The sequence below is a fragment of the Anser brachyrhynchus genome, assembly GCF_964034855.1.
Source record: "Anser brachyrhynchus genome assembly, chromosome: 18".
Lineage (NCBI taxonomy): Eukaryota > Metazoa > Chordata > Aves > Anseriformes > Anatidae > Anser > Anser brachyrhynchus.
In genome coordinates, this window is record NC_137711.1 from 12636908 (window position 1) to 12780771 (window position 143864).

At 44.6% G+C, this 143864-nt stretch overlaps 3 protein-coding genes and 1 long non-coding RNA gene across 4 annotated transcripts; 3 read left to right on the plus strand and 1 right to left on the minus strand.

The window, feature by feature from the left end:
* Window positions 1-9309: 9309 nt before the first annotated feature.
* LOC308180155 (myosin heavy chain, skeletal muscle, adult-like) lies at window positions 9310-27817 on the plus strand (the record flags this gene model as incomplete). Its single annotated transcript, XM_080561349.1, has 38 exons — window positions 9310-9516; window positions 9607-9750; window positions 9843-9999; window positions 11614-11641; window positions 11740-11848; window positions 11938-12030; window positions 12158-12221; window positions 12313-12411; window positions 12518-12621; window positions 12698-12836; window positions 13527-13645; window positions 13752-13901; window positions 14696-14866; window positions 15224-15533; window positions 15682-15749; window positions 16521-16608; window positions 16703-16820; window positions 18310-18433; window positions 18522-18658; window positions 18763-19018; window positions 19949-20191; window positions 20421-20597; window positions 20681-20826; window positions 20926-21016; window positions 21104-21493; window positions 21640-21766; window positions 22905-23023; window positions 23422-23618; window positions 24033-24216; window positions 24305-24470; window positions 24643-24767; window positions 24926-25234; window positions 25401-25604; window positions 25881-26006; window positions 26101-26271; window positions 26355-26459; window positions 26600-26695; window positions 27316-27817. The coding sequence occupies 38 exons, from the start codon at window positions 9310-9312 to the stop codon at window positions 27469-27471; spliced, it is 5817 nt and encodes a 1938-aa protein (XP_080417475.1). The 3' UTR covers window positions 27472-27817.
* Window positions 15967-64982, minus strand: LOC308180161. The gene is made up of 6 exons (XR_013940783.1): window positions 63393-64982; window positions 61926-62010; window positions 31827-33985; window positions 30440-30524; window positions 30217-30336; window positions 15967-16144 (listed from the first exon to the last, which is right to left on the minus strand). It is a non-coding gene; the product is annotated as an uncharacterized lncRNA (long non-coding RNA).
* LOC308180151 (myosin heavy chain, skeletal muscle, adult-like) lies at window positions 36525-55341 on the plus strand (the record flags this gene model as incomplete). The annotated part of the gene is made up of 38 exons (XM_080561346.1): window positions 36525-36731; window positions 36822-36965; window positions 37058-37214; window positions 39550-39577; window positions 39676-39784; window positions 39874-39966; window positions 40507-40570; window positions 40662-40760; window positions 40867-40970; window positions 41060-41198; window positions 41730-41848; window positions 41934-42083; window positions 42663-42833; window positions 43479-43785; window positions 43898-43971; window positions 44229-44316; window positions 44398-44515; window positions 44853-44976; window positions 45065-45201; window positions 46399-46654; window positions 47566-47808; window positions 48159-48335; window positions 48415-48560; window positions 48660-48750; window positions 48838-49227; window positions 49374-49500; window positions 50639-50757; window positions 51156-51352; window positions 51767-51950; window positions 52039-52204; window positions 52377-52501; window positions 52660-52968; window positions 53135-53338; window positions 53615-53740; window positions 53835-54005; window positions 54092-54196; window positions 54337-54432; window positions 55053-55341. 38 exons carry the CDS (start codon window positions 36525-36527, stop codon window positions 55206-55208), a joined length of 5820 nt encoding a protein of 1939 aa, XP_080417472.1. The 3' UTR covers window positions 55209-55341.
* A 3710-nt stretch (window positions 64983-68692) lies between the features above and the next one.
* On the plus strand, window positions 68693-88843 carry LOC308180153 (myosin heavy chain, skeletal muscle, adult). The gene is made up of 38 exons (XM_080561347.1): window positions 68693-68939; window positions 69028-69171; window positions 69264-69420; window positions 71395-71422; window positions 71521-71632; window positions 71722-71814; window positions 71942-72005; window positions 72097-72195; window positions 72302-72405; window positions 72495-72633; window positions 73165-73283; window positions 73369-73518; window positions 74098-74268; window positions 74914-75220; window positions 75334-75407; window positions 78113-78200; window positions 78284-78401; window positions 78917-79040; window positions 79681-79817; window positions 80179-80434; window positions 81073-81315; window positions 81666-81842; window positions 81922-82067; window positions 82167-82257; window positions 82345-82734; window positions 82881-83007; window positions 84146-84264; window positions 84663-84859; window positions 85274-85457; window positions 85546-85711; window positions 85884-86008; window positions 86167-86475; window positions 86642-86845; window positions 87122-87247; window positions 87342-87512; window positions 87599-87703; window positions 87844-87939; window positions 88560-88843. Exons 1-38 carry the CDS (start codon window positions 68733-68735, stop codon window positions 88713-88715), a joined length of 5823 nt encoding a protein of 1940 aa, XP_080417473.1. The 5' UTR covers window positions 68693-68732; the 3' UTR covers window positions 88716-88843.
* Window positions 88844-143864: the final 55021 nt, after the last annotated feature.

The following is a 143864-nucleotide window of genomic DNA, read 5'->3' on the forward strand; positions in this document are numbered from 1 at the left end:
CATTAGGGGCAGTCAACATGGCTTCAGCAAGGGGAAGTCGTGCTTGACCAACCTGATAGCCTTTTATGAGGATGTATCTGGGTGGATAGATGATGGAAAGGCAGTGGACGTGGTGTATCTTGATTTCAGTAAAGCCTTTGACACCATCTTCCACAGCATCCTCACAGCTAAACTGTGAAAGTGTGGTCTGAGTGATTGGGTAGTGAGGTGGACTGTAAACTGGCTGTAGGGAAGAAGCCAGAGGGTTGTGGTTAATGGGACGGAGTCAAGTTGGAGTCTTGTATCTGGTGGAGTCCCTCAGGGGCTGATACTGGGACCAGTGTTGTTTAATATATTCATCGATGACTTGAATGAGGGAATGGAGTGTGCCATCAGCAAGTTTGCTGATGACACTAAACTGGGAGGAGTGGCTGACACGCCAGAAGGCTGTGCTGCCATCCAGCAGGACCTTGACAGGTAGGAGAATTGGGCGGAAAGAAATTTAATGAAATATAATGAGGGCAAGTGTAGAGTCCTGCATCTGGGCAAGAACAACCCCAGACACCAGTGTAAGTTGGGGACTGCCCTGCTGGAAAGCAGTGAAGGGGAGAGGGACCTGGGGGTCCTGGTGGACAGCCGGATGACCGTGAGCCAGCACTGTGCCCTTCTGGCCAAAAAGGCCAGTGGCATCCTGGGGTGTATTAGAAGGGCTGTGGTTAGTAGGTCGAGAGAGGTTCTCCTCCCCTTCTACTCTGCCCTGGTGATATCTGGAATATAGTGTCCAGTTTTCTGGGCCCCTCAGTACAAGAAAAGCAGGGAACTGTTTGAGAGAGTCCAGAGCCTCAAGGATGATTAAGGGAGTGGAGCATCTCCCTTACGAGGAAAGGCTGAGGGAGCTGGGTCTCTAGCTTGGAGAAGAGGAGACTGAGGAGTGACCTTATTAATGTTTATAAATATGTAAAGGGCAAGTGTCAGGAGGATGGAGCCAGGCTGTTCTCGGTGACATCCAATGATAGGACAAGGGGCAGTGGGTGCAAGCTGGAACATATGAAGTTCCGCTTAAATATGAGACAAAATTTTTTTTACGGTGAGGGTGACAGAACACTGGAACAGGCTGCCCAGGGGGGTTGTGGAGTCTCCTTCGCTGGAGATATGCAAAACCCGCCTGGACGCATTCCTGTGTTACATGATTTAGGTGTTCCTGCTCCGGCAGGGGGATTGGACTAGATGATCTTTCAAGGTCCCTTCCAATCCCTAACATTCTGTGATTCTCTGTAATTCTGTGATTCTGTGAAGTGTGTGACTGCAGTACTCTTACAAATCAGCATGAAAAGGGACAGGATTTCATCGCAATTGTCTTCTCCAAAGGACACAGCTCTTCTCAATATTTTTGCTTGTTGGTTCTGAATGAGAAATGTTAAAGAGAAAAATGTTACTGAGCAATCAAAGAACACTCCACTACATTCTGAAATTAATGGTGCTGTAACCAATTTCCCTCTTGGATTTCTACAGGTGCTACAGCTGGGATTAGCTCAAGCCCTTTCCATTCCCAAAATTTTTGCTGCCTCACCTTCTAGGATATAACACACTCATATTGCATCCTCTCTCTCCAGTGCCTGTCCTTCCCTATAGGTTTCTCACTCATTTCTTCTTTGTCTCTCCACATCCTTTGTCCTGCCTTCCCCCATCTCAGTTTCTTCAATTATTATTCCTCTCCCCCTCACTCCCCTGACCACAACCTTTCATTGATGGGATTTCCTTCACACAGCACTCACAGCGTTGTGTGCCAGCCCTTCCCTTGCCCATGCTCAGGGTGGGACAGGCACATAGGCACTGTGCCTCTCCCAGCTGCACCAGTTCTCAGTTCATGCAGGGCCATGGTCTGTCACAGGAGCAGCACATCAACACAGGCATTCTTGTTCCCTCCTGTGGCCCTGAGACCCTCACAATTCATGGTCAGGACATCAAGCTCCCTGATTACTGGGTGAGGAGTAGCTGAAGTGACCTGTCCCCAAGCACAGGAGGGGCACTGCTCCCTGAGTAAGCACCTGAGCCTGTTCTTCAGGCCCAGGACAATTGACCCACAAGAGAAGGTTTCCTACCTAGCAGAAGCTGAGCAGCTCTGAGCTTTCTACAACCTCTCAGGGCTCAAAAGCAGGGGTTGTTAGCTGTGTCCTGTGAGAATTATAGGCTACATGCTGACAGGGAAATGAGCAGGTTACTTGGAGTAATGAAGGCTAACATGCTTTTTATCTTCGTCAGATGGTAGTAGGAATGTAGTTGTCTATACCTAATTTAACTCTGCAATGCATCTTGTTACCCCCCCTGAATCTCATTCTACCTGCCTCTTTCCAATGCCATGCTGCTGTATAAAGAGTAAAATCTTGGAAGGCTAGATCCATGTTCATCATCGAAGTACAACCAGTTTATATTGGAATCTGCTATGCTTTATTGTCATGAATGAAAACTGCAGTCAGCAAGGAATAAGTGCCGTAGCATCCAGTCTTCAGGAAAAGTTGCATGACAGAACTCAGGAGTCACAATTTTTTAGTACAAGGAACAATGATACTTAAATTTAGAAGTTTCTAACTTCTGGACATCCCTTTATGACTGAGATGAATCTGTAAACTAGGACTTCCTAATCTACTGCCCATTGAACAGTGCATAAAACAAATCTCCACAAGGCATCTCAGAAATTCTTGGGCCTGTACTGGGAAACCTAGTGAAAAAGAGGAAGCTAATGAGACCACCAAAGGAATTAGATGATGATATAGAAGGTATTATTTGCACAGAATTTCACTGCTGCACTGTTATGAAATAAGAAATGCAACCTGACAATTTATTCTCTGCTGTACAGGAATTCACTGGCTGCCACAGAACAACCTGTTTATAATAAGTTTTAACCTGGAGAAGATGCAAAGATCTTCCCAGCTGAATGTAAGATATCAGCAGTGTTCCTATTCAATCACTTCTTTCAAGTTGTAAAGTAGAATAGAAGGGTCCTATATAACGATGTGGGGCTTATGATCACTCTTTTCCTGGGTTTATTTTGTGCAGGAGACTGACACATGAACAGGGACCATGGGATTTCTTCTACTGATGATCTTATTGAAGCTAGTTGATAGCATTGAAAACAGCATCACACTACCGGACAGTGAAATTTCGTTCCACTGGAATATAATAAAGTCAAGTTTCCTTTTCACAAGGCAAATATAAAAGCAAAATTCATTGTGAGATTCTGCCTGGCTGTAGGCTGAAAATCTGTGTCTGTGCATATTTTCGCTTTAACTGATATGTTGCTAAGTATTCTCTCTCTCTGCTAACCTTAGAGCTTGATTGAGTAGAAGTCATATCTTAAGGGCTGGCAGAGAGTGAGGCAGCTGCCTGATCTCTTCCTTAAGACAGTTCTATTTTCAGCACCCCTGAGTCTCTTTTCCTCCATGGGAAATGTCAGCACCACACTACCTTGCCCACGCCACATTACTGTACAGGACATTCTGTATCCAGGGGCTGCTCCAATTCCACCTCTTCTCTTTTTGAACTGTTCTGTGCTTTGCATCCAGCTGCGGTAAAGTCCACTCCTGCAGAGGCAGGAATGAGACTGGGAGAAAGTTAGTGTCTGGCAGGATCTATTTCTTTCTTTTTTTTTTTTTTTCTTTTTTCTTTTGTGTTAAGGCATTGGTGCTTCTTTCAGCAGTTGCTTTTACCAAGAACTGTCACTCAAATACCTTCCCTTCATGAGGCTACCGTAAATATTTCTGAAAGACTGAGAGGCAAATGCTGTGCAGCTCAGAAGGATTTTGCAAATGCTGATATAAGTGGCTAGATGATTAAACACTACTATTCTTTTTGCAGGAGTTTCTTGTCCTACGGAACAGGGTCTTGAAAAGATAGGCTGCCTGCAAACTTTCATTAATATTATCATTACTCTCTAGAAGGAAACATTAAAGTATATTGTTACAAATATTAATCATACAGACATTCTCACTGGCATAGAAGCAATGACCTTATAGATTTTTCCTCTTAGTCTCTTTTAGCCATATTTTCTTCTGATTTCTTTTCCTTTTCCAACACCTTCAAATCTAATCCAAGTGGAAAGGTCTTTCCTTTCTAAACCTGCACTGGGAATTCATGTCCATCTTGTGATCAATGTCACACACTCTGTCACATCTGCCATTGCAATCAATCATTTTTTTCTTGCTTAAAATATACGTCTTTTAATACTATTTGTGGGAAAGCATGGAATTCTTGGTAGATGAGAATTGGAAAATGTATTATTTTTCTGTACATGGCAGAAATTTTTAATTACCGTTTACTAAAGCAGGACTTATGGAATTAACACTGTCATTCATTTTATTTGCACTGGGTGGTTTAATGTCAAGCACTGAAAAGTTGATTGTTCAATCCTTTTAACACCTGTATTCTAGATGGGCCCAATAAATTATCTATCTATCTCCTTAATAGCACAACCCAACAAACCAAAAACTGGGTATGTGCAATAAGTGTGGTTGTTAAGGACAGCTTAAAGGTAGGTATATTTTTGAAGAATTGTTGTTATTAATTTTTTTTTGGAAAAACAAACAAACAAACACAGAAGTATACAAGCATATGATTAATTTTGCTAACTTTCAGGAATTTCACTAAATGTGATTCTGTACCAACTTTTTGTCATGATATTTTAAACTCTCAGTTATAAAGCAAAGCTTCCATTCCACTGTATTACTGTAACTGCACTGTATTAATCAACTTACTTTAGATGCACTTAGTAATTCCAGTAGTACTAGAGAACAGTAAAAAGAGCTCATTTGAAAGTAAAGCTCCCATTTTACAATACCTTTTTCCTATTTCAGCAATAATACATAATTTTATGCATTCTAAAAAAAATAAAATTGCATTTTATGCAATTGATTCCAAAGACTTTTGCTTTTGTAGGGTCTATGGAAGGTCATAAACACTTCACTCTACAAATCTGCTGATAAAAGTAACCCATTAACTGGATGCACACATCTAAACCAGCCCAGCTCTCATGCATATTTTCCAGTGCTCTCATGTATGCAAGGTTCCTTTGTCTTTTAATGAGATGATTATAGACCTGGCTTGCCTGGGACAGTGTAGTTCACAACCTGTAGTCCTAGAGCAAGAAGAATGAACATGAAATATTCACTTTTTTTTTTTTTTGATGGGGTTGTCAGGAAAACAATATTTCTATTAAAAAAATGTGAAAACAGATGAAAGGGCTAAACAATTTGCTTATATGTGTTCATACTAAATAATTCAAGCAGATGTTATGCTTTTATGCCACCCTGTAGCTGGTTAGTTCTTAGTTTTGTGGTGAAGTTATAGCCATCCAACTCAGTGTATGTACAACTTCTAGATCTCACCATAAGCTTAAACTGCTAATCAAATGGATTTTTTTGGTTGCAAATTACTAGTTGGAAATTTAGGTGCACATGATGTGAAATTCATACACTGTGCAAAATAGCAACTGTAATCCATGAGATCTCTGCTCACAAACAACTACCATCCCTGGAAATTCACATTTGTACAATGGTTATTCTAACACTGCTCAAGACCTTCCTGCTGACACTTTCCTGACTGAGAAGGATCCTTCTACATGCCTCCTTTATTCCCCAGTAATACTTACTAGATATTTTAGTGCAAGAAATTACATAAGAAAACTCATTTCAGCTGAGATGTCCTCCTCTGGCATGCAGATATCCATTTTTAATTATACTTCTTTTGCTTCTTCTATCTCCCATTTAGGTAAAACATGGACAATCCTGATCTCTTCATTCTATTTTAGTAAAAAATTCTTAGTGAAGTCCTCTTAGCCATACTTCACACAGAAGAAGATTAACCTTTCTGATGAAGAAGAAGCCCTAGTTCTTCTTTTCAAGAAATTTAGGAACCAAGCTGCATGCCTGCAAATTCTTATCTGTTTGGGAATGCTGATACACTACCTTAATTTAAGGCAAGCCTTTCTGAAATTCTTCTGCAAACTGAGGCAGGATGTGTTAATAATGGCATTAAATGGTCCAGGTTGTAGCACTTACAGTAACAATCTATCTCTCCAGGAGCATACTGAAGGTTTTAGGTCTGCTTACACTGAGCTCCAGGAGAAAGAGCCAAACAGCCTTAGCACTTCCAGTCTGAAAGCCTGGATTTTTAAACATGTCTGTACATTCTCTGTGTGGGCTATCTTGTTTACCCAAGTAGACCGTGTTCCTTGCATGGTCCTTCCTTTTAGCCCTGTAGAGGTTCTAGTGCTAGTTATCTTACACTGTCTTTTGTACTTCAAAGCCCTATTGACAGCTGTTCCAAAAACTCCTTTTGCTGACCGACTGTGTTGTCCATACAATGGGAGCGGTATTGTGGAGATGGACAAATAAGGAACAATTCATCTCTTTCCATTTTAGGGTATGTCTCACATAAGAGATATTACCATTGCTTGCAACTAGGAGCACTTTCATAAAATGCTTTGGGTTTCTAAATCTGCCTTATAGGGATGTAGGGACACTAAATTCAATGTGCAAATCACTGCTGAGTGTCTATCAACAACTGAAGACGCGTACATTTGCTAGCTGCTTCCTCTTCAAACCAGGCCCTCCCTTGGCTGACTTCACACCTACAGCTGCCTGACTATGTGCCTCACTCCTGCCAGCTGGGTCCACAACTTGGGCAATCCAACAGGAAAAACACAGAAGAGCCCTACTGAAGAGACTGGATTTGTCATTGGCAACTGGAAATTCAACATTTTCTGTCCTCAGAATCAGGCATCTAGCCTAAGACACTCAGCTGCTCTCAAATAGATCCTGGAGACACAGGCACATCCTGAGGATGGGCACTTTGTCCCAGTCTGACAACGCTGCAAAAAACAGGCTTGCTACCTACTGCTGAGAGCAGGGCCTCACAGGAAAGCAACAGCAGCTACCAGTACTTCACGTGCTGCTGCTGAGGGATGCTGCCTTGACAGTGCAGATGCTACAGCTTCCCTGGAAATGGAAGAGTGGAGCTCCCACCTCAACCTAAGGGAAGGAAATCCCTAGGTCTCCCATCCTGGGGGAGCCCTCAGCCATCTCTGCTCCTCCCAAGCCTTGCTCTTTGTGCATGGTGTTCTGAACACTGTGCTCTGAGCTGCCAAGGCCCTCCTGTCCCCTCCACGGCTAGGACCTATAACCAATGTGTTGTTGGGCACTGTGTGGCAAACCCGTGCCCCAGTGTCTCCACTGTAGAAGTCCCTCAGAGCAATCCCTGCTGGTCCCAATCTGGGGAGAAAATTTGCACTTGGTCCTGCCAGAGGCAGGTGCCTCTGCCAGTCACCCTCAATGTCCAGTCCCTAAAGAGACAAGACTTCAGATGTACCCCTGTGCACACCATTTCACACCAGCTTGCTCTGAGATCATCCTGGACAGGGTGTTACAATCGTCCTCCCTGTGCTGGATGAGTTCTGGGTTTGGGCTCCAGGCATCAAAAAAACAGGTGCTGCAGTGCAAGAGTCTCCTTGGAATAAGCTCATCATGCACAGGGCAGTGCCTGGTTCTAGATATTACATCAGATTCTATGCATCACTTTTCTAACTTTGTCCCTGTGTTTTCCACTGACCTCTTTTAATAACCAAAATGCCAGTGACCAGGAGAAGAACATGTTTAGGCCTGAGACAATTCAAAACAGCTCAAGTAACAGCTGTTACATATTTCTTGTGGCTGAACCCTATAAATCACGAATTTCGCCTTTCTTTGTTCAGTAGAATACACTTTTTACTTTTACGTTCATTTAGGGATGTTGTGATTTTTAGCTGTTAAAATTAGAAGACACCTTCTGATCTTCTGTTCTCGTGTTATATAATAGATGCTACAATTCTCAACTCCTTTTTCATTATTAGGGACATATAGAACGTCTTTAGATATCTCACTTTTCAGAGAGATACAGCATCTTTATATATCCATCTGCATCTGTTTCCATGTTCAGACCTTGGAAATCATCTCAAAAGCTCTACACAAGCTGTATTTCAAGAGTTGATATAGTGTCCACATAGTAATCTGAGCTCTGGTAAGTTTTTGGTTTCCTGTTTTCAGGAAAAATACCTCATTTCAGTAGTGATGAGTTTTATGAGTTTTAGTTTTTGGCATAGTTACCTGTTGTTTTTCAAGTACTTCTTTATAAACCTCATAGCATCATAGGGAGAAGATAAATGCTATTACCTGCATTGTATAGTTTGAATTGTTGCAGCACTATATACCAAACAATGTCTTGGATGGATCAGATTGTCACCAGGAAATATGTCATCAGAATCCATAAGTCCTGTATCCAAGTTCCCCAAGTGCCTTAACTGGTCAAGATTCCCTCCTTAATTCTCTTGTCAAATTATTTATAGTAGATATAGCCACATAGTTGGTAAGATATAAAAAATTTCTAATTATATCTGGTCAAATCAAATGACAATTATGTCTTTAGGTAAGTTTGCCAAACAATGCTTTGCCAAAGAAGGTTGGCCAAAAATGCTTTGACCGAAGAAAGAGGAAGAATCTAGAGCATCTGCATACCAGACCCTATAAAATCTCCCTGGGACTACTTTGCCCTGCCCTCACTGAAAGTTTCAAGGTAAGTGTTAGGGTTCTGTAGGACTGCAGAGACTGAGCAGTATCTCTTTATCTTGCATGTCTCATTGCATTCGGATTGCTTCTGATAACCATTTCCAGAAGGGGTTGCTTCTGTCAGCTGGAGTTTTCAATCTTTTTTCCATGGTATATTTCCAATTTAAAATTTCTCTCTGGAGTACAGTGGAACATAAGAAGAAAGTTACCATCCTGTTAATATGCTAGTAACCTATGACTAAGAACCTGTGAAGTCATGACATGCAACACCCTTACAGTGCCTAAATGTTAGGCTAATTAGCTTGAAGTAATTTTGCTATATTCACTCCCCATCTTCTATTTTCAAACCCAACACCAACAAGAAAAGAGACAGATTTGCTTTAGGTTTAGTTTTTCAGTACACCAGTTTCAAAATGGCAACCAAACCACCTGCTCTAATTGAAAAATTATAATCAATATTAAAAATTCTGTTCATGCTTAGAGGACTCAAGTTATTTAGAAGTTGTCTCAGCCTTAAGTGGGATGTTGGTACTTAGATGTTCACATCAAAACTAGCTTTCATAAGCTGTTATTAAAATAACAATATGTTATTGAAATGTTACTAGTTTAAATACCAGAAAGGTAGAAACTGTATGAGATTTCATCACTAGCACAGAAAACTATAGTCTAACTGATGGAAACTGTCTTCTTCTTCCCTCAGAGTCCTCTATTGACGTGCCTTCAATAAAGCGCAGCCATGACCTCTCCGGATTCTGAGATGGCTGTCTTTGGGGAGGCAGCTCCCTACCTCCGAAAGTCAGAAAAGGAAAGAATTGAGGCCCAGAACAAGCCTTTTGATGCCAAGTCATCCGTCTTTGTGGCTCATCCTAAGGAATCCTTTGTAAAAGGGACAATCCAGAGCAGGGAATCAGGGAAGGTCACTGTCCAGACTGAAGCAGGAGAAGTGAGTGAAAAGCAACACTTGAGAACATCAAGTGATTAATTCCCATTCTAAGCACTTAGCTAACATATATCAGTCTTTCTTCCTTGGCAGACTCTGACCGTGAAGGAAGATCAGGTCTTCTCCATGAACCCTCCCAAGTATGATAAAGTCGAGGACATGGCCATGATGACCCACCTCCACGAACCCGCTGTGCTGTACAACCTCAAAGAGCGTTATGCAGCCTGGATGATCTACGTAAGTACCAGCAGCTGCCTTCCTTTGGGTAGCTGGAAGGCCTGCTGTGCCAGGCTGAGCAGAAGCCAATGTGCTGTCTCCCTTCCTTGCAGACTTACTCGGGTCTCTTCTGTGTCACTGTCAACCCCTACAAGTGGCTGCCGGTGTACAACCCGGAGGTGGTGTTGGCCTACCGAGGCAAAAAGCGCCAGGAGGCCCCTCCACACATCTTCTCCATCTCTGACAATGCCTATCAATTCATGTTAAATGGTGAGTACTTGATCTCCCTCCAAATTATATTGTAGTAAGAACTTCAGAAAAAAAAAATATATTTTTTTCATGCAGATATATGTAAAATATTTCAACATATGGAGTCGTGTATGTATCATGTATGTAAGTTTAGTGAACTTGAATACCCATCTTTAAATGAGATCAATGGCACAGAGAGCATACTGGGAGTGTTGTGGAGGGAAGTCTAGATACTTAGTTTTGTAATTGCAGAGTAAAAAGTTTGATGGAAAGCAGAACAAGCAATGCTACAGGAGTGTTAGGGGTGTATCTGAACATAAAGTATAGAATCAAACATTACTAACATACTATCTATGTCAGGAAGTAAGAAAGTATCAGTATAAATTGAAGTTCCAAATCCAAATAAGTATACTATCAGTGCTTTTTACTGCCTTATAACCCCAAGTGATAATGGTGATTGCCAGAGATGAAGGCAGTATTAGGGCCTGTAGTAGTAAGAGGCAGAAGATACAACGGAAAATGGAAGATTGGTAGAATGATTGGCTAAGAAATGGCTTTTACTTCTTAAGTATAAGATCTTAGGCTTACAATGGGTAATTCTTTGGCTCAGTGCACAGTAGGGCAGAAGGAAACAAAATGAACAGTAGGAATTATTTGAAAAAGAGCCAAAATAGCAGTAGTACCATGAGGCTCTATGAAAAAGTGGAACATTCAGATCTTGAATAAAGTAGAGAGTTCTAGTTTTTCCATGTTAGAAAACGATATAGTGGAACTGGAGAAGGTTAAATGAAGGACAAAAGAATGTTCAAAGACATTAAATAAATTAAATAAATTCTTTAAGAATAACAAGTAAGTAGATAAGGACACTGAAGATGGCAAAGAGAAAATGGAGGGTACATATGACAGAAATTTGTAAAATCAAGAGTTGTATAGAAAGTAGGATAAGGATTTACTCTTCTATTCTGCCTTGTAGTAAAGCAACTACAATGCATCAAAACAAACTATCAATAGAGATGTTTAAAAAAAGGCGAAGGGAATAAAAAATCACATAAAATATACTTAAGTTCTGGAAATTCTTTTTCAAAGAAAACATATGTCCTAAAGTTCTATGTTAATTAATAAAGTAAGGAGATGGATTCATGCAATGTCCATTTTAAACCATTACATAAAATTATACCAAACATGGCTCAAGAAATCCTTGAACTCAGGAGGTCCTTTGGTCTGATCTGGGAAGGATTTTGACTCCCCAGAAAGCTTCTATTCATTTTAATTTACATTTTTCAATCACTTTAATCATATTAACATTATATATATATATATATGGTTTGGGTTTTTCTCATATACAGAAACATCATTCATGATTTGAACAGAATCGTCTTAAAAAGAAGCCAGCATTTTTTATCCCAAACCCATATCTCTATCAGTCCAAATCAGATATCATATTTTATTGGGGAGAACTTCAAAAAATCCTGAAAGTGCTAAATTGAAGTGCTAAGTGCTAAATTCCTGACCTTTTATCTGGGAATTGATTATCTAGTGTTCCTGCAACATAAGGAAGCTCCAGTTACGTTCTTTCATAGATTTTGATTTCATTTCAATTCAGGAGCACTGAGAAAATTCTCTGTCTTTTTGCAGACCGTGAGAATCAGTCCATCCTGATCACGTAAGTACACTTCTTGCTCAGTTCCCCACAGGGCCGCTCTATACCGGGGGACCTGCTGCCTGACCACACACTCTCTGCTTCACTGTTTCATTTGGCAGTGGAGAATCTGGTGCAGGGAAGACTGTGAACACAAAGCGTGTCATCCAGTACTTTGCAACAATTGCAGCTAGTGGGGAGAAGAAGAAAGAGGAGCCTGGCAAAATGCAGGTAAATTAACAGATACTGGCTTGAAACAATGCTTTTCTCTGTTCCTCATTTTTGAAAAGAAATAACTAGGAATTATTATTGTCCTTTAGGGAACGCTTGAGGATCAAATCATCAGCGCCAACCCACTGCTGGAGGCATTTGGAAATGCCAAGACTGTGAGGAATGACAACTCCTCACGCTTTGTGAGTTGTAGCTTTGGACAAAATCCCTCCCTCCCATTACAAGACAAGTGATGCATCTAGTGGTATTACACATTAAGATGTCAAAAGAATCCATCCAGGCTGAAGTGGTTCTTTTTCCCCTCAACAGGGCAAATTCATCAGAATCCACTTTGGGGCCACAGGCAAACTGGCTTCTGCTGACATTGAAACTTGTAAGTGACATCCTGGCATGATCACATCCCTTCCTAAATTCCTACCTCCATGTCCTGTCTCATTCCTAACTCTTTCTTCCTGCCTTGCCAGATCTGCTGGAGAAGTCCAGAGTCACTTTCCAGCTCAAGGCAGAAAGAAGCTACCACATTTTTTATCAGGTTACCTCCAACAAGAAGCCAGAGCTAATTGGTAGGAAGGATCATTATATCTTCTTGAGGAAGATTGCTGAGCAGCTGTTCCCTCTACTGTCTAGCCGAAAGAACTAAGCCTGTGTCCTTCCTCTTCCTGCTTTCAGACATGCTTCTCATTACCACCAACCCATATGACTACCACTTTGTGAGTCAAGGTGAGGTCACTGTACCCAGTATCGATGACCAGGAGGAGCTCATGGCTACAGATGTAAGTACTATAATGAAAATATTTTCAATTGTTAACTCTGCTAGGCAATAACTTTACTTCACTGGTTCTACTGCAGAGTGCCATTGACATCCTGGGCTTCACTCCTGATGAAAAGACTGCCATCTACAAGCTGACAGGGGCTGTCATGCACTATGGGAACTTGAAGTTCAAGCAGAAACAACGAGAGGAGCAGGCAGAGCCAGATGGCACAGAAGGTCCCTAGCAACTCTTCTCCTAATAAAAAAAATAAATAAATTTGGAAAGATACCTTTTTAGTCAGGAGAAAAGCCATAAATCAATGAAGTGAAAAGTAAGGAATGCTTATTTTAGTGTCCATGAAACTGTGAAGCTGATTCGCTGATCTCTGACCTATTTTATTGAATGACACTCCTTCCTTTTCCATGGGCTAGTTTCATGCATTTTTCCATTTTTCCATTTAGCATGCAGAGCTTTTTGGCAAGCCTTTTCAAAATTCATCTTTCCTGTGTTCGTAAAGAGGCTCTAGAATCAGCTCTGGAACACACATGCTTCTATTGGCACACAGACTGTGGCCTGTTCAAATATAAGTGCTTTCTTAGAGTTTGACTAAACTGCCAAGCTGTAATCTTCATGTACTTTTAAAGTTACAGTTATTTGAAGTGTATAAGTTTATTAGTTTATAGTTATTTTAGTTTATAAGCTTTGTGAAAATATTCAAGGATACATTTCTTACTGATAGCTACTTTCAAAAGATACCATCAGCTTTCACAGCTTTCCTTCATGGGGTATATACTCCCTGTGATATTAGATGAAAAGATTTGCAGTTCAAGAATTTTAAACATTGGAGTCATTTCTGAGAGACTTCCCCATTTATAAAATTCCAGTCATCCTTAAATGATTTTTTTCACGCATCTCTTGTCTTTCAGTTGCTGACAAGGCTGCCTACCTGATGGGCCTGAACTCAGCTGACCTGCTCAAAGCCCTGTGCTTCCCCCGAGTCAAAGTTGGAAATGAATTTGTGACAAAAGGTCAAACTGTGGAGCAGGTAAAACAATTGGTTACTAGACACGTGGTTATAGCTCAGAACATCTCTTTATAGGTTAATCTTTTTAAAAAATTCTCTGTGCAGTAATATTTCCCCTTTGCTTTAGGTGCACAATGCTGTAGGTGCTCTAGCAAAGGCTGTCTATGAGAGGATGTTCTTGTGGATGGTTGTTCGCATCAACCAACAGCTGGATACAAAGCAACCCAGACAGTACTTCATTGGTGTCCTGGACATCGCTGGCTTTGAGATCTTTGATGTAAGGACCAAGAATTTCACAGCAGCTTCATAGTAGGGAAAATGTGTGTTAACAAAATTCTGAAAGATTTTTTTTAAAACAGTCAGAGACATAATACAGTTGTGTTCTTTCCTTTTGTAAAAATACTATGATCAAGAGGTCTCACAGTTAAAGAAATTTTCAACCTTTTTGAAGAATTAGATCTTAATTGGAAAGCAACTACTAACTCAGCATGCAAGAATATTAAGCTTAAAAAAAAAAAAAGGAAAGAAATCTGTGACAAAGTTACATGGGTCAAAGGTGAGGAAATTATTGAAAGAGATTAGGAAGTGCTTATGTAGTTATTGAAAGAACCACAAAACCTTCTGTACCAGAGGACGGAAACATCTACAGACACCAAGTCAAGAGCAGAAAAATATTTCAATAGCAAACTGAGACTGTCTTCATGATTGGTTGGAGTAGAGTCTACTAATAAATTTGTCTAATAGGAGAAATTGTTCTGAAAATGATTTACCGAAATATGCCTTAGAGTTAAGAAATTCCAAAGAGTTAAGGGATAATTATCATTGTTAAAGAATACATATTGTATTCATAAAAGAATGATAACAGAGAAAAAATATGTTAATTATATATTAGAAGTCTCTTTTTATCTTCAGAATTCAAGTACAGTCTCATCGAAGGATTGTTGGGAGAACAGACAGGGAGGGGAACTTGTATTTGTCTGAAGAGACATAAGGTGAATTATAACTGCACAGGAAAAAGTCTTGTGATTGCTGCACCTTGAAAATGTTATATCTTTTTTTTGCATTTGGCAGTTCAACAGCTTTGAGCAGCTGTGCATCAACTTCACCAATGAGAAACTGCAGCAGTTTTTCAACCACCACATGTTTGTGCTGGAGCAGGAGGAGTACAAGAAGGAAGGGATTGAATGGACATTCATTGACTTTGGGATGGACCTGGCTGCCTGCATTGAGTTGATTGAGAAGGTATCCTTCCTGTACAGGTGTATTAATGCTAGAATTCTGTTGTTATTTAGGGATACATAAAGAAAAGACGTATGATAAATTAAAATATTACATTTCAGTTATAAAGCTGCTCCGTATTTTTGTAATCTGTAATGTTGCTTGCAAGGGTTAAAAGCACTTCCACAAGCAACAAAGAAACACCAGCTGTGAAAAACAATGAATTTAGCTAATTTTCTCTGACTTACTGTCATGAAATGTACAGAAACAGCCTTCTCTTTTGATTTGTTTGGCAGTTTTCTGTCCTAATTCCAGACTCTTTCTAACCAAGTGTTGTCTCCTTTCTAATCTTTTTCTCCCTCCTGCCTGTTGTAATGGCAGCCCATGGGCATCTTTTCCATTCTGGAAGAGGAGTGCATGTTCCCCAAGGCAACTGACACCTCTTTCAAGAACAAGCTCTATGACCAGCATCTGGGCAAGTCCAGCAATTTCCAGAAGCCCAAGCCTACCAAAGGCAAGACTGAGGCCCACTTCTCCCTGATACACTATGCTGGCACAGTGGACTACAACATCACTGGCTGGCTTGAGAAGAACAAGGACCCCCTGAACGAAACTGTCATTGGGTTATACCAGAAGTCTTCACTGAAAACATTGGCCTTACTGTTTGCCAACTATGGTGGACCAGATTCAGGTCAGCTCTGTGGAATTCTTTTCAACATGGGACAATTCTGAAGGGAAATAAAAACGGAAAAAATTGTTTAAAGCCTGTTTTCTATTATATAATTTATAATACTCAATGTCAATATTTTCATATAGTTTTCCTTTTCTTTCATTTTCAGAGTCTGGTGGCAAAAAAGGTGGCAAGAAGAAGGGTTCCTCTTTCCAGACTGTCTCAGCTCTTTTTCGTGTAAGTACACGTGTCCTCACTTTGTCTTTTCTTACTTGAAGAAAGAGAACTTAAAATGTGAAAAGTGAAGTTGTACCCTCTTGAAGTCCTACAGCTGAAGATCCACTTACTACTATAGATCCATTTATTTCCATTTAAATGATGGAGCGATTTTTTTTTTTCCATGTGGAATAATTTTCTGTCATTAAGATAACAAAATGAAAACTCTTTCAAAATATTTGTCATGCAGATCTTCTTTCATACAGCTTTATTTGTAGGTTAATTATGAAGCTGTAACATAGCATCTTCTTCCAGCAATTGCACAAAATTCAGAGTGTTTTCCCAAATGGGGGTTTTAGACTTCTGAATATTTTCAGCGCTGCTACCATGCAACATTTGTGAATAATGGAACAGTTCTGAAAAACAGAGAGGGTAACTTTAAGTTTGGCAGAGGGTAACTTTAAGTTTATTGCATGTAAAAGCCTAACCAATATATTGATGCAGGAGAGCAGGCACAGGAGATTGTTCATTGTGTTCAGAGCAATGAGTCTTAGGGTATCAAATGAGGTATATCCCAGGTTTTGTAATAAATAAATTACGATGACAAAATAACAAAATTATATTTCCTTTTAGTAGCAATGCCCAATAGTCAAAGACTAGTGAAAGCTTTTGTGCATGAATATGGAAATTTTACAATCTATGATTAACTCCTTTCCATAGTTGAAATACAGGGAACTTCAGGGATGCAGATTTCTCATTTGTTGATTTAAACTTTACCTTGAAATCTCACAGGAGAATTTAAACAAGTTGATGACAAATCTACGTAGCACTCACCCCCATTTTGTACGCTGCATCATCCCAAATGAAACAAAAACACCTGGTAAGTGGATCCAACAGGGTGAAAACTTGAGCCACAGAAGCTCTTCTCCTGAGTAGCAAACAATGGGGTAATAACTAATGGTGGTGTTTGTTAGGTGCTATGGAACATGAGCTGGTGCTGCACCAGCTGCGGTGTAATGGTGTGCTGGAAGGGATCAGGATTTGCAGGAAAGGATTCCCCAGCAGAGTCCTGTATGCTGACTTCAAACAGAGGTAAGAGTAAAGGAGGAGCTGTTGACTCACTCAGTTGTAGAGAAGCCTTGCAGAGAGATCTTGACAGATTAGAATGCTGGACAATCAAGAACCATATGAAATTTAACAAATTCAAGTGCCAGATTCTGCACCTGGGAAGGGGAAACCCTGGATATACGTACATACTGGGGGACAAGAGGCTGTAGAGCAGTCCCACTGAAAGGCATCTGGTGGTTTTGGCCAATGGCAAGTTGAATATGGTTCAATAGTGTGCCCTGGCAGCCAAAAGGGCCAAATATATCCTGGGGTGCCTCAGGCACAGTGTTGCTAACCAGTCAAGGGAACTGATTGTCCCACTCTACTCTGTGCCAAGGCAGCCTCACCTCGACTACTGTGTGCAGTTTTATGCATCACTATATAAGAAGGATATAAAACTGTCCAAAGGAGAGCTACAAATGTGGTGAAGGGTTTAGAGGGGAAGACATATGAGGAGCGGCTGAGGTCCCTTGGTTTATTCAGCCTGGAGAAGAGGAGACTAAAGGGGGGACACCACTGCAGCCTGCAGCTTCCGTGCGAGGGGAGTGGAGGGGCAGGTGCTGATGTCTTCTCTCTGGTGACAGTAACTGCATGGAGCTGTGACAGGGGAAGGTCAGGCTGTGTGTTAGGAACAGGTTCTTCACATAGAGTGTCATCAGGCACTGGAACAGGCTCCCTAGGGAACTGGTCAGAGCACCAAGCCTGACAGAATTCAATAAATATATGGACAATGATGTCAGACATAGAGTTTGATTTTTAGGTAGTTCTGTGTGGAGCCAGGAGCTGGACTCAATGATCCTTATGGGTCCCTTCCAGCTTGGAGTATTCTTGTTTGATCTGGTCTGGTCTGCCTTGCTGCCCAATCTTTTCCTGTTCCACGCCTTCTATATCCTAAACTACTTTAAGTGCCATATTTAATACACCATTTAGTGCATACACTCTGTAATCAAATCTAACTATCACATTACAGTAGTGTACTACTGGAAAATGATGAGGTAACTAACAATAAGGTTTCCTTCACAAATCCACTTCAAAAATTGAACAAAAATACATGTTTCTACCCAGTGTGCACAGAATGCCTCTAAAATGTTTTTCAGAGGTCTGTTGCTGGAAATGAGATTACTTCAGTTATGTAGTCAGCTGTTGCTGGAAACTATCTGATGAGAGTAGTTACTGAGAATAGCCAGAGTATCCTAACATGCCTAAATATTACAATAAAGTACTGAGTGGAAATTTAAAAATGTTTCAGTATCAGTTCATGATGAGAAGTACCAGTATCAGTTCATGGGTAAGAATCAGGATTCCCTTAGACTCTGAGTTAACAGTATGGAAATGTCACTTACGCTGTCCTGAAAGGGGGGATTGTCCCTAATACTCAACTGGAGAGTCAGCTATTGCTGAGAAGTCTGTGGGATTTATTTGCAGTAGTGGTATTGGCAATAGTTTTTTCTTCATGTTCTGTTTTCTCCTACAGATACAGAGTGCTTAACATAAGTGCTATCCCAGAGGGACAGTTCATGGACAGCAAGAAGGCTTCAGAGAAGCTCCTTGGGTCCATCGATGTGGACCACACTCAGTACAGATTTGGTCACACCAAGGTAGAAACAAGTCCTGCACTCAAAGACTATGTACCTCCGCTACCCATGACCTGAGACTGATGTGCTACAATGCTTCATTTTTTTTAAGGTGTTCTTCAAAGCTGGGCTAATAGGTCTTCTGGAGGAGATGAGAGATGAGAAGCTAGCAGAGATTATGACCAGGACGCAGGCCAGATCCAGGGGCTTCCTGATGAGAGTGGAGTATCGGAAAATGGTGGAGAGGAGGTAGACATTTATCATAAATGTGCCTTATTCACATGGTACTTCACCAAATGGGTGTTAAATTACAAATCTTGGGTATGTTATTAACATGGGGGATTTGATTACAGGGATGCCATCTTCTGCATCCAGTACAACGTTCGTGCATTCATGAATGTCAAGCACTGGCCCTGGATGAAGCTGTTCTTCAAAATCAAGCCCTTGCTGAAGAGTGCAGAATCTGAGAAGGAGATGGCCAACATGAAACAAGAGTTTGAGAAAACCAAGGAAGAACTTGCAAAGTCTGAGGCAAAGAGGAAAGAACTGGAGGAGAAAATGGTGACCCTGTTGCAGGAAAAAAATGACCTTCAGCTCCAAGTGCAGGCAGTGAGTGTCACCATTTATTTGTCCCTGTTTTTTTTTCTTTTTTAATCTTCTTTTTGTTTGTTTGTTTGTCTGTTTGTTTGCTTTTCCAAGCAGAGACTTACAGGAAGCTGACTAAATTGCAATAGAAAAAAAGTCACACACTCAAAGTTACTCTAAAGTTGAGTAACTGTGAACACTGCCAGGGGCACAGCAAGTTCCCTGTCAGTCAGTGAGGATAAATGTAAGTGCCAAATGAGACTCAGCAGCCCTGATGTCCTGAGGAAAGAGCCAAGTAGCGCTAGCCAACAGGTTATATGCAGCAGACACCTTTGTGTGACCTGGAAGGGAAGCATCTCCATCTGTGTACTGTCAAAGCTCTGTGCCTACTTAACATTGTAAAGGCAACCTTGAGAAGGACCCAGTTGTCCTGAACACAGATACACTATAAGGCTAGATTACCTTCACACACACAGATCCTTGGTGTTCAACTTCAATCAGGAACAGGCAGTTTCTTAAATCCAAGCAAAACACTACTTTCTTCACTGTATTATTCCCACAAATCGAAAAACCTTGGCTACCCAAATATGATAATGATCATGGTGAGTCAATTATAAAATAGAGGCTATTGAATACGGAGTCTGTGAGGGAAAAAGGCTCCAAATCTACGGCCTTGCTGAGAGTTGTCACTGTTCTGTCATGCTGAAGCATGTATGACGTATTCTCATAACTACCACCTCTGTGAGCCATTTTAAAGAAAGAAAGAAAGAAAGAAAGAAAGAAAGAAAGAAAGAAAGAAACAAACAAACAAACAAACAAAGAAACAAACAAAAAAAGGAATTACCATTGATGTCAGATGGCAAGGCTTCCACATTTTAACATGTGCCTACTTACAGATACACAACAGAAATTTCAAAATGTTATAACCCACAAAAACCTCTGTCTCCCCATCAGGAAGCAGACAGCTTGGCTGATGCCGAGGAAAGGTGTGACCAGCTCATCAAAACCAAAATCCAACTGGAAGCCAAAATTAAGGAGGTGACAGAACGGGCCGAGGATGAGGAAGAAATCAATGCTGAGCTGACAGCCAAGAAGAGGAAACTGGAGGATGAATGTTCAGAGCTGAAGAAAGATATTGATGACCTGGAGTTAACCTTGGCTAAAGTTGAGAAGGAAAAACATGCCACTGAAAACAAGGTACACACATGGAGAGTCACAGAAAGGAAGAAGGGATAGATACCTTCCATATTAGGCTGGTATCCCTAGAAAGGGGCTAGGTTTGGAAGATGACAAGAGCATCGCAGCTGGACAGCTGTGAAGCTCAAATAAAAAGCAAGCTCCTGGCTAAGCACTGCAAATGAAAATGCCACTACACAAGAAGTCAAGTCTTATACATGGTATTCTGGTGCTTGCTTACAACATGCAGGTGAAAAACCTCACAGAGGAGATGGCAGCCCTGGATGAGACCATAGCCAAGCTGACAAAAGAGAAGAAAGCCCTCCAAGAGGCCCACCAGCAGACACTGGATGACCTGCAGGTTGAGGAGGACAAGGTCAATACGCTGAGCAAAGCAAAAACCAAGCTGGAGCAGCAAGTGGATGATGTAAGCACAAATGCATATGGCAATTACAGGATGCTTGTGGAGATAAATAGGGCTGGCAGAGTACTGATGCTCTTTCTGTTTAGCTGGAAGGGTCCCTGGAGCAAGAGAAGAAACTGCGCATGGACCTTGAAAGGGCTAAGAGGAAACTTGAGGGAGACCTGAAGCTGGCCCAAGATACCATAATGGATTTGGAAAATGACAAGCAGCAGCTGGATGAGAAACTGAAAAAGTAAGTGTGGTTGTGAGACACCTGAGTGTGGGTCAGGTGCATTTATTAGGTAGTTTTATTCAGGTGTTAACACTGTGATTCTGTATGCTTTGTGCAAAGGAAAGACTTTGAAATCAGCCAGATCCAGAGCAAAATTGAGGATGAGCAAGCCCTGGGCATGCAATTGCAGAAGAAGATCAAGGAGCTGCAGGCAAGCCTCTGGTCCTTCCCTTCCGCCCTTCAGAAGGACATCAGTACAAGGAGGGCATGGGTGTGAAGGGTCTCGCATTTTCCCCAGGCCCGTATCGAGGAACTGGAGGAGGAAATTGAGGCAGAGCGAACCTCTCGGGCAAAAGCAGAGAAGCACCGTGCTGACCTCTCCAGGGAACTGGAGGAGATCAGCGAGCGCCTGGAAGAAGCAGGAGGGGCTACAGCAGCTCAGGTTGAGATGAACAAGAAGCGTGAGGCAGAATTTCAGAAGATGCGCCGCGACCTCGAAGAGGCCACGCTGCAGCACGAAGCCACAGCTGCCGCCCTGCGGAAGAAGCACGCAGACAGCACAGCTGAGCTTGGGGAGCAGATCGACAACCTGCAACGAGTCAAGCAGAAGCTGGAGAAGGAGAAGAGTGAGCTGAAGATGGAGATAGATGACTTGGCCAGTAACATGGAGTCTGTCTCCAAAGCCAAGGTAAAGAATTGCAGTAGAATTCACAGGGCCAAGGTACAGCACATAGCCTGAATCTACTAGTCACACTCTCATATAAGAATCCTGCTGTGAGAATTAGACAGCGTGCAGGTGTTCATTTCCTCTCCTTCCTTGTTTTTGATACCTAGGCAAATCTGGAGAAGATGTGCCGCACTCTGGAAGACCAGCTGAGTGAGATCAAAACTAAGGAGGAGCAGAATCAGCGCATGATCAATGACCTCAATACTCAGAGAGCTCGTCTGCAGACAGAAACAGGTGAGACATCCCCAGTCCTGAGGTGCAATGGCAGAACCTGAAAATCAGGAGGATACACCGTGGTGCAAAGCAAGAATTGGGCTAACGTCTCAAAGCAACCCCAGATTACAGGGCTTTACAGTGTTCTCCAGGGCTAAGTATTGGGGACAGTTTTGTTTAACATTTTGATCAACAATCTTGGTTGAGGGGACTGAGTGCACGCTCAGTTATTTTGCAGACAACACCAAGCTGGACAGGAATGTTGATCTGCTTGAGGATAGGAAGGCTCTGCAGAGCGATCTGGGTAGGCAAGATCAATGGGCTTCAACCAGTTTTATGGTATTCAGCAAAGCTAAGTGCTGGGTGCTGCATTTGGGTCACAACAACCAAGTGCAGCAATATAGGCTTGGGAAAGAGTGTCTGGAAAGCTGCTCAGCAGAAAAGTATCTGGGGGTGCTTGTCCACAGCTGTCTTACCATGAGCCAGCAGTGTGCCCAGGTGGGCACCAATGTCATCCTGTCCTGTATCAGAAACAGTGTGGCCAGCTGGTCTAGGGAAGCGATTGTCCCTGTGTATTTGGCACTGGTGAGACCACACCTCAGATACTGTGTTCAGATTTGGGCCACTCACTGCAAAGAACATACTGAGTTCCTGGAATATGAAGAGCAAAGAAGCTGGTGAAGGGACTGGAAAGCAAGACATGCAAGACATGTGAGGAGCCGCTGAGGGAGCTGGGTTTGGTTAGTCTTGAGAAAGGGGGATGAAGGGAGACCTCACGGCTTTCTAGAACTGCCTGAAAGTTGGTTGTAGCAAGGTGGGTGCTGGTTTCTTTCCTCACGTGACAAGTGATAGGACATGAGGAAATAGCATCAAGTTGCATCAGGGGAGGTTTAGATTAGGTGTCAGGAGGAATTTCTCTGTGGAAGGAGTGGTTAGGCACTGGAACAGGCTGCCTAGGGAAGTAGCAGAGTCTCCATTCCTGGAGATATTTAAGAGATGAATGGATGTGATGCTCAGGAAAATGTTTAGTAGTGAACTTGGTAGTTCACTATAGTGTTACATCATGGTTGGACTTGATGATCTGATGGGTTTTTCTAAATGATTCTATGATTCTACTGTTAGTGTAACTTTATTTATTTATTTATTTTTCACTTGCCAGGTGAATATTCACGCCAGGTGGAAGAAAAGGATGCTTTGATTTCTCAGCTGTCTAGGGGCAAGCAGGGATTTACCCAACAGATTGAGGAACTGAAGAGACATCTAGAGGAAGAAATAAAGGTCTGGAAGTACCCTACTTCCTGCAAGCCACATCACCCAGAAATGCATGAGTTATACTCATCACAACACACAGGGAAGGAACCGTAGTGATTTTGATGCTAGAGGAAGTCATCCACAAGCCCTTAATGAGATTCTGATGCCCTCCAAGACAGCATGCACACACATCTGTAGGCACGTTTACAGAAACAAGGGATTAGTGTCCCCTGGCCACCTTTCACTAACAAATCCTAATCCTCTAGCACACATTTATGAGGGATTCATCATCTCCCAGCTATACATTTTTCTCATCAGAGTTTACCCACCCTTTCCCTGGGGCAGTTCTCCTGTGCATGACAATTTCACTGTCAAGATGCATCTCAAGATGTGTATCCAGGTTACTAATCCCAGTGTCCCCACAGGCCAAGAACGCCTTGGCCCACGCCTTACAGTCTGCTCGCCATGACTGTGACTTGCTCCGGGAACAGTATGACGAGGAGCAGGAAGCCAAGGGAGAGCTGCAGCGTGCCCTGTCCAAAGCCAACAGCGAAGTGGCCCAGTGGAGAACCAAATATGAGACGGATGCTATTCAGCGCACGGAGGAGCTGGAGGAGGCCAAGTATGTGGGAAGTGGGATGTTGAATGGGTGGAGAAGTCTGAGACTGCTAAGGGTATTTGGAAGGAGTCTTTGAGGATGGGTCAAGATAGGGATGGGATGAAGGCATCAATATACTCTCTTTGTGGTAGAGGGCAGAGAGGGAGAAAGATGAAAAGCGTGCTGTGGAAAAAGTTCAGACTGGAAGGACAAACTTGCCCTTAGGGTGTTAGAAGAGCTAAGACAGTCTGAATACTCAATTGGTGCTAGGGCAGAGACGCGATAGGCCCTTTAGGCTGCATGCTGCCTTGGACAGAATAAATACTGTGGACAGCTCAAGGAACTAAGTCCCCTAAGCAGGCAAGTGCCCTCTTGTGAATCTTATAAAATTGGCTACCCTTTACTCTCTAACCTGAAGCCGTGATCATCTCCTCCCAGAAAGAAGCTGGCACAGCGCCTGCAGGATGCAGAAGAACACGTTGAAGCTGTCAATGCCAAATGTGCTTCCCTGGAAAAGACAAAACAGAGGCTGCAGAACGAGGTGGAAGACCTGATGATTGACGTGGAGCGAACAAATGCTGCCTGCGCAGCTCTGGACAAGAAGCAGAAGAACTTTGACAAGGTATTCTGGCCCCTGGCCCTGTGCTTCCTGGGCAGAGCATCCCTTCACAATTGCCACATCCATACTCACACCCTGTTGATCTGCCCAGATCCTGGCAGAGTGGAAGCAGAAGTACGAGGAAACACAGGCTGAGCTGGAAGCTTCCCAGAAGGAGTCTCGCTCTCTCAGCACGGAGCTGTTTAAGATGAAGAATGCCTATGAGGAGTCCCTGGACCACCTGGAAACGCTGAAGCGTGAGAACAAGAACTTGCAGCGTAAGTCCGTGGCTTTCTGCTGCTGGCCGGGCTTTCCCCCAAGCTTGTCTACCCACCACTCCACACGGGTGTGTGCCTGCAGTGATGAGAAGAGACCTGTCACCCTGGTGTGTGAGGGCCCTTCCCTTTATGCCCTATGTCTGACCATGCCTTGTTTCACCCTTCCCTACAGAGGAGATTTCTGACCTCACGGAGCAGATTGCAGAGGGAGGAAAGGCGATCCACGAGCTGGAGAAAGTCAAGAAGCAGATTGAGCAGGAGAAATCTGAAATCCAAGCCTCCCTGGAGGAAGCTGAGGTACGAAGTGCTAATGAGTGGTGTCCAGACTGAAAGAATGGGAACAGAAATCTGCAGACGTGGCAAGAAAGCCAAACTGTATTTCATGTGGTATCGTATTAGAGATTACTTAGAAAGCAAGCCACAGTTTTATTCACTGTTCCTACTAACTTGTCCAGGCCTCCCTAGAACATGAAGAGGGGAAAATCCTGCGCCTCCAGCTGGAGCTCAACCAGGTCAAGTCTGAGATTGACAGGAAGATAGCAGAGAAAGATGAGGAAATCGACCAGCTGAAGAGAAATCACCTCAGAATTGTGGAGTCCATGCAAAGCACCCTGGATGCTGAGATCAGGAGCAGGAATGAAGCCCTGCGGCTGAAGAAGAAGATGGAGGGAGACCTGAATGAAATGGAGATCCAGCTGAGCCATGCCAACCGTGTGGCTGCAGAGGCACAAAAGAACCTGAGAAACACACAGGCAGTGCTAAAGGTATAAACCAAAGTATGTGCACGTAGGCATCTATCTTGCCTCATGTTACACCAACATCATAACTGTACAAATAATTTATTAAAAGAGCAGGGAATGTCTCTGATGTCTCTGTCCAACAGTGCTGCAGCGATCAGCCACCTCATAATCTCTCTTTCCCCTCTTACAGGATACTCAAATACACTTGGATGATGCTCTCAGGACGCAGGAAGACCTGAAAGAACAGGTGGCCATGGTGGAGCGCAGAGCAAACCTCTTACAGGCTGAAGTTGAGGAGCTGCGGGCAGCCCTGGAGCAGACGGAGCGGTCAAGGAAAGTGGCTGAGCAGGAGCTTCTGGATGCAAGCGAGCGCGTGCAGCTCCTCCATACCCAGGTCGGATACTTTGCTGGAAATGAATCCCGCCCACAGGAGATAACATAGAATGAGATTGCTATGTATCTTGCTTGTTGCTATGCATCTTACCGTGTACGTATTTGAAGAGCAAAGCTGTGACATGACCAGTCCAGCCAGGCACACGTCTGGTTTGCCGCTAGGGCCCTAAAGAGGACCTTTGAATTAAAGACTTGCATAAACATTACTCTCACTCTCAACTCTTGATGTGGAGGTGTTAGATCTGACAGTACAAATCCTATCCTTCTTGTTGCACAGAACACCAGCTTGATCAACACCAAGAAGAAGCTGGAAACAGACATCGTGCAAATTCAGGGTGAAATGGAGGAGACAATCCAGGAAGCCCGCAATGCTGAAGAGAAGGCCAAGAAGGCCATCACAGATGTGAGTTGGGGCACTCTGTCACTGAGGATGGTGGATGTATCCTCCCCCAAAATGTCTTCGGCCCTAACCTGGCTTTGCTGCTTTGCCTCTCCAGGCGGCCATGATGGCGGAAGAGCTGAAGAAGGAACAGGACACCAGTGCCCACCTAGAGAGAATGAAGAAGAACCTGGACGTGACGGTGAAAGACCTGCAGCACCGTCTGGATGAGGCTGAGCAGCTGGCTCTGAAGGGAGGCAAGAAGCAAATCCAGAAGCTGGAGGCCAGGGTGCGTAGGGATGGTATTTGTGCACAAGTGAGCATGTCATAAAGGGAGCCACCTGGAAAGCTCCAATGGGCTTCTCATTGCAGGTGCGGGAGCTGGAAGGGGAGGTAGATGCTGAGCAGAAGCGCAGTGCTGAAGCCGTGAAGGGTGTGCGCAAGTACGAGAGGAGGGTGAAGGAGCTAACCTACCAGGTAAGGCAGAAGGTGTCTTTGTGCTGACGCACCCTTCTCACAGAAAGCCAAAGCATTTTTCCGTGAACTCCAAGAGGACATGTTTTCTGGTGCTGTGGGGAAACCAACTCTCTCTCTTTCCTGCTTACCAACCACTCTAGTCTGAGGAAGACCGGAAGAACATTCTCAGGCTCCAGGATCTGGTGGACAAGCTGCAGATGAAGGTGAAATCCTACAAGAGACAAGCTGAGGAGGCTGTAAGTATTGCTTGGAGAGTGGCCATGAGCACCCTTCCATCGGGGCAGCACAGTCATTGAGATGAGCACGAATACAAGGAAAGAGGCATGAAAGTAACTCCAAAGACACAACAGTCTTGGCCATGTGGTTCATTCCCGTGTCAGCAGGCCTCGCCTTCTTCTGGCCATGCTGCACTCAGGGATGAACCAAGGGTTATTCTGCCGCCTGTTTGATTCAGGAAGTCAGACCAAAATTCCTGAGGGCCTCGTCCATTGACTGAGAAGCTCATGAATCTCTGACGCTGGTAACAGCACAGGGTTTCTGAGTCTTTCTCAACCTAATAAACCACAGGGAAAATTGGGCACCGAGTAGTGGGAGAATAAGCACACAAAATGAGAAGGCCACGTGACAGAATTGCTCCTCAAGAGTGACAGAGTACAGGTGCAGCTTGCAACAGAGGGGTCCTGAATAAGGGAGGATGATGAGCTCTTTGAGAGGGTTCTGGGTCAGCAGTGGTAGGTAGGAGACAGGAGGTCTGTGCTTTCTCCGCGTAATCACCAGAGCCCCTCAAGGCCCAGACGCATGAGGAGTGAAACCCCTGCCCCGGGCTCTTCACCACCAACTCCCTCTCCCCACACAGGAGGAGCTGTCCAATGTCAACCTCTCCAAATTCCGCAAGATCCAGCACGAGCTGGAGGAAGCCGAGGAGCGGGCTGACATTGCAGAGTCACAGGTCAACAAGCTCCGAGCAAAGAGCCGGGAGTTTCATGGCAAGAAGATAGAAGAGGAAGAGTGAGGATGTCGTGTGGCAGCAAAGTGGCCTGAGGGATGCACAAAATGTGAACCCTCTGTCACTTCTTCCATAACTGGGATTTGTAGCCCCCTGCATACATAAGGAATAAAGTCTGTAGATTACTTCACATACCCACCATGAGCATTAGTTCTCATCTGCTTCTCTTTTTACTGGTTAGGTCTCTATCATCATTTGTTTTTGGGCACAGCTTTGGTTATAGCCTCTGTATACCAACATCACGGTACAGCTTTCTGTCACCTAGTTCCCAATGGCTCATCCCTTCTATATCACTTAATGACTGGGGCAAGATTGCAAGTGGCAATTCAAAGGCAGAGAAATCGCAATAGTAGTTCCTGATAGTGACTTCTTCCAGTTCAGCCTGCTTATGTGATGACGTTGCCAGACAGACAAATGCTTATGCTATGAAAGGCCCTGACCGTCACAAATGGGTGCTGGCGCCTAAACCGCCTGTTGAGAATGGACCTGTGTGAATGCTACCTCTCAGGCCATGCCCAGGAATTCCTAAGGGAGGGCTAGCTCGAGGGCTATCCCCGATCAGGCTCCTAGTTGAGGCAGCCTTGTTATACAAGAAAGAAATCCACCCGTCAGTCTGTGTGTGTGAGGACCGTGTCTGCCAATGTATTGGTCTTTCTCCTCTGGAACTAATGATCAAAAAAGAGCTTTTTCTCTACTTTGGCAACAACTTCCAGTTCATAAGCACATACGTCACATGCTCAATCAGCTGAATTGACTGTCTTTTGCAGACTACTTTCTGAGCAATATAAAATCAAATGGACTTTGGAAGATATCACAGTAACTTCCTGCAACAGATGCTCTCACACTGAAAGTACTCTTAGACTCATCAGCTCCTTTGACGTACCCATGTGAGAGATTCTGAGGAGTGTCTGACTCTTGAGTTGGTTGACTGTAACCATGTACTTGCTTAAACTTATGCTATAAATCTCAAGGCCTGCTACTTGTAATGCCACTCTCACCAGATTCAGATCCACGCCATGCACTGCTGCTCTGCTGACGAGACTCTGACGGAGAATCCCCAGAGTGTGGCAAATAAGAAGCATCTAAGGAAAACACCACCGACAGAGACTCTGACGATGCTCAAAGCTTTGGAATAGGAGCCTATAGAGGTAAAGCCCAAGTTTAGCTAATGTGCAAGGCAGCCAGCAGTGCAGGGTCATAGGATGGCTCTGTTCCAAGACCCTCCAGGCATTCTGCAAGATAATGGCCAACTGGAGGCATTTCTCGGGGAGCTGAAGAGCCTGATCTGGGCGGCAGGCGACATACACCTGTGCTGCTTGGCAAAGCAGTGATAAAAGTGCAGTGGCCTTTGCACCTTGAACTGGAAAGGATACAGGATACATTTTCCCCTATTCGACCTGCTTGGAGCTCAAACAGTGTCGCCATCACTCTCGGGTTAAACTCATGCCTTCCCAAATACAACCCACATGGATATAAAGATCAGTTCCTAGCAGACTTTAGTAGCATGAGCAGGGAATGTCAACAGGACAGGGTGTGCAAGCACCGTTAGATCCTCTAGCTGCTAGTCTCCCCCACTGGGCACCAGCACCCTAGCACCCTTGTGGCTGGCTGCCTGGTGGGAAGTCACCATCACTGTTTCCTGCTGGAGCTGGACTGCTTTACACAGATGATTTACCATTCAAGTGGGCAGGGGCTTGTACCCATCCTCATGGACCAGAGATGGATCACATGCAATAAGCTAAAGAAGCCTGCCCAAGTCAACTCTACTGTCTCGACATGAGCCAGCAGTGCGCGCCCGCAGCCCAGAAGCATGCTGTGCGCATCAACAGAGGAGTGGGCAGCAGGTTGAGGGAGGGAATTGTCCTCCTCTACTCTGCCCTTGTGAGGCCCCACTTGGAGTACCGTGTCCAGGTCTGGGGCCCCCAGCACAAGAAGGCTGTTAATCTGTTAGAACAGGTCCAGAGGAGGGCCACGAAGATGATCAAGGGGCTGGAGCACCTCTCCTATGAAGAAAGGCAGAGAGAGATGGGGCTGTTCAGCCTGAAGAAGAGAAGGCTCTGGGGTGACCTCGTTGAGGCTTTTCAGTACTTAAAGGGGACTTATGAAAAAGATGGAGAGTGACTCTGCTCAAGTCAGACAATGACAGAATAAGGGAGAATGGTTTTAAACTAAAAGAGGGGGGATTTAGATTAGAGGTTAGGAAGAAATTCTTTGCTCAGAGGGTGGTGAGGCACTGGAACAGGTTTCCCAGAGAGCTTGTGGATGCCCCATTGCTGGAGGTGTTTGAGACCAGGTTGGATGAGCAACCTGATTTGGTGGACAGCGTCACTGCCTATGGCAGGGGGGTTGGAACTAGGTGACCTTTGAGGTCCCTTCCAACCTGAGACATTCTATGATTCTATGGTTCTAAAAAGAGCTGTGTAAAACATCTTTGAAAAATATCTGGCCCCAGCATAAGTATACTCTGCAGTGTACCTGTACCGCAGTCCTTTCTGGCACTTGACAGATGCTCTCTAGAATCCCATAGATGCTTTAAGCACTGAAGTTAAAGGTGTCGATATTGCACCCTTCCTTAGCAGTCCAGCAGTCAGACAGAAAAATCAAGCCTGTATACAGCCACAGTGGGAGAACCTTTCTGATCACCTCCCTTTTTCAGGACTAGGTTGCCTCCTCTTTTTTTTTTTCTTACTAATTAATTTATGACCTGCCTCCACCCCTCCTCTTACCACAGAGGCTTCTTCCCCTCCTCACCTGCTCTGTAACAGGAGCCTTCCAGTTGCTTTGATGGGTTATGGAAAGAAAGGCTATTCAGAAAGTCACCTTCTCAGCCAGGACCTACTGCCCAACTGCGATTGCTTCCAGTGACATTAGCTGAGAACAAAAGAGGCGTCTGAGTAAGTGTGTAGCTTGGATGCTCATTCAAGTGCAGCCCATCTTCAAATGACAGGTCTGTCCTACCAGCCTCTCTGCTTACCTGTCTGGTTAGGCAATCTGTTCCTTCTCCACTGAGATGCTTGGTGGTTTTCAGGCGGCAGGAAGCCATGGTAGGAAGGTCATTGCTGGAAAGAGAAGACACAAACAATACAAAGAGCTGCAAATCAAACTCCCTAAAGGAAAGATGCATTCACTTCCCTTTTGCCTTCCTGCAGCAAAGACCTGCAGAAATTGGTCTCTGGGTGGAGGAGCAGGATTAAGAGATGGCAAAAGGCCATCCCAGTCTCTTCAGGGCTAGCGTGATACAGCTTCTGCCTTAACCAAATAACCCACAAATGGAGTAGACATTAACCTACATGGCATAGAGATGTTATGCTAGGAGTGGAGAAAACACTCCTTCTATTTAATTTAACGCGACTCAATGCCCATCAGCAGAACAAACAGACATCTTAATGAGAAACGTGACCATAGCAAACGCAGGCTCCAACGCTCAGCCATGTCTTAGCAGAGGGACAGCAAAGAGGACTTTTCCTCCAAAGGATTAGAGTGCCAGCATTTCTGTTCAGCTATGTCTAGCATTTCTGAGAGTTCTCCTTTTACACAGAGGGCAGCAGAAACATTGCTGAACACATGGGCATTCCCTGTCACATGGCCCATTGGGTCCGGTGACATCTCTCTCAGCACGCCTAATGAAATAATTGCAGCATAACTGACAACACCATTTGAAAGCTGCACTTCTTGCCACGGATGTTTTCAAACACCTCTTGTCTCTGCTAATACTGGAAATGCTTTTGCTTCATCGCTAAGAACCTTGGCTTATTGATAAGCAAACACAATCCCAACCCATTATGTGAATGGAAGTTTATAATGGCTTTATTTTTTCACATATGAAGTGTTGTATAACCCCACCCATGAAAGACACCATTCCATTAGCCCTGTGGCAGAAAATTCACTGTGTGAAATAAATCACAGATGAAGGAAGGAAGGAAGGAAGGAAGGGAGGGAGGGAGGGAGGGAGGGAGGGAGGGAGGGAGGGAGGAAGGAAGGAAGGAAGGAAGGAAGGAAGGAAGGAAGGAAGGAAGGAAGGAAGGAAGGAAGGAAGGAAGGAAGGAAGGGAGGGAGGGAGGGAGGGAGAGAGGGAGGAAGGAAGGAAGGAAGGAAGGAAGGAAGGAAGGAAGGAAGGAAGGAAGGAAGGAAGGAAGGAAGGGAGGGAGGGAGGGAGGGAGGGAGGGAAGGAGGAAGGAAGGGAGGGAGGGAGGGAGGGAGGGAGGAAGGAAGGGAGGAAGGAAGGAAGGAAGGAAGGAAGGAAGGAAGGAAGGAAGGAAGGAAGGAAGGAAGGAAGGAAGGAAGGAAGGAAGGAAGGAAGGAAGGAAGGAAGGAAGGAAGGAAGGATATGTGGATGCTTTGATGACACACTGACATCTTACCTCTGCTGTAGCTGCCACTTCAGCAACGAGCAGTCTCCATCAAGTCTGCTTTGCTACACGTTAGCCTGAGGCCACTCTTCCATGTCACAGTATCCACGGGCAATTCACAGGGCACACTGATCTCTACAGGCATGTTCTGCTAATCCCAGCAGCATGGCTGATAACAACACTAGCATGCTGCAAATCCAACAGGGATTGCTTTTTCCAGTCTACCAGGACCACAGACTCTATCCCTTGTTTCTGGGATTAGCAGAAGAGTAGTAGGCTCCACAGCATCCCACATAAGCATTTAAGAAACCACTGACAAAGAGTTTGACTCCATTCTGGCCTCTGCAGTTTCTGGGGGTGGCTGATTCTTTTATCTGAGACATGTTAAGGACTGAACTTAACAGGATGTGTAATAGATAAGTGAAACGATGGCTCCAGCAACATCTGGGGTTCCTAGCCCAGACTGGCTGGGAACAGGCACTGTGAGGCCCAGGACAGGTAAATGCTTTCTGCCAAGCCTCAAAAGGTCAAGCCGAGACCTTGTATGAAGCAGGACTGAGGTCTAAAAGAATGTTGGCTGGCTGGTATGAATCAGTATCCCTCCTGCAGCGCGCAGGACCAAGAGACACCTTCCTGGTCACCGACAGTCACAGGTTTCACTGTCAAAAGGGAGCACTGCATGACAAAAGAAATCAGTGGGCAGGCTGGAAACATGTTTGAATTATGCTTTGTAGTTTGCTGTTCTTGGGGACATGTCCAGCAAAGCGACCAGCGTGCCAGAGTGGGAAGGAAATGTTACTCTTGTGTGCGGGTTTGTTGGCTTCTTTCAACCACACCCGTTCAGTAGCACAGACCTCTTCCTCTCTGGTTGCTCCATGGGTCTTGCCACAGTCAGGAGACTTTGAAGAAGCGACTCAGTCATCAGTGCTGAAGAGATTAATTGGAGCAGCTAGCTAGAGCTGCCAGCAGGGCATAAGCAGCCGTGGGACGTGGATGTAAAGAAGGAAGGCCTAGCTGGAGAGGTTGGTGGAGGGAAGAGTAAATAGCTGGAGGAGCTCCTGGGAAAGGAGCAGCTAATGAGAATGGCCAGGTTAGCAGGAGCAACTAGCTGCTGTCAGTTTAGGCCATGCTGCCCAGTGTGGCTCAAGACAGCTGTGCAACCTCCATGAGCTGTGGCAAGATGTTCTACGGGAGGAGGAAGAGACAGATAAAACTTCAGGGAAGAAGAGGACTTTACATTATCACCTGGCACTTCAGGATGGCTTAGGAAAGGTGGAATGGTTTATTGTACCATGTCGCCACGAATACATATCCTCAAAATGTTTGTGAAGTCCATTGTTCAACTGCTTCATTATGGCCGCATGGTTAAAGGAATCTAATGACAGTAACAAAGGTACCTGATGCTATAGTGAAGCATTAAGCACAGACTGTGTGGTGGTGACCTTGATGCTGTGCTCCTTCAGAGACTTAGAGGAGGGCTCACCAACAGCTTCTTTTCTCTACTGGAGTTCACCAGCTGCTAAGGTTAAATCTTACATCAAACATCTTGACTCCCAAGAAGATGCCTTCTTGAACTTCCCTTGTTGATTCCCACATGGTCCATCTGGGTTGACTTTGCTTGCTTCTCTCTGGGCAGAAAAGATGACCAACGGGTCTGAAGAGGGGCCAGGCCAGTGACTTGCAGCCATGCATCTTCTCCTGTCATTGCAACTAGCTAGGAGGTGCTGCTCAGATTGGTCCAGGGTAGAAGGAGCAGAGGACCTAAGCAGGAGATAGCGGGTGTGGAATTTCCTTCTAACTAGACAGGTTACAAGGTTGATGCTGCTGCTCTAAAAAGCAGAGCTGAGAGTGCGGTTTGCATTGGGCCACAAACTCAACAGTCCTTGACAGTGCTCCATGCTTGTACTTCACTGGTGCTCACGAGTGTCTGTCTCAGTTCATGCTCACTGAAGACAAGGCAAGGAAACTCACATCATAAGGACTTGCAGAAAGTGAGGTAGAATCTATTTCCAGCGTGTGTGAATGCCCTCTCCTCTCTGGGGAATGTCAGCACTCCAACACAACGCCCACACAGTACTGCTGCGCAGGAATGCCTGTTTTCAGAGATTTCTCTCATTCTGTCTCTTCTGGTTGTGCTGTGCTTTGCTTCTAGTCCCAGTGGGCTCCAGGCTCTGTAGCAATGAAAACAGAAGTGACAGAAAGTCAGTGGCTGACAGGACCCTTTTGAACCGACAGAAAGGTAAGGAGGCGCATCTGGCACCACTTACCGCCTCAGTGGTGGGAGTAGCACTACTCGATGGAGAGGCTGTGTAGTTTTTGGCTAAGCTCACTACACAAAAGTATTTTCAGCATGAAGACTGAACCCCCTTATGCAACAGTCTGGAGAATTTTGCTTGGAGTATTTTTCATTCTAAGTCTGAATGAAAGTCAGCTCCTTACCTCTCCCCTCAACTCCACCCATGGTCAGTTGGGTGCACAGTATTTATACAGCAATTGTCTTGGAATTATTGTCATCCTCTAACTTCTGCATGTGAATGGAAATCAGAGATTGCCCAGGGAGGCTGGATTTCAGATACACCCCTGAAGCGCGTTTCCCACTGACTGGCTCTGGTCTCCTCCATGGCAGAGTGCAATCAATGTGTTTCCATCAACCTCCCCATGACCTGTGCAGGGAGCCCCAGGGACAGCTCTGGGCTTGGGCTCCTGGCTGGGGCCCAGGACACCCAAAAGACGGGTGCTGCAGTGCCAGAGCCCTCCTTGGAACAAGCTCTTCAAGCACAGGACAGTGCCTGGTGCTGGCTATTGGATCGTTTTTCTAACCTTGTCCCCGTGGTATTCACTGAGCTTCATGCACAGAGCTTTTAATAACCAAAATACCAGTGATCAGAAGAAGAGCATGTTTAGATCTGACAGCATTTAAAGCAGCTCAAGTGACAGTGCCCTTTTCCTAGAACTAGATCACTCACTCTCCAGGACTACCAGCGAATTCCTTCTTTCTCAAAAGCATCAGCATTGTACAGGACTGCCTACCACCTCTCATGCTCTGATACAGACAGCATTGTGTTGATAGCTTTTTTTTTTTTTTTTTCTGGAATGAATGTATGAATGTGTAAGTGTGCAAGATATTTGGGATGGGATGGAAATGCTGTACTGGGAATGTGTCAGAGCACATAGGATCTCAGACTGTATGTATGTGATTTTGTGCAGAGTTGTGGTTGGGTGGAGGGGTTTGTGCTTTTTTGCTGTTGTAGGCAGTGAAAGCCTACAGGGGCCTCCATGGATTTCTGGCGTGGCTGAGGATATTGCTTGATGGATGTTGTCAATGGGTACAAACAAACATGAGACATAGGCATAAGGTTTTTGAAAAGGATTCTTTGCATGTTTGGTTCTTTCATGTTTTGCCACATGTGTGTTACAAGTTTGTTAATCACTTTCCCATTTAAAAAAGTGAAATTATTTAAAGGTTACATATTTCTGCATACTTAACTCTATAATTACACATCTTTGTCTGTATCTTTCAGTAGGATAGAGAGACAAAAATAGATTAGTTTTCTTTTTCTTCAGCTGCATCTCAAGATGTTGTGCCACATATTGTCACAGATTCCAGGAATGTCATATGTCAGTTTAGATAAACACATTTTGTTTCTCTCATTTCAAGTATCACTTGAAGATAATAATTAATTTCAGTTAACAAGAACAATTTAGCCTTTTTCTACATACTGCTTTAGTGCTCTTAATGCGTTTCTTCAATAGCCTCAGAACAGAATGTGTAAAAGATAGATGTTATCTGTATGGTGCAACTGGAAGAGTTGCAGCACAAGCATGGAAAAAATCTGCTTTGGGCCAAGGAGCAAATCACTGGACATGTAGCAACAGAGTCCATAAGTCCTACATCCAAGTTCCCCAAGTGCCTTGACTAATCGAGATTCTCTTCTTAAGTCTCTTGTCAAATTATTTATAGTAGACACATTCACATCATTGGTAAGATAAAAAACATTTCTAAATATATCTAGTCAAATCAAATGACAATTATACCCTTAGTTAAGTTTGCCAGACAATGCTTTGCCAAATAATGTTTGCCAAAAAATATTTTGACCGAAGAAAGAGGAGGAATCCAGGGCATCTGCATACTAGACTCTATAAAAGTGTCTTTGGAGCTCTCTGGTCTGTCTTCAAGAAAAGCTTCAAGGTAAGTATTCTGGGTCTAGTAATTTGTTGAAATTAGGCATCCCACTTTGTATATTTTGCAGTATTTTTACTGCTGAAGCTGGTTTTGAAATAAGTTTTTCCAAATTCTTTCAAGGTATTTGTATATTTCATATCAGTATTAAAAAAAAAGAAAAAAGGAAAAAAGAAAAAGGATAACAGTAAGAATGTTCCTTTAATGTATTTTGTACTTTAAAATATGACCTTGTACAATTTGTACGTACTTGAAAGCTACTGTACAATCTGTACAATGTCACAAGACAAAAATAATACTAATTTTTAAAACCTTATTCCCTACTGTTAAAGAATGGAAAGATTTTTCTCGTCTGGGTTTAAATCATTAGACAGGAGGAAATTTAATTTTTCTAGATTTTAAGAATTCTAGAATGTGCTTAACATTAAAACATCAGAAAAGGTATCCTTGCAAGCACAGAATATTACTGATGCTACATTTATTTTGTCCTGCAGGGTCCTCTACCAATCTGTCTTCAGTGAAGTGCAGACATGACTTCTCCAGATGCTGAGATGGCTGTCTTTGGGGAGGCAGCTCCCTACCTCCGAAAGTCAGAAAAGGAAAGGATCGAGGCCCAGAACAAGCCTTTTGATGCCAAGACATCAGTCTTTGTGGTACATCCTAAGGAATCTTTTGTGAAAGGAACTATCCAAAGCAGGGAATCAGGGAAGGTCACTGTTAAGTCCGAAGCAGGAGAAGTAAGTTAAAAGCAAGGGTTAAAAACTTAAAGTAATTACCGCTCTCAGCCCTTAGCTGACATACTTGGATCTCTTTTTTTCCTCTGTCAGACTCTGACCGTGAAGGAAGATCAAATCTTCTCCATGAACCCTCCCAAGTATGATAAAATCGAGGACATGGCCATGATGACACACCTCCATGAACCTGCTGTGCTGTACAACCTCAAAGAGCGTTATGCAGCCTGGATGATCTATGTAAGTACCAGCAGCTGTCTTCCTTTGGGTAACTGGAAGGCCTGCTGTGCCAGGCTGAGCAGAAGGCAACGTGCTGTCTCCCTTCCTCGCAGACCTACTCGGGTCTCTTCTGTGTTACCATCAACCCCTACAAGTGGCTGCCGGTGTACAACCCGGAGGTGGTGTTGGCCTACCGAGGCAAAAAGCGCCAGGAGGCCCCTCCACACATCTTCTCTATCTCTGACAATGCCTACCAGTTCATGCTGACTGGTGAGTTGCTTGGTTTTCTTCAGAATCATTTGACTGAAAATATTCTCAGAGACAGAAGTCTTTTCACTGCGCAGTAGTTCAGTTTAAAGATGTTGGGAGGGTGTATGTCCTCTTGTCACTGAAAATATTTCTCTTTACTGGACGTCATCAGTGATTGTCTTTAATAATCTGGGTTAGAATTTATTGCCCAAGATACTTGGGAGGATAAACTTTCGAATTTCAGTTTTGCTCTTAGTTGAGAGGATTATTCTTTGAATGACTGGCTTTTCAGGACTGAAAATCATGAGGATGGAGTTCTGTGATGGTTTTGGTGTCAAGGAATAGCAAATTCAAAATCAAAGGGAATGCTTCCTGTAATGCCCTTATGAAATTTCAGGAACCACTCTTACTCAGGTGTTAGATTGAACTCTATGCAGAAAATTGGTACTTCCTCTCCCATTGCAGAAACCCATTCCTTCTTTTCCATTCAGTGGTATAAACTGAAGGAATAAGAAGGGTAGCAAACAGATTGCTTCAAACTTTTTTAGTATTTTCTAACTCTCCAAACATTAAAGAAAGAACAGATTACTTAGAAAAATATTAACCAAAGTAATTTAAGTAAGAGCATACCAATAAGCTTGATTTTTGTAATAGGCAAATAGGCAGGAATTTCTAAACAAGCAATTACTGGACATGTACCAAGAAGAAACTGACGCATTTATTTTAAAGTGAATGCATGTTTCACAAAACCACTGTTTTTTTTTAACAAAACAGAGATGGTGGAAGTAGCCTATCTCAATTAAACAAAGATCTTCAGCTGAGTCTATAAAGCAGCTATTTGTAGTCAGCATAAATTTTTATGCTTACATTCACTTACATTCTATAGCAGCTATAAAATTGAGAATGTTCAAACAGATCTAGTTAAGAAAAAGGAACACGTGGTAAAAAAGTTTTATTCCATTTTCACAGTGCAAAGTGTATACCAGTGAAGTTCTAGTGGGATCTGTTCTGGAAGTTCTGCCGTCCAACATTTATTTAAATGATCTAGAAATGTCGAAACATCTAAGATGACAAGATTTCTGATTTGACTAGGTCCTTCATCTTCTGTAAAGATGAAGTCCAACAGTAAAGAATTTCAGGAAAACTATATGAGATTCAATGACCAAGTTATCGTTCAGGGATACGGCAACAAAGTATGGTCAACAAGAATGTAAAATAATAAACACAGGAAAACAACCAATATTAAAGGTGTATAAAAGTGGGCTTGTTGCTGACAACTACTACTTCTGTTCTAATATAACTTTGAAAATTTTCACTCAGTGATCAGTTATATATAAAATAACAAACTGAAAGGATTGAAGACCAAAACAGAAAACATCATTATGTCACGATGGTTACCCAAAGAATGTCTGCACATTGTGTACTGTATTTATTTCTGTCTTCCTTTTCCAAACAAGAATACAGTGAAAATTGAACAGGTCAAGAAAAAGGTGAAAAGGTTTCCCAAAAGCATGGCAAGACATTTGCTCAGGTAACTCTAGACAGATGATTTGGGCTACTTCTCTACAAAATTATGTACAGTGTAGAGCAGACGGATAGACAAGGAAACAGTACAGTAAAAACTGTACAGTAAAAACTAAGCTCACCACAGACCAATTTTACTTTTTTCCTTCAAACAGTAAGTGGATCAGAAATGGAGCAGACATGATACTAAAAGTTAAAACAACATGAAAGCAACTGAGGAAGGGTTCAAGCTCAGGCAAATTCAGATGAAGCTCTTACAGAGAAATTTAGGTGTGGAAGTACTAAAATATCAACATTCCATTCAATACTCTGGGAGAGTATCCTAGGGAAAGATAAATAAATTATTAAGATATTTTCGTGCTTTTTTTATGTAACACTCAATAGGACACTGACAGGAAAAAAAAACTGGTGGGACCTTTCAATTGACTGGGATGGTTGTTCCTGTATTATTCAGTTTATGAGAGGCACTTGTACTGGTTCATTTTAGCCTACAGATCAAAGTTCAAAGTTAATCAGTAAGTCTATCAAAATATCCATTAGCTTGGACTCCTTTTCCTAAAGAGAAGTGAGCAGCTTGACATGAACAGAATATCCAAACAAAAAAACATGTATACTAAATATTACATGGATTTCAATGATGACACATGTCAGATTCCATTTACTACTACTGGGAACTTCAAAGAATTCAAAAGGAATTAAGAGTGAAGAACTGCAGGTTTGGAAGAAGTTATCTGTATACCGATTATGCAACTGTTAAAAGTTCCCCAAAAACTTTTATCTGGGATACTCATGATGAGTATAAATAATGTCTTTGCTTCTGCCTCTTTCACAGACCGTGAGAATCAGTCAATCCTGATCACGTACGTACACACCCTGCTAAGGTCATTGTGGGGCTGCCCTGTGCCAGGGGACATGCTGCCTGACCACACTCTCTCTGCTACTCTGTTTGTTTTGACAGTGGAGAATCTGGTGCAGGGAAGACTGTGAACACAAAGCGTGTCATCCAGTACTTTGCAACAATTGCAGCTAGTGGGGAGAAGAAGAAAGAGGAGCCTGGCAAAATGCAGGTAAATTAACAGATACTGGCTTGAAACAATGCTTTTCTCTGTTCCTCATTTTTGAAAAGTAATAACTAGGAATTATTATTGTCCTTTAGGGAACTCTTGAGGATCAAATCATCAGCGCCAACCCACTGCTGGAGGCATTTGGAAATGCCAAGACTGTGAGGAATGACAACTCCTCGCGCTTTGTAAGTTCAGAGAATCAGAAATCAGAATCGTAGAATCACAGAATCAAAGCATGGCTGACATTGAAAGTGATGTCTTCAGGTCACCTGGTCCAATCACCCTGCTCAATAAGAGTCACTTAGCCAGCTGGTTGCACAGGACCATGTCCAGGTGGCTTCTGAATATCTCCAAGGCATAAGTACCTAGAACCTCTCTGGGCAACATGTTCTATTGCTCAATCACCCTTGCAGTCACAGTGTTTCTGGATACACAACATCCCATGTTTTAGTTTCTGCCTCATGTTCTAGCACTGGACACCACTGAAAAGAGCCAGGCTCCATCTGCTTTGCACCCTCCCTTCAGGCGTTTATAGACATTGATGAGATCCCATGGCCATTCTCTATTCTAGGCTAAACAATCCCAGTTCACTCAGCATTTCATTGCATTGGAAAAGATCTCTCCATCCCATTACAAGACAAGTTATGCACCTAGTGGTATTACACGTTAAGAAGATGTCAAAAAAAATCCATCCAGGCTGAAGTGGTTCTTTTCCCCCTCAACAGGGCAAATTCATCAGAATCCACTTTGGGGCCACAGGCAAACTGGCTTCTGCTGACATTGAAACTTGTAAGTGACATCCTGGCATGATCACACCCCTTCCTAAATTCCTACCTCCGTGTCCCGTCTCATTCCTAACTCTTTCTTTCTGCCTTGCCAGATCTGCTGGAGAAGTCCAGAGTCACTTTCCAGCTCAAGGCAGAAAGAAGCTACCACATATTTTATCAGATCACCTCCAACAAGAAGCCAGAGCTGATTGGTAGGAAGGATCATTATATCTTCTTGAGGAAGATTGCTGAGCAGCTGATCTCTCTACTATCCAGCTGAAAGAACTAAGCCTGTGTCCTTCCTCTTCCTGCTTTCAGACATGCTTCTCATTACCACCAACCCATATGATTTCCACTTTGTGAGTCAAGGTGAGGTCACTGTACCCAGTATTGATGACCAGGAGGAGCTCATGGCTACAGATGTGAGTATCAGAGAAAAAAGATATCAACTGTGTATGTCTTGCAGGGTGACTTACTTAATACATATTTAACTTGACTGTTTCTACTGCAGAGTGCCATTGACATCCTGGGCTTCACTGCTGATGAAAAGACTGCCATCTACAAGCTGACAGGGGCTGTCATGCACTATGGGAACTTGAAGTTCAAGCAGAAACAGCGAGAGGAGCAGGCAGAGCCAGATGGCACAGAAGGTACCAGAAAATTCAGCTAGTGAAAAATGAGGAAAAGCATCTTTGTTCGTTGGCTGTCTAATTGCAGAGGTGCATGCCCAGTCATGGGAAGTACCATTCTTTTATCCAACAGATACTTCCCAAAAGTACCCAGCCTGAAAATTGGTACTTTAACACAGGATCTCTCTCACTCAGTAAAACATTCGACCACTATATCACCATGATGTACTAACAGATTTTTCGCCAAATATACCATGCATTCTTTGCTGTGCAGAAATTCAGTTGTCACAGAACAGGAGAGGAAACAGGATTTTGGAGTGCTTCTGGGAGCTTCTGGATTCAAGCTGTTCCTACTCAAGCCATGCCTGTTCTTGCTTTCAAAAAAGGCCAGCATTTGTTTCCATAATCCTTATTCCTTTCTAGACCTTCTCAGTAAAACCAGACCAATACTTTGCCATTTCTAGAAAAGTGAACAGCACAGCTGTTCACACTGACCAAATTCTAGCCATTGTCCAATGATAAATGCTTTTCTCTCTCTTTCTCCCTCTTTAGTGGCCGACAAGGCTGCCTACCTGATGGGCCTGAACTCAGCTGACCTTCTCAAAGCCCTGTGTTACCCTCGAGTGAAGGTTGGGAATGAATTTGTGACAAAAGGTCAAACTGTCGAACAGGTAAATAAAGATGGCTTCAAAAAAGAACAGGAGCATTCTTCTTCTGCCCTCGAAGGTAAGTCCAGTACTTTTTTCTCTGTTCTAGGTGAACAATGCAGTGGGTGCCTTGGCAAAAGCTGTCTACGAGAAGATGTTCTTGTGGATGGTTATTCGCATCAACCAACAGCTGGATACCAAGCAACCCAGACAGTACTTCATTGGTGTCCTGGACATTGCCGGTTTTGAGATCTTTGATGTGAGTAACGAAGATTTGGCATCATAGTTATGGAAGGGACAGGAAGAGATCATGAGGTCTCAGAAACAGATTTCTTTTTGGAATAGCCAAGGAAAAGGAAGTGCTGTGGGAAAACCCACAGCATGTTCCCTGTGTTGTGAATGCAGTCCTCATACTAGGGCTTCTGCGTCAGATCAAAGAAACTGCTGGAGTCTTGATTAGAGGGCAGAGAAATTTCTGGGTGGGACACTGAACAAGTTTCCATTCTCCAATAGGTGAGAGAGCTGAGACACCTCCATGGTGCAGCAGCTAAGCTTATTGAAGGATCTGCTTTTGCGTAGAACAGTAAAAAAGAATTTTTCCCTGTTGATTGATCTAAATAACAATAATAAGAAGAAAATCCTGCAAAGACACCTTATTTATTTATTTACTTATTTATTTTACAACAGGAGTCCTGCTAAGGAAATATATGCCATTACATAATGGTTAGGTGTAGTGTTTCTGCTGGGGAACTTCAAAAAGAATCAGCAGAACACTAACAAAACCCTGTGGTCATTGCTGCCCCTTGAGAACCTGTGCAACTCTCCTTGCTTTGAACAGTTCAACAGCTTTGAGCAGCTGTGCATCAATTTCACCAATGAGAAACTGCAGCAGTTCTTCAACCACCACATGTTCGTGCTGGAGCAGGAGGAGTACAAGAAGGAAGGAATCGAATGGGAATTCATTGACTTTGGGATGGACCTGGCTGCTTGCATTGAACTCATTGAAAAGGTACCTTTTCCATTCAAATGTGTGATGTATTTTGGAATTTTGTGATGTTCCTGAGCCCGATTCAGATGGGAAAGAACTTATGACCAGCCAGTCAGTTTCAGTCAAACAAAGCATTTTGCAATGGAATTTACCTTAGTGTGGAGCAGAGAAATTAGGAAGGCTAGATGTAAATCTTTGTCACCAGTCCTGCACCACCCTGTCTTTGGGTGTGGAAAAGGTAGCCCATGCTCCCAACAAAAGAATTCTTTGAAACAAATTGGAGTCTGTCTCCTTTCCTTTTTCTCCTGAAGATTCAAAACAAAAGTCCACACACCATTTTGGGAAATAAGTGTTGCTTAATCTGATTTCCCAAGACAACAGGCCTCTTGTAGCTATTATATTTCCATCCACCCCTTCTCCCTCTGCCCATTCCACTGCCCATTCTAAACTGAACTGGAATGATATTCTTACCAGTTTGGTGAAGACGGGCTGCTGGAAGGCAAGGGGAGGCACAAATAAGCTCCCTGGCTGAGAACAACTCCCAGCCAACTTAGGCTCTTATCCAGGCTGAGATGCTACCCACAACATACAGGTACCGCTGAACCTCACAGCATATGCTCCACACTGTTGTGATCTTTCGCTGTTACTTCTTTTGCTATCTTCCAGCCCATGGGCATCTTTTCCATCCTGGAAGAGGAGTGCATGTTCCCCAAGGCAACTGACACCTCTTTCAAGAACAAGCTCTATGACCAGCATCTGGGCAAGTCCAGCAATTTCCAGAAGCCCAAGCCTGCCAAAGGCAAGGCCGAGGCCCACTTCTCCCTGATACACTATGCTGGCACAGTAGACTACAACATCACTGGCTGGCTTGAGAAGAACAAGGACCCCCTGAACGAAACTGTCATTGGGTTGTACCAGAAATCATCAGTGAAGACATTGGCCTTACTCTTTGCCAACTATGGTGGTGAAGCAGGTACGCTATGTAAAATCTGTGTTCATCATTTTCTTCCATTCATAGCAGAATCTCAAAGGCAACATTGAAGATTTTTTTTTTTCCTTTTTTTTCAATTTTTCCAATATTGCAGAGGCTGGTGGTGGTGGTAAGAAGGGTGGTAAGAAGAAGGGTTCTTCTTTCCAGACAGTCTCAGCACTTTTCAGGGTAAGAGAAAAATACCTTACCTCACTATTGAAAACAAACAATGAAATGAAACAGGAGTAGAAATCAAACAGTAGTGCTGTGACAAAACTGCCCCTGTAATTCACTAAGCAGACTGATTTACATTTATTCAACAAAGTTTACACTAGCATTACCACGGTAATATCCAATTAATCAGGAAACTGTAAGTTTCAGATTTTACATGTATTTTATAAAACCTACATTACTCATATGCTAAATGTTACCCTATGATTTCCCAGGAAAATTTGAACAAGCTGATGACAAATCTACGCAGCACTCACCCCCATTTTGTCCGTTGCATCATCCCAAATGAAACAAAAACACCAGGTAAAGGGATCCAACAGTGGAAAAATTTGAGCCACAGAAGCTCTCTCCTGTGTCTCAAGCAGTAATCACAGTGCTTGTTAGGTGCCATGGAACATGAGCTGGTGCTGCACCAGCTGCGGTGTAATGGTGTGCTGGAAGGGATCAGGATTTGCAGGAAAGGATTCCCCAGCAGAGTCCTGTATGCTGACTTCAAACAAAGGTAAGAGTGCTCCACCTTTGTGTTAATTCAGACCAATTGGAACAGCCTAAGGAATCTAACATACTTGAAACATTATACTTCAAAATGGAGCAAAGTAGAATCATAGAAATTTTTTATTGTGAATTTCTGAATGATATCACAATCTTGAGGATTAGGATTCTCTCAGATTTTGAATTAACAGTATGGAAATGTCACTTACGCAGTCCTGAATGGGTGGGCTGTCCCTAATACATGTTACCCAACTGGCCAGTCCGATGTAGCTAAGAAGGCTGTGGGGTTCATTCGCCGTAGTGGTATTGGCAATAGTTGTTTCTTCATGTTCTGTTTTCTCCTACAGATACAGAGTGCTTAATGCCAGTGCTATTCCAGAGGGACAGTTCATGGACAGCAAGAAGGCTTCAGAGAAGCTCCTTGGGTCCATCGATGTGGACCACACTCAGTACAGATTTGGTCACACCAAGGTAGAAACAAGTCCTGCACTCAAAGACTATGTACCTCCGCTACCCATGACCTGAGACTGATGTGCTACAATGCTTCATTTTTTTTAAGGTGTTCTTCAAAGCTGGGCTAATAGGTCTTCTGGAGGAGATGAGAGATGAGAAGCTAGCAGAGATTATGACCATGACACAGGCCAGATGCAGGGGCTTCCTGATGAGAGTGGAGTATCGGAAAATGGTGGAGAGGAGGTAGACATTTATCACAAATGTACTTTATTCACAGGATGCTGTATTGGGTTTATGTGACAAGGTTTTAGTAGTGGGGAGGCTGTATGGGTAGACTCTGTGAGTAGAGTCCAGAAGCTGCCCCATGTTAGACAAAAGACAGTTCCAGCTGGCTCCAAAAGGGATCTGCCACTGGCCAGAGCCAACACAATAAGTGATGTTGGTTGCGCCTCTTTGAGAACATATTTAAGAAAGGGAAAAAAACAAACAAACAAAAAAAACCCACCTACTGCACAGAAGCAGCTGGGAGAGCAAGGAATGAGAAACAGCCCTGCAGACACCAAAGTCAGTGCAGAAGGAGGGCAGGAGGTGCTCCAGGCACAAAGCAGCAGTTCCCCTGTGGCCTGTGGAGAGGCCCCTGGTGGAGCAGGCTGTCCCCCTGCAGCCCATGGGTCCCACAGTGGAGCAGATCTCCATGCTGCAGCCCATGGAGGAGCTCTTGGCGGAGCAGGTGCATGTAGCCTGAAGGAGGCTGCAGCCCATGGAGACCCCCTCACAGAGCAGGACCTGGGCTGGAGCTGCAGGCCGTGGAGAGGAGACCACACAGGAGCATGGGGTCTGGGGGGAGCTGCCGCCATCGGTGACACATGTTGGAGCAGTTTGCTCCTGGGGGGTGGACCCCATGCTACAGACCCATGTTGGAGCAGTTCTTAAATTGCTGCTGCCTGTGGGAAGCCCCTGCAGGATCAGTTTGGGAAGGACGGCATCCTATGGGAGGGACCCCATGCTGGGGTAGGGGCAGAAAGAGACCGTGAAGGAGCAGTGGAGACGAAGCATTAGGGACTGACCCCTATTCCCCATTCACCTGCGCTGCTCAGGGGAGGAAGTAGAAAAGGGTGGACTGGGGGAAGATGTTTGTAGTTTGCTTTTAGTTTCTCTCTGCTCTAGTCTCTTTGTAATAGGTAATAAATGGCATTAATCTCCCAGTCCTCAGTCTGTTAGGCCCATGACAATAATTTTTGAGTGATCTCACTGTTCTTATCAAAACCCTTGAGCCCCTTTCATTGTATTTTCTCCCCTTTCCTTTTGAGGAGGGGGTGTGAGAGAGCAGTGTGCTGAAGTTCAGCTGCCCAGCTGTGTAAAAACACCACAGATATATTAGTAAATGAGTCTAAATTCACAGCCTTTGGCTATGTTATTAACATGGGGATTTTATTTCAGGGACTCGATCTTCTGTATCCAGTACAACGTTCGTGCATTCATGAACGTCAAGCACTGGCCCTGGATGAAGCTGTTCTTCAAAATCAAGCCCTTGCTGAAGAGTGCAGAATCTGAGAAGGAGATGGCCAACATGAAACAAGAGTTTGAGAAAACCAAGGAAGAACTTGCAAAGTCTGAGGCAAAGAGGAAAGAACTGGAGGAGAAAATGGTGACCCTGTTGCAGGAAAAAAATGACCTTCAGCTCCAAGTGCAGGCAGTGAGTGTCACCATTTATTTGTCCCTGGTTTTTTTTTTTTTTTTTAATCTTCTTTTTGTTTGTTTGTTTGTCTGTTTGTTTGCTTTTCCAAGCAGAGACTTACAGGAAGCTGACTAAATTGCAATAGAAAAAAAGTCACACACTCAAAGTTACTCTAAAGTTGAGTAACTGTGAACACTGCCAGGGGCACAGCAAGTTCCCTGTCAGTCAGTGAGGATAAATGTAAGTGCCAAATGAGACTCAGCAGCCCTGATGTCCTGAGGAAAGAGCCAAGTAGCGCTAGCCAACAGGTTATATGCAGCAGACACCTTTGTGTGACCTGGAAGGGAAGCATCTCCATCTGTTCAACTTCCAAAGCTGTGTGTCCATGTAAAAGAGTAAAGGCAACCCTGAGAAGGACCCACTTTACATAAACACAGATACACTATAAGGCTAGATTACCTTCACACGCACAGATCCTTGGTGTTCAACTTCAATCAGGAAAAGGCAGTTTCTTAAATCCAAGCAAAACACTACTTTCTTCACTGTTTTATTCCCACAAACGGAAAAACCTTGGCTACCCAAACATGATAACGATCATGGTGAGTCAATTATAAAATAGAGGCTATTGAATACTGAGTCTGTGAGGGAAAAAGGCTACAAATCTACGGCCTTGCTGAGAGTTGTCACTGTTCTGTCAAGCTCAAGCGTGTATGAGGTATTCTCATAACTACAACCTCTGTGAGCCATTTTAAAGAAAGAAAGAAAGAAAGAAAGAAAGAAAGAACGAACGGAAGAAAGGAAGAAAAAAAAAGGAATTACCATTGATGTCAGATGGCAAGGCCTCCACATTTTAACATGTGCCTACTTACAGATACACAACAGAAATTTCAAAATGTTATAACCCACAAAAACCTCTGTCTCCCCATCAGGAAGCAGACAGCTTGGCTGATGCCGAGGAAAGGTGTGACCAGCTCATCAAAACCAAAATCCAACTGGAAGCCAAAATTAAGGAGGTGACAGAACGGGCCGAGGATGAGGAAGAAATCAATGCTGAGCTGACAGCCAAGAAGAGGAAACTGGAGGATGAATGTTCAGAGCTGAAGAAAGATATTGATGACCTGGAGTTAACCTTGGCTAAAGTTGAGAAGGAAAAACATGCCACTGAAAATAAGGTACACACATGGAGAGTCACACAAAGGGAGAAGGGATAGATACCTCCCATTATTAGGCTGGCATCCCCCTAGTTTGCGTTAACCGTCCAGGTTCTCTCCCCTCCCAGATTCTTGCACACCCCCAGCCCCCTTACTGGCAGTGAAGTATGAGAAGCTAAAAAGTCCTTGACTTAGTGCGAACACTGCCCGGCAACAGTTAAAACCAGTGTGTTATCAACATTATTCTCATCCTAGATCTGAAACACAGCACCATACCAGCTAGAAAATGAACTCTATCCTAGCTGAAACCAGGACACTGCACCAGGAATCAGGTTTTTGACTGAATATTAAATATTTTATCCAATTTATAGGTGAAAAACCTTACAGAGGAGATGGCATCCCTGGATGAGACCATAGCCAAGCTGACAAAAGAGAAGAAAGCCCTCCAAGAGGCCCACCAGCAGACACTGGACGACCTGCAGGCCGAAGAGGACAAAGTCAATACATTGACCAAAGCAAAAACCAAGCTGGAGCAGCAAGTGGATGATGTAAGCACACGTGCCTCCAGCAAGACAGGACAGGTATGGAGTTCGACCTGCCTGGCATTGATGGTGTTGTTGTGTTTAGCTGGAAGGGTCCCTGGAGCAAGAGAAGAAACTGCGCATGGACCTTGAAAGGGCTAAGAGGAAACTTGAGGGAGACCTGAAGCTGGCCCATGACAGCATAATGGATTTGGAAAATGATAAGCAGCAGCTGGATGAGAAACTGAAAAAGTAAGTGTGGTTGTGAGACACCTGAGTGTGGGTCAGGTGCATTTATTAGGTAGTTTTATTCAGGTGTTAACACTGTGATTCTGTATGCTTTGTGCAAAGGAAAGACTTTGAAATCAGCCAGATCCAGAGCAAAATTGAGGATGAGCAAGCCCTGGGCATGCAATTGCAGAAGAAGATCAAGGAGCTGCAGGCAAGCCTCTGGTCCTTCCCTTCCGCCCTTCAGAAGGACATCAGTACAAGGAGGGCATGGGTGTGAAGGGTCTCGCATTTTCCCCAGGCCCGTATCGAGGAACTGGAGGAGGAAATTGAGGCAGAGCGAACCTCTCGGGCAAAAGCAGAGAAGCACCGTGCTGACCTCTCCAGGGAACTGGAGGAGATCAGCGAGCGCCTGGAAGAAGCAGGAGGGGCTACAGCAGCTCAGGTTGAGATGAACAAGAAGCGTGAGGCAGAATTTCAGAAGATGCGCCGCGACCTCGAAGAGGCCACGCTGCAGCACGAAGCCACAGCTGCCGCCCTGCGGAAGAAGCACGCAGACAGCACAGCTGAGCTTGGGGAGCAGATCGACAACCTGCAACGAGTCAAGCAGAAGCTGGAGAAGGAGAAGAGTGAGCTGAAGATGGAGATAGATGACTTGGCCAGTAACATGGAGTCTGTCTCCAAAGCCAAGGTAAAGAATTGCAGTAGAATTCACAGGGCCAAGGTACAGCACATAGCCTGAATCTACTAGTCACACTCTCATATAAGAATCCTGCTGTGAGAATTAGACAGCGTGCAGGTGTTCATTTCCTCTCCTTCCTTGTTTTTGATACCTAGGCAAATCTGGAGAAGATGTGCCGCACTCTGGAAGACCAGCTGAGTGAGATCAAAACTAAGGAGGAGCAGAATCAGCGCATGATCAATGACCTCAATACTCAGAGAGCTCGTCTGCAGACAGAAACAGGTGAGACATCCCCAGTCCTGAGGTGCAATGGCAGAACCTGAAAATCAGGAGGATACACCGTGGTGCAAAGCAAGAATTGGGCTAACGTCTCAAAGCAACCCCAGATTACAGGGCTTTACAGTGTTCTCCAGGGCTAAGTATTGGGGACAGTTTTGTTTAACATTTTGATCAACAATCTTGGTTGAGGGGACTGAGTGCACGCTCAGTTATTTTGCAGACAACACCAAGCTGGACAGGAATGTTGATCTGCTTGAGGATAGGAAGGCTCTGCAGAGCGATCTGGGTAGGCAAGATCAATGGGCTTCAACCAGTTTTATGGTATTCAGCAAAGCTAAGTGCTGGGTGCTGCATTTGGGTCACAACAACCAAGTGCAGCAATATAGGCTTGGGAAAGAGTGTCTGGAAAGCTGCTCAGCAGAAAAGTATCTGGGGGTGCTTGTCCACAGCTGTCTTACCATGAGCCAGCAGTGTGCCCAGGTGGGCACCAATGTCATCCTGTCCTGTATCAGAAACAGTGTGGCCAGCTGGTCTAGGGAAGCGATTGTCCCTGTGTATTTGGCACTGGTGAGACCACACCTCAGATACTGTGTTCAGATTTGGGCCACTCACTGCAAAGAACATACTGAGTTCCTGGAATATGAAGAGCAAAGAAGCTGGTGAAGGGACTGGAAAGCAAGACATGCAAGACATGTGAGGAGCCGCTGAGGGAGCTGGGTTTGGTTAGTCTTGAGAAAGGGGGATGAAGGGAGACCTCACGGCTTTCTAGAACTGCCTGAAAGTTGGTTGTAGCAAGGTGGGTGCTGGTTTCTTTCCTCACGTGACAAGTGATAGGACATGAGGAAATAGCATCAAGTTGCATCAGGGGAGGTTTAGATTAGGTGTCAGGAGGAATTTCTCTGTGGAAGGAGTGGTTAGGCACTGGAACAGGCTGCCTAGGGAAGTAGCAGAGTCTCCATTCCTGGAGATATTTAAGAGATGAATGGATGTGATGCTCAGGAAAATGTTTAGTAGTGAACTTGGTAGTTCACTATAGTGTTACATCATGGTTGGACTTGATGATCTGATGGGTCTTTCTAAATGATTCTATGATTCTACCGTTAGTGTAACTTTATTTATTTATTTATTTTTCACTTGCCAGGTGAATATTCACGCCAGGTGGAAGAAAAGGATGCTTTGATTTCTCAGCTGTCTAGGGGCAAGCAGGGATTTACCCAACAGATTGAGGAACTGAAGAGACATCTAGAGGAAGAAATAAAGGTCTGGAAGTACCCTACTTCCTGCAAGCCACATCACCCAGAAATGCATGAGTTATACTCATCACAACACACAGGGAAGGAACCGTAGTGATTTTGATGCTAGAGGAAGTCATCCACAAGCCCTTAATGAGATTCTGATGCCCTCCAAGACAGCATGCACACACATCTGTAGGCACGTTTACAGAAACAAGGGATTAGTGTCCCCTGGCCACCTTTCACTAACACATCCTAATCCTCTAGCACACATTTATGAGGGATTCATCATCTCCCAGCTATACATTTTTCTCATCAGAGTTTACCCACCCTTTCCCTGGGGCAGTTCTCCTGTGCATGACAATTTCACTGTCAAGATGCATCTCAAGATGTGTATCCAGGTTACTAATCCCAGTGTCCCCACAGGCCAAGAACGCCTTGGCCCACGCCTTACAGTCTGCTCGCCATGACTGTGACTTGCTCCGGGAACAGTATGACGAGGAGCAGGAAGCCAAGGGAGAGCTGCAGCGTGCCCTGTCCAAAGCCAACAGCGAAGTGGCCCAGTGGAGAACCAAATATGAGACGGATGCTATTCAGCGCACGGAGGAGCTGGAGGAGGCCAAGTATGTGGGAAGTGGGATGTTGAATGGGTGGAGAAGTCTGAGACTGCTAAGGGTATTTGGAAGGAGTCTTTGAGGATGGGTCAAGATAGGGATGGGATGAAGGCATCAATATACTCTCTTTGTGGTAGAGGGCAGAGAGGGAGAAAGATGAAAAGCGTGCTGTGGAAAAAGTTCAAACTGGAAGGACAAACTTGCCCTTAGGGTGTTAGAAGAGCTAAGACAGTCTGAATACTCAATTGGTGCTAGGGCAGAGACGCGATAGGCCCTTTAGGCTGCATGCTGCCTTGGACAGAATAAATACTGTGGACAGCTCAAGGAACTAAGTCCCCTAAGCAGGCAAGTGCCCTCTTGTGAATCTTATAAAATTGGCTACCCTTTACTCTCTAACCTGAAGCCGTGATCATCTCCTCCCAGAAAGAAGCTGGCACAGCGCCTGCAGGATGCAGAAGAACACGTTGAAGCTGTCAATGCCAAATGTGCTTCCCTGGAAAAGACAAAACAGAGGCTGCAGAACGAGGTGGAAGACCTGATGATTGACGTGGAGCGAACAAATGCTGCCTGCGCAGCTCTGGACAAGAAGCAGAAGAACTTTGACAAGGTATTCTGGCCTCTGGCCCTGTGCTTCCTGGGCAGAGCATCCCTTCACAATTGCCACATCCATACTCACACCCTGTTGATCTGCCCAGATCCTGGCAGAGTGGAAGCAGAAGTACGAGGAAACACAGGCTGAGCTGGAAGCTTCCCAGAAGGAGTCTCGCTCTCTCAGCACGGAGCTGTTTAAGATGAAGAATGCCTATGAGGAGTCCCTGGACCACCTGGAAACGCTGAAGCGTGAGAACAAGAACTTGCAGCGTAAGTCCGTGGCTTTCTGCTGCTGGCCGGGCTTTCCCCCAAGCTTGTCTACCCACCACTCCACACGGGTGTGTGCCTGCAGTGATGAGAAGAGACCTGTCACCCTGGTGTGTGAGGGCCCTTCCCTTTATGCCCTATGTCTGACCATGCCTTGTTTCACCCTTCCCTACAGAGGAGATTTCTGACCTCACGGAGCAGATTGCAGAGGGAGGAAAGGCGATCCACGAGCTGGAGAAAGTCAAGAAGCAGATTGAGCAGGAGAAATCTGAAATCCAAGCCTCCCTGGAGGAAGCTGAGGTACGAAGTGCTAATGAGTGGTGTCCAGACTGAAAGAATGGGAACAGAAATCTGCAGACGTGGCAAGAAAGCCAAACTGTATTTCATGTGGTATCGTATTAGAGATTACTTAGAAAGCAAGCCACAGTTTTATTCACTGTTCCTACTAACTTGTCCAGGCCTCCCTAGAACATGAAGAGGGGAAAATCCTGCGCCTCCAGCTGGAGCTCAACCAGGTCAAGTCTGAGATTGACAGGAAGATAGCAGAGAAAGATGAGGAAATCGACCAGCTGAAGAGAAATCACCTCAGAATTGTGGAGTCCATGCAAAGCACCCTGGATGCTGAGATCAGGAGCAGGAATGAAGCCCTGCGGCTGAAGAAGAAGATGGAGGGAGACCTGAATGAAATGGAGATCCAGCTGAGCCATGCCAACCGTGTGGCTGCAGAGGCACAAAAGAACCTGAGAAACACACAGGCAGTGCTAAAGGTATAAACCAAAGTATGTGCACGTAGGCATCTATCTTGCCTCATGTTACACCAACATCATAACTGTACAAATAATTTATTAAAAGAGCAGGGAATGTCTCTGATGTCTCTGTCCAACAGTGCTGCAGTGATCAGCCACCTCATAATCTCTCTTTCCCCTCTTACAGGATACTCAAATACACTTGGATGATGCTCTCAGGACGCAGGAAGACCTGAAAGAACAGGTGGCCATGGTGGAGCGCAGAGCAAACCTCTTACAGGCTGAAGTTGAGGAGCTGCGGGCAGCCCTGGAGCAGACGGAGCGGTCAAGGAAAGTGGCTGAGCAGGAGCTTCTGGATGCAAGCGAGCGCGTGCAGCTCCTCCATACCCAGGTCGGATACTTTGCTGGAAATGAATCCCGCCCACAGGAGATAACATAGAATGAGATTGCTATGTATCTTGCTTGTTGCTATGCATCTTACCGTGTACGTATTTGAAGAGCAAAGCTGTGACATGACCAGTCCAGCCAGGCACACGTCTGGTTTGCCGCTAGGGCCCTAAAGAGGACCTTTGAATTAAAGACTTGCATAAACATTACTCTCACTCTCAACTCTTGATGTGGAGGTGTTAGATCTGACAGTACAAATCCTATCCTTCTTGTTGCACAGAACACCAGCTTGATCAACACCAAGAAGAAGCTGGAAACAGACATCGTGCAAATTCAGGGTGAAATGGAGGAGACAATCCAGGAAGCCCGCAATGCTGAAGAGAAGGCCAAGAAGGCCATCACAGATGTGAGTTGGGGCACTCTGTCACTGAGGATGGTGGATGTATCCTCCCCCAAAATGTCTTCGGCCCCAACCTGGCTTTGCTGCTTTGCCTCTCCAGGCGGCCATGATGGCGGAAGAGCTGAAGAAGGAACAGGACACCAGTGCCCACCTAGAGAGAATGAAGAAGAACCTGGACATGACGGTGAAAGACCTGCAGCACCGTCTGGATGAGGCTGAGCAGCTGGCTCTGAAGGGAGGCAAGAAGCAAATCCAGAAGCTGGAGGCCAGGGTGCGTAGGGATGGTATTTGTGCACAAGCGAGTGTGTCATAAAGGGAGCCACCTGGAAAGCTCCAAAGATGGGCTTCTCATTGCAGGTACGGGAGCTGGAAGGGGAGGTAGATGCTGAGCAGAAGCGCAGTGCTGAAGCCGTGAAGGGTGTGCGCAAGTATGAGAGGAGGGTGAAGGAGCTGACCTACCAGGTAAGGCAGGAGGTGTCTTTGTGCTGACGCACCCTTCTCACGGAAAGCCAAAGCATTTTTCCGTGAACTCCAAGAGGACATGTTTTCTGGTGCTGTGGGGAAACCAACTCTCTCTCTTTCCTGCTTACCAACCACTCTAGTCTGAGGAAGACCGGAAGAACATTCTCAGGCTCCAGGATCTGGTGGACAAGCTGCAGATGAAGGTGAAATCCTACAAGAGACAAGCTGAGGAGGCTGTAAGTATTGCTTGGAGAGTGGCCATGAGCACCCTTCCATCGGGGCAGCACAGTCATTGAGATGAGCACGAATACAAGGAAAGAAGCATGAAAGTAACTCCAAAGACACAACAGTCTTGGCCATGTGGTTCATTCCCGTGTCAGCAGGCCTCGCCTTCTTCTGGCCATGCTGCACTCAGGGATGAACCAAGGGTTATTCTGCTGCCTGTTTGATTCTGGAAGTCAGACCAAAATTCCTGAGGGCCTCGTCCATTGACTGAGAAGCTCATGAATCTCTGACGCTGGTAACAGCACAGGGTTTCTGAGTCTTTCTCAACCTAATAAACCACAGGGAAAATTGGGCACCGAGTAGTGGGAGAATAAGCACACAAAATGAGAAGGCCACGTGACAGAATTGCTCCTCAAGAGTGACAGAGTACAGGTGCAGCTTGCAACAGCGGGGTCCTGAATAAGGGAGGATGATGAGCTCTTTGAGAGGGTTCTGGGTCAGCAGTGGTAGGTAGGAGACAGGAGGTCTGTGCTTTCTCCGCGTAATCACCAGAGCCCCTCAAGGCCCAGACGCATGAGGAGTGAAACCCCTGCCCCGGGCTCTTCACCACCAACTCCCTCTCCCCACACAGGAGGAGCTGTCCAATGTCAACCTCTCCAAATTCCGCAAGATCCAGCACGAGCTGGAGGAAGCCGAGGAGCGGGCTGACATTGCAGAGTCACAGGTCAACAAGCTCCGAGCAAAGAGCCGGGAGTTTCATGGCAAGAAGATAGAAGAGGAAGAGTGAGGATGTCGTGTGGCAGCAAAGTGGCCTGAGGGATGCACAAAATGTGAACCCTCTGTCACTTCTTCCATAACTGGGATTTGTAGCCCCCTGCATACATAAGGAATAAAGTCTGTAGATTACTTCACATACCCACCATGAGCATTAGTTCTCATCTGCTTCTCTTTTTACTGGTTAGGTCTCTATCATCATTTGTTTTTGGGCACAGCTTTGGTTATAGCCTCTGTATACCAACATCACGGTACAGCTTTCTGTCACCTAGTTCCCAATGGCTCATCCCTTCTATATCACTTAATGACTGGGGCAAGATTGCAAGTGGCAATTCAAAGGCAGAGAAATCGCAATAGTAGTTCCTGATAGTGACTTCTTCCAGTTCAGCCTGCTTACGGTTTGGTCCCAAACCTCTGGTGTTATGTTTGCCCATCCAGCGCCTCAATCGCCTCCCAGTTGTGCAGCAAGCAATGTAACAGTTAACCTAGACAATGTCATGTGTGAACTGCTCCTTTAGCTGGCCACTTTGGAAGGCGGATTTGTGGAGGGCCGATAACTGACAGAGTTTATGTTTTGCTGGGAAGCTGATATAAGGTGCTCTTTAGCCTCCAGTATGTTTGCTTCATTAATTTGGTTAGATGGGGTTGGGGGACTGTGAAGACTGTTGTGCCCTTCCAAAGAGATGAACCCTGTTAAGTTCAAGTCCGCCTTATATCGGGATCAGCACAGAATCCTTTGAAAGGGTAGATAAGCATGTGGATGGGGAGACCCATCCAATAAAACCCATGGGGATTCCCAAACCCTTTCAGCAAGGTCTCCCAACAAAGGCTTTGGCAGAGAGAGGAAGCCATGGGATAAGAAGGAACCTTCTCGCCTGTCTAAATAATCCTCAAAGACACAGAACGAAGGAGGAGTTATCTGTGAGTGGTCTGTGCTGCCCAAGCTATCCATAAAGCAACCTGAAGAGGTGCTGAGCAGGAAGGTGCGCAACGTTTCCTGATGAAATAATACCATTCCAGGCGGTAAGGCCAATGACTGATGCCTAAGAACCAGAGAAGGCTTTAATGGCACCGAACAGACAGACATTAAAGATAGCATACAAAATTCAGTACAGTTAAAAAGAGGCACTTGGGGGAACATAACGCAGTGTCACATACAAACAGGTGGACACTAAGCTGACAGTTACTGGTCAGGAGCAAGGTCTTCCACATGTGCTGGATAACTGCGTGAAAACATCAGCTCACATCTCAGCAGTCGTAGCAAAAGGCAAAACAAAAAGAGGCAAACTGATTTTGCAAGGAATTATGAGTGGGCACAACAGAGACAACGATCACTCCACTGCATTGTGATCAGAAGTGTGATGACATTTTGAATACCATTCACAGTCTGATTCCTCCCATTTTTAAAAGGGCGCAGAAGGAACAGAAAACATTCCAAAGGCGATGAAGACGACCAGACGCAAGGAACAGCTTCTATAGGAGGACCAATTAAGCAAACCCAGAAATTTAAAATAGTCAAGCAGACAGCCAAGTGAGATACAAAACAGACGTATAAAGCTGGCACCATGTGGAGAGGCCTGAGAAGGATCAACATTCTAACTGGCTCTGGCTTTAAAAGATACAGGAGAGTGTGGACGTTGCAAGGTGGGGGACAGTGTGTGTCTGTGCCCTTTTGGGGGCCAGAAAATGTGGTTCCAGTCAGAACACACCCAGCAAATCAGGCCCGAGGACACACAGGGATAAAAACAATTGTTGAATCCCACTGTTTGTGTGCAGGGAAAGTTTGGCTTGTGTGCTGCATTTACCTGAGATAGAGTTAATTTTCTTAGTAGTGGCTCATATGGTGCTATGTTTTGGATTTGTGATGAAAACAGTCTTGATTAGTGTTACACTGATGTTTTAGCTGTTGCTGAACATTGCTTACACAGTGTCAAGGTCTTTCCTGTTTCTCCCGCTGCCCTGCCAGGAAGTAGTCCTGGGGTACACAAGACGCTGGGATAGGAAACAACCAGGACAGCTGACCCCAATGGACCAAAGGGACGTCCCATGCCATATAATGGCATGCTCAGCAATGAAAGCTCGGTGAAAGAAGGAGGAAGCAGGGACATTCAGAGTTACATCATTTGTCTTCCTGAGTAAACATTACACGTGATGAAGCACTGCTTTCTCTGGAAATGGATGAATATCTGCCTGTTGATGGGAAGCAGTGGATGAATTCTTTGTTTTCCTTTGCTTGCACACTCAGATTTGCTTTACCTGTTAAACTGTCTTCATCTCAACCCACAAGCTTCCTCACTTTTAGCCTTCCAATCCTCTCTCCCATTCCACTGTGGGCGGAGTGAACAAGCATCTGTGTGGTGTTTAGTTGCCTGCCAGGGCTAACCCACAGCAGCTGGCTACAGTAACAGCACTACTGGACTGTCCGAGGCTAAGAAACACATGGGAGCATTAGCCAGAAATGTGGTGTGCCTATTCTGTTTCACAGACAGAAGCAAAGAAGGGGGAAGTAGGCTTCTGCATCGCTCTGCTGTGTTTACATGCCCGTTCTCTGTACAGCTGTCTCTTTGGATGCCTACACACTTCTTCAGATCTTATCCTTGTCAATTTGGGCAGTAGCTAACATGGCAATTGCCTTGGGGTCTTCATTCCCCACACTGCATGCTCCGGCAAGAGGGCGGTGCAAGGGAAGTCTGGGGAGTGATCATCACCTGCTCAGTGGTCAGCAGTCCCCAGCCATAGACCACAGCACCCAAGTTTGAGGCAGCTGGTCCCTAAAATCTTCAGAGCTTGAATTCCCACAGCATTTCAAAAGAAGGCTTGCTAGTGGAGCTCCTGGGAAGTGAGTCATTTTAGCCCCCCAAAAAAAGTCCCAGCATGCTGATGTTGAGGCACACTGCCCTGCAAAGCTACTGCGTGAGAGCTGAGAATAGGCTAACTCAGGGTGTGTACCTCCCTAGATTCTGAACCTGGGTCAATTTTAGAAGTAGGCAACTGCACCATGCTCTAAGAAGGCAGACGCTGCTCTTCTCTCAGAAAGATTCACTTGGGCACAATTCTCCCTCACGGCAAAAAGAGAAGGGGGTGAAGTCAACCCAGACCCTGGGTTCTCGCCGACCTCTCCTGCCACATGGTAGCCCATCAGGAACAGAGCAGCTGCATCAGGGAAAGCCTTCTGCATGGCAAAGCGTATTAGATTCACTCCCACAGACTACTTTCACACTGGCTCCCTGACCAAAACAATAGAGATCGTCGTAATAATTGTCCCAATGAAGAGAATGTGAAATAGCAAGTGTGGTATTACTGTGAGCCTAAGCAAGACACACCCAGACCTTCAGTGGTCACACACAAAAGGAGAGCAGGGCCGCAGTGCGAAGAGGGCATTCTGCCCCTCACCTCCCTCTAGTCAGCTCCATATTCCAGGGAACACATCTCACTGGGAAAACCATGAGTTTCTAGTGACTATGATGGAATAAAATCAACCTTTATACTAAGCACAGGCACCTGCTCTTAAGAGCTGAGCACCAGGATCAACAGGTACCTCCCACTGCTTCAGTGCTGGTGGTCCAAGTGCAGTGCAGTGGTCCAAGAGTACTGCTGTTACACACGCATTCCCCTGCCTGGTATACCTGTGTTGTGCTCCACCTTTACGGATCTGAAGAAACTCCTAAGGAGGAGCAAGTATGCTGCTCACTCAGGGTACTGATCTTCATCAGCCAGTGGTCAAAGTACTGACAGATACAAGTATGGAAAGGAACTGCCCAGCAAAGTCTGCTAGGCAGTGCCGAGCTTCAGTGACAGGAGACACAAAGACATCAGGCCTTCTGCTGCCGAGCCACCATACCACTCACTGCCTGTTACCCCAGCTTAATGACTATGATGGTCACATGGTACTATGATGATTTTACACTCCCTGGAAATAACACGGGGATTTTAGAGAGCATCATCAGAATGAAAAATAGAAGGGTAGAAAATTAAATGGGCAAATTGGAGCATAGCTCTCAAATGCATAGGGAGAAATTTGACAACGTACAAGCACAGCAGTGCACAGGGGAATTTAAAAATAGACACCAAAATATAGATGTGCTCAGCCAGGAAAAGGAGATCTGCAGGCTCTAGTGAATCCAAAACTCAGGATGAGTCATCAATGTGATGACGTTGCCAGACAGACAAATGCTTATGCTATGAAAGGCCCTGACCGTCACAAATGGGTGCTGGCGCCTAAACCGCCTGTTGAGAATGGACCTGTGTGAATGCTACCTCTCAGGCCATGCCCAGGAATTCCTAAGGGAGGGCTAGCTCGAGGGCTATCCCCGATCAGGCTCCTAGTTGAGGCAGCCTTGTTATACAAGAAAGAAATCCACCCGTCAGTCTGTGTGTGTGAGGACCGTGTCTGCCAATGTATTGGTCTTTCTCCTCTGGAACTAATGATCAAAAAAGAGCTTTTTCTCTACTTTGGCAACAACTTCCAGTTCATAAGCACATACGTCACATGCTCAATCAGCTGAATTGACTGTCTTTTGCAGACTACTTTCTGAGCAATATAAAATCAAATGGACTTTGGAAGATATCACAGTAACTTCCTGCAACAGATGCTCTCACACTGAAAGTACTCTTAGACTCATCAGCTCCTTTGACGTACCCATGTGAGAGATTCTGAGGAGTGTCTGACTCTTGAGTTGGTTGACTGTAACCATGTACTTGCTTAAACTTATGCTATAAATCTCAAGGCCTGCTACTTGTAATGCCACTCTCACCAGATTCAGATCCACGCCATGCACTGCTGCTCTGCTGACGAGACTCTGACGGAGAATCCCCAGAGTGTGGCAAATAAGAAGCATCTAAGGAAAACACCACCGACAGAGACTCTGACGATGCTCAAAGCTTTGGAATAGGAGCCTATAGAGGTAAAGCCCAAGTTTAGCTAATGTGCAAGGCAGCCAGCAGTGCAGGGTCATAGGATGGCTCTGTTCCAAGACCCTCCAGGCATTCTGCAAGATAATGGCCAACTGGAGGCATTTCTCGGGGAGCTGAAGAGCCTGATCTGGGCGGCAGGCGACATACACCTGTGCTGCTTGGCAAAGCAGTGATAAAAGTGCAGTGGCCTTTGCACCTTGAACTGGAAAGGATACAGGATACATTTTCCCCTATTCGACCTGCTTGGAGCTCAAACAGTGTCGCCATCACTCTCGGGTTAAACTCATGCCTTCCCAAATACAACCCACATGGATATAAAGATCAGTTCCTAGCAGACTTTAGTAGCATGAGCAGGGAATGTCAACAGGACAGGGTGTGCAAGCACCGTTAGATCCTCTAGCTGCTAGTCTCCCCCACTGGGCACCAGCACCCTAGCACCCTTGTGGCTGGCTGCCTGGTGGGAAGTCACCATCACTGTTTCCTGCTGGAGCTGGACTGCTTTACACAGATGATTTACCATTCAAGTGGGCAGGGGCTTGTACCCATCCTCATGGACCAGAGATGGATCACATGCAATAAGCTAAAGAAGCCTGCCCAAGTCAACTCTACTGTCTCGACATGAGCCAGCAGTGCGCGCCCGCAGCCCAGAAGCATGCTGTGCGCATCAACAGAGGAGTGGGCAGCAGGTTGAGGGAGGGAATTGTCCTCCTCTACTCTGCCCTTGTGAGGCCCCACTTGGAGTACCGTGTCCAGGTCTGGGGCCCCCAGCACAAGAAGGCTGTTAATCTGTCAGAACAGGTCCAGAGGAGGGCCACGAAGATGATCAAGGGGCTGGAGCACCTCTCCTATGAAGAAAGGCAGAGAGAGATGGGGCTGTTCAGCCTGAAGAAGAGAAGGCTCTGGGGTGACCTCGTTGAGGCTTTTCAGTACTTAAAGGGGACTTATGAAAAAGATGGAGAGTGACTCTGCTCAAGTCAGACAATGACAGAATAAGGGAGAATGGTTTTAAACTAAAAGAGGGGGGATTTAGATTAGAGGTTAGGAAGAAATTCTTTGCTCAGAGGGTGGTGAGGCACTGGAACAGGTTTCCCAGAGAGCTTGTGGATGCCCCATTGCTGGAGGTGTTTGAGACCAGGTTGGATGAGCAACCTGATTTGGTGGACAGCGTCACTGCCTATGGCAGGGGGGTTGGAACTAGGTGACCTTTGAGGTCCCTTCCAACCTGAGACATTCTATGATTCTATGGTTCTAAAAAGAGCTGTGTAAAACATCTTTGAAAAATATCTGGCCCCAGCATAAGTATACTCTGCAGTGTACCTGTACCGCAGTCCTTTCTGGCACTTGACAGATGCTCTCTAGAATCCCATAGATGCTTTAAGCACTGAAGTTAAAGGTGTCGATATTGCACCCTTCCTTAGCAGTCCAGCAGTCAGACAGAAAAATCAAGCCTGTATACAGCCACAGTGGGAGAACCTTTCTGATCACCTCCCTTTTTCAGGACTAGGTTGCCTCCTCTTTTTTTTTTTCTTACTAATTAATTTATGACCTGCCTCCACCCCTCCTCTTACCACAGAGGCTTCTTCCCCTCCTCACCTGCTCTGTAACAGGAGCCTTCCAGTTGCTTTGATGGGTTATGGAAAGAAAGGCTATTCAGAAAGTCACCTTCTCAGCCAGGACCTACTGCCCAACTGTGATTGCTTCCAGTGACATTAGCTGAGAACAAAAGAGGCGTCTGAGTAAGTGTGTAGCTTGGATGCTCATTCAAGTGCAGCCCATCTTCAAATGACAGGTCTGTCCTACCAGCCTCTCTGCTTACCTGTCTGGTTAGGCAATCTGTTCCTTCTCCACTGAGATGCTTGGTGGTTTTCAGGCGGCAGGAAGCCATGGTAGGAAGGTCATTGCTGGAAAGAGAAGACACAAACAATACAAAGAGCTGCAAATCAAACTCCCTAAAGGAAAGATGCATTCACTTCCCTTTTGCCTTCCTGCAGCAAAGACCTGCAGAAATTGGTCTCTGGGTGGAGGAGCAGGATTAAGAGATGGCAAAAGGCCATCCCAGTCTCTTCAGGGCTAGCGTGATACAGCTTCTGCCTTAACCAAATAACCCACAAATGGAGTAGACATTAACCTACATGGCATAGAGATGTTATGCTAGGAGTGGAGAAAACACTCCTTCTATTTAATTTAACGCGACTCAATGCCCATCAGCAGAACAAACAGACATCTTAATGAGAAACGTGACCATAGCAAACGCAGGCTCCAACGCTCAGCCATGTCTTAGCAGAGGGACAGCAAAGAGGACTTTTCCTCCAAAGGATTAGAGTGCCAGCATTTCTGTTCAGCTATGTCTAGCATTTCTGAGAGTTCTCCTTTTACACAGAGGGCAGCAGAAACATTGCTGAACACATGGGCATTCCCTGTCACATGGCCCATTGGGTCCGGTGACATCTCTCTCAGCACGCCTAATGAAATAATTGCAGCATAACTGACAACACCATTTGAAAGCTGCACTTCTTGCCACGGATGTTTTCAAACACCTCTTGTCTCTGCTAATACTGGAAATGCTTTTGCTTCATCGCTAAGAACCTTGGCTTATTGATAAGCAAACACAATCCCAACCCATTATGTGAATGGAAGTTTATAATGGCTTTATTTTTTCACATATGAAGTGTTGTATAACCCCACCCATGAAAGACACCATTCCATTAGCCCTGTGGCAGAAAATTCACTGTGTGAAATAAATCACAGATGAAGGAAGGAAGGAAGGAAGGAAGGAAGGGAGGGAGGGAGGGAGGGAGGGAGGGAGGGAGGGAGGGAGGGAGGAAGGAAGGAAGGAAGGAAGGAAGGAAGGAAGGAAGGAAGGAAGGAAGGAAGGAAGGAAGGAAGGAAGGAAGGAAGGAAGGAAGGGAGGGAGGGAGGGAGGGAGAGAGGGAGGAAGGAAGGAAGGAAGGAAGGAAGGAAGGAAGGAAGGAAGGAAGGAAGGAAGGAAGGAAGGAAGGAAGGAAGGAAGGAAGGAAGGAAGGAAGGGAGGGAGGGAGGGAGGGAGGGAGGGAGGGAGGGAAGGAGGAAGGAAGGGAGGGAGGGAGGGAGGGAGGGAGGGAGGAAGGAAGGGAGGAAGGAAGGAAGGAAGGAAGGAAGGAAGGAAGGAAGGAAGGAAGGAAGGAAGGAAGGAAGGAAGGAAGGAAGGAAGGAAGGAAGGAAGGAAGGAAGGAAGGAAGGAAGGAAGGAAGGAAGGAAGGAAGGAAGGATATGTGGATGCTTTGATGACACACTGACATCTTACCTCTGCTGTAGCTGCCACTTCAGCAACGAGCAGTCTCCATCAAGTCTGCTTTGCTACACGTTAGCCTGAGGCCACTCTTCCATGTCACAGTATCCACGGGCAATTCACAGGGCACACTGATCTCTACAGGCATGTTCTGCTAATCCCAGCAGCATGGCTGATAACAACACTAGCATGCTGCAAATCCAACAGGGATTGCTTTTTCCAGTCTACCAGGACCACAGACTCTATCCCTTGTTTCTGGGATTAGCAGAAGAGTAGTAGGCTCCACAGCATCCCACATAAGCATTTAAGAAACCACTGACAAAGAGTTTGACTCCATTCTGGCCTCTGCAGTTTCTGGGGGTGGCTGATTCTTTTATCTGAGACATGTTAAGGACTGAACTTAACAGGATGTGTAATAGATAAGTGAAACGATGGCTCCAGCAACATCTGGGGTTCCTAGCCCAGACTGGCTGGGAACAGGCACTGTGAGGCCCAGGACAGGTAAATGCTTTCTGCCAAGCCTCAAAAGGTCAAGCCGAGACCTTGTATGAAGCAGGACTGAGGTCTAAAAGAATGTTGGCTGGCTGGTATGAATCAGTATCCCTCCTGCAGCGCGCAGGACCAAGAGACACCTTCCTGGTCACCGACAGTCACAGGTTTCACTGTCAAAAGGGAGCACTGCATGACAAAAGAAATCAGTGGGCAGGCTGGAAACATGTTTGAATTATGCTTTGTAGTTTGCTGTTCTTGGGGACATGTCCAGCAAAGCGACCAGCGTGCCAGAGTGGGAAGGAAATGTTACTCTTGTGTGCGGGTTTGTTGGCTTCTTTCAACCACACCCGTTCAGTAGCACAGACCTCTTCCTCTCTGGTTGCTCCATGGGTCTTGCCACAGTCAGGAGACTTTGAAGAAGCGACTCAGTCATCAGTGCTGAAGAGATTAATTGGAGCAGCTAGCTAGAGCTGCCAGCAGGGCATAAGCAGCCGTGGGACGTGGATGTAAAGAAGGAAGGCCTAGCTGGAGAGGTTGGTGGAGGGAAGAGTAAATAGCTGGAGGAGCTCCTGGGAAAGGAGCAGCTAATGAGAATGGCCAGGTTAGCAGGAGCAACTAGCTGCTGTCAGTTTAGGCCATGCTGCCCAGTGTGGCTCAAGACAGCTGTGCAACCTCCATGAGCTGTGGCAAGATGTTCTACGGGAGGAGGAAGAGACAGATAAAACTTCAGGGAAGAAGAGGACTTTACATTATCACCTGGCACTTCAGGATGGCTTAGGAAAGGTGGAATGGTTTATTGTACCATGTCGCCACGAATACATATCCTCAAAATGTTTGTGAAGTCCATTGTTCAACTGCTTCATTATGGCCGCATGGTTAAAGGAATCTAATGACAGTAACAAAGGTACCTGATGCTATAGTGAAGCATTAAGCACAGACTGTGTGGTGGTGACCTTGATGCTGTGCTCCTTCAGAGACTTAGAGGAGGGCTCACCAACAGCTTCTTTTCTCTACTGGAGTTCACCAGCTGCTAAGGTTAAATCTTACATCAAACATCTTGACTCCCAAGAAGATGCCTTCTTGAACTTCCCTTGTTGATTCCCACATGGTCCATCTGGGTTGACTTTGCTTGCTTCTCTCTGGGCAGAAAAGATGACCAACGGGTCTGAAGAGGGGCCAGGCCAGTGACTTGCAGCCATGCATCTTCTCCTGTCATTGCAACTAGCTAGGAGGTGCTGCTCAGATTGGTCCAGGGTAGAAGGAGCAGAGGACCTAAGCAGGAGATAGCGGGTGTGGAATTTCCTTCTAACTAGACAGGTTACAAGGTTGATGCTGCTGCTCTAAAAAGCAGAGCTGAGAGTGCGGTTTGCATTGGGCCACAAACTCAACAGTCCTTGACAGTGCTCCATGCTTGTACTTCACTGGTGCTCACGAGTGTCTGTCTCAGTTCATGCTCACTGAAGACAAGGCAAGGAAACTCACATCATAAGGACTTGCAGAAAGTGAGGTAGAATCTATTTCCAGCGTGTGTGAATGCCCTCTCCTCTCTGGGGAATGTCAGCACTCCAACACAACGCCCACACAGTACTGCTGCGCAGGAATGCCTGTTTTCAGAGATTTCTCTCATTCTGTCTCTTCTGGTTGTGCTGTGCTTTGCTTCTAGTCCCAGTGGGCTCCAGGCTCTGTAGCAATGAAAACAGAAGTGACAGAAAGTCAGTGGCTGACAGGACCCTTTTGAACCGACAGAAAGGTAAGGAGGCGCATCTGGCACCACTTACCGCCTCAGTGGTGGGAGTAGCACTACTCGATGGAGAGGCTGTGTAGTTTTTGGCTAAGCTCACTACACAAAAGTATTTTCAGCATGAAGACTGAACCCCCTTATGCAACAGTCTGGAGAATTTTGCTTGGAGTATTTTTCATTCTAAGTCTGAATGAAAGTCAGCTCCTTACCTCTCCCCTCAACTCCACCCATGGTCAGTTGGGTGCACAGTATTTATACAGCAATTGTCTTGGAATTATTGTCATCCTCTAACTTCTGCATGTGAATGGAAATCAGAGATTGCCCAGGGAGGCTGGATTTCAGATACACCCCTGAAGCGCGTTTCCCACTGACTGGCTCTGGTCTCCTCCATGGCAGAGTGCAATCAATGTGTTTCCATCAACCTCCCCATGACCTGTGCAGGGAGCCCCAGGGACAGCTCTGGGCTTGGGCTCCTGGCTGGGGCCCAGGACACCCAAAAGACGGGTGCTGCAGTGCCAGAGCCCTCCTTGGAACAAGCTCTTCAAGCACAGGACAGTGCCTGGTGCTGGCTATTGGATCGTTTTTCTAACCTTGTCCCCGTGGTATTCACTGAGCTTCATGCACAGAGCTTTTAATAACCAAAATACCAGTGATCAGAAGAAGAGCATGTTTAGATCTGACAGCATTTAAAGCAGCTCAAGTGACAGTGCCCTTTTCCTAGAACTAGATCACTCACTCTCCAGGACTACCAGCGAATTCCTTCTTTCTCAAAAGCATCAGCATTGTACAGGACTGCCTATCACTTCTCATGCTCTGATACAGACAGCATTGTGTTGATAGCTTTTTTTTTTTTTTTTTCTGGAATGAATGTATGAATGTGTAAGTGTGCAAGATATTTGGGATGGGATGGAAATGCTGTACTGGGAATGTGTCAGAGCACATAGGATCTCAGACTGTATGTATGTGATTTTGTGCAGAGTTGTGGTTGGGTGGAGGGGTTTGTGCTTTTTTGCTGTTGTAGGCAGTGAAAGCCTACAGGGGCCTCCATGGATTTCTGGCGTGGCTGAGGATATTGCTTGATGGATGTTGTCAATGGGTACAAACAAACATGAGACATAGGCATAACGTTTTCAAGGTATGTGAACAATTCTGTTTGAGTGAGGGGAAATGAAGTATACCACTGTGCATTTATGGAGTATGTGCACATTTGTTGCTGGAGTTTTTTAATGGTCTATGTTAGTTTTGCATGTTCATCTCTCATGTCCCTTAACATATCTTCAATAAAAGTGGAGAAACATAAATCACTGACTATTAATGACTTCCCTATTAATAGAAGTTGCAATACAAATGTTAATAATTTCTTCCAAATCAGTTCTGTGAAAGCAGCTCTGAATATTCTAAAACCAGAACTCTTTTGAAAGAAATTATTTTTCTTTTTCATCATTTCCTTTTTTCGGGTACATTGTACTGCAATTATTTATATTTGTTTTTGCTTAGACTATGTGAGTCTTTAGTATTATTTGTGACTTACTACAAGAATAGCAAACATTCTGTTTGGTTGCCCTTTTTGAGTTTTTCAATTTTTGCACAACACCAAGTGGAGATTTACTCAAAGTGATACTTAAACTTATTTTAATTGCTAAGGAGTCAGCTTTCATGCTGTAAGCAGAAATTACATGTCCCAAATTGTATTTGCATTCTGACTTATTTTTTAAGTTTGCTCTGTATCTAGTACTATTATGGTGAAAATCCTGTCCCAAGAAATGTGTCTGTTTTTCCTCTTTTCCATATAACATACAATGAATTAGTGAATACATACATACATAATTTGTCTATTGTAGAATTGTCTTTTCTGTTGCTGTAAAGGCTTTCCTTAAATTTGCATGACTGTGTACAGAAGATACATTATATCATTCCCATTTTACTTCTGAAATACTTGCAGTACAAAAAAGCCAAACTACCTGGCCTAGGTCATCAGCAGAGACCTGCAGAGAGAGTGAAGGAACCTATAAATTCTAATTCAAGTTTTTTAAGTTCTTTGACTCATCAAGAGTCCCTTACTAACAGCCCTGTCAGATTATTTATAGTAGATATATCCACAGGAATGGTAAGATAAAACATTTCTAAATATATCTTGTCAAATCGATTATGCCATTAGTTACGTTTGCCAGACAATGTTTTGCCAAAGAAGGTTTGCCAATTATATTTGACTGAAGGAAAAGGAAACATCCAGAGCATCTGCATACCAGACTCTATAAAAGTCTCTATGGAGTGCTGTGCCCAGTCTCAACAGAAAGTTTCAAGGTAAGTGTATGACTCCTGTGAACTTCTGGGCAAAGCATATACTTTATTCCATTTAACTACCTGTAAGTCTTGGATACCTATTTCTGTGAGGGACCATCTCTATTTCTAGTGATTTTACCATAGTTTTGAAACTTTTTTGTCATCCATTCGTTCATTAGCTCTGGATATATTTTATCTGTGCAACACAAAAATAGTTCAAATGTTTTGAAACAGTAGTGACTATCTTCCAGACTCTGCCATCAGAATTAACAACAAAATTTATCAGCTTTTAAAGACCAGGAAGTAATCCAACCACTTAAGATTTTGAGGAAACAGAGTAGGCAATCATGATATTTTTGGCTCTAATAGTGTAAGACAAATTGTCCATAGCAAATAAATTTTACAGTGAAAAGCCACTATTTGCTATCAGACAAGGAAGTCTTTCAAAGACTTTGAGCTACTGTCTAGACCAACATCATAGACTTATTTCTTCTAGAGTATCTGCAATAGCAAAATCCAAATTCATTATAATCTATGAAGAAAAATAACACTATGTAAATGAACTGCAATACCACAGAACTCTAAAACTGTTCTTTACTTTCTTTCATAGCCAGGTGTGTTAGGAATTAGCCTTAATTTTTGAAAATAATACAGGTGTTCTCAAACTAGAAAGGGAAGTTTGAATCAAACTATTGAGTTGTTTATACCCACTAAAATATTTGAAGGGATGGAACTGTGAAAGATTTTCTCTCTTCTACAGAACGCTGTTTACTCACTTACTGAACACATCTTCTTTTCTACAGAGTACTCTTCTGACTGCCTCCTGTGTAAGTGCAGACATGGCTTCTCCAGACGCTGAGATGGCTGTCTTTGGGGAGGCAGCTCCCTATCTGCGGAAATCAGAAAAGGAAAGAATTGAGGCTCAGAACAAGCCTTTTGATGCCAAGACGTCAGTCTTTGTGGTACATCCTAAGGAATCTTTTGTGAAAGGGACAGTCCAGAGCAAGGAATCAGGGAAGGTTACTGTCAAGACTGAAGCTGGAGAGGTGAGTGAAAAACAAGGCTGAAAGACACCATTTGATTCCCACTCTGGGCTGTAAGCTGACATACATAGATCTTTCATTTCCTTGGCAGACTCTGACCGTGAAGGAAGATCAAATCTTCTCCATGAACCCTCCCAAGTATGATAAAATCGAGGACATGGCTATGATGACCCACCTCCACGAACCTGCTGTGCTGTACAACCTCAAAGAGCGTTATGCAGCCTGGATGATCTACGTAAGTACCAGCAGCTGTCTTCCTTTGGGTAGCTGGAAGGCCTGCTGTGCCGGGCTGAGCAGAAGGCAACGTGCTGTCTCCCTTCCTTGCAGACCTACTCGGGTCTCTTCTGTGTCACCGTCAACCCCTACAAGTGGCTGCCAGTGTACAACCCGGAGGTGGTGTTGGCCTACCGAGGCAAAAAGCGCCAGGAGGCCCCTCCACACATCTTCTCCATCTCTGACAATGCCTATCAGTTCATGCTGACTGGTGAGAAAATGGCAATTTCTTTATGGAAATTTATTGTTCTTTGTTGTTGTGGCTGTTTGTTTGTTACTGTTTTGGTTTTGTTTATTTGTTTTGTTTTGTTTTTTTTTTTTTAAATCAGTCTGGGTAGAGATGTAAACCTCAGCATGAACTTTTAATTAACTGTTATTTTAACATTTGCTGGTATTGTGCATGAGACACAGTACTCTCCTATCTATTTCTGAAGTCTAACGTATAGCATGAAATCAAAGGCACTGAAAAAATTTACACTGAAGAATAAGTAATGGGACAAATTGGGTCAGATAAAACAAGTATTCTCCTCTACTCATTATTTGAATCTCATTTGCTTGAAGTATGACTTGACTCACAAATACATTCTGACAATTTAAGCAATCTTTCTAAATAGTATATTATAGATTAAGTTGTTGGGGTTTTTTTTTGGCCTCATGAAAACATAGATTAAAAAACCGAAATGCTCATTTCAGGTATTATTCTGATATTTACAGCTTATTGGGAAAGAACAAGAGCCAGGATCTCAGCAAAGTTGTACTGTCCAGAAAAAATGATAAAGGCATTCGTTTCCAATTAGCTGTTAGCTAATACTCCCATATCATGGATTTGGTTCTTCTCAGGCATGAAGCTAGCTTGACCAGAATAGACTAGAATCCTTGCACTGAAACTGCAGTTCACTGAAGGGAATCAAAGATTCATGAATCCACAGTAGTTTTATAAACTACTTTTTAAGAGGGATGTAACTAAACATCACAGAATAATAATGCTGACTGTACTAAATAAACCCCCTGAATAATGAGGGGAAAAAAAAGAAAAAGAAAAATTGTTTTTTTTTCTCCTTTTCCACTTTTTAACATTGGAACATGAATGAGAAGTAATTCATGAATTGAATTCATGAATGGAATTCATGAATGACAAGTAATTTAGCATTTTCTTTCACACATGCTTTCTTCATTCTTCCTACTAGTTAGTGACTTTAAAAGAAGACTTGCAAAGACAGAAGTAAACCAAGAATGAACAGAAACAATCTGAAACAAAAAATAGCCCAAACTATATAGAAATATTATTCCCCACTTTGGAAATAATTAATTCCTTTGAAACAAAAAAGAAGATACAAGGAAAAAGAAAGGAAAAAGAAAAAGAAAAGAAACAGGGAAAGGGAAAGGGAAAGGGAAAGGGAAAGGGAAAGGGAAAGGAAAAGGAAAAGGAAAAGGAAAAGGAAAAGGAAAAGGAAAAGGAAAAGGAAAAGGAAAAGGAAAAAAAGTCATGTTTAACAATTTCCAAGTATAATTAAATCTCTACACTTTTAGAACTTAGAGGTTACTGAGGAAAGAGAAAAATGAAAAAAAAAAAAGGAGTTTGGTAAGATGGGAAACAGAATTCTTTTGATGCAGACATTTATTGACTCTAATTCCTTGGTACATAGAAGGGGAAGCTAATTTTGCTAAAGAGATGTGGAAAGAAACTTAAGAATCTTAGATTCTTACACTAAGGACTCCCTGATGTATAAGCCTATAGTCATACTTTCTGGGAACTTCAAACGACACACAAATACTGGGTGATGTCTGTAAATTCTACAGGGAGTTCTTTCATACAAATGTTTTGTTCCAATGTCTGTAACACAGACTTCTCAGAGGAACAGAATTTCCTTAAGGGAACCTAACAGGAATACTTACATCAATATTTATGTCATACTCAGTCTGACATAAGAAAAAGTCAAATTTAGAAGAAGAAATACCCAGTTTCACTGCCTCAAAGAGAGTTTAAATGAATAACTAGGAGGTGAAAAAGGTGTTGTAAAATTCAACAATGGAGAACAGAAGGTATTTTTCTCCCTCAAGCTTCCTGTACATAATACCTTGGATATCAAAGAGTACTGTTTATATTTATATTTGTCTTACACTGTGAGTTCTGTATTACTCAAGAGCATTACTAACAACATCTTTATTTCTGCCTCTTTCACAGACCGTGAGAATCAGTCAATCCTGATCACGTACGTACACACCCTGCTAAGGTCATTGTGGGGCTGCCCTGTGCCAGGGGACATGCTGCCTGACCACACGCTCTCTGCTACTCTGTTTGTTTTGACAGTGGAGAATCTGGTGCAGGGAAGACTGTGAACACAAAGCGTGTCATCCAGTACTTTGCAACAATTGCAGCTAGTGGGGAGAAGAAGAAGGAGGAGCAGCCTGGCAAAATGCAGGTACATCAATAGATAATGGCTTGAATCAGTGTTTTTTTTCTGTTCCTTGTTTTTGGAAAGTATATCAAGGAATAATTATTGTCCTGTAGGGAACGCTTGAGGATCAAATCATCAGCGCCAACCCACTGCTGGAGGCATTTGGAAATGCCAAGACTGTGAGGAATGACAACTCCTCGCGCTTTGTAAGTTGCTGCTTCATACAAAATCCCTCCCTCCCATTAAAAGACAAGTGATGCACCCAGTGGTATTACACATTAAGGTGTCAAAAGAATCCATCCGGGCTGAAATGTTTCTTTTTCCCCTCAACAGGGCAAATTCATCAGAATCCACTTTGGGGCCACAGGCAAACTGGCTTCTGCTGACATTGAAACTTGTAAGTGACATCCTGGCATGATCACATCCCTTCCTAAATTCCTACCTCCGTGTCCTGTGTCATTCCTAACTCTTTCTTCCTGCCTTGCCAGATCTGCTGGAGAAGTCCAGAGTCACTTTCCAGCTCAAGGCAGAAAGAAGCTACCACATATTTTATCAGATCATGTCCAACAAGAAGCCAGAGCTGATTGGTAAGAAGGATCATTATATCTTCTTGAGGAAGATTGCTGAGCAGCTGTTCCCTCTACTATCTAGCCGAAAGAACTAAGCCTGTGTCCTTCCTCTTCCTGCTTTCAGACATGCTTCTCATTACCACCAACCCATATGACTACCACTATGTGAGTCAAGGTGAGGTCACTGTACCCAGTATTGATGACCAGGAGGAGCTCATGGCTACAGATGTGAGTATCAGAGAAAAAAGATATCAACTGTGTATGTCTTGCAGGGTGACTTACTTAATACATATTTAACTTGACTGTTTCTACTGCAGAGTGCCATTGACATCCTGGGCTTCACTGCTGATGAAAAGACTGCCATCTACAAGCTGACAGGGGCTGTCATGCACTATGGGAACTTGAAGTTCAAGCAGAAACAGCGAGAGGAGCAGGCAGAGCCAGATGGCACAGAAGGTACCAGAAAATTCAGCTAGTGAAAAATGAGGAAAAGCATCTTTGTTCGTTGGCTGTCTAATTGCAGAGGTGCATGCCCAGTCATGGGAAGTACCATTCTTTTATCCAACAGATACTTCCCAAAAGTACCCAGCCTGAAAATTGGTACTTTAACACAGGATCTCTCTCACTCAGTAAAACATTCGACCACTATATCACCATGATGTACTAACAGATTTTTCGCCAAATATACCATGCATTCTTTGCTGTGCAGAAATTCAGTTGTCACAGAACAGGAGAGGAAACAGGATTTTGGAGTGCTTCTGGGAGCTTCTGGATTCAAGCTGTTCCTACTCAAGCCATGCCTGTTCTTGCTTTCAAAAAAGGCCAACATTTGTTTCCATAATCCTTATTCCTTTCTAGACCTTCTCAGTAAAACCAGACCAATACTTTGCCATTTCTAGAAAAGTGAACAGCACAGCTGTTCACACTGACCAAATTCTAGCCATTGTCCAATGATAAATGCTTTTCTCTCTCTTTCTCCCTCTTTAGTGGCCGACAAGGCTGCCTACCTGATGGGCCTGAACTCAGCTGACCTTCTCAAAGCCCTGTGTTACCCTCGAGTGAAGGTTGGGAATGAATTTGTGACAAAAGGTCAAACTGTCGAACAGGTAAATAAAGATGGCTTCAAAAAAGAACAGGAGCATTCTTCTTCTGCCCTCGAAGGTAAGTCCAGTACTTTTTTCTCTGTTCTAGGTGAACAATGCAGTGGGTGCCTTGGCAAAAGCTGTCTTTGAAAAGATGTTCTTGTGGATGGTTATTCGCATCAACCAACAGCTGGATACCAAGCAACCCAGACAGTACTTCATTGGTGTCCTGGACATTGCCGGTTTTGAGATCTTTGATGTGAGTAACGAAGATTTGGCATCATAGTTATGGAAGGGACAGGAAGAGATCATGAGGTCTCAGAAACAGATTTCTTTTTGGAATAGCCAAGGAAAAGGAAGTGCTGTGGGAAAACCCACAGCATGTTCCCTGTGTTGTGAATGCAGTCCTCATACTAGGGCTTCTGCGTCAGATCAAAGAAACTGCTGGAGTCTTGATTAGAGGGCAGAGAAATTTCTGGGTGGGACACTGAACAAGTTTCCATTCTCCAATAGGTGAGAGAGCTGAGACACCTCCATGGTGCAGCAGCTAAGCTTATTGAAGGATCTGCTTTTGCGTAGAACAGTAAAAAAGAATTTTTCCCTGTTGATTGATCTAAATAACAATAATAAGAAGAAAATCCTGCAAAGACACCTTATTTATTTATTTACTTATTTATTTTACAACAGGAGTCCTGCTAAGGAAATATATGCCATTACATAATGGTTAGGTGTAGTGTTTCTGCTGGGGAACTTCAAAAAGAATCAGCAGAACACTAACAAAACCCTGTGGTCATTGCTGCCCCTTGAGAACCTGTGCAACTCTCCTTGCTTTGAACAGTTCAACAGCTTTGAGCAGCTGTGCATCAATTTCACCAATGAGAAACTGCAGCAGTTCTTCAACCACCACATGTTCGTGCTGGAGCAGGAGGAGTACAAGAAGGAAGGAATCGAATGGGAATTCATTGACTTTGGGATGGACCTGGCTGCTTGCATTGAACTCATTGAAAAGGTACCTTTTCCATTCAAATGTGTGATGTATTTTGGAATTTTGTGATGTTCCTGAGCCCGATTCAGATGGGAAAGAACTTATGACCAGCCAGTCAGTTTCAGTCAAACAAAGCATTTTGCAATGGAATTTACCTTAGTGTGGAGCAGAGAAATTAGGAAGGCTAGATGTAAATCTTTGTCACCAGTCCTGCACCACCCTGTCTTTGGGTGTGGAAAAGGTAGCCCATGCTCCCAACAAAAGAATTCTTTGAAACAAATTGGAGTCTGTCTCCTTTCCTTTTTCTCCTGAAGATTCAAAACAAAAGTCCACACACCATTTTGGGAAATAAGTGTTGCTTAATCTGATTTCCCAAGACAACAGGCCTCTTGTAGCTATTATATTTCCATCCACCCCTTCTCCCTCTGCCCATTCCACTGCCCATTCTAAACTGAACTGGAATGATATTCTTACCAGTTTGGTGAAGACGGGCTGCTGGAAGGCAAGGGGAGGCACAAATAAGCTCCCTGGCTGAGAACAACTCCCAGCCAACTTAGGCTCTTATCCAGGCTGAGATGCTACCCACAACATACAGGTACCGCTGAACCTCACAGCATATGCTCCACACTGTTGTGATCTTTCGCTGTTACTTCTTTTGCTATCTTCCAGCCCATGGGCATCTTTTCCATCCTGGAAGAGGAGTGCATGTTCCCCAAGGCAACTGACACCTCTTTCAAGAACAAGCTCTATGACCAGCATCTGGGCAAGTCCAATAATTTCCAGAAGCCCAAGCCGGCCAAAGGCAAGGCCGAGGCCCACTTCTCTCTGGTGCACTATGCTGGCACAGTGGACTACAACATCTCTGGCTGGCTTGAGAAGAACAAGGACCCCCTGAATGAAACTGTCATTGGGTTGTACCAGAAATCATCTCTGAAGACACTGGCCTTACTCTTTGCGGCCTATGGTGGTGAAGCTGGTAATGTCTCTACAGTTCACGTTTCATATTTTCATACTGAATATTGATGAACCTCAAAGGCAACGTTCTGATTCTGACTTCTGTTTAATTTTTTTTTTTTTCCAATATTGCAGAGGCTGGTGGTGGTGGTAAGAAGGGTGGTAAGAAGAAGGGTTCTTCTTTCCAGACAGTCTCAGCTCTTTTCCGTGTAAGTACAGAATTTTTTCTCTGTCCAAAGAAAGAATGCAATCTCATTCTGAATCTGAAAGGTCTGTTTCAGTTTTGGTCTTGTCATGTTTGATACTTCAGAAACAGGACCTCAAAATACCATGAAACCTCTACTGTAATGTATGTCTGGTCTTCCTTTCATTTCGGGAGACAGAATGCTATGGTCACCCTCCCGGAACACCCTAAGTAATTTCTTTAGTCCTTTTTCTCCAAAAAAGCTATTTATATTGCATCCTTCGCTGTGTTCTTCTAACCGTCTGCCTTCATTTTGCTCTTATCTGCTCTGGGTTCTATAAAATTTGCAAAAGGGTGAAGTTCACCCACTTAGATTGAGAATGAATAGTGAATGAGACGAACTTCTTTGGTATCTCCGGAAGCATCAGAGAATTTTCCCACACTTATTTTTAATATATTATTAAATAGTAGATAATAGATCAAGCATCAAAAGAAAAAAAAAAAGAAAAAAAAAGAAAAGATTGTAAGATTCTAAGGCAATTATTAATTTCAATGGAAAAGGGAGTGGATTTTAAATTGCTTTCTAATTAATGCATTTTGTGGGCAGATTTCAGTTATGTTTTCAAGGTTTCAATTTGGCTCAGGTTGAGATATTTAGCGAGACTGAACTACTCCTAACACCATTATTTATTTAGGCCTCACAATTATTCATTTCCAATTAAAACAAACAAACAAACAAGAACTATTTAGCCAAACCTATTTAGCCCTGAGTGATGTCCCTCAGGGGTCTGGATCGGGACCAGTAACATTTGATGTCTTTACTAATGACATAGTGGGATTGAGTGCATCTTCAGCGAGTTTGCAGATGACACCAAGCTGAGTGGTAGAGCTGACACAATAGAAAGAAGGGATGCTATTCAGAAGGATCTGGACAGGTTTGATAAGGGAGTCCACATTAACCTCATGAAGCTCAAGAAGGCCAGGTGAAAGGTCGTGTAACCGTGTTGAGGTAATCCCAAACATAAATACCAGCTGTGCTATGAGTGGATTGAGAGCAGCCCTGCAGAGGAGGACTAGGGGGTAATGGTGGATGAAAAACTATATATGAACCAGCAGTGTGTGCTTTCAGTGTAGAAAGTTGATCATATCCTGGGCTGCACCAAAAGAAGTGTGGTCAGCAGGTCAGGGAATGTGATTCTCCCCCTCTATTCCACCCTTTTCAGACACCTCCTGGAATACTGCATCCAGCTCTGGGTCCCCAGTCACAGGAAAGATATGGACCTGTTATAGCTACTCCAGAGGAGGGCCACAGAAATAGTTAGAAGCCTGCAACACTTCTGTGAATAGAAGATGAGAGGGCTGGGGTTGTTTTGCCTAGAGAAGAGAGGGCTCCAGGAACGCATTATTGCAGCCATTCAATAATTAAAGTGAGCCTGTAAGATAGATGGAGGGAGAATTTTTACAAGGGCATGCAGAGGACAGGGAGTAATGGTTTTAACAAAAAAAAAAAAGATTTAGATTAGATGTAAGGAAGAAATTCTTTAGTATGAATCATGAAACCATCGAATTATAGAATTATAGAATCATGATATAAAGCCAGGATGCCTTTGGCCTTCTTGGTCACCTGGGCTCACTGCCAGCTCATGTTCAGGTGAGCACCGACCAACACCCCCAGATCCTTTTCTTCTGCACAGCTTTCGAGCCACTCTCCCCTCAAGCCTATAGCATTGCATGGGGTGGTTGTAACCAAAGTGCAGGACCCGGCACTTAGCTATGTTGAACCTCATCCCCTTGGCCTCTGCCCATCGATCCAACCTATCCAGGTCCCTCTGCAGGGCCTTCCTACCCTCTGGCTGATTGACACTTCCCCCCAATTTGGTGTTGTCTGCAAACTTACTGAGGGTGCACTCAATTCCCTAATCCAAATCATCAATAAAGATCTTAAAGAGGATGGGCTTCAACACTGACCCCTGGGGAACACCACTGGTGACCGGTTGCCATCTGGATTTCACTCTGTTCACCACTATTCTTTGGGCCTGGCCATCCAGCCAGATTTTAGCCCAGCAAGGGATGTAGCTGTTCAAGCCCTGAACTGCCAGCTTCTCTAGGAGAATTTATTTTACTATTATTATTATTTTTTTGTTAATTTCAAATATTTTATTCTTCACAAGTTGCATGAGGGTGGTGAGGCACTGCAACTGGTTGCCCAGAGAAGTTGTGGATGCCTGATCCCTGGAATTGTTCACAGAAAGGTTGAATGGGGCTTTCAGCAGTCTGATCTGGTGAGAGATATCCCTGCCATGGCAGGGGTTGGAACTAGATAATCTTTAAGGTCCTTTCCAACCCAAAGCATTCAATGAATATATTATATGAAATCGGCTACCAAAACAGATAATAGTCAGGCGTAGCCAAGAGCCCTGATCATCAGTATCTATAAATTAAAATGTTCAATTGTCTTTTGCAAGACATACTATCTGGAAGGAAAACTGTAAGATGGCAGCTGTGTACTTGTATGAGGAGATTAAGAAAAAAATAATATTAATTATTATTCAATGAAGGAACTTTAAAACCAACAAAGCTGGGAGCTTTCAATTTCTGAGTTTCCCTTTGGGAGCTCTATAAGGTGTTGTAGAGAAGACAGGTCTGCATCCAGAAACACTCAGTTTGATAAATACACTATTAAGCATGCAACACTTACAATTAATTATAATTCATCTTATGGTCTCACAGGAGAATTTAAACAAGCTAATGGCTAACCTGAGAAGCACTCACCCCCATTTTGTACGCTGCATCATTCCAAATGAAACAAAAACACCAGGTAAGGGGAATCAAACAGCAGGAAAATTTGAGCCAAAGGAGCCTTTCTCCTGTGTGTCAAACAGTAATCATGGTGTTTGTTAGGTGCCATGGAACATGAGCTGGTGCTGCACCAGCTGCGGTGTAATGGTGTGCTGGAAGGGATTAGGATTTGCAGGAAAGGATTCCCCAGCAGAGTCCTGTATGCTGACTTCAAACAGAGGTAAGAGTGCTCCACCTTTCTGCTCATTTGGACTAAGATAAATAACCTGAATATCCTAATGTACATGAAACAGTACACTTTATATTGGTACTAAGTAGTAATATAGAAATGTTTCACTATCAGTTCATGATGATGTGATGATATTGCTGAGGATTAGGTTTACCTTGAACTCTGAAATTACAGTAAATGAAACCTCCATATCCTGTTCTGGAAGCATGAACTACCTTCAGGCATCAGACTAATTCAGTAAGGCAGTCTGAGAAGGCTGTGGTTTTCAATTTCAGTGGTGGTTTAAGCAATGGTTATTTCTTCATGTTCTTGAGGATTAGGATTCTCTCAGATTTTGAATTAACAGTATGGAAATGTCACTTACGCAGTCCTGAAAGGGTGGGCTGTCCCCCCATATCACATATCACCCAACTGGCCAGTCCGATGTAGCTAAGAAGGCTGTGGGGTTCATTCGCCGTAGTGGTATTGGCAATAGTTGTTTCTTCATGTTCTGTTTTCTCCTACAGATACAGAGTGCTTAATGCCAGTGCTATTCCAGAGGGACAGTTCATGGACAGCAAGAAGGCTTCAGAGAAGCTCCTTGGGTCCATCGATGTGGACCACACTCAGTACAGATTTGGCCACACTAAGGTAAAAAGAGCTCCTATGTTCAGGGAGAAATAATGGCTGGCTTCTCCCTCAGAGAATGAAAATGCAGTGCAGTAACACAGATGGCAGGTTAGGGGCCTGAACCAGCAGGAAACCAACCCTACAGTATTTAAGAAAGTAGGGAAGACCCAAGGATGATAACTAGGTTTAAACATGAGTCCAGATCATCTGGCATGTTTGCGACAATATGGAAGGTTTAAGATGAACCCATAAAATTTTGGTTTTAGAGATTGGTCAGGGCCAGGTCTAGGTAGGATAACAAGGATCAGGCACTACCCAGTAATTCCTGGATGGATCCATAGCAATGAAAAAGATCTAACATCAAGCCAGGAAGTAAGTCTGCAGGTCATATTAGAGTTCACTGGTGACCACAGCCAGGCAGACGCATGGCTGATGCTATGGCTGAATGGGAAACCAGTAGTCCTACAACATGGTTCAGACAGGGACTGAAGGCCTAGAGCTGAGTTTTCAAGAAGCTCCTAGGCCCATGGGAATAGATTTGGGAGGAGAGCTTAGGTGAGGCTGGTCAAGGCCATTAAGGTCTCTTCCAGAATAAGGAAAGCCTCTGTACCTCTGTTCTGTCTAACCTGACAGTGATAGGCTGACAATTTCCTTTCTTGAGGTATTCTTCAAAGCTGGGTTGCTGGGACTCCTGGAGGAGATGAGAGATGATAAGCTGGCAGAAATCATCACTCGCACACAGGCCAGGTGCAGAGGTTTCCTGATGAGAGTGGAATATCGTAGAATGGTGGAAAGGAGGTAAATATTTCCATGTATTTAATTTACTCTCACAGTGCTTGGTTAATTATTAACCAAGCACTATTATTACTGTTAATTAATAACATGTGAAAGAACTTCACAGTGAGGGTGACAGAGCAACGGAACAGGCTGCCCAGGGAGGTTGTGGAGTCTCCTTCTCTGGAGATATTCAAGGCCCATCTGGATGCCTACCTGGGCAATCTGCTCTAGGAAACCTGCTTTGGCAGGGGGGTTGGATCCAATGACCTCTTGAGGTCCCTTCCAACCCCTACAATTCTGTGATTCTGTGATCCTGTAAAATTAATTGAGTCTAAATTTGTAACACACAAGGCATGTAATACTTATGCAAATTTTATATCAGGGAGTCCATCTTCTGCATCCAGTACAACGTTCGTGCATTCATGAATGTCAAGCACTGGCCCTGGATGAAGCTGTTCTTCAAAATCAAGCCCTTGCTGAAGAGTGCAGAATCTGAGAAGGAGATGGCCAACATGAAAGAAGAGTTTGAGAAAACCAAGGAAGAACTTGAAAAGTCTGAGGCAAAGAGGAAAGAACTGGAGGAGAAAATGGTGGCCCTGTTGCAGGAAAAAAATGACCTTCAGCTCCAAGTGCAGGCGGTGAATATCACTGTTTATTCGTTCCTGAGAAAACATGTCATACAGGCAGATTTCATTTTTCCCCCAAGCAGAGACTTACAGGAAGCTGACTAAATTGCAATAGAAAAAAAGTCACACACTCGAAGTTACTCTAAAGTTGAGTAACTGTGAACACTGCCAGGGGCACAGCAAGTTCCCTGTCAGTCAGTGAGGATAAATGTAAGTGCCAAATGAGACTCAGCAGCCCTGATGTCCTGAGGAAAAAGCCAAGTAGCGCTTGTGACCTGGAAGGGAATCATCTCCATCTGTGTACTGTCAAAGCTCTGTGCCTACTTAACATTGTAAAGGCAACCCTGAGAAGGACCCACTTTACATAAACACAGATACACTATAAGGCTAGATTACCTTCACACGCACAGATCCTTGGTGTTCAACTTCAATCAGGAAAAGGCAGTTTCTTAGCTCCAAGCAAAACACTACTTTCTTCACTGTATTATTCCCACAAATGGAAAAACCTTGGCTACCCAAATATGATAACGATCATGATGACTAAATTAAAAAAGTAAAAACTATTGAATACTGAGTCTGTGACAGAAAAAGACAACACAACAGAAATTTCAAAACGTTATGACCCAGAAAAACCTCTGTCTCCCCATCAGGAAGCAGACAGCTTGGCTGATGCCGAGGAAAGGTGTGACCAGCTCATCAAAACCAAAATCCAACTGGAAGCCAAAATTAAGGAGGTGACAGAACGGGCCGAGGATGAGGAAGAAATCAATGCTGAGCTGACAGCCAAGAAGAGGAAACTGGAGGATGAATGTTCAGAGCTGAAGAAAGATATTGATGACCTGGAGTTAACCTTGGCTAAAGTTGAGAAGGAAAAACATGCCACTGAAAACAAGGTACACACATGGAGAGTCACACAAAGGGAGAAGGGATAGATACCTCCCATTATTAGGCTGGCATCCCCCTAGTTTGCGTTAACCGTCCAGGTTCTCTCCCCTCCCAGATTCTTGCACACCCCCAGCCCCCTTACTGGCAGTGAAGTATGAGAAGCTAAAAAGTCCTTGACTTAGTGCGAACACTGCCCGGCAACAGTTAAAACCAGTGTGTTATCAACATTATTCTCATCCTAGATCTGAAACACAGCACCATACCAGCTAGAAAATGAACTCTATCCTAGCTGAAACCAGGACACTGCACCAGGAATCAGGTTTTTGACTGAATATTAAATATTTTATCCAATTTATAGGTGAAAAACCTTACAGAGGAGATGGCATCCCTGGATGAGACCATAGCCAAGCTGACAAAAGAGAAGAAAGCCCTCCAAGAGGCCCACCAGCAGACACTGGACGACCTGCAGGCCGAAGAGGACAAAGTCAATACATTGACCAAAGCAAAAACCAAGCTGGAGCAGCAAGTGGATGATGTAAGCACACGTGCCTCCAGCAAGACAGGACAGGTATGGAGTTCGACCTGCCTGGCATTGATGGTGTTGTTGTGTTTAGCTGGAAGGGTCCCTGGAGCAAGAGAAGAAACTGCGCATGGACCTTGAAAGGGCTAAGAGGAAACTTGAGGGAGACCTGAAGCTGGCCCATGACAGCATAATGGATTTGGAAAATGATAAGCAGCAGCTGGATGAGAAACTGAAAAAGTAAGTGTGGTTGTGAGACACCTGAGTGTGGGTCAGGTGCATTTATTAGGTAGTTTTATTCAGGTGTTAACACTGTGATTCTGTATGCTTTGTGCAAAGGAAAGACTTTGAAATCAGCCAGATCCAGAGCAAAATTGAGGATGAGCAAGCCCTGGGCATGCAATTGCAGAAGAAGATCAAGGAGCTGCAGGCAAGCCTCTGGTCCTTCCCTTCCGCCCTTCAGAAGGACATCAGTACAAGGAGGGCATGGGTGTGAAGGGTCTCGCATTTTCCCCAGGCCCGTATCGAGGAACTGGAGGAGGAAATTGAGGCAGAGCGAACCTCTCGGGCAAAAGCAGAGAAGCACCGTGCTGACCTCTCCAGGGAACTGGAGGAGATCAGCGAGCGCCTGGAAGAAGCAGGAGGGGCTACAGCAGCTCAGGTTGAGATGAACAAGAAGCGTGAGGCAGAATTTCAGAAGATGCGCCGCGACCTCGAAGAGGCCACGCTGCAGCACGAAGCCACAGCTGCCGCCCTGCGGAAGAAGCACGCAGACAGCACAGCTGAGCTTGGGGAGCAGATCGACAACCTGCAACGAGTCAAGCAGAAGCTGGAGAAGGAGAAGAGTGAGCTGAAGATGGAGATAGATGACTTGGCCAGTAACATGGAGTCTGTCTCCAAAGCCAAGGTAAAGAATTGCAGTAGAATTCACAGGGCCAAGGTACAGCACATAGCCTGAATCTACTAGTCACACTCTCATATAAGAATCCTGCTGTGAGAATTAGACAGCGTGCAGGTGTTCATTTCCTCTCCTTCCTTGTTTTTGATACCTAGGCAAATCTGGAGAAGATGTGCCGCACTCTGGAAGACCAGCTGAGTGAGATCAAAACTAAGGAGGAGCAGAATCAGCGCATGATCAATGACCTCAATACTCAGAGAGCTCGTCTGCAGACAGAAACAGGTGAGACATCCCCAGTCCTGAGGTGCAATGGCAGAACCTGAAAATCAGGAGGATACACCGTGGTGCAAAGCAAGAATTGGGCTAACGTCTCAAAGCAACCCCAGATTACAGGGCTTTACAGTGTTCTCCAGGGCTAAGTATTGGGGACAGTTTTGTTTAACATTTTGATCAACAATCTTGGTTGAGGGGACTGAGTGCACGCTCAGTTATTTTGCAGACAACACCAAGCTGGACAGGAATGTTGATCTGCTTGAGGATAGGAAGGCTCTGCAGAGCGATCTGGGTAGGCAAGATCAATGGGCTGCAACCAGTTTTATGGTATTCAGCAAAGCTAAGTGCTGGGTGCTGCATTTGGGTCACAACAACCAAGTGCAGCAATATAGGCTTGGGAAAGAGTGTCTGGAAAGCTGCTCAGCAGAAAAGTATCTGGGGGTGCTTGTCCACAGCTGTCTTACCATGAGCCAGCAGTGTGCCCAGGTGGGCACCAATGTCATCCTGTCCTGTATCAGAAACAGTGTGGCCAGCTGGTCTAGGGAAGCGATTGTCCCTGTGTATTTGGCACTGGTGAGACCACACCTCAGATACTGTGTTCAGATTTGGGCCACTCACTGCAAAGAACATACTGAGTTCCTGGAATATGAAGAGCAAAGAAGCTGGTGAAGGGACTGGAAAGCAAGACATGCAAGACATGTGAGGAGCCGCTGAGGGAGCTGGGTTTGGTTAGTCTTGAGAAAGGGGGATGAAGGGAGACCTCACGGCTTTCTAGAACTGCCTGAAAGTTGGTTGTAGCAAGGTGGGTGCTGGTTTCTTTCCTCACGTGACAAGTGATAGGACATGAGGAAATAGCATCAAGTTGCATCAGGGGAGGTTTAGATTAGGTGTCAGGAGGAATTTCTCTGTGGAAGGAGTGGTTAGGCACTGGAACAGGCTGCCTAGGGAAGTAGCAGAGTCTCCATTCCTGGAGATATTTAAGAGATGAATGGATGTGATGCTCAGGAAAATGTTTAGTAGTGAACTTGGTAGTTCACTATAGTGTTACATCATGGTTGGACTTGATGATCTGATGGGTCTTTCTACATGATTCTATGATTCTACCGTTAGTGTAACTTTATTTATTTATTTATTTTTCACTTGCCAGGTGAATATTCACGCCAGGTGGAAGAAAAGGATGCTTTGATTTCTCAGCTGTCTAGGGGCAAGCAGGGATTTACCCAACAGATTGAGGAACTGAAGAGACATCTAGAGGAAGAAATAAAGGTCTGGAAGTACCCTACTTCCTGCAAGCCACATCACCCAGAAATGCATGAGTTATACTCATCACAACACACAGGGAAGGAACCGTAGTGATTTTGATGCTAGAGGAAGTCATCCACAAGCCCTTAATGAGATTCTGATGCCCTCCAAGACAGCATGCACACACATCTGTAGGCACGTTTACAGAAACAAGGGATTAGTGTCCCCTGGCCACCTTTCACTAACACATCCTAATCCTCTAGCACACATTTATGAGGGATTCATCATCTCCCAGCTATACATTTTTCTCATCAGAGTTTACCCACCCTTTCCCTGGGGCAGTTCTCCTGTGCATGACAATTTCACTGTCAAGATGCATCTCAAGATGTGTATCCAGGTTACTAATCCCAGTGTCCCCACAGGCCAAGAACGCCCTAGCCCATGCCGTGCAGTCTGCTCGCCATGACTGTGACTTGCTCCGGGAACAATATGAGGAGGAGCAGGAAGCCAAGGGTGAGCTGCAGCGTGCCCTGTCCAAAGCCAACAGCGAAGTGGCCCAGTGGAGAACCAAATATGAGACGGATGCTATTCAGCGCACGGAGGAGCTGGAGGAGGCCAAGTATGTGGGAAGTGGGATGTTGAATGGGTGGAGAAGACTGAGACTGCTAAGGGTATTTGGAAGGAGTCTTTGAGGATGGGTCAAGATAGGGATGGGATGAAGGCATCAATATACTCTCTTTGTGGTAGAGGGCAGAGAGGGAGAAAGATGAAAAGCGTGCTGTGGAAAAAGTTCAGACTGGAAGGACAAACTTGCCCTTAGGGTGTTAGAAGAGCTAAGACAGTCTGAATACTCAATTGGTGCTAGGGCAGAGACGCGATAGGCCCTTTAGGCTGCATGCTGCCTTGGACAGAATAAATACTGTGGACAGCTCAAGGAACTAAGTCCCCTAAGCAGGCAAGTGCCCTCTTGTGAATCTTATAAAATTGGCTACCCTTTACTCTCTAACCTGAAGCCGTGATCATCTCCTCCCAGAAAGAAGCTGGCACAGCGCCTGCAGGATGCAGAAGAACACGTTGAAGCTGTCAATGCCAAATGTGCTTCCCTGGAAAAGACAAAACAGAGGCTGCAGAACGAGGTGGAAGACCTGATGATTGACGTGGAGCGAACAAATGCTGCCTGCGCAGCTCTGGACAAGAAGCAGAAGAACTTTGACAAGGTATTCTGGCCCCTGGCCCTGTGCTTCCTGGGCAGAGCATCCCTTCACAATTGCCACATCCATACTCACACCCTGTTGATCTGCCCAGATCCTGGCAGAGTGGAAGCAGAAGTACGAGGAAACACAGGCTGAGCTGGAAGCTTCCCAGAAGGAGTCTCGCTCTCTCAGCACGGAACTGTTTAAGATGAAGAATGCCTATGAGGAGTCCCTGGACCACCTGGAAACGCTGAAGCGTGAGAACAAGAACTTGCAGCGTAAGTCCGTGGCTTTCTGCTGCTGGCCGGGCTTTCCCCCAAGCTTGTCTACCCACCACTCCACACGGGTGTGTGCCTGCAGTGATGAGAAGAGACCTGTCACCCTGGTGTGTGAGGGCCCTTCCCTTTATGCCCTATGTCTGACCATGCCTTGTTTCACCCTTCCCTACAGAGGAGATTTCTGACCTCACGGAGCAGATTGCAGAGGGAGGAAAGGCGATCCACGAGCTGGAGAAAGTCAAGAAGCAGATTGAGCAGGAGAAATCTGAAATCCAAGCCTCCCTGGAGGAAGCTGAGGTACGAAGTGCTAATGAGTGGTGTCCAGACTGAAAGAATGGGAACAGAAATCTGCAGACGTGGCAAGAAAGCCAAACTGTATTTCATGTGGTATCGTATTAGAGATTACTTAGAAAGCAAGCCACAGTTTTATTCACTGTTCCTACTAACTTGTCCAGGCCTCCTTAGAACATGAAGAGGGGAAAATCCTGCGCCTCCAGCTGGAGCTCAACCAGGTCAAGTCTGAGATTGACAGGAAGATAGCAGAGAAAGATGAGGAAATCGACCAGCTGAAGAGAAATCACCTCAGAATTGTGGAGTCCATGCAAAGCACCCTGGATGCTGAGATCAGGAGCAGGAATGAAGCCCTGCGGCTGAAGAAGAAGATGGAGGGAGACCTGAATGAAATGGAGATCCAGCTGAGCCATGCCAACCGTGTGGCTGCAGAGGCACAAAAGAACCTGAGAAACACACAGGCAGTGCTAAAGGTATAAACCAAAGTATGTGCACGTAGGCATCTATCTTGCCTCATGTTACACCAACATCATAACTGTACAAATAATTTATTAAAAGAGCAGGGAATGTCTCTGATGTCTCTGTCCAACAGTGCTGCAGTGATCAGCCACCTCATAATCTCTCTTTCCCCTCTTACAGGATACTCAAATACACTTGGATGATGCTCTCAGGACGCAGGAAGACCTGAAAGAACAGGTGGCCATGGTGGAGCGCAGAGCAAACCTCTTACAGGCTGAAGTTGAGGAGCTGCGGGCAGCCCTGGAGCAGACGGAGCGGTCAAGGAAAGTGGCTGAGCAGGAGCTTCTGGATGCAAGCGAGCGCGTGCAGCTCCTCCATACCCAGGTCGGATACTTTGCTGGAAATGAATCCCGCCCACAGGAGATAACATAGAATGAGATTGCTATGTATCTTGCTTGTTGCTATGCATCTTACCGTGTACGTATTTGAAGAGCAAAGCTGTGACATGACCAGTCCAGCCAGGCACACGTCTGGTTTGCCGCTAGGGCCCTAAAGAGGACCTTTGAATTAAAGACTTGCATAAACATTACTCTCACTCTCAACTCTTGATGTGGAGGTGTTAGATCTGACAGTACAAATCCTATCCTTCTTGTTGCACAGAACACCAGCTTGATCAACACCAAGAAGAAGCTGGAAACAGACATCGTGCAAATTCAGGGTGAAATGGAGGAGACAATCCAGGAAGCCCGCAATGCTGAAGAGAAGGCCAAGAAGGCCATCACAGATGTGAGTTGGGGCACTCTGTCACTGAGGATGGTGGATGTATCCTCCCCCAAAATGTCTACGGCCCCAACCTGGCTTTGCTGCTTTGCCTCTCCAGGCGGCCATGATGGCGGAAGAGCTGAAGAAGGAACAGGACACCAGTGCCCACCTAGAGAGAATGAAGAAGAACCTGGACGTGACGGTGAAAGACCTGCAGCACCGTCTGGATGAGGCTGAACAGCTGGCTCTGAAGGGAGGCAAGAAGCAAATCCAGAAGCTGGAGGCCAGGGTGCGTAGGGATGGTATTTGTGCACAAGCGAGCATGTCATAAAGGGAGCAACCTGGAAAGCTCCAAAGATGGGCTTCTCATTGCAGGTGCGGGAGCTGGAAGGGGAGGTAGATGCTGAGCAGAAGCGCAGTGCTGAAGCCGTGAAGGGTGTGCGCAAGTACGAGAGGAGGGTGAAGGAGCTAACCTACCAGGTAAGGCAGGAGGTGTCTTTGTGCTGACGCACCCTTCTCACAGAAAGCCAAAGCATTTTTCCGTGAACTCCAAGAGGACATGTTTTCTGGTGCTGTGGGGAAACCAACTCTCTCTCTTTCCTGCTTACCAACCACTCTAGTCTGAGGAAGACCGGAAGAACATTCTCAGGCTCCAGGATCTGGTGGACAAGCTGCAGATGAAGGTGAAATCCTACAAGAGACAAGCTGAGGAGGCTGTAAGTATTGCTTGGAGAGTGGCCATGAGCACCCTTCCATTGGGGCAGCACAGTCATTGAGATGAGCACGAATACAAGGAAAGAGGCATGAAAGTAACTCCAAAGACACAACAGTCTTGGCCATGTGGTTCATTCCCGTGTCAGCAGGCCTCGCCTTCTTCTGGCCATGCTGCACTCAGGGATGAACCAAGGGTTATTCTGCCGCCTGTTTGATTCTGGAAGTCAGACCAAAATTCCTGAGGGCCTCGTCCATTGACTGAGAAGCTCATGAATCTCTGACGCTGGTAACAGCACAGGGTTTCTGAGTCTTTCTCAACCTAATAAACCACAGGGAAAATTGGGCACCGAGTAGTGGGAGAATAAGCACACAAAATGAGAAGGCCACGTGACAGAATTGCTCCTCAAGAGTGACAGAGTACAGGTGCAGCTTGCAACAGCGGGGTCCTGAATAAGGGAGGATGATGAGCTCTTTGAGAGGGTTCTGGGTCAGCAGTGGTAGGTAGGAGACAGGAGGTCTGTGCTTTCTCCGCGTAATCACCAGAGCCCCTCAAGGCCCAGACGCATGAGGAGTGAAACCCCTGCCCCGGGCTCTTCACCACCAACTCCCTCTCCCCACACAGGAGGAGCTGTCCAATGTCAACCTCTCCAAATTCCGCAAGATCCAGCATGAGCTGGAGGAAGCCGAGGAGCGGGCTGACATTGCAGAGTCACAGGTCAACAAGCTCCGAGCAAAGAGCCGGGAGTTTCATGGCAAGAAGATAGAAGAGGAAGAGTGAGGATGTCGTGTGGCAGCAAAGTGGCCTGAGGGATGCACAAAATGTGAACCCTCTGTCACTTCTTCCATAACTGGGATTTGTAGCCCCCTGCATACATAAGGAATAAAGTCTGTAGATTACTTCACATACCCACCATGAGCATTAGTTCTCATCTGCTTCTCTTTTTACTGGTTAGGTCTCTATCATCATTTGTTTTTGGGCACAGCTTTGGTTATAGCCTCTGTATACCAACATCACGGTACAGCTTTCTGTCACCTAGTTCCCAATGGCTCATCCCTTCTATATCACTTAATGACTGGGGCAAGATTGCAAGTGGCAATTCAAAGGCAGAGAAATCGCAATAGTAGTTCCTGATAGTGACTTCTTCCAGTTCAGCCTGCTTACGGTTTGGTCCCAAACCTCTGGTGTTATGTTTGCCCATCCAGCGCCTCAATCGCCTCCCAGTTGTGCAGCAAGCAATGTAACAGTTAACCTAGACAACGTCAGGTGTGAACTGCTCCTTTAGCTGGCCACTTTGGAAGGCGGATTTGTGGAGGGCCGATAACTGACAGAGTTTATGTTTTGCTGGGAAGCTGATATAAGGTGCTCTTTAGCCTCCAGTATGTTTGCTTCATTAATTTGGTTAGATGGGGTTGGGGGACTGTGAAGACTGTTGTGCCCTTCCAAAGAGATGAACCCTGTTAAGTTCAAGTCCACCTTATATCGGGATCAGCACAGAATCCTTTGAAAGGGTAGATAAGCATGTGGATGGGGAGATCCATCCAATAAAACCCATGGGGATTCCCAAACCCTTTCAGCAAGGTCTCCCAACAAAGGCTTTGGCAGAGAGAGGAAGCCATGGGATAAGAAGGAACCTTCTCGCCTGTCTAAATAATCCTCAAAGACACAGAACGAAGGAGGAGTTATCTGTGAGTGGTCTGTGCTGCCCAAGCTATCCATAAAGCAACCTGAAGAGGTGCTGAGCAGGAAGGTGCGCAACGTTTCCTGATGAAATAATACCATTCCAGGCGGTAAGGCCAATGACTGATGCCTAAGAACCAGAGAAGGCTTTAATGGCACCGAACAGACAGACATTAAAGATAGCATACAAAATTCAGTACAGTTAAAAAGAGGCACTTGGGGGAACATAACGCAGTGTCACATACAAACAGGTGGACACTAAGCTGACAGTTACTGGTCAGGAGCAAGGTCTTCCACATGTGCTGGATAACTGTGTGAAAACATCAGCTCACATCTCAGCAGTCGTAGCAAAAGGCAAAACAAAAAGAGGCAAACTGATTTTGCAAGGAATTATGAGTGGGCACAACAGAGACAACGATCACTCCACTGCATTGTGATCAGAAGTGTGATGACATTTTGAATACCATTCACAGTCTGATTCCTCCCATTTTTAAAAGGGCGCAGAAGGAACAGAAAACATTCCAAAGGCGATGAAGACGACCAGACGCAAGGAACAGCTTCTATAGGAGGACCAATTAAGCAAACCCAGAAATTTAAAATAGTCAAGCAGACAGCCAAGTGAGATACAAAACAGACGTATAAAGCTGGCACCATGTGGAGAAGCCTGAGAAGGATCAACATTCTAACCAGCTCTGGAATTAAATGTAACAACAGAGCGTGGTGTGTGGAACATGGTGGAGATTGTGTATGTCTCTTTGTAGGAAGGTGTGTGGAAATGAGATGAAACTACCTTAAGGCAAGGTATTCAACAGTACAAAGATGTGTGGGTTCTTCACACAGTATGTGCATAACCTATGAAACTCCTAGTTGTCCATGTAGGCTGAAGGATTACATTGATTCAAAACAAACTTGTACATGCTAACAAAGGAGGACTTTAGCAGTAGTTACCAACTACACAGAAACCCTGCCATGTCACATTGGCTTAGAGCTATACAGGAAGACAGAGAGCACTCAAGGTGTAACAGCAGACATATTTTATCTTTTCTTGTAGACTCTACATAACTACAGCAGAGCACAAACCTGTTTGGGGGAAAGGGAGAGAGCATCCTCCACTCCAATTCTATCTGAGCTGCAGAAAATGAAGCTGCCAGTGAGAACAAGACCACCAAAGCAGAAAACATAAGGGGCAAAGGGGAAACATGTGGTTTGGGTATTAAAAAGGGTCTTTTGGTTTGGTCTCATGTGTTTACACACCTGTGCTCTACATAGCTAGCCCTCTGGATGCCCTGCACCTAGTTTAGGGCTTGCCTTAAATGCTATAGTGAATTTGGGCTGTAGCTTTGACTGCAGTTGCCTTGGAGCTGGATTGTCTAGGAGGGCAATGTAGTGACAGCCAACCATCATCTGCTTGGAGGTCAGTCATGACATGGAGACCATGGTTATGTCAAGTCCTGAGGTCACTGGTCTCCTAAAACTTTGCCTCCTTTTTCATCTACAGAACTTTCAAAGGTGGGCATGCTAGTGGAGCTCTTGAGGTCTCCTAGAAATTGCTGAGGGCTGACAGTGAACCCTCAGTATGTATGTAGAAACCACATGGGCTTTGCTTCCAAAGAAATACTCAGTCTGCTGGAAACTTTCAGCCAACAGCTCCATGTCTGTATGGCTAAGACAGAATTATCGTAAGTGCTATCCATCTCCAAGATGTAAACTCACCAACATACTTGTGAGGTTGTCCTGCTGTCAGTAGTGTGGATGAGAGCAGAAACTCAAGACTCCCCTGCCACCACCATCTGAAAGAATAATGAGAATGAACTTTTTAGATTTCACAGAATCACAGAATCACAGAATCGTCTAGGCTGGAAGAGACCTCCAAGATCATCTAGTCCAACCTCTGTCCTAACTCTAACAAGACCTCCACTAAACCATATCACTAAGGGCTACATCTAAACGTCTTTTAAAGACCTCCAGGGATGGCGACTCAACCACCTCCCTGGGCACCCTTTCAGTAAAGAAGTTCTTCCTAACATCCAACCTAAACCTCCCCTGGCGCAACTTTAGCCCATTCCCCCTCATCCTATCACCAGGCATGTGGGAGAATAGACCAACCCCCACCTCGCTACAACCTCCTTTAAGGTACCTATAGAGAGCAATGAGGTCTCCCCTGAGCCTCCTCTTCTCCAGGCTAAACAACCCCAGCTCCCTCAGCTGCTCCTCGTAAGACTTGTTCTCCAGACCCTGCACCAGCTTCGTTGCCCTTCTCTGGACATGCTCGAGCACCTCCATGTCCTTCTTGTAGCGAGGGGCCCAAAACTGAACACAGTACTCGAGGTGCGGCCTCACCAGAGCTGAGTACAGGGGGACAATCACCTCCCTAGACCTGCTGGCGACACTGCTTCTTATACAAGCCAGGATGCTGTTGGCTTTCTTGGCCACCTGAGCACACTGCTGGCTCATATTCAGCCAACTGTCAACCAGTATTCCCAGGTCCTTCTCAGCCAGGCAGCTTTCCAACCACTCATCTCCCAGCCTGTAGCGCTGCTTGGGGTTGTTGTGCCCCCAGATGCAGGACCCGGCACTTGGCCTTGTTGAACTTCATACAGTTGACCTCAGCCCATCGGTCCAGCCTATCCAGATCCTCCTGCACAGCCTTCCTTCCCTCGAGCAGATCGACACACACACCTAACTTGGTGTCATCTGCAAACTTACTGAGGGTGCACTCGATCCCCTCATCCAGGTCATCAATAAAGATATTAAAGAGGACTGGCCCCAGCACTGAGCCCTGGGGGACTCCACTAGTAACCGACCTCCAACTGGATTTGGCTCCATTCACCACAACTCTTTGGGCCCGGCCATCCAGCCAGTTTTTAACCCGACAAAGCATACGCCAGTCCAAGCCACGAGCAGACAAGTTTCTTGAGGAGAATGTTGTGGGAAACGGTGTCAAAAGCCTTACTGAAGTCAAGGTAGATCACATCCACAGCCTTCCCCTCATCCACCAAGCGCGTCACTTGGTCATAGAAGGAGATTAGGTTCGTCAAGCAGGACCTACCTTTCATAAACCCATGCTGACTGGGCCTGATCGCCTGGTTGCCCTACAAGTGCCGCATGATGACATTCAAGATAATCTGCTCCATGAGCTTCCCTGGCACTGATGTCAAACTAACAGGCCTATAGTTCCCTGGGTCTACCCTCTGGCCCTTCTTGTAGATGGGCGTCACATTTGCTAGCCGCCAGTTGACTAGGACCTCCCCTGATAGCCAGGACTGCCAATAAATGATGGAAAGCGGCTTGGCCAGCTCCTCTGCCAGTTCGCTCAGTACCCTCGGGTGGATCCCATCCGGCCCCATCGACTTGCGTACATCCAAGTGCTGTAGCAGGTCGCCAACCATTTCCTCGTGGATAGTGAGGGCCACATCCTGTTCCCCATCCCCTTCCACCAGCTCATGGCACCGGGTATCCAGAGAACAACTGGTCTTGCCGCTAAAGACTGAGGCAAAGAAGGCATTGAGCACCTCAGCCTTTTCCTCATCTTTTGTAACTAAGTTTCCCCCCACATCCAGTAAAGGATGGAGATTCTCCTTAGTCCTCCTTTTTGTGTTGATGTATTTGTAAAAATGTTTTTTGTTATCTTTTACAGCAGTAGCCAGATTGAGCTCCAGATGAGCTTTGGCCTTTCTAATTTTGTCCCTGCACAGCCTCGCAACATCCTTATAGTCCTCTTGAGTAGCCCGCTCTCTTTTCCAAAGATTATAAACCCTCCTTTTTCTCCTAAGCTCGAGCCACAACTCTCTGCTCAGCCAGGCCGGTCTAGTTCCGTGCCAGCTTGTCTTTGGGCACGTGGGGACAGACCGCTCCTGAGCCATTAAGATTTCCTTCTTGAAGAGTGCCCAGCCTTCCTGGACTCCTTTGCCCTTCAGAACCTCCTCCCAAGGGACTCTGCCAACCAGTGTCCTGAACAGCTCTAAGTCAGCCCTCTGGAAGTCCAGGACAGCGGTTTTACTGGTCCCCTTCCTGACTTCGCCAAGAATAGAGAACTGAACCATTTCGTGGTCACTCTGCCCAAGACAGCTCTCGACCACCACATCTCCCACCAGTCCGTCACTGTTTGTGAACAGAAGGTCTAGCGGGGCAGCTCCCCCGATAGGCTCACTAACCAGCTGCGTCAGGAAACTATCTTCCACGCTCTCCAGAAACCTCTTAGACTGCTTTCTCTGGGCTGTGTTGTGCTTCCAGGATATGTCTGGGAAGTTGAAGTCCCCCACGAGAACAAGCGCTGACGATTTCATGGCTTCTGCCAGCTGCCTGTAGAACTCCTCATCCGTCTCCTCATCCTGGTTCGGTGGTCTATAACAGACCCCCCACCAGGATGCTTGCATTGTTGGCCTTCCCTCTGATCCTAACCCATAGAGACTCAACCTTATCATTCCCAGCCTCAAGTTCTTCAACATCAAAACACTCTCTAATATAGAGAGCCACACCACCCCCCCTTCTGTGCTGCCTGTCCCTTCTGAAGAGCCTATAGCCAGACATTGCAGCACTCCAGTCATGAGAGTGGTCCCACCACATTTCCGTGATGGCAACCAAGTCATAGCCTTCCTGCTGCACAATGGCTTCCATCTCCTCTTGTTTGTTACTCATGCTGCGTGCATTAGTGTAGATGCACTTCAGTTGGGCCATTGCCTTCTTCCCCGGCTTTGCCATTGTTCCCCCTGGTACAGTTCCAACAAGCCTAATTTCAGCCCCATCCCCCTTCTTTCCTAGTTTAAAGCCCTCTCAATGAGCCCTGCCAGCTCCTGGGCTAGGATCCGTTTTCCCCTTAGAGATACAGACCCGTCTGCGGTCACCAGGCCGGGTGCCGAGTAAAGCGCCCCATGGCCAAAAAAAAACAAAATTTCTGTGTTGGCACCAGCCTCTGAGCAACGTGTTAATCAGGTGGGCTTTCCGTGTCCTCTCAGTATCCCTCCCTGCCACTGCAGGGATAGACGAAAACACCACCTGTACTCCCGCTCCATCCACTAACCGTCCCAGTCCCCTAAAGTCCCATTTGATAGCCTTCAGGCTTCTCTCTTCAATATCGTCACTGCCAGCCTGGACTATCAAAAGAGGGTAGTAGTCAGAGGGGCGAACCAGGTTGGGAAGCTTTCTGGCAACATCCCTGACCTTGGCCCCAGGGAGGCAGCAGACTTCCCTACGGGTAGGGTCAGGGTCGACAAATAGGGCCCTCTGTTCCCCTGAGAAGGGGGTCTCTGTTCCCCTAAGAAGGGAGTCGCCTACTACGATCACCCTTCTGTCTTTCTTGGTGGAGGCAGTCTTGAGGTGTGGAGTCGGCTTCCTCGCCCTAGGCATCCTCCTGGGTAGACTTTCTACCTCGCCCTCACCCACTTTGTTTTCAGCCACAAAGTTTAATAATTCCAGCTAACACCTAGCACTTCTTTCTCATGACATGTTAAAAAAACTTTTTCACTCTTTTATCCTCTGCACTCATTCTCCACCACAGAGACAGGACAGACTCTGTTTTCTGATATATTCTTTGCCATCTTTGCCATAAAGGCAACTGTATCCTGAGCTGTATAAAAACAAGTTTTGCAGCCCAGAAAGACAACTGTATCCTGGACTGCATCAAAAGAAGCTTGGCCAAAAGTTCAAGGGAGGTGATTCTCCCCCTCTGCTCATCTCTCATGAGACCTCACCTGGAGTACTGAGTTCAGCTCTGGGACCCCCAGCACAAGAAGGACATGGAAGTATTTAAATGAGTCCAGAGGAGGGCCAAAAGGATGATCAGTATGCTGGAGCACCTTTCCTATGAAAGCAGGCTGACGGAGAGCATATTTAAGAAAGGGATAAAATCTGCTGCACAACAGCAGCTGGGTGTGAGAGGAGTGAGAAACAACCCTGCAGACACCAAGGTTAGTGAAGAAGGAGGGGAGAAGGTGCTCCAGGCATTGGGACAGAAGTTCCCCTGCAGCCTGTGGAGAGGCCGATGGTGGAGCAGGCTGTCCCTCTGCAGTCCATGGGGTACCACGGTGGAGTGTATCTTCATGCTGCAACCCATGGCAGGTGGGTTGGAGTTAGATGATCTTTAAGGTCCCTTCCAACCCAAACCATTCTATGACTCTATGATCAGTTCAGTAAGGACTGCATCCTGTGGGAGGGACCCCATGCTGGAGCACGGGAAGAGAGTGACCTTGCTGGAGCAGCAGATGATGAATTGTTCTGGACTGACCGCAAACATCGTTCCCCATTCCTGTGTGCCTCTCAGGGGGAGCAAGCTGAATAATGTGCAAGAAGGTGAAGATGTTTTCAGTTTGCTTTTAGTTTCTCACTGCTCTAGTTGGTTAGTAATAGGCAATAAATTATATTAATCTCCCTACACTGAGTCTGTTTTGCCCATGAAGGTAATTTGTGAGGGAACTCCCCATCCATATCTCAACCCTTAAGCCTTTTACATTTATCATATTTTCTCCCCCTGTTACTTTGATAAGGAGGAGTGAGACAGCAGTGTGGTGGAGTTTAGCTGCCCATCAGTATGAAACCACTACAGAGGGCTATAAGGATGATCAGAGGGCTGGAGCAACTGTCCTATAAAGACAGGCTGAGACAGCTGGGATCGTTCAGCCTGGAGAACAGAAGGATCTTTGGAGTCCTTATACGGCTTTCCTGTACTTAAAGAGGGCCTGCAGAAGAGATGGTCAGGGACTCTTTATCATGGAGTGTAGTGATAGGACAAGGGGTTTTAAACTAAAAGTGGGTATATTCAGATTAGATATTAGGAAGAAATCCTTTACTGTGAGAGTAGTGAGGCACTGGAACAGGTTGCCCAGAGAAGTTGTGGATGACCGATCCCTGGAAGTGGTCAAGGCCAATTTGGAGGGGGCTTTGAGCAACCTGATTTGTTGGGTGGCACCCCTGTCCATGGCAAGGAGGTTGGAACTAGACAGGCTCTGTGGTTCCTTCCAACCTAAACCATTCTGTGATACTGTGATCAGTTTATCTTCCTTTCACTGCTCCTTGTGATTGCCTGAACATTCTCTGCTCACACCAAGATGCTTAAGTTACTTAAAATCTCCATTACTGTAGAGCAGGAAATATGGTTCTTGCCATTAACAGTCAAAGACATCAGAGGGGATGTGTAGAGAGGATGGAGCCAGTCTCTTTCCACTTGTGCCCAGCAACAGGACGAGAGGCAATGGGCACAAAAAAGCACAGGATATTCCAGCTGAATATGAGAGGACACTTCTTTACTCTGAGGGTGACAGAGCACTGGAACAGGTTGCCCAGAGAGGTTGTGGAGTCCCTTCTCTGGAGGTATTCCAAACCCACCTGGATGCCAAGCTGTACAATGTGCTCTGGGTGATCCTGCTTGGCAGGGGGGTTGCACTAGGTGATCTTCAGAGGTCACTTTCAACCTCAGCCATTCTGTGATTCTGTGATTCTGTGACCTGACAGTGTATGGTCTTAGGGCTTGTCTGCACCTGAATTGATTTAAGGTTGTTTTAATAACTGTTAATTAGTCAAATGACTGCTATCTAATCTGTTTAAGATTAAACTTTGTGAATACCATATACAGTAAAGGTCTGACAAGCCTAGGTAGCCACTGCATAATAAAGAACTGCTTTTCATGGTAACTGAGACAGAGGAATCTATTGCACACCTTTTAAACTTCAGTTGAGAAGCAATGAAAAGGAGGCAGACTGTGATAAGAAAATAAAGAATAAACCCAAGCAAACCCAAGATCAAGTAAGAAGAAAAACCTATTGTGAACGTCATACTCCTTTTGGCAAAGACCTGAGATTTTTAATAACTCCTTTAGACTCCCTCCTTGCCCCACCACTATTCTTAAGCAAGACTGAAGAATAGACGTTAGGACAAAAAGTAACATTAGAAGGGTCAGTATAATAAGACACAAATGAGGCTGATATAAGAAAGTATTCTGCATAAAAAAATTAACTGTTCTATCAATGAGGTTTTTCTGTATCAATGAGATTTTTAAGAATTAGAATGTGTATTTAGATCTATATATATGATCTGTATACTGCCCACAACAAGGAACTATTTCCTTTCATCTCCCCACTTTGTCAGGATATGTGAGCCTCCATTTAGAATAGATTTTAAAGACATTTAAAAATGCTCTACAGAAAATGCACAATTACTGTACAATCTTTAGGGTATATCAGCACCTGCTTAGTATTAGGGATCCTTCCTATTAGAAAAAAGTGCAAGACAGAATGGGTCTTAATTAAATGCAGTTTTCCTTTTGGGGAATATAAGATAATTGCACAGAAAGAAAAGGGCAAATTACATTTCTGCAAGAAGATATTCTCTTTTCTGGAAATGTGTAAAATGTCTTAAGAAATCCTTAACCATCTAGCCATACAGATCTGAACCCTGTAGGTAGACCTAAAATCTGTAAGGTTTCTGCATGTGCTCAGTGGAAAAGGTATGAGGCACATCTTTCTGCACAGCTGTCAGGTGACAATGAGCAGAGGCCGCACTACCAGGAGGTGTGCTTGGTTCTTAGTCTTTGTTAAGAGTGTTTTGGAGAAACAGATTGTTAACAGTCTGCTTAGACAGGTCATGATTTCCTTAGCTGTCCTCAACCCTTAGAAAGATGGATTGAAGTTAGATGATCTTCCAGTTCTCAAAGTATGGTAAGTATGATACTAAGCTAGTGTGCCATGTACTAACACAATAAATACTATCAGCCCAGTAAAATTCACCTCATTATCCCAGACTGAAATGATACAAGTGAGGCAAAATTTCTCAGCAGCTCCAGGCCAGAGGCCTGCACTGAAAACACAGCTAGCTGTGGCAAAGCCCCACTGTGTGTGCCACTGTAGGCTGCACCCAGCATCACCAGGAACCAGGAGAGAATTGGGATAGTCTCTGGAGGCAGAGGCATTTCCTCACTCCTGAGTAAGTTTGCCTACTGGGGACCTCATCACCCAAGGTATAAATGGGGTAGTGACCTCTCTCCCGAAAAGCACCTGCGAGCAGGATGAAGAGTTGACTCCTGCCCCAGCCCTCTCCACAGGGATTCCTCCACTGAACTTGCACTTTGTGGTGCAAACCAAACTGTGGGACACTAAGCGTTAATGAAGACATGCCCAAAGACTAAGCATGCAGATACTGCTGATTGCACTGTGGTGGCATGTGCAGACCCCAGGTGAGTCAGGGGCTGGGCGACACTGTCTCCCAGAGATGTTGTCCCTGTCCCAGAGGAGAAGGTCCAGTCTGCGAGTCTGTGAAGCCAAGACTTAATGTGCAGAAGTGCCCTCTTGCTGCAGTGCTCTTAAATCTTCTTCTTTCTCTTGCTGACAGGGATGAATTCTTTTCTCCAATTCTGTTCTGGCCTGTAGAGATGATCTAGCCACAACTGCAGAAAGAGAGAGCTTTGGAAGACCAAGAAGAACAGATACTTGTATTAAGACTTCAAGACTTTGGCTGTGTGGATCCCTTCTCCAAGGAGGTGCCTGCATGTCTCTTGCCCAGAATGTGACATTTTGTTTATGGCGCAGCTACTGAGATAGAAACAGGCTGTACTAGCATGAGTCTGACAGGGACCTTCACCTCCAGGGGCAGGAAGGTTTGGCATAACATAAGGAGAACTGTCCATTCAGTATCCTCAGATAGAAGTTAGGATCCTGATGAATTAGGCTAAATGAGCATAAAGAGACAGAATCTGCTCTATGTGGTGCATTACGGAAATATAAACATATACAGAGAAATGAGTGGGGGCAGAAGGAAGCATAGAAGTTGTATGGAAGTGGGCATACGCATATGAGGCTTGTGGTAAGGAAAGAATTGACAGTGGCTCAAATACCTGGGCTATGGAATGGAAAACTGTTCCATTATATGTGAAAGGTTATATGTGAAAGGAAAGGATAAAAAAAAGGAATGAGGACATGTGGGAACGAAAAGCAAATTGCTGCCAGCTTTAGAGGAAGAAGAGTGAGAAAAACATAGACCATGGGCTTGGAAGAGTGCTACAGGTAAGTGTGACAGGAAAGGGAAAGAAGGAGGAGACAGAAATGGGCAAAAGTGACAAGAAGATTTACTGCTTTTTTCCTAAGAACTGATAGGGTTGAGACTACCTTTAAATGTGTAAAATGGGTACAGTTATGAACACACAAGCAACTATAACCTTACTATGTTATTATAACTTAATGTTTCATTTAGTTTACTAATGAAAGATAATTTGAGCACATAGCAGACCATAAGAAAGATACTATCTTTGTTTTTCTTTCTAAGAAATAGATAAGATCACTGTAAGCATCTTGGATGAATGAAAATGTCTATAAATCAAAGTACACCACAGTACAAAAAAGATGTGAAACTGTTGGAGAGTGTCCAGAGGAGGGCTACGAAGATGGTGATGTGGCTAGAGAGGAAGACGTATGAGGAACGGCTGAGGTCACTTGTTCCATTCAGCCTGGAAAAGAGGAGGCTGAGGGGAGACCTCATCGTGGCCTACAGATTCCTCATGAGGGGGAGTGGAGGGGCAGGCACCAATCTATTCTCTTTAGAGACCAGCGATAGGACCCAAGGGAATGGTGTCAAGCTGCGACAGGGGAGGTTCAGGCTGGATATCAGGAAGAGGTTCTTCACCAAGAGGGTTGTCGGGCACTGAAACAGGCTCACCAGGGAAGTAGTCATGGCACCAAGCCTGTCTTAGTTTAAGAAGCATCTGGACTGTGCACTTAGTCATATGGTCTGAATTTTTGGGTAGACCTGTGTGGTGCCAGGAGTTGGACTCAATGATCCTTATAGGTCCCTTCCAACTCGGGATATTCTATGACTCTATGATTCTATTAGCAGATGAGGTTTTTGTGTTAAATAAAAAATGCTATGCTGGCATTTCTGAAGACATACAGAAAATTTGGTATAATCAGTATAATTTGGAGAAAAGCCATAGGTCAGTCCAAAATTATTTTTTCAGTTACTAAACTGAAACAATTATTAATCTGTGTTGATATAATATACAATACTATTTGTTTATTGTCTGCTTTCCATTTGTTCAGTGACTGGAAAAATTATTGTGGTGGAATCAGATGAGCAGACTTGATATCATTCATATTCAAAGCCATGGCATTATTTTACAAGGAGATTTTACACACCAAAGACTTGACAAAAATTTCTTCGTCATGTCAAAAGTATCAAAGACTTTACATGTTTGATCTGACACTTTCTTTGAATAGAAGATGAGCACTCTATAATAGAAATTTAAGTTTTCTGATTGACTATTTTTAAAAGTAAAATATTAAACTACATCAATGGTTAACATGCTGTACATGTTCAATGATGTTGATGTTTAATAGCAACTGTTTGACCTCCGTGTACCACCAGGATGCATATGTCCAGCCAAAGGTCAAAAAATAAACATCATGTCCTAAATAATTTTTTAGACCTTGTGAATCTGGAACTGCTTCTTATTTATTTCAGTTAAATACCTCATTAATTCATACAAATGAAATTATATTTCATTTCCCATATGTTTGTAGTTCAATATCATACCTTCAATATCAGAATCAGTCTGTATAAACACCCTGTGGAGTCAGACTGCCTATTAGCTGGTAAGTAGTGCAAATGTCACTGACCTTTAAAAAAAAACGTTGGTCCAGAATTACCATAAAGAAACATCTCTGAGAGAAATTTAATACAAGTTCAGCTAGTTACTCCAGTAGAGCTGCATGGATTGCAAATTCTCGCAGAGCTATGATAACTTGTTCTACAGAATGAAGCTTCTACTCAGTGAATTTTGACAAGCCAAATTTATCAGTTCAGTTCTTCACAAGTCTGTCTGAACCCTGAAAGTAATTACCAGCTGAGAAAGATCATGTATTTCTCATGAAAGAGAGAAAGGAAGAAGTCCGTTAAAACATTTTATTCTACTCATCTGGGTAGCCCTTTGGAAAACAAGTGTACTGGTGGGAATATATGATTCCATATATAGAAAGACCCGAGACTGGGGGTACTAGTAGGTGAAGTCCAAGGTTAACATATACTCAGGGCAGAGAGAGCACTGTGCAGAGCATTAACACCCTCATTCTGTGGCAGATTTGCCCAGAAGCCCCTAGGGGTCACCCTGCTCCAGGAGGACATAGACCAGATGGAGAAATCCCTGAGGGAGCAGCAAAGCATCACTGAGTTGACAGCATGGATGAAGAAGTCAAAGGTTACACCTGCATGCTTGTCAAAGCAGTGATTAAGTGAAATGGCCTTTATAGCTTTAGATGGATAGGAAATATTCATGCAGAGTTCAGGCAAATCACAGTTTAGTTGTACTTTCCATTTATAGTGTCTGAGAGTCACACATCAGAGTTATGATAATCTCATGACACCTCTCCAATTTTGTGACAGGTGGAGGGTCAGCTAAGGAATATGCCACCTAACATCTTTTCCTGAGTCATTTGCATCCTAATGTTAGTATCATGCTATTAACCCTAATTTCCCTTACATCCACCTGCTTGTCCTTCTCTGACTTTTGGCCACCTGTTATTCCTCTGCTTTCTGCACTTACCCAGAGAGTTCTAGGCCTTTTCACTGCTCTCACCCATTCGGTAACTGGAGTCACTCAGCTGCTTAAATGTGTGAAGGAAAAGGTATTCTGAATGTCACCATCTTCATCTAAAAGTCACTTAATATTTGCTGTGGAAATAGGACATGACTGAATTGTAAACCCTGATAGTACAGTACTGCTTGTTTTCATTCACAAGCTGCATATTTACCCACCTCTTTTATGCCTAGTGACTGTTTCAGGACATATTCAAGTGACTAAGTTGCTTTTAGTCTATGTGAGGAACACAGAGTTATTACTGGAAAGAGAAGTCTTCAAGTATATGCAAGTCCATTATCCCAATTCCCTATGTCAGGACATGGAATATTTGCTTCTCCTTTTATGCTGTAAGGCTGAATTACTAATGCACAAGGTATTGCAAATACTAATTCTTGAAGAGCAGGATTAGGTAAGAGGATGGCCGTATCTGCTGCTGACTTATCTGAACTGCAGCACAAGCTAGTCATCATCTATAATATTCTCAGGAGATTTACATTTAGCTCCAGGCATTGCACCTTCATTGACATATGTAGGTGAACTATTAGTTCCAAATACCTTTAGTCCTGGAGAGTTAGTCCACAACTCACATTAACAATTGTGATTAATGATTTATCTCAAGAAATTAGTTCAAATTCTTTTTAACTCCTCTCCTTTCCTCTTCAACACATGAAGTCTTTATCAGGAACATTCAAACAGATCTTTTGTGAATAATTTTAGAAGGCAAGACAACACATGAATCTCCATATTTAACAGACGTGTTCTACAGGGAATACAGAGAGTATTCTCTGTAATTAATTTAATGTGATCTAATACTTATCAAATCTAATAAAGAAAGTGTGTCCTTACCATTTCCAGGTCCTGTTCACAGCAACATGTTAGTCAAAGTGTAGCAATGAGGAGATTTGCTCTGAAGGATTAGCGTTCTGGCATTTCTGCTTATCATCTGCCAACATTCCTGGGAGTTCTCCTTTTACCCAGGGAACAGCAGAATGAGACTATGTTTTATACATCATGCCATATACACTGACAGTTTACAGGCCACATTGATGTTCCCAAGCACATGCCCTTCTGATTCTGATAGTATGGCTGACAACAGCATTCGCAAGTTGCACATCACAGAATAAATGTGGGTGTTTTTTTTAGTTTGTTTTTGTTTTTTAAAGGAGTGTACCAATCACCTCAAGAAAATGTATATTCTACCTCAAATCATTTTTTTTTTTTTTAATGGAGATGATAATAGATTTCATTTTGTGGATGAACTACCAGGAGCAGAAGAACCAGTACTCAGCTGACTGGTCTCTGAAATTTAATTCTGTTGCTTATCCAGGAGTTGTGTTAAACTTGTTGTCCCATGTCAGCGATAAATACAGACAGAATTTCTGAAAACACTTTTTCAATACAATTTGTCAATAGTTTAAAAGCCATCATTGAGAAATAGTCATTTCTACCTAGTTTGACAAGTCTGTTTTACAAATGGGATACTGTCACTTTGTTAAATTTTCTGCAGTCTGCTCAAAAGCTTAGCATCCCATACTTCTTAGATACAATAATTAGTGTGGAGCATGATATAAGTAGACATAAAGTTTAGTTCCAACATTCTCTATAGAGCTGCTCTCAAAATCACCTCAACTGAGTACACTTAAATGTCTTAGATGAGAATATCATTAACTTCTTACAGTTAAACCTGGCATAAGAAATGCCATATTTAATCCTCTGAAAAGAACTTATGGATTTTCTTGTTATTTAGTTTTTCCCCAGATTATAAATTTTTGCTGGCTTCCCTTGAACTGTTGGCAAACAGGTCTAGTGATATCTACAGCCTCCTTACTGCCTACAATTTTACCCATGCCACAATAAGCTGTTAACTTACTCATCCATAAAAGCTGTATGATGTAGCTATGAGGATTTTTAATCTCATCAATAATATTATTTATTATTTCAACCTCCCCTGCATGTCTCAAAGCTTCAAGTTTTCCCTTGAAATGGATGCATTCACATTTTTAGAATATTGTGTACTTTTAACCTACAACACTTTGAAACTTATTGATCTTGGGCACATATTGGACTTCCAGATCCATTGTGTATTTTCAGTCATTACATAGCATTTGAACATATACAACAACTTGACGTACATAAGACTTAGGACTGCCTTCCCATAAATTCCATAAATTCCTATTGAGGTTTGTGGGTCTCTTTGACCTTTCCTCTTTTTGACTATACAGCTAATCAAATAGCAGAAATTCATTGGTGAATGTAGAACAAAGAACAACCTCATATCACATTGGCTGCCTTCTTACCTATTGTGCAGGTTATAGGATTACCTATTTGGGAATAGTACAGTTCCCCATCAGTAACTGGATACTCTCTTTTTCAAAAAGAAGTGTTCCAACTTCAGTTCTACGTGAGCCATAGTTAATGGGATTTTTAACCTTTCTTATTTCAATGTCTGTTAGAGGAAGTTTTATGAGAGTATATCCTGCTTTCAGGTCAGTCCTCCTCTGTACAAAGACTTGGTCTCCTGAACCCTTTGATAACAAAATATCTTGATACTTACCTAGCTTTCAGGATGGATTTTAGGTCATACTGCTGAAAGACAGATCAGTACTTTTAGCAACCTTTCTTTACCGCTGGGCTAGCTAACTTGTAAGACAATCAAGGATAGATTTATGGCTTAAGAGCTTGCTTTAAAAATTGGTGGAGTGCCATTATTCCTGTACTTTGAAAAAATCCCTAGGCATAATGGCCTTTAATTGGACTGGAAATATACGTAGAAACTGTTGTACTTATTTTTTTCTTCTCTTCCCCCTTTTATACTCTTTTAACAATCCTCTTATCAGGATTGTTGTATTTAAGAGAATTAAGGTTATTTTCCCCTATTTATAATGTTGAGGCTTATAATAGAAGAGTGTGAGGCTCACTGCTACTCCAGTGTTGCTGTATCCCTCTCTCTATAGCATTGTTTTCTTATAGTAAAGCCTTCTAGTAGGCCTTAAGTGGACTGCAAGTGTAATAACCTCTACTAGAGATATTTTGGCAGCCTTAGACTACAAGTGAATGACAAGCATGTTTGGAAAGCACCACAGTCAGACTGGCTTGTAAGACACAAACCTTAGCATTTCTCATCTATTTTAAACACGTTCAATAACCAGCCAGTGTTGACACATAGGAAGCTTGTTGGAAAGCAAATCAGTCACAGTAGAAGAGAGAGGAACCTATCAAAATAGATAGGATTCAAGAAGGCAAACAGTTTTGCCCAACGGAATGTAAAGCAGAGTAGAAGGGTGAGGAACCCTTCAAAACAAGTAGGACAAGGAGGCAAAATACCCTGTTCAGGAACCTCTATCTTCTTTTTGAGTAGAATTTAACTTATCATAAAATCATAGAATATTCTGAGTTGAAAAGGACCCACTAGGATCACAGGAAGTTGTGGGGAGCTGGCAGGGGGCGGCTTCTTCTTACAGATAACTAATGATAGGACTAGAGGGAATGGCCTCAAGTTGCACCAGCGGAGGTGTAGGTTGGAAATTAGGAGACATTTATTCTCAGAAAGAGTAGTCAGGCCTTGGAACAGGTTGCCCAGGGAAGTGGTGGCATCACCAAGGAAAAGTTGGACCTGGTGCTTAGGAACATGGTTTAGTGGGTCACGTTGGTAGGAGGAAGGTTGGACCAGGTGGTCTTGGAGGTCTTTTCCAACCTCAATGATTCTATTATTCTATGATACTATCGAGTCCAACTCCTGGTTCCACAAAGGACCAATGAAAAATCAGACCATATGCCTGAGAGCATTGCCCAAATGTTAATTGAACACCATCAGGCTTGGTGCTGTGACCACTTCCTTGGTGAGCTTCTTCCAGTGCCTGAACACCAGCTCTGTGAAGAACCGTTTTCTAATACCCAGCCTGGACCTCCCCTGTCACAGCTCCATGCCATTCCCTCTGGTCTCATCGCTGGTCACCAGAAAGAAGAGATCAGTGCGTGCCCCTCTGCTCCCCCTCGTGAGGAAACTATAGACAGCAATGAGGCCACCTTTCAGTGTCCTTGTCTCTAGGCTGAACAATGCAAGTGACCTCAGCCACTACTTATACACCTTCCCCTCTAGCCCTTTCACCATCTGTGTAGCCCTCCTTTGGATGCTCTGTAATAGTTTCATATCCTTATTATAGTGCAGTGCCTAAAACTGTACACAGTACTCAAGTTGGGGATACACTAGCCTGGAGTGGGACAATCACTTCCCCCAGCCAGCTAGTTATACTGTGCTTGATGCACCCCAGGATATGGCTGGCCCTGTTGGCTGCCAGGGCACATGGTTGACTCATATTCAATTTGCTGTTACCCAAACACCCAGATTTCTTTTCGTGGGGTTGCTCTCCACCTTCTTGTACCCTGGTCTGTACATTCATTCAGGATTGCCCTGTCCCAGCTGCAGAATCTGGTACTTGCTCTTGTACAATTTCATACCAGTGTTGATTGACAAGCCCTCTCAGCTGTCACAATTTCTCTTTAAGGCCTCTCTACCCTTGAGGGAGTCAACAGCTCCTCCTAATTTAGTGTCATCTGCAAACTTAGTATGCATTCGTGTCCTGCATCCAGGTAGTTTATGAAAACATTAAAGAGAACTGTCCCTAAAACAGAGCCCTGTAGAACCCCACTTGTGACTGGCTGCCAACCTGATGTAACTCCATTTACCATAACCCCTTGAGCCCAACCTGTCAGCTAATTGTTCAGCCATTGTATTGTGTACTTGTCTAGCTGTATGCTGGACATTTTGTCCAGAAGGATACTGTGAGAAACACACACTGAAAGCTTTGCTGAAACCCAAAAGACTCTGTCTGCTGGCTTCCCCTGGTCAAAGAGATGGGTAATCTTGTCATAAAACAACATTGAGTTTGTTAGACAGGACTTTCCCCTCGTGAACTCATGTTGGCTATGACCAATGACTGCATTGTCTTTCAAGTGTTTTTCAGTAACTCCCAGAATTATCTTCTGCATAATTTTACCAGGTATTGAATTGATACTGACAGGCCTGTAATTACCAAGGTCTTTTTTCTTGCTCTTCTTGAAAACTGGGACAACATTTGCCAGCTTCCAGTTGACAGGGACCTCTCCAGATTCCCAAGATGGTTGCAAAATAATGGAGAGAGGTCTCGTGGTCGGATGAATCGTGGGGCTCCATAGCCATAAGTGCATTCAGATGGAGCAGCAAATACCACACAAGTTCATAGTTGGCTGGGAGTTTATCATTCCCACTGTCATGGTCCTCTAACTCATGGCTCCAGGAGTCCTAGGGCCCATCATCATCTGTGTTACAGACAGAGGCAAAGAAGGCATCAAACATTCCTGCTTTATCTACGTCTCTATTTGTGAGGTGACCAACTTCATCAAGTAATAGACCAATATTATCTCCGGTGCTCCTTTTGCTGTTAACATAATTTAAAAAGACCTTTTTGTTGTACTGGCCAGCTTCAAATCTAATTGAGCCTTGGCCACATGAATTTTCTCCCTATGCTGGCAAACAGCATCTCTGTAGTCCTCCCTTGTTACCTGACTTTGCTTCCAATGTCTATATACTTTCCTTTTTCACCTAAGTTCTAGAAGATCCCTGCTCAGTCAAGGTGGCCTTCTTCCCTGTCTGCTTGACTTCCAATGTTTTGGAATCATCTGCTCCTGTGCTCTAAAGATGTAGCTCTTGAAAAGTGACCAGCACTGATGGCACCCAATACCTTCAAAAGCAGTTTTCCAGGGGACCTTACTAACTAGTTCCCTGAGCAGCTGGAAGTCTACTCCCTCCATATCCAGGATTGAAGTTTTGCTGGTGTTTTTTCTCTTCCCAGGAAAGTGTTTAAACTAAACTACTTCTTGGCCACAGTGGCCAAGATGGCTGCCAATTGCCACTTCACCCATGCACATTTCAAATATTCTCTAGTGTACCCTGTACCTCATGGAGGTAACAGAATGACCTAACTAACAAACCATTCTTTGACACAGTCTCCCATAGGATCCTACTGGACAAAATGTCCAGCATATAGCTAAATAAAAACATCATACGATGGGTGAGCAATTGGCTGACGGGCAGGGCTCAAAGGGTTGTGGTAAATGGGGTTTCCCAAGGCTCCATTTTAGGGCCAGTCCTCTTCAATGTTTTTATAAAAGATTTGGATATATGACTAGAAGGTGTTTGGAGCAAATTTGTTGATGACACTAAACTTGAAGGAGTTGTGGACTCTGTTGAGGATGGAAAGGCCTTGCAGAGAGATCTGGACAGATTGGAGAGCTGGGCAATCACCAACCACATGAAGTTTAACAAGAGCAAGTGCCGGATCCTGCACCTGTGACGGGGCAACCCTGGCTATATGTGCAGACTGGGTGACAAGATGCTGAAGGGCAGCCCTGCAGAGAGGGATCTGGGGGTTGTGGTTGACAGCAAGTGGAATATGAGCCAGCAGTGTGCCCTGGCAGCCAGGACGGCCAACTGTATCTTGGGGTGCATCAAGCATGGCATTGCTAGTTGGTCGAGGGAAGTGATTGTCCCGCTCTACTCTGCGCTGGTGTGGCCTCACCTTGAGTAGTGTGTGCAGTTCTGGGCACCACAGTACAAAAAGGATGTAAAACTGAGTGGAGGGGCAGGCGCTGACTTATTCTCCTTAGTCACCTGTGAAAGGACCCACAGAAATGGTGTCAAGCTGAGGCAGGGGAGGTTTAGGCTAGACATCAGGAAGAGGTTCTTCACTGAGAGGGTGGTCGGACACTGGAACAGGCTCACCGGGGAAGTAGTCACTGCACCAAGCCTGTTGGAGTTTAAGAAGTGTTTGGACTGTGCATTTAGTCACATGGTCTAAAATTTTGGGTAGACCTGTGTGGTGCCAGGAGTTGGACTCGATGATCCTTGTGGGTCCCTTCCAACTCGGGATATTCTATGATATTGATTCTTCAGCCCTTGGCATGCCATCACATAGCTTACCCCTGTCAAGCCTGATTTTATCCTTTTACCCTCTTCAAGTCTAGTTTAAAGCTCTTTCAATGGGCCTTGCTAAGTCATAAGCAAAAATTCTTTTCCCCCTTTGAGAAAGGCTCATCCCATCAAGCACCAGGAGGTCCACTATCATGTAGACCATTCAGACCATCCCATGATCGAAATTATGCTAAATTTAGACAGGACAAACTAAGACGTTTAAATATACTGTTCCCTCAGGTATAAGTGCAGATGGAGAAGATATCTAAGTAGTTGTTTGACTTATAAAAGTTACATACGTAATAAAGTACTCTTTTCTGTTCAAGAGTTCTTTTGAGTCACAGAAGCAACTCATGCAAAAACTTCATTAAATTCTCAAATATTTTCCTTTCAGTACAGCAGAAATTCCTAGATGCCAGCATGAGGCATGTCTGGCTGGTCATGACTGATCTGCATTTCTTTGCACAAATTAAGTAAAATATTTCCCTTTTCAACAATTATTATGATGTAATTCTAATTACAACAGAGAACATAGACATTTTTTAGTCTATGTCCTTTATTACTTTGAAGAGGAAATGGGCTATCAAAGTTGCTATTACTAATATACCTTTTGAACCTTTAACTTTCACACCAGTTCCTGGTCTTTGATTCTTTCAGGTATTCATTTTGCTTGTCCAATTTTTTGGACCATTTTTTATTCCATGTAGAATCTCAGAAAAGTTGAGATTGGAAGACACCTGTGGAAATCACCTAGTGCAACTCTCTCACTCAAGCAAGGTGAACTTTAGCATGTTGCTGTGAATGTTGGGTACAGAAGCATACCAGAATCACTTGTCTGAGCAGCCCCTACTTATCTTTCTTCAGGTGCAATTCACCCTGATGGTGAATTTTTATATCTGATGCCTTTAGCTTTACCAGTCTCTGCACTTCTAAGACATCCATAGACCAGGCTACACCTGCTTCCAATTAGATGGCCTACGTGTCATTGGTTGTCTCTGATTGTTATATATATTTTGAAGTACATTTTTATCTCTGGGTTGCTTACTCTGAAGAATTATTCCTTGGGAATTCTGTCCCAGGGAATAGTACAGAGATACTAGCTTGGGGATATTTGCTGTTCTGCTCTCCATAACTCATGTGTGAAGAAAAGATTTGGGATGGGAAGAAAAATGGTTCTTTTTTTTTTTTTCTTTTTTTTTTCTTTTTTTTTTCCCCCATATTTTTGGGAGTTCTGTCTTGCTGGCACTGGGCTCTTCCAGATAAATAATGGTTTGCATATCTTTCTGCTGCAATGCAGGCTAAGCTTTGTTTGTTGGCCTGCAAAGGGTTTATCCTTGATTTTGTGTGTAGAAAGGCTTGTCTGATATCCCAGAAACAATGTTTATAGTTCTTGATATTTGATTTAGATCACATAAATCAGGGTAACAGGTTATACACAGTGTTGTCCACAATGCTGACTGTCAGGACAACTTCACAGAGTTTATAGACTCTCTAGAGGAAAAGAGGTTACCATCTTCCCCTTTTCAGAAGACTGAATCTTTGTAGACAAATACTGGGAACTCAGCTAGCATAGTTGTACAGACCATCCATACTGTTTCTCTCTTGGACAATGACATGGACTTATTCTTCCTCACTTGATGCTCCTGTAGGGATGACTAACCCCAACCACAATTGCACTGAAATTATCCTTTCCCAAAAGACCTGAGGACAGGTTGGTAATGCTGAAGCATAACAAAGCACTTCTGAGCACGTACCACATTGATAAGTGATATCTTGCACTGCAAAATTCAAGAAAAGTTCCCAGGTAGTTTTGCTAAATTAAGGCTTGTAAACCCTTTGGTATTAAAGATGGGAGGGACAAAGAAAATGCTGCCACCATTTATTAGTGGTATGCATTTTTTTTCCTCAAATACGATGCTGCTGCTTCCCTCAGTAACACTGATGCCACAGATGAGACCGCCCTCTAGCAGTACTCCACAGAAGACAAAGTGTGTGGGGGCGGGGGACCATATCTACCACCTCACTCCTGCTGCCAAAATTAATCCACATCTCAGTGCAAAACAAGTGCTGGAGAAATTATCTCCCAGGCATTCTCTTACCTGGTCAGCTGAAGGAAGTTTTTAGTCTCCTGCACGTAAGAACTTATTTTCTTTATAAAGAGATCGGTGAATGTGATGAAACAAACACACACAAAAAAACAACCAACCAACCAACCAAAAAAAAGCATAATGACAGTCATGTCAGTCATGTTCAGAAAAGTTTATGGAAGAATTAGCTACTCTGTACAACATGTAGAGATCAGTCACTGCACCAAGCCTGTCAGTCACTGCACCAAGCCTGTCTGAATTTAAGAAGCGATTGGACTGTGCACTTAGTCACACGGTCTGAAATTTTGGGTAGACCTGTGCGGTGCCAGGAGTTGGACTTGATGATCCTAATGGGTCCCTTCCAACTCAGGATATTCGATGATTCTATGATTTCTTCCCAGAAACACTTCAGGCTCTGCACAGCAAAGGCAAGATCAACTCTGAAGGAAAATGTTAGAGCACCATAATTGGTGTGGGGGTACATGCAGGTGTAAGTGAATACATGGGTGTATATGTGTTCAAGGAGAATCATTTCTTAAAATTAACTTAGGATATCCAAAGAAAATGTAAATCCATGAGTTCTTATATTTGGCTCAGATCATATTCCCTTTGCAGCTGCCAGAGCCAAATGTTTCACTCACTGCTCAGCGAGCTCAAAGCTCGCCCTCATATCTTAACAAGTCAGTGAAAGTCTAGCTTCTTCCTGCTGAAACCCAACCCCAAGGAGCAAGCATGCTAACATCCATAAAAATAACTGTCTGCTATGGGGTCCTTAGAGAAGTGTTTGCTATTGGATTCCTGAGCCCAGTATAGAACAGGAATTTTCACAAGTAGGGCCCGTATTCCAGCTTGGTCCATTTGAAGAAGTCATTGCACACTTCATGTGTGGCAGAGAGAGGAACAACTTTATCTTGTTTTCCTGTGTGCTCTAAATCAAAATGGCTGCATTTCTTGGGGATGCCCTTTGTTCTGCCTATAGTAAACTCTGGTGACATGAACAGCTGAGAAATTATATTTTCTTTGAAAATGACTGTGGTTATTATTACTGCCTCCCAACAGCTTTGGAACCCATTCAGGATCAGCTGAGAACAGGCCATGACATGGAGAGCTTGGAGCCCAGGTGCTGTTGCTGCTGTACCAGGACAGCTGCTGCTCCCTGGGAGGGGGATGCTCCTCCACTTGCAAGGGCCAGGCAGTCCAAGCACAGGCAGCCTCAGACATGGCTGCTGCCCATGGCTCCTGGCAGACTGCATGCCTGGGAGGAGAAGCACTCCATGCCTCTATCCCACCTCTGCTGAGCCACAACCTCGAGCACTCACCAGGTTCAGACACTGAGGTGTGACTGCAGCAGAGCTGGGCCTGCTGACAGACGAGTGAATCCCACTTGTGGGGTGCCACGGGCAGGGGGGACACACCAGCAAGGCTCACAGCAAAGCTGCTGGAGCTTGACTAGCTGGTGTCCTCTTGTTGTCTGGGCAACACAGCTCCTGCCATGTCCAGTGATACTGGCTCCAGTCTGCTGTTGGTTTCTAGTTTACCAAGTCATCAACATGAAATGAATGTGAGAGAGAGCCCATAGGATTGCTTTGTAACCAGCCTGCCCCATCTGAAAGCAAGTGGTTGGCTTGTCAGTGTCTCTTTGGAAGGTCTTCACTTCTCTGCAGGTTCAAAATATAGTTTTGTGGTTTAACTCCAGCAGGCAGCTCAGTGCCACACAGACGCTCGCTCAATCTCCCCAGGTGGTATGGGGGACATGACTGTAAAGGTAAAAGTGCAAGAATGCATAGGTTGAGATAAAGACAGTTTACTAGGTATAGCAAAACCACATGTACAAGCAAAGCAAAACAGGGAATCCATTTACTACTCCCCATCAGCAGGCAGGTATTCAGCTACTTCCAGGAAAGAAGGGTTTATCATGCATAACAATTTATTGGGAAGGCAAACATCCCCCACTTCCTCCTTCTTTATCTCAGCTTTTATTGCTGAGCGTGATGCCATGTGGCATGGGACATCCCTTTGGTCTATTTGGGTCATCTGTCCTAGCTGTGTCCCCTGCCAGCTTCTTGTGCAATCCCAGCTTCCTCACCGGGAGGGCGGTATGAGAAGCAGAAAAGTCCTTGTCCCTGTGTAAACACTGCTCTGCAACAACTAAAAACATCAGTGTGTCATCGCCACTATTTTCATCGAAAATCTAAAACACAGCATTATGTGAGCCCTTACAAAGAAATTAACTCTAATCCAACCAAAACCATGACATGGGAACAACCATCCTTTGTCTGGGAATAAAGATTACTGACTTAATGCACATAGCCAGCATTTGGTTTAGTAAGTTGCCTGGGTGCCCAGCTCCTTGGTACAAGCTGGGATGGTAACCAAGTCCCAGAAGTGACAAGGAGCTCCAGAAGGGGGAAGTTGTGCTTGCAAGTCATGAGGAGAGAAGGAGCTGAATGACTGGGACTGATGGCAGTCCTGAGACATGCTCAAGAGGATTCGGTGTTGTTGAGGAGCCAGCCAAGTGCCATATCAGAAAGGGGCAAGAGCAGTTCAGTGGCATGAACATGTGGCAGCTGGGCAGGCATTATCACCCATCCCATGGATGCCAGGTCATGACCTTATACACTCACTGGGTTCAGATGCCGAAGTGTGACTGCAGCAGAGATGGGCCTGCTGACAGCTGAGTGAATCCCACTCATGGGGTACCACAGGTGGAAGAGACACACCAGTGAGGCTCACTGCAAAGCTGCTGTAAGCAACCGAGTCCTCCAATAAGGAACTACAATTCATGTGTAAAATACCTTGTTCTCTGTCTCTTTGATAATGGAATTCTAATCAATAACCCTTATGTTCAATTTCTCTCATTTTGCTCAGAGAGTTATTTTCTGTTTTTAATTAGTCCCCTGTTTTTTAACATAAAGTCTTAGCTCCATTCAGAATTAATTTTGTCTAAATTATTAAGCCAAGACCACTTCCTGCATCTCTTAAAAATCACTATAGTGTCTCTTTCAGATAGGAAACATGAAACCATAGGCACAGATATTGCAGAATAATACTTCCTGGAGTTCAGAGGAAGCCATAGTCAAAATTAGAGCCTGAAACATCATGCTTTTTCAGTATTTCATTTGCAGCATCAACATTTTTTTTTGATTGATACAGCCAAAAACTGCTTCTGCTTCCTTCATGCAAGTATCACATTGCATTAGTACAATGAGGCCTTTCTTCTATTGCATTCTCTACATGAAATACTGATGAACTGCAAAAAGAACAATGAAATAATGAGGCCATCAGAGTTTCTCATGGAAAATGCCAATCAAATAGCAAGACAGCAAACAATGAACTGGGAGGAATACAGATCAATCGGCTCCTGGGCAGATGTGTTCTGCAGCGGAGCAGGGGATTGCAGCCTGCTGGGGGTTTCTTACATCGAGGCCCCTTGAGGCAGCCAAAGGAACCGCCAGGACCCAGCAGCCCTCACCAGGCCTGCTGACAAGGCTGGGGGGGTACCCAGGAGCATCCCCCCTCTGTCATACAAAGGCAGCCCCTGGGGAGCATGAGCAATGAGGAGCACGGCAAACAGAGCAGGCAATCAGGGCATGGTGTGGCAGGTCACACAGCAGTGCACACAGGGAGGGTGAGCAGGGAGGGCACTAAAGCTTGGCCAGTTCGACCAAGGAGCAGTGGTATCCACCCAGCAGATGGCCATGGCCTCACAGAGCTCAACCCCCACCACAACTGATGCAGCCTCCCAGACAGACTTCCAGGGGGAACATGCTGCCACCCAGGTGTGTCAGGCTGCCAGGTGTGCACTACTCTTAGGCCAGTACAGGATAGCAGGAGTGAGCACAGCTGTGGGAGGTGTGCCCATGTTGAAGAACTGCTTCACCTGGTGGCAGAGCTTCAGGAGGAGATGGGCAAGCTGAGGAGCATCAGGGAGTCAGAGAAGGAGATCTGGTGTGGCAGAGCTCTGCCATCCCTGAGACAGGCTCCTCAGCCAGCCAGTACACAAGAAATGAAGGTTTCCCTACCCCCTCACCACCAGGCAGAGGGAGGGGACCTAAGAGACAGGGGGCAGTGGAAGCAGGTTCCAGGTCAGCACAGCAGGTGAACCTCCCCATTGCCTACCTCACCTTCCCAGGTGCTCCTACGCAACAGGTATGAGGCTCTGAAACTTGATGGGCAAGCAGAAGACGATGTGGACAAAGGTCCATCCACACTTGTGGAGTTGCACAGGGCAAGTCAACCTACAGCCCACATCACAACAACATCCACCAAGAAAAAAAAATAAGGGTTATTGTCATGGGGGACTCCTTTCTGAAGGGAACAGAGGTCCTAACCAGACACAACCCATATGGAAGTCTGCTGTCTCCCTGGGGCTTGGGTTAGAGAAATCGCTCGGAAAGTCACTTGCCTGGTATGTCCCTCTGATTATTAGCCTTTAGTGGTTTTTCATGTCGGCAGTGATGAGATAGCAAAGAGAAGTCCAAGAGCGATCAAAAGGGACATTAGGGATTTAGGGTGATTGGTTGAAGGATCAGGTGCACAGGTAGTATTTTCCTCCATCCTTCCAGTACAGAATCCTACCTAGGGAAAGAGAGCAGCTCCCTGTCTTCCACGGAAGCAGAAAACATGGTAACAATCTGCAAGGGCAGATCATAGAATCATAGAATCATTAGGGTTGGAAAAGACCTCCAAGATCATATGGTCCAACCTTCCCCCTACCACCAATATCACCCACTAAACCATGTCCCTAAGCACCACACCCAACCTTTCTTTGAACACCCCCAGAGACAGTGACAGCTCCACTTCCCTGGGCAACCTGTTCTCCGGGGAGACCTCATTGCGGCCTTACAGTACTTGAAGGAGCATATAAACAGGAGGGGGAACACCTGTTTACATGTGTTCGTAGTGATAGGACAAGAGGGGATGGTTTTAAACTAAGATAGGGGAGATTTAGGTTAGGAATTAGCAGAAAGTTTTTCACTCAGAGGGTGGTGAGGCACTGGAACAGGTTGCCCAGGGAGGCTGTGGATGCCCCATTCCTGGAGGCATTCAAGGCCAGGCTGGATGCAGCTCTGGGCAGCCTGCTCTAGTGGTTGGCAATCCTGCCCAGAGCAGGGGGGTTGAAACTAGATGATCTTTATGGACCTTTCCAACCCAGGCTATTCTATGATTCTATGACCTGCTGGTCACTCATCTTTTGATGCAGCCCAGGACACAGTTGGCCTTCTGGGCTGCAAGCATGCACTGACGACTCATGTCGAGCTTTTCATACATCAGAAACCCCAAATCCTTCTCTGCAGGGCTGATCTCAATGAGTTCCTCTTCTAGTCTGTACTCACATCTGGGATTGCCCCGGCCTAGGTACAGCACCCTGCATTTAAACTTATTGAACCTCATCACATTCATGTGGGCCCACTTCTCAAGCCTGTTCAGGTCCATTTGGATGGCATCTATTCCTTCTATTGTATCATCAGCACAACTCAGCTTGACGTCATCTGCAAACTTGCTGAGGGTGCAATCGATCCCACTGTCTATGTCATTGATGAAGATATTAAAAACTTCAAGTCCCAGGACAGACTGTTGTGGTACACCACTTCTCATCGGCCCCCACTTGGACATACGTCCATTGATCTCCATTTTCTGGGTGTGACTTTCAAGCCAACTCCTTATCGACTGAATGGTCCACCCATAAGATCCATATCTCTCCAATTTGGAGACCAGGATGCCATGTGGCACTGTGTCAAAAGCCTTGCAGAAGTCCAGGTAGATGACATCAATTGGTCTTCCTTAGTCAACTGATGCAGTCACTCCATCGTAGAAAGCTACCACATTGGTCAGGCACAATATACCCTTGGTGAAGCCATGCTGGCTGTCTTGGATCACCTCCTTGTCTTGCATGTGCCTCAACACTGCTTCCAGGAGGATCTTTTCCATAATCTTTCCAGGCACAGAGGTGAGGCTAACCATTCTGTAGTTCCCTGGGTCCTCTTTTCTACCCTTTTTTAAAAAGGGAGTGATGTTTCCATTTTTCCAGTCACCAGGGACTTCACCAGGACTTTTCAAATAGGTTGGAGAGAGGCTTGGCAACTACATCAGCCAATTCCTTCAGGACCCTGCAATGCATGTCATCGGGCCCCGTAGACTTGCACGTATTTATTTTCATGGGGTGGTCTTGAACCTGCTCTTCACTTACAGTGGGTGGGACTTTGCTCCCCCAGCCTCCATCTACGGGTTCAGGAAAATGAAAGACATGGGAAGCCTGGCTATCAGTGAAGACTGAGGCAAAGAAGTTGTTGAGTACCTCAGCCTTCTCCATGTCTGTCATTACCAGTTCACCCTTCTCATCCATCAGAGGGGGTACACTCTCCTTGGCCTTTCTTTTTCTGAGCAATGTACCTATAGAATCCCTTCCTGTTATTCCTTGCATCCATTGCCAAGCTCTGTTCCATCTGTGCCTTGGCTTTCCTTATCCCTTTCCTGTACATCTGGACCACATCCCTGTACTCCTCCCAGGCCACATATCCCTGCTTTCACTGCCTGTGCATTTTCTTCTTGCACCTCAGTTTGACCAGCCAGATCCTTGCTCAGCCATCCCAGTTGTCTGCCCTCCCTGCCCGCTTTTTTATGCAGGGGGATGGAGAATTCTTGCACTCTAAGGAAAACATCTTTAAAGAGTCTCCAGCTCTGCTCAGCTCCTTTATCCCTAAGGACAGTGTTCCAGGGGATCTCAGCTACTAGGTCTTTAAATAGCTTGAAGTTTGCTCTTCGGAAGTTCAGGGCCCTGACTTTGCTCTTTGCCAGGCCTGTATTCCTCGAGATCTCAAACTCAACCAGGGTGTGGTCACTGTGGCCCAGACTGCCTCCAATCTTGACCTCTTTATTGAGCTCTTCTGCATTGGTGAGCACCAGGTAAAGTAACGCTTCTCCTCTGGTTGATTTGTCTAGTACCTGGACCTGGAAGTTATCCTCAGTGTACTCTAGGAATCTTCTGGATTGCTCACAGCCTGCTGTGTAGCTTTCCCAGCAGACATCCAGTGGTTGAAGTCCCCCATCACGATGAGAGCGTGCGAGTGCGATGCTTCTTGTAGTTGCAGCAAGAATGCCTCGTCCACAGGCTCCCCTTGATCAGGCGGCCTGTGGTAGACCCCAACCACAAGCTGTCCTTTATTGGTATGGTCCTTAACTCTCACCCATAAGCTCTCAACCTGTCCGTGGCTGTTTCTCAGAGGCATTTCTTCCCAATCAATTCCTTCCCTAGTGTAGAGGGCAACACCCCCTCCCTTCCTTCTCTGTCTATCCCTTCTGAAGAGTTTGTAGCCCTCTGTTCAAATGTTCCAATGATGTGATCCATCCCACCATGTTTTGGTGATAGCAATCAGGTCATATTTGTCTAATTGCACCATGGTTTCCAATTCCCCTTGCTTGTTTCTCATGCCGCGTACGTTGGTGTAGAGGTATTTCAGCTGGACAATCAGTGGTATTGCATTTTTAGAGCCCTCCCTGACTGCACTGGGACAATTCACAAGTATTTCCCTGCCGTTACTTAGAGTGATAGTGTTCTCAGGTACGCTTTCTTCACTCAGAGCTGCATCCTCTTCTCCCACCACATCTAGTTTAAAGCCCTCCTGATAAGCCCAGCCAGCTTACTGCCCAGAACTCTCTTGCCCCTCCTGGAGAGCTGTGCCCCATCCAGCATCAGCATGCCTGATCCCTCAAAAGCACTTCCGTGGTCATAGAACCCAAAACCTTGGGCATGGCACCAGCCACTCAGCCAGTCATTCACTCGGCCTGTTCGTCTCCTTCTTCCTGGGTCCCAGTCACCAACTGGGAGGACAGAGGAGAACACTACTCACGCTCCCAATGCCTTCGACATCTTTACAAGGGACATAAAATCCTTTTTGATATTGATCCTACTTGAAAAAGTAGGAAGGGGTTGATTTTGATATTGATATTGATTTTGATATTGATCCTACTTGAAAAAGCAGGAAGGCGTGGTAGTGTTTGGGACCAACCAGACTCAGTAGCCTGTTCATAATATCACGAATATGGGCCCCAGGCAGGCAGCAAACCTCTCTGGAGAGATTGTCCGGACAGCAAATGAGAGCCTCAGTGCCTCTCAGAGAGGAGTCTCCAATGACTAACACCCTTCGTGCCTTCTTTGTGGCACTTTTTTTTTTTTTTTGGGAGACTGAGCCAACTTTATGTGTTTGTCCTTTCTGAGTTCCCTGTGGTTGGTCTTTCTGAGGTCTTCACTAGTTCTCCCAGAGTCTCCTCTCTCCTGCCTTAGAACCTCGTATCTATTGTGCAGGGGCACTTCAGGGGCAGGGGGGAGACTCCTCTTCTGTCTCCGATCAGAGACAAGGGTCCAGTCTCCCTCGTTGTGAGTCTTTCAAATGTGCTTGTTTTGGGCTGCAAGCTTCTTTCCCTAACCCTTGCCTGGACTTAAGGCAGGGCTGTTGCTCGGACCATGCCAGCATATAATACCATTTGTCAATTTCCTGCTCAGATTTCTGAACACTACACTGCCTAGTGAGCTCCTCACAACTGAGCCACTTGTTTAAAGAGCCCATCCAGCTGGGCACACTTGCACCTATGACACCCTCCTCTGCCTTCACACCCTAGGAGGACCTCCCTAGACGAGACTAGGACTGGAGCTCCCCGGAACTGAGGGTCTAGGCCTCTCTTTCAATCCTCGGGAGGTCTGTTTGAGTGGAGGCATCTGCCTGGGGAGGATGCGGCCCCACCCCTCTGGGTTTCAGCTGCAGACCGGCAGGCTTGGCGAGTGGACACCACCCTTCCCAGAACACAGATGTGACTGACCCTGCTCGACCTCCCTGCTTGCCCTGCCTGCATGAACTGCTGCACAAATTGCCTGACTGACAGACCATGCCCCATTTGCCCGCCGTGTTCACCATGCTCCCCAGGGGCTGCCTTTGTATGGCAGGGGGTGGGCTTCTGGCTCCGCCTGTGCCTGAACAGCTGCCCTTGCAAGGGCTGCTGGGTCATAGTGGCTCCCTCAGCCGCTTTGAGTGGCCTCAATGCAGGAAAAAACCCTACCTGCCTCGATCCCCTGCTCCGCTGCAGAATGTGTCTGCCCAAGAGCTGATCACCTCAGTGAGTCTTTCCATGGGGTTTCTCTCCAGCCTCTCATCCATCATCCAGTCTGTACATTCCAGAGGTCCCAGGATATAGTTGGCCCTTTTGGCTGCCAGAACACGCTGTTTGCTCATACTAAGCTGGCCATTAACAACAACAACAAAACAGATTCCTCATGCATTGACTAAAAGATTAAGAAGTGTCTATCCCTGGAGGTATTTAAAACTTACTAGAGCATCCTTCTCTATTTGACTCTGCTTTGAGCAGGAGAGTTGTAATAGATAATCCCTTGATGTCCCTTATAACCTCAAGAACTATATGATTCTATGATTTTACATTGTTTTCTTTCACCTAATATTACAGAGGGCAACAAGTTCAACCATGTGAAGTTACTGGGCACTAGCGATAATATTTGGTATCTGGATACTAATCCTGTGTAGTAACAGAAGTACTGAAAGTGGTTGGAGCCATCACGCTGTCTTCCATAACACAGAGTAACAGGAAGGAGATAATGTGAAGTCTTCAGTTTATAGTCCATAATTTTTTGTTTATTTATTTGTTTAAACTGTTGAAAAGGTTGAGGTCTATTCTGTTTGCTGAAGGTCAAAGACTCTAATCATACCTTGGGGGACTTATAATTAGCCATAATAAATTCCATTTATGCTGGATGATATCAAAAAGAATAGGGAATGGATAATATGTATTTATTTTACAGCAATCATAAAATATTTTAATGTTTTTATTTATTTATTAATAAGCTTCTGTCATACAATTTTGCACAAAACATTGATATTGTAGACATTTTTATATAGTAAAACTCTGCAGACTTTTAAAATAAAAATATCAATTAGATTTTCTGTTATAAATGACACATTCAGGAAACACACAAAATTACAGCACATTGCACTGTGCAGAACTCCACTAAACACCCTGTATAGTCTGGTGGATTATCAGGATCAAAATGGAACATTAATAGAGGTGGAATGGAAAATTAATTTATCCCCACTTTGTGATTTGCTGCTATACATGGAGGACAGGAGTCACTTTGCTTTGACACACTATTTCTGGAGGCAGACTGCCTGTCAGCTGGTAAGTGCTGATGCAAAGGTAACTGATCTTGGGAAAAACATGGGTCCATAAATGGCATAAAGGAACATCTCAGAGAGAAAGTTTAAAATAGATGCATCTGATACCTTGTTTATACTGCACAGACTTTCAAGTTCCAAAGAAAATATTTTTCCTTGAGAGACTTCTTCAGTTCTGTAAGACTTCTTAGTGAAACTGTGTTAGTAATCTGATGCACAGATTAGCACATCTGATGCACCCAGTGTTTCTCAGTCCTGAGTTGTAATTTAAAACTTGATAATGGCAGGTGTTTTTTCTTGTTGTTTTTTTTTTTTTTTTTTTTTTTTTTGTTCTCTGAGGGGAATGTTCACCTTGGCACATGCTGCTGGAGCTCCTTCAAATTCAAGAGGGTAAGTAGCATGAACAGATAGATATTAGTTAAGCAGTGATGAGTGGAGATTTGAAAACTCTGCAAGCAAAGTACAATTAAGAAGAAAGAATGCAGGTGAATCTCTGGGAAATGACTGAAAGAAAGATCTACCAGCCCTGGACATATTTTGTGTTTTTCTATCCACCTTACCATGCCCATTGCCTGAGTACCTGAATGCGTGTCTCACTGAGTGGAGAGAGTGCATTGGTAAACACACTTGGTTCCCGAATCTCTGCTTTGTCCTGGCGCTGCAGAAGGGACAGGCACTCAGGCTGTAGCTGGTGCCTCCTCACACCCTAAGTACATATGCAACATGGGACTAAAATAAATGGTTAAAAATAAAGGAAGAGAAAGTAGGGGTACAGATGGGAGCTGGAAGGACATATAGTGCTTAGGACAGTCCTTAGAGAGCTGAGAGAGTGAGAGAATCTGTGCATACTATTTTGGCCTGAAGGAGTGTATACTGTGCAGAAATGGTTTGGGGAATTTTGGGTGGGATGGAAAACACTGTCAGATCACTAAATGAATTGATTCAGGAATAAAGAAGTACATACCTTTAAATAAATTGGGCATTATAGCTGATGCTGAGCAATAAAGGCTTTCTCACGCTACTTCAACCTAGCTTTCCTCTTACTCATCAGAATATTTTTTCTGGCTTCTTCTGACTCTTGCTCTCTACTGCACATATCTGTGTATCTTCTGTTTCATCCCACCAACCTGCTTTCTTACTGAAGACTGGTAGTTGCTCCAGTGTACAATGGGGAGCACTGCCATTGAAACACTTGTGTAAGATTATACACTGCTGAGACTTCCTTGTCTTTGCTATGTGGGTAGCACCACTCTGAGCAAGAAGATCTAACATGCTGCCTCTTGGCACTATACAGTCAATTGTCCATTTTGAGACATAATGTATACAGTGTAGCTTGTGGCACCATTGATAAACCTTCTGACAAGGGATGCCCAGCCTCTGCTTCATCAGCATTTCTGCTGACCTCTGTGTAAAAGAAGAAGAAGACCTAACCAGTTACTCTTCATTTGGTGCAATTTATTGTTTACCCTCAATTTGAATAGTTTGCGTTCAGCCTTGTGGAGTTGCATCCGTTGTCTGTGGCAATGATTTCAGTTTATTTTTCTATTGTCCCTTTTTCAGTTTCAGCACTGCCTTCTAGCATGTTTGCAGCCTCTTCTAGGGCCACCAGAAAAATTACTATGAAAACTCTGTGATCTATCATCCATGTGTTAATGGCAGTGCTCATCTCAGAGACATTGCCATGCAATGCAGTACGTTCTTCTAATTTGACACTGACCTGTTGATGACAACTTTTTCAGAAACGTTTTACCATTTTCACCTCAAAGTTAATTTCCACAATTTATGACTTTTAAGAAAAAAACAAGACTTCTCAAAACTTTTACTAAAATTATTTACTGATTTTCTTTTATCTTGAGAGCCTTTCAACTTGTCACACAACACTTAGGCATGGTTTATTTTTGACAGATCAATATGGGCTATTACTCAATAAGCAAGTAGGCAAACATTGTCACCAGGCAATCATGTTATTATTGGACTTATTGGAACCTAGAATTAACTGGATCCTTTAATTTCACAAATGCAGAAAGACCCAGGAATAAACATTTCAGTTCCAACAAAGAGCTGATGAAAACAGTAGAAGGGCAAGATGTTCTACAGACTAAATAACAGTGTAGCAAAAGGAGGTTTGAGAATATTTCAATTCAATGCAATGTAACAAGGTCTGAGAATATTTCCATATATATCAAAATATCAGATCATGTTATAAAAGCAATTTTGGGGTGTACTTGTAAACAGGAATTTTTGATACTTAAAATTGATACTTAAGCTGGGGATAATGACAAATACTATTAAGTATGCAAGGAATCCTTCCCAGAGGGCAGGGGTAAATGACATGAAATATCTGACTAAGCTCTTTTTGGCCAGTGAAAAGCCAAGAGACAGAATAAAAACCACAAAGACTTAGTCTCTGTTCTTCTCCAATAGGTGATAGAGGAGCACGTGGAACAACAGATGCAAAGAGATGTGTAGGAAATGTTGAGAAGGGGTTGGAAGAAGTCAGAATTTTAGATTCTAAAACAATCTTAAAGAATAAAAATTTGCTGAGATGACAGTACTTCAGAATGCCTTCCAAGGATGAAACCTATGTTAGGTATTTATTTATTTATTTATTTCCATAACTATAGACGATAAATCTATGCATATTTAAAAGAATAGGAACTAAAACCAAAGTCCCTCTTCCCTATTTTTAGTGCCTCTGTCTTCTTTGTATCTGGCCTGTGACTTCTGCATGCCTGTGGCTCTAGGTGAAAGACAGGAACTGCTATCAGTCTGCCACTTCTGCTGCCTGTGCTGAAGTCCAAAACGTGGATCTGATCCCTTCCAGACTGAGAGGCTATGTATGCTATTTTGTGGTCATGTGCTCTGATGAATCTATCAAACCAGGAGTCATACTATAATAGAATCATAGAATCATTAAGGTTGGAAGAGACCTTCACAATATCACCCACTAAACCATGTTCCTTAGCACCAGGTCCAACCTTTCCTTGAACACCCCCAGGGATGGTGATGCCACCACTTCCCTGGCTATACACACACACAAAAGCAATAGCTGTACTGAAGAATGGGGAAAAATAAGTTAATCCTCAACAGTGATCTCAATAAAACTGGTGTTTATGAAACAGTTCAGAAAGATTTGCTTAACTGGAACAAGTGCAGATTACAGTTATTAAAGTGGTCATGAGAGTAGATGAACTAGTTTATGATGAGTGATTGGAAAGGCTTGGCTTGTTCAGTGTAGCAAGGTGAAGCTGATACAGGGTGGACTGATTCATATAACTACTGAGGAGAAGAAACAAAGAGGAAAAAAGATGTCTTTAAGCTGAGGGAAAATGTTGGCAGTAGAATGAATGAATGAATGAACGAGTGAATGTAAATTAGCCATAAATTAATTCATTCTGAGAATTAGAGGTACATTTCTGATCCTCAAACATATGCTGGATATATATGCCAAGAGTTTTAGAGGTAAACAAATAAACTTTATAGAAACATAGAACTGGAAAATACCATCAAATTCTGTTCACTGTAGTGGTAAGCATCATATCAAAAATTCTCCATACCTGTTTCTCCATCCCTTCACTATAACTGGTAGTAACCTGGGACTTGATGAAATTATATGGCATGTTGATTGACAGAGACAGACAGAAACTCTGACTGGGATGGACTCTAGTTTTGAGTTCCTGTCCATCTGCTTTTCAAATGACAACATTCTTCTAATTTTAAGCTCAATTTCTTTTTGGTCCCAGTTGGCCTATCAGGAGTGCGGTGTCCTGCAAAACTTCTCAGAAGTTTTCACAGTGTCATGAATAAAAAATGAATGGCAGGGATAGTTGGTAAATTTCTCTGCATGGCCAGATTTATAGACCACAAACTGTATTATTGCTATGTAGACAAATAAATACACCAAAATGACCTCTCAGCAATAGCTGCAATAGCTGAGTGTGTAAATCACAAAAATCGTTTAACAAAAGCTTTCACAGCACGTAAAACATTTCCCACCCCTTAGGGAGACAATTGCTAGGTGAAGATGCCTTCTAAATGCTGAATTTATAAATGGGTTGGCAATATTGTACTGACTGCCAATAACTTCTCCCCTGTTCTTAAATGACTGATGTGATGACCTCTTTCTATAATTACCATGGCACATCATTACACTTTTGACCGTCTAGATTTCTTGTTTGTTTGTTTGTTTGTTTTTAATAATAAGTCAATTGATAGAGCTTTCCTTTTCTTTATTTGTTATATTAGCAGGAGGTTACTGCTGCCTGTATTCTCTGGCACCCACCTGCATTCTGTTCTGGATGAGCTGCTTGATGGAGGTTATACAATACCATGCTACAGAAAGAGTTCATTCATGCCGCATTTTACTCACTGATCATCACTAAAAGTGGAATCACATTCTGCCTGTACATGCCTACCACTCTGTTGGCCTGTATCAGCAGAGCCCTGAATACACTGCAGAAGCCAAACTTCCTTGTTATGCAGATAATCCACTGTTTAGTAGATGCCATGCCACTCAGGCTGTTCCCAAACAATCCAAGCAGCCATTCAATGTGCAGATTATTTTAGTCAGCAAGTAAGTCCTTTGCTGCAGGACAGCCTCTGGCAGGACTGCCTCATGGACAACTCAACTGAGGACATGACGGAACAGTTACCCTGGTGAAAGTAGACTGATGAAAGCCCAGCACCTTCCCCTGAGCCAAATGTGGGCTATATTGACCCACAAAAGCATTGTCCTATCATGGCAGCTGACCAGAAATTGTCTGCAGGATGGCAAATACTGTCAAACTGACAGAGGGTCAGTGATGCTCTCATACTCTGGAGAAGGTGTGTGACGTAAGCTACACCCCACCAGAGCAACAGTGAAGTTTTAAGACTCCCCTCCAGCACAGTTTTCCCTTCCCTCTGTGCCTACCCCTTAAGCAGAAGCAGATCTGCTTGACGCTGCTCTGCTCCTATGCTGGCTGAGCCATACTGCCTGTGATCAGATGAGACAATGAGGTCCCAGGCTTTCCCACTCCTTCCTATTCAATCCATCTGGGGTGACAGCAGAAGAGAGCACAGAATGCTAGCTCAGCAAAGCCTGGTTCTTTCCTTCAAACTGATGTAGGGATGGCTTTCCCAAACCACACCCCCACTCACTGTCTCCTTTTCCTAAACAACTGTCAGTCTCATTTCAGCCTGCAACAGGATCATAACAACAGGTGATCCTGAGAGGAGGTTGTCAGCCCCAGAATGTCTCCACCATGAGAAGAACCATCCTTTGGAGATGATTTGGTATCACAGATTCTTCAAACAAATTGTGGTTAATCTGCACAGCTCCTTACCATCTACAGAGTGGATGCCGAAAGTTTACATTTGTTCAAAAAGCTGCCACACAAATTCATGAGGAAGACCCAGGTGCAGATGCTTGACACACACATACACCCAACAAAGACATTGGGATCAGTGTGTGCCTGAGCCAGGAGCCACTGGGGAATGGGGCAGTGCTCAGGGGAAGCATCAGCACATTTGCCTGTTTGTATACTTGCCATCCCTTCTCTGCCTCATGTACCAGCAAGGCTCTCAGCCACTGTCAGAGAGACACTGCTCTGGGTCCAATTTTGGGCTTACCCAGAGAGTTTCCACATCCTGACAGGCCTGTCACCCACAGATATCACACAACAGCAATGCAGGCAGGTCCCTCCTGGGGCCTGCACCTGGCAAAGAGGCCATGTCATGGAGAGCTTGGAGCCCAGGTGCTGTTGCTGCCGTACCGGGACAGCCACTGCTCCCTGGGAGGGGGATGCCCCTCCACTTGCAAGGGCCGGACAGTCCGAGCACAGGAAGCCTCAGACACTGCTGCTGTCCATGGCTCTGGGTCAAGTGCATGCCCGAGAGGAGAAGCACTTCATCCCTCTATCCCATGTCTGCTGAGCCACAGCCTCAGGCACTCACTGGGTTCAGACACTGAGGTGTGACTGCAGCAGAGCTGGGCCTCCAGACAGCTGAGTGAATCCCACTTGTGGGGTGCCATGGACAGTGGGGACACACTGAATACTTAAACACAGGTGTTACCAGAGCTTTTTACAGAATCAGTAGTTCTCCCCTGATAGTTTCCAAAGTACCAGAGCTGTTGCACTCAGCATTGCTGTGTCTGTCTGGGAACCCCACAGCATGATTTACAATGACATTCTGACCTCTTGGTTTCAATCAGTCCTTGCTGATTGGTCTCATCTTGACTCTGAACTTGTGGAGGAGGGTTGCATTTACCCCCGTGTCACATAGTATGTGTGGATCAAGTACCACATTTTACCTATTCTACCGAGTTATCTTCTCAGCTGTCAAGGCAACAATAAACTCTATCAAAATTTTCATATTACTGTTCAAGTTACCCAGCAATCATAGCCATTTTGCTACACCTGTGAGTATCGTTAGATACAAGGGTTTTCATGAGTAGTAGAGGCTTCTCCCCCAAGGCTGGTAGACACTCTTAATGTCCCAGCAGTTTTATTGCAACAACTGTACCAAGTTAAAAAGTGACACTACCTTATTACTTCTTTATGAAGCAGCACACTAAGCCCAATCATTAAAAAATAAAAATAAAAAAAGGCTGATGTGTTTAGCTGTGTCATGTACCAGGGAAACCAGTGATACTCTATTCCAGTGAACTGGTGACTGTTTGAGATTGAGGAGATAGAAAGCAAAGTTCTTTGGTGCTGGGATTTCCTAACAGTTTTTTTTTTAATGAGTAGGTATTTGCTGACTTCCAGTAGTACTTACTGAATGCTGGTGTCCAATGTATGTTTTAAGGCTGAAGTATTGCACCTACCACAAGCCTTTACTGACATATGGTCCAGACAACAACAGCATAACTGAGCCAGCAACGAGTACTGAGTAGGGCTGACCACATCAAGGCATGATTCATTCCAGTGTATTTGCGGTTCTTCAAGTGGCCCTCCAGCCACTACTATCCAGTTGACAACCAGAGGGCCCAGAAGCCTCCTGAACACTCTGACTACCTCTTCAACATCTCATCACTTGTGAGAGCAGCAGCTGGTTAAAGCTATGACCGTTATAACTTCAGCAATAATGGAAAGACTGTGAATGTGGGTATGAGGTGAGGGAGAGCCTGCTCCTGACATAGGGAAGGAAATATTTATTCCTGGATCCTGGCATTCCTGCTGACTTTGCCCTATCCACCCCAGGACAGAAGTTTGTGGGCTGTTTCTCTGGCTTGCTCTTGATCTGCCCTGCTGATGGCTTCAGCACAAACTTAATCTTCTTGTGTGTGATCATCTTGCCCCTAAACTAGCAGACAGGAAAAAATAAAGATCTTTTCCCACTGCCTTCATTTTCTCACCAAAATGCAGGTATTTATATGGTTTTCTAATATCTTTTGGATGATGGAGGTTCATGACTCAACTATGTTGAAATCACCTCCCCTAAATACTTATGTAATATATGAATGAAATATGTAATACGTAATATGTAATAAAAAAATGTAATATATGAATAAAATATGTAATACTCTGCTATCCCAATGCCTTGTAGGAATACAAGAGCTCAGCTGTGTGATTTCTTGCCTGTGACCCAGCTGCTTTGATCCTGTGATGACTCTTTTTAAAGCTTCATTTTATTGTAGTAGATAGGAGATAGTGGAAGACATAAAAGCAGCTTATAACACTCTACTTGTTGAGAGCTTGTATTTCCAGATGAGAAAGCTTTGGCTTTGCTTGGCACCACAAGTCAGTTCCACAAGTCAGTGCTTTAACTGATTTGCCTTTTGGCTCCCTACATATGCCATGCGGGAGATTACCCTGGATATCTCCCCTTCTCTTTCCCAACGGCTTTTCTACTTCATGTTCATCCATCATACCCAAAGGTTTAACTTGCTGCTTCATCCTCACACACAGGCATCATAGGTCAGTCTTGTCTCTGTGTGCAAATGGAGCAGATCAGTACCAACCTGTCTCTTCTGGTTAAGTGCCTGACTGCCAGGTATTTAACTGTAGATAACACACACACATAATAATAATAAAGCTGCAATATAGCTGTGTATTGCTCTGAAACCACGAGTCCCTGTCTGCTATGTTTAGCAGGTGTTGCATTTTGAGTTTTTTGTTTGTCAAGAGCAGGAAGAAATCTGGTACCAGGAACTTCCTGTAACCTAGCAGAGAATATTTTCAATTCTTTTACTGACTAGAGCTGGAATGTGTGAAGACATCCCCTCTGGAGCTCATCTACAGAGGAGGTGTTAGAGACTGGGCTCACACTGGCAGAAGAGACAAAAGGAGAAGCTTCCCATTTGAGTTTACTGAGTATCAGTGGGGCATTAGTGCCATTTGATAGAATAAACATTGTGAGAAAGAAGTGAAATTTGAAACTTGAGGTGGAAAAACAAGATGGACTCCACCTGCTACATTAAGTAAACTTACCATTAAGTAAATTTACTTCTTGGCATTACTTTGAACAAGAGACAGCCACCAAATCTCATAGCAGTTAGAAAATACTGATAACACAATCCTTGAACATCAGTTTTGAATACAGCCAATATAGCTGGTGGGAGTGCTAGTAGTACCTGCTGAGAATGCAAAAGTTAATAACGTTTCCACAGGTAACTTTGGGATTCCAACTGCTACAGTACCTTAAAGGAGGAAATCAGGTATCACTAGCACATTTTCTGCACCAAAAGTTACTGACTGCCATACAGCATTGCTTTTAACAGTAGTATGTTTTGCCTTGAAGAAGATGTAGAGACATTAGCCATTGAATACAGAACAATGATAGTTTTCTTCAATTTCTCCAAGACAAAGAAGGACCTATGGAGCTGGAGACTCATCTCTGGCACCATGCTTCTTTTCCTTTACTTTATGGAGGGACATATTCTGACTGAAGGAGCAGAGGGCTCGAGGGTAATTCCAAGGGTGAAAACTTCTGGACCACTGACTTAGAGGAAAACATCCCTTCCTCTGCTGCAATGTCTCCTTCCTTAAGGGCATGCAGTACAGAAGTGTTGGAGAAGTGTTGGTGGGAAAGGATCTCTGGAGGTCTCCAGTCTGATCTCCTCTTTGAAGCAGATGCATTGCCAGCAGTATATCACAGATTACTAAGAAAGACCATGTTGGATACAGTGATATATTTCTATATTTCTATCAAAAACCTTCACAAATAGAGGTCCCTCTTTTTTCTTTTTACTTTCTTTTGTTCTTTTCCCTCTGGCCGGGTTACTGCCAAACTGTACTCTCTCCTAGTAGAAACATTCTTCCTAATGTGAGTCTGACCCACCCAATGTTATATACCCTTGTTATATCATCTACTCCTGCTGAGTTTGGATCTCTCAGTTTTATAGCTGCCCTTCAGGTAGTTGTAGGCTGCCATTAGATCATCCCTTCACTTCTTCATCAAGCTAAATAAACCCAGGTAGAGGTTTATTAGCCTGACTAATCTGCTCTAGGTTGGTCACCAACTTTGTAGCCCTTCACTGGACACTCTCCAGTTTTTCCATGTCCCTCTTGAAATGCAGAGCCCAAAATGTGACACTGTATTCCAGATGTGGCTGTATCAGCCACAAGGACAGAAAGGGCAATACCTTCCTTCAATCTGTTGGACACCCTGTTGCTTTCCTCACAGTGAGAAATCACTGCCAGCTTGTATTCAAACTAACATCTTCCCAAACCCCCACATGCATTCCAGCATGGCCAATACTAAGACACTTCTCAAGTTCGTAGAGGTTATACTGCCCCAGATGGAAAACTTTATACTTCTCCTTACTGAGCTTCATGAGGTTTCTTTTGATGTGGCTCTCAGGTTTATCAAGGTCCCACTAGATTTGTCCCACTCTTCCATTTGTGATGTTCAGCCACTTCCCCTAGACTGATATTATCTGCAGATTTTCCAAGGGTGTATTCTGTGTTGTGACTCAAGGTGTTAATGAAGATTTTGAAAGGTAAGGGACCCAGTGTGAACCTCAGAGGAACCTTAACAGCTGCCAGCCAGCTACTAATTACCTGCTGATTGTTACCCCTTGAACAGTCCAGACAATTTTAAAACCTCACAATAAACTACTTGTCCAGCACATACTTCCTCAGCTTCCAAATAAGATATCTGCAAAATACACTGCAAAAAATCCTTACTGATTTACACAGAACCTAAAGTTGTTTAGCATGGTATTTCACAAGGTGCATTACTTCCACCATTCTCCCCTCATCCACATGCTTATTTCAGCTGAAGAAAAATTTCCAGTTCATGAGATGAACGGCACCAAGACAAAAACACACAAGGGGGAATTTCCTAATGGGACATAGACCTTGCTATGACTCATGATCTCTCAGTCACAGAACATGGGGGAGGGGAAGCTATATCTTCAGGGCTGGCAGAGAGTGAGGCAGCTGCTTGACCTTCATCTCAAGAGGAATCTATCTTCAGCATGCCTGAACCCCTCTCCTCCATGGGAATGTCAGTTCTGCAGTGCCTTGCCCACACCGCATTACTGTGCAGTGCAGGCTATATGCACGGAGTCCTCTCACTCTGCCTCTTCTGTTTTGATTGTGCTGTGCTTTGCTTCCAGTGTCAGGGGACTGCAGTCCTGCAGAGATGGAAACAGGGATGGTAGAAAGTTAAGAGGCAGGATCCATTTACTTTTCATTTTTGCATGAAGATACTGTTCACCCTTCCAGAAGGTCTTTCCCTTCCCAGGGACAGGTATCTTTGTGGCAGCTCAAAATCTTTCTACAGTAAGGCTATACTAAACTAGTAAATTAAACATGTTCAGGAACTTAGGCCAACTGGCATGGGACTGCTTATGCTTATTGGAGTAAACTATTCCTGTATGAAGAATGGTGAGCCTGGATGCAGACTGTGTATTGGTAATGATCCCAGAAAATGCCAAATGTCCATTTATGTTTTTGAATCTACTTAGGAGAGTGGCAGTTGGCACAGATCAAAAGCTTGGCAGGGAATACAGTAATATTTTATCAGTATGTGATTGCCTTCCTGTAGCTGCAAATGTTCCCTGACATAGTGGAAGATACTAGGAAAGACAGCATGAGCCAAAGTTTTCTCCAGTGTAACTCACCAGTGTCTATGGACTTAGAGAACACAAGAATTAGAAATGTGTACTTTATTTTATAGACTTATTTGTAAGAAATTTATAGGTCTGCATGTCAGGAAACAAATTAATCATTAGTGGGAGAAAGATCAGCTTCATGAAAGAAAAAAAGGTGCAGCCAAATAGGAGTAGCTCAAAACACTTTAGGGGACACTCCTGTGAGTGAACATGAGCATTTGCATTTTTGTCCTCTGACAGAAGGACAGTCCAAGATTTTTTTCTTTGATTTCACTGCATTCTCAACTACAAGGAAATAAAGATGTGATGTCTGTATTCGTAGTTTCAGTGACACAGAAACCCTTCATATCCAGTGTTTTTCAATGACATTCATCTGATGCTCCTCTTCATCTTTGATTTCTATAAGCGTAGTCTGAATTAATTTTCCCTGGTCACCTTCCATTGAAAACTTGAATTTAATATGTAGTCTAATTTCCTCGCTATGAAGGTATGTAAAGGTCTGCTTCTCTAAGAGTATCTGGTCAAGGACCTTATCCAATGCAACAAGAGTTAATAAGAAGGGGAGGCAGAGATGGGAACCAAACCTGGCCAGTCACACTAATCAATGAGGGCACATGAGAATGTGGGAATGGTTATTCCAGTAGCATATCTGATTGAGGACTACTTAGCTAAGAGACAACGATGACAAACAAACACAGTCAGTTGTACTAATTGATAAAGATATAATGTGGAAGTGTTGATACGAGCAAAGTTGTAAGAGCAAAGATTTCTGGATGGGGATGATAAGAAAAGAAAGGAGAGCAATAAACAAAAATGCTGAGACACAGACTTGACAAAGCAAAAATGGAGACAATGTTATGAAACAAACCTCCCAGTTAAACTAGTTGCTGAACTGTCAAAATACAGGGGCCACTTCCAAGATCAACTTTGCAACCTTGCAGCTGATAAGATAGGAGTGGACAAGTGGAGTGGGAGTGCTGCAGGAAACTGCAGAGCTCTGCAAAACCATGAGGGGTGTGCAGGAGTGTGAAAAATATTTCAATGATCTTCTCAGAGTCTTCTGTGAAGTTATTTTATTCGTGACTGCAGTGGCGGGCATCCTGCAAGCAGAAGCACACAGTAAAAGTTTATCATAACCTTCTATTCCATATTACCCGACACCTGATTGCCTCCCCTGTTTCCTCGTTGGCTGAGTACTACAGGTTCACAAGCTACTTGATGCCTTTCTATACCATATATGTACAATTTTATTTGACCAACCGTTAATTTCTTCTTTTCCTTTTTTTTACCTTCTTCTCTCGTGACTAGAGAGCCCATGATTTTTGTTTTTACTGATTTTGCACTACTCATCCTGTTTTTCTTAGATATCCTCCTTATTTTGGGACAGTGGAACCTTCGCCTTATCTGCTTAACATACTCCCCACTGCTATGCTACTGTCATGCCTGCACAATCACTTTTGAATATCCAAGGTTAGTGGAATTTTCCACTGCAAAAACACCTTATATTGCAAAAACACAACTTTGTTTCTCACAGGGGGAAGGGGAGCAGGAGGAACAAAAAAAGGGGAGTGGGGTGTAAGCAGAAAAAGGTTTTACATCACGTGTAAAACAGAGCCAGTTAGTACACTTGTCTGGCTAAGGCCTGCACCTGATCAAAACGGTCTGTCCTATCTTTTTATATCTTTTCTCATTAAATCTTTTCTCAGCTCTCTCTCTGTATTCGCACTCTGTCCCATTTGTATGTGTGGTGCAAGGATGAAGTGCCAGCTATTGGTGAAATTTGGATGTGGGTCTGTGAAGATTGGTGCGAGATCCTGGAGTCAGGCCAGGTGAGTAGGCACCCCAGCCTGTGGTGCTGACTGTGGGAGTAACTGGAGTAACTCGATCCCAGCTACTGGAGCGAAGAGGGTCTTCTACTCACAGCCACTGGGACACGAGTATTGTGTGTTCCCAAACCAGCTGGGTGGGGGGGAGGGCTGGCATGAGTGAGGTGTGTACCTGGTTCTGCACGGGCAGCTGGAACAGGGCTGTGAAGCATAGCCTGTGTGCCTGGTGCTGGCTGCTGGGGGGCTGAGTGCCTTCATCTTCCCCAAACCGATTGGGGAGGAGGAGCTGTGCGTGTACATTCACCGGCAAACTCCAAGGTGAACCAGTCAGCAAGTTCAGAGTTCAGTGGGGCCTGAGGTCTGGGGTAGGATATCAGGAGAGTGGAGTGTCCATGCTGGTACATCCAGGGCGACTTTCAAATGTGGGATGCATGTGGGATGAGTGTGTGAGAGCTGTATGTTTGCAGCAAGCATCAGGTGGGACCAGCTGATGAGGAGGGAACCTGTAAAGCAGTTAAGGGGGCCTGGGATCTGAGCAGGGATGCTGGATGGACAGAGGGGCCATGCCAGTACTCAAGGGAGAGTGCTGTATGTGTGCCTGCACTAGTCACCTCCTGCCTCTGCCAGCCAGCCATAACGAAGGGGACTCATCTCTCTGTGTCTATATTTTAGGTGAGTCCTGTGTGAAAGTGCTGTTGAAGGCAGTGTGACCAGTCATGTCACTGTCCTGTCTCCCTCTCTGTGTGTCTGTGTCTCTGGGATACGTGCTCAGCTTTGCTACCACATGAACCTGCAAAGTGGCATCCACTTTCCCCAGCCTGGACCCTGTGTCTTCAGGCACCAGGCTGGGCCCCAGTGGGTACGCAAGAGCAGTTCAGGGCTGGAACAGCTGGAGGAGGCAGCTGTGTTCTTTACATCACTTAACAGTTGCTAGTAATGGTTGAGATTATTTGCTGAAATCCTCAGCCAGTGGCCAAGGAACAGAGAAGGAAAAAACAAATAGTGAAATACTTTGCTCTATGGTTGAACACAGCAGACAGCAGATTTCACTGGCTTCACTTTTTGAAGCATTATCTAAGAATGTTTCATGCTGTTGTCTTCAGATGTTTTAGTTCATTCTTTTTCCATCTGAATTACTGTTCAGTAGTCCTTGCCTGTGTTATAGTTGTCTTTGTGTCACCTGTGCTCTCCAAACTCAAAAACATTAATGATCATACTGAATAAGTCCCTGCTAAATAAATGTTCTGTACACCACATGCTTTTACTCAGGACAGTAAATAGCCAGACAATCACTTTGTGGAGGCTGCTGATACACAAATCGACTCTTGGAAGGCTCTTACGCACCACTATGCTAATATGGATCACAAGTTCTGACAAATTTGGGCAAACTTCTGACATATGTCCAAGTTGCTCATGAAACCCTGCTGCTTTGGAATGATTTTACAAATAAACTTTCAAGCAAGACATGTAAATAAGCTATATTTTTTATCTGGATTTCCATCTTTTACAATTTTTATTTTATTTAGTTAAAAGGAAAATGTAGACAATATTTTTCAATTGTCTATAGTTCTTTCAGTTCACAAGGTGTTTTACTGCTGCCTACTAAAATATCAGGTAAAGAATTTTCTCTTTTAATATATTCTTTTCCAGATAAAGGCAGAAGACAAATGGCAAATTTAAAAAATAAACAATTAGCATGTTTATTTTGATTTTTCTCAGTGTGGCAAATTTAACATCAGCAAAAGCATTCCTTTAAAATGGGAAATAAGCTGTGGGATGTCATGGGATGGGGTGTTCAGCTGTGACCTGGAAGACCAAGATGACTAGATTTGCAAGTACTAATTAATGAAGGTCCTCTTCAAAAATTAAGGCATTAAAATGTATTTTTATAGTGAAAGCTTTTCTAGTATGGTGGGATGTTATTTGCTCAGGAGAGCAAACTTTGGCCTTATCAGGGATCTACCTGGAAGAATCCCATGGGATTGGATGGGCCTTCGAGGGAAGGAGGTTCAAGACAGCTGGTCAATATTCAAGCATCACTTCCTCTAAATTAAAAATTGCTGCATCCCTATGAGTAAGAAAGCAAGCAAAGAGGGCAGGAGACCTGCATGGATGAGCAGGGAGCTCCTAGCAAAGCTAAAACACAAGAAGGAAGTTTACAGCATGTGGAAAAAGGGACAGACCACTTGGGAGGAATGTAGGGAAACTGTCAGAGTGTGCAGGGATGCAACAAGGAAGGCCAAGGCTCATTTGAGATTAATTCTGGTAAATCTGAAAACTAGTAAATCAGTAAGTCTGGAGAAAGGATCAAAGAGGTCAAAGAGGTCAAAGAGGATCAGGTCAGAGATCATTTAAGCAAACCTGACATCCACAAAAAATGCCTGGAAAAGTGATGGAACAGCTCATCCTGGAGGCCATCTCCAAGCATGTGGAGGATAATAAGGTGAATGGGAGTAGTCAGCATGGATTCACCAAGGGGAAATCATGCTTAATCAATCTGATAGCGCTCTATGATGAGATGACTACCTGGGTAGATGAGAGGAGAGCAGTGGATCTGGTCTACCTTGACTTCAGCAACGTTTTTGACACTGTCTCCCATAACATCCTCATAGACAAGCTCAGGAAGCATGCCCTAGATGAGTGGACAGTGAGGTGGATTGGCAATTGGCTGGATGTCAGAGCTCAGAGAGTTGTGATCAGCAGCGCTGAGTCTAGTTGGAGGCCTATAGCTAGCGGTGTCCCCCAGGGCTCAGTACTGGGCCCAGTCCTGTTCAACCTATTCGTCAACAAATTGGATGATGGAACAGAGTGCACCCCTAGCAAGTCTGCAGGTGACACAAAGCCCTGAGGAGTGGCTGATACCCCAGAGGGCTGTGCACTGTACAGAGGGATCTGGACTGGCTGGAGCGATGGACCAAGAGGAACCTCATGAAGTTCAACAAGGGCAAGTGCAGGGTCCTGCCCCTAGGGAGGAATAGCCCCAAGCACCAATACAGTCTGGGGGCTGACCTGCTGGAGAACAGCTCTGCAGAGAGGGATCTGAGAGTCCTGGTGGACAGCAGGCTGACCATGAGCCAGCAATGTGCCCTTGTGGCCAAGAAGGCCAATGGTATCCTGGGGTGCATTTGGAAGAGTGTTGCCAGCAGGTCAAGGGAGCTGATCCTCCCCCTCTACTCAGCCCTGGTGAGGCCGCACCTGGAGTATTGTGCCCAGTTCTGGGCTTCCCGGTACAAGAGGGAGATGGAACTACTGGAACGAGTCCAGAGGAGGGCTATGAAGATGATTAGAGGACTGGAGCACCTGTCATATGAGGACAAGCTGAGAACTGGTCCTGTTTAGCCTGGAAAAGAGAAGACTGAGGGGAGACCTCATCAATGTGTATAAATACCTGAGGGGCAAGTGTTGAGAGGATGGAGCTGACCTCTTTTCAGTTGGGCCCAGCAACAGGAAGAGAGGCAATGGGCACAAACTGAAGCGCAGGAGGTTCTGTCTCAATATGAGGAGGCACTTCTTTACTGGGAGGGTGACAGAGCACTGGAACAGGCTGCCCAGAGAGGTTGTGGATTCTCCTTCTCTGGAGATATTCAAAACCTGCCTGGATGCCGTCCTGCACAATGCTCTACGTGATCCTGCTCAGCAGGTGGTTTGGACTAGATGATCTCCAGAGGTCCCTTCCAAACTTGGCCATTCTGTGATTCTTTGATTCTGTGATATGACACTTAAAAATACTCGCAACAATGAGATTTTCCTTTAGTATGCTTAAAGTGAATGGATATATGTGCTGTCTGCCTACACGTTTTCAGTCTTGTTGGTCTGTTACAGTTTATAAGGAACTGATGATGGCTGAGCTTCTAACTGTCATCTGTGTCAACCACACCATGTTGAATAGGGTGAATTTAGGCCAGCAAATTTAGCTTTTAGTTGAAGCTATTTAATTATGCTGGTTCCTGGTACTGATATTGAAACCAATTTTTCAAGTATTTAAATCTCAATCTGTAAGAAAATACTTGTAGCTTAAAAGGGACATAGAGTTTAATCTGCCCTTGAGTTTATCAGATAGTTGAAAGTTTTGTCCAGGACGGGAGACTGATTTTCTTCTCAAGCTGTTAGCTAAGATGTCTCTAATTTATCATCTGCTTTTGGAAGAAATAGAGGTTTGGACTTCTGCCAAGGTGATCGATGCATCACAGGACCATGTTTACAGCATTCCCTACAGGGGTTGGGCAGTTTCCTTTCCTTTTTTGGGGCAATTTTCCTTTCCTTTCCAATATGGCACATTTGTGGGAACTGTGGCTATCTCTGCCACTCAGGAGTACAGGTGTTGTTACTAGAAGGTCATTAAGATATTTTTAATTAAACTGAATTCTGTCTTTGAGTTCAATCAAAGTCGATCAAATATAAGACCACATTCTTCAATACACTCAGAACTGTCCCAGCTGTAACTGAGTGGTCAAAAATTAGCTGTTCTTGAGAGGGACTATATCTAGGCCAAGAATAAACATACTGGAGAATTTCACATATAAAGGATCCTCCAGTTTTATCAACATATCCTGCTGTGCCCATCTCCATTAGCTTGAAACCTGGATCTTGTGAAGTAAAGACTGCTGCATTACAAACTTTTACCAATGAGCAACAGTGTTATTTCATAGAATCATAGGATCATAGAATGGCTTGGGTTGGAAGAGACTTTAACTAGTTCCACCCCCCCCCCCCCCCCCATCATGGGCAGGGATGCCAGACACTAAACCAGGTTGTTCAGGGCCCCATCCAGCCTGGCCTTAAACCCTACTGGGGATGGGGCATCCACAACTTCTCTGAGCAATCTGTTCCAATGCCTCACTACCCTCTGAGTGAAGAATATCCTTCTAATATCTAATCTAAATCTCCTCTCTTTTAGTTTTAAACCATTCATCTCCCTTGCCATATCACTATTTGCCCATGTAAAAAGTTGTACTCCATCTTTTTGATAAGCCCCCTCTAAGCACTGAAAGGCCACAACAAGGTCTCCCCAGAGCCTTCTCTTCTCCAGACTGAACAACCCCAGCTCTCTCAGCCTGTCTTCACAGGAGAGTTGCTCCAGCCCTCTGATCGTCTTCGTGGCCCTCTTCTGGGCCCCCTGCAACTGGTCCACATCTTTCTTGTGCTGGGGGCCCTAGACCTGGATACACTACTCCAGGTGTGGCCTCACAAGGGCAGAGTACAGGTGGCCAATCACCTCCCTTGACCTGCTGGCCACTCCTCTGTTGATGCCTTCTGGTCTGCAAGTGCGCACTGCTGGCTTGCGTCAAGCTTTTCACACATCAGAAGCCCCAAGTCTTTCTCTGCAGGGCTGCTCTCAATGAGTCTCCAAGTATGTATTCCCATCTGGAATTTCCCCAACCTAGGTGCAGCACCTTGCACTTGGACTTGCTGAACCTCATTAGTTTCGTGTGGGCCCACTTCTCAAGCTTGTCCAGGTCCCTTTGGATGGCATCTCTTCCTTCTGTTGTATTGACTGCACCACTCAACTTGGTGTCATCTGCAAATGTTCGGAGGGTTCCCTGGATCCCATTGTCTGTGTAATTGGTAAAGATATTAAACATCACTGGTCCTAAGATGGACCCCTGAGGGAAAACACTAGTCACCAGCCTCCACCTGGACATAGATCCATTGACTGCAACTCTCTGGCTGTGGCCAGACAACCAATTCCTTACCCACCAAACAGTCGATCCTTCAAATCCACCATGGTTTCCAACTCCTCCTGCTTCTTTCCCATGCTGCATGCACTGGTGTAGAGGCACTTCAATTGGGCTATTAGCTACATCACCTTTCTAGAGGAGCCTTCCCTAATTCCTTTGAGACAATTCTTAGGTATTTCCCTGTTGCTTCCTGAGGTGTTTGCGTTCCCTGTATATTCCCTTCCCCTGCTGAATCTAGTTTAAACCTCTGGTAGTAAGTCCAGCCAGTTTGCTGTCCGGAACACTCTTTTCCCACATGGTCAGGTGCATCCCATCCGGTGTCATCATGCCCTGTCTCTTGAAGGAGCATCCAAGATCACAGATCCCTGAGTATGACACCAGACATGCAGCCAATCATTCACCTGATCTGTTTGTCTGCTATTTCTTGGATCCCAGTCTCCATCTGAGAGGACAGAGGAGAAAACTATCTGCAGTTCTGACCTCTTCAAAATTTTTCTAAGGGGCATAAAGTCCCTTCTGATATTTCAGTCTCCTCATTGCTGCCTCATTCAACACTACATGAAAGAGAAGGATGGTAGTCCTCTGGTCTTACCAGACTTGGTAGCCTCTTTGTGATATCATGAATGCAGGCCCCTGGCAAACAGCAAACCTCTCTAGAGAGATTGTCCAGATGGCAAATGGGTGCTTCAGTGCGTCTCAGCAAGGAATCTCCAATTACTAACATGCTTTGTGCTTTTTTTGTGGCACTGGTTCTAACACAGTTGATTGGCTGGACCAACTTTGTACAGTTATTCTTTCTAGGGTGTTGACCATTGCCCACACACCCTCCAGCTCCGCAGCATCATATCACTTGCACAGGGGCACTTCAGGGCAAGGGGGAAACTCCCCCCTTGGCTCCGAGAAGAGACAAGGGTCTAGTCTCCTTTGTCTTGTGAGTCAGACAAGTCCATCAGCTCAGGGTTGCAAGCTAGCTTACCAGCCCCTTGCAAGGACTTAAGGCAGAGCTGTTGCTCATCCTGTGTCAGTGCATGATACTACACATCAGTCTCCCACTTGTGTTCCTGAATACTACTCTGCCTGTGAGCTCTTCTCTCAACACGGAAACATGCTCAAAAAGTGTGTCCAGCTGGCACACTTGCACCCATGACATTGACTTCTGCCTTCAGGCCTTAGGGAGACTTCCAGGTTCTGGAGTTCCCTGCAACTGAGGTTCTGGGTAGATAACTCAGTCATTGAGAGGTCTGTTTGGGTGTAGGAATTTGCCAGGACAGGTTTTGGCCCTTCTGTGTGGGTTTCAGCTTCAGCCCAGCAGTTGTGGTGGGTGAACACCACTTCTGTCAGAAATTCTGTTTGTATATAGAAGAGACTTGAGAGGGACAAGGAAAAGGGTTCAGTTATATGTCCCCCTGGAAATGGTGGCAAGAGCAGGGGACATTAATATCAGAGAGAGGACATAAAAGGTAATTAATTTCTCCAGCCATCCCCTGCTGTGCTTCCACTAAGTCCTGACAGCAGCAGGAATCAGCTACTTCTTTTCTCAGCTGTTGCAGGCTCTTCCAAGATCATATTGAGGAGGTAGGTCAGTCCAGCAATAGATTATATAGTTTCTGGATAAGACAGGGGCACAGTTTCTTCTGTAAGAAGCCTTCATATTTTAGATGACCTCAGTATATAGGCTTTTTCCTAAACATTCCTAGCAGATCACAGATAAATACATAATTTTCTCTGCAGACTGAAATCAACTGAATTTGGCACTTACACATCATCATGTTTAAATTCTGATTACTTTATCCCAATCCATTTCATTCTAAATACAGAAATTGTGTGTAGCTCCATGAACTAACTGCAAGTTCTTTGTCATTTTATGTTTAAAACTTTTCATTGTCTTTGAACAATAAAATATAACCACTGTCTATAGGTCGAATCTGCTAACACAATTCAGTAAAAGGATAGTTCTGTAAAGCAGACATTTAAGTGAAGAGAAATACTGAAAAAACTGCAGGAAATTTAGAATATTTAAAAAGACCGAAAAATCACTGTAACTTTATTCATAAAAACACAGAGTGACACCTGAGTTTAGGACTGGGAAATATATTGGCAAACAGCATGTTGCTCATGTACAGAAAAGATGTAAATCAATATAACAATTAAGAGTTGAATATCCATGTATACTTATGTATTGATATAAGTGACTGTGGCACACAATACTTAGCAATACAATCTTTTCATTATTTTTTCAGAGGTTTTATGAATATGCCCTAAATCCTCTTCCCTGATATTCATAATATTTTACACAGAAAAGAAAGGTACGCAACAGCATAATTTTAATTAGGTAAAATTAAGGATTGAGCATATTTTTTCACTTACCTTTAAGTGTCACTTTTAATGCAATGCCTTCACAAAAATGCATATAGGTATTTTCTGCTAAATAGCTGTGGAGTGTTACCTTTCAGGTAACAGTAATCAAATGCACCTGAACTTTGACTGAAATACTTGGATAATCATCTGAATACTGAGAGGATATTAGGAACATGGAGGAGCAAGGAAGGAATTCTTCCTTGCTATGGCCTGGCTCACATACAAGAAGCTACCCTTGGGTTGGGACCAATTCCAGAACAGGCTTTAGGTTTCTAAGCTGGCTTTTTTTCAACAGAGCTAATACTACATCATAGCTCACTATCTTGAAAGCACTGTTTGTGAACACCTGGAATTATATATGCTTACTAGCCACTTCCTCTTCAAACCAGGCCTTCCCTTGGCTGACTTCACACATACAGCTGCCTGGCTGTGTGCCTCACTCCTGCCTATTACACAGCTGGCTCCATAACTTGGCAACTGCACAGCAAAAACCCAGAAAAGCTCTACTGGGGAGACTGGATTATTTGTCATTGGCAATTGGAAATTCAAGATTTTCAATCCCCCAAATCAGGCATCTAGCTGCTCTCAAATAGATCCTGGAGACACAGGCACGTCCTGAGGGCACTTTGTCCCAGCCTGATAGCACTGCATAAAACAGGCTTGCTACCTACTGCTGAGAGCAGGCCTCACAGGAAAGCAACAGCAGCTACCAGTACCTCACCTGCTACTGCTGAGGGATGCTGCCTTGACAGTGCAGATGCTACAGCTTCCCTGGAAATGGAAGACTGGAGCTCCTGCCTCAGCCTGAGGGGAGCAAACCCCTAGGTCTCCCATCCTAGGAGAGCCCTCAGCCATCTCTGCTCCTCCCAGGCCTTGCTCTTTGTGCATGGTGTTCTGAACACTGTGCTCTGAGCTGCCAAGGCCCTCCTGTCCCCTCCGAGGCCACGACCTATAACCACTGTGTTGTTGGGCACCACTTGGAAACCCAGCACCCTGGCTTGGACTGGGTTTGGGCTCCAGGCTTGGGTCCAGCTGACCAAAATTTGGGTGCTCCAGTGCCAGAGCCCTCCTTGGAAAAGCTCTTAATGCACAGAACAGTGTCTGATCCTGGGTGTTAACTTAGATCACAGGTATCATTTTTGTAACCTTGTGCCCATCTTATTCACTGACATCTTTCAATAACCAAAATGCCAATGACCAGAAGAATGTGTTTAGATCTGACAGCATTTAAATCAGCTCAAGTGACAGTGCCCTTTTCCTAAAACTAGGAAATGAGTCACTCTCCAGGACTTCCAGCAAATCCCCCTGCCTCCAGTACTAGGATTTCCTAAAACATCTAATGCTCTGATATAGGCAAACCTGTATTGACAGTTTTTCTTGCTAGAACTGTGTGAATATGTGCAAGGTGTTTGTAATGGAATGGGCATTCTGAACTGAGAATATATTGGAGTGCAGAGGATCTTGGACTGTATGTTGCATGTGATTGTGTGCACAGCTGTGGCTAGCTGGAGCTGTGGGTAGGGAAGGGTTGGAGGGGTCTCTGCTGGCTGGTGAATGTTGACAGAGGGGGCGTGAA

What these genes read in the sequence shown, in the direction of transcription:
- LOC308180153 (XM_080561347.1), top strand. Translation starts at nt 68,733, where the DNA reads ATGGCTTCTCCAGACGCTGAGATGGCTGTCTTTGGGGAGGCAGCTCCC. An exon ending in ATGACAACTCCTCGCGCTTT is followed by an intron (nt 71,815 to 71,941) that starts GTAAGTTGCTGC and finishes TCCCCTCAACAG; the next exon opens with GGCAAATTCATCAGAATCCA. An exon ending in TCCAGAAGCTGGAGGCCAGG is followed by an intron (nt 87,513 to 87,598) that starts GTGCGTAGGGAT and finishes TTCTCATTGCAG; the next exon opens with GTGCGGGAGCTGGAAGGGGA.